Below are 114,248 nucleotides of genomic sequence, written 5' to 3' on the forward strand. Positions count from 1 at the left end.
TAAAAACTGAATGCTAAATTACTGGACCTTCTCATGCAACTAATCGACGTATTGCCATTCCGTTCTCGTCAAAAATGTAGTCATCCAAATTCTGTTGTGTTGACGGTAACTTTTTTTTTCACAAAGCTTGCTTTCTGCTAAATTCTTCATGTAAAAAAATGAATAACATAAAAGAGTGAGAGAGAGAAATGATAAGTTTGAAAACATTCATTTTCTTTCTTTCTTTCTTTCTTTCTTTCTTTCTTTCTTTTTGTTTAATTTTCTCCACTCGTTCCTTCTCCAACAATGGCTTTCTGCGTAAATCGCAATTCTATGGGTTTCCCCAGCTCCTGTATTTGCATATCAGCATGAAGTGCAAATTAGGTCAGGCATGATAATTATGAAAGGTAAAGTCATATGCAATGCTCGAGTCCTTGTACACCGGATATCGTGCAGAGTTATCGGGAATCCCTTTCTGTCGAATTACCGCTTTATCTGTGAATAGGACTCGTTGTATTTGCTTATTCACCTGGACATTATGATGTCAATAGCGTATACGGATATTTTGTGGAATATAATAAACATAACTTTTAACAACGTATATAATTCATGATGATATGTATTGATGTTACTGTTTTATTAGTAAAGAGACTTGTATTAGTAAAAAGTTTTGCCCTCCTCCTTGTCTCCTTACATTTTCCAATTTGCCTTGTTTCTGTATTTCAGTCGTACACTCATGCTTTTACAGTTAGGCCTATTTTGCTTATAATCTTTGTTTTTTAGTGTTTTATGGAAGTGATTTTACCCGTTCCTATACATATGCATACTTAATTCTGAAATGCCCATAGATTTCATACGCAGGCCACCAGGTTCCTGTACGGAACGGGTTGGATAAACCTCAATCAAGATGAACAATTAAGTCAAGTGATCAAATCCGCCACTTTAAGGGGAAAAAAGATACGATTTTACCTTAATTTCTTTTCGTATGGCTCTCAATCTTTTCAATAGATTACGTAATAAGATGACGTGGCAATAGGGGATGCTTCCAAAACTATCCAAGCAGCAGACCGAAAGTTAATTAACAACCTCCCATCCTGTCGGTTAGAGGTAAAAAGAAAATAAAGAAACCCCGAAACATTTACACCGATCTGTCATCTTTTTTCTTGCTGTCACTGAGTAATAGCAAGCAAATAACCGGAAACGTTGTTTGAACTCTATTCTTTTTTGGGGGGAATACTTCCTAATGAGAGCCACGCTGACTTTCAATCAATTCGAGGAAAAGGCTGAAAGAAATATAACGGAAGCAAGCATGGCAAACAACTTTAGTTCATTGTGAATTTCCCGCTTCAAGGATGATATACTGATCATACCTGTACATGATTGCCATGCACCGTACGTGCTTAGATAAATCGGAAATGGTTACACAAAAATCCCTTTCACTCTTTATATCCAATTTCTGCTATAAAAACTATTGCCAAGTATTCATTTATATATGATTGTTATCATTATTATCATTATCAATTTTTCATTGTCACCGCCGTTATCGTTATCATTGTTATGACAAGTACATGCTAGAAACTGGTAATCTGGTAATAGTGTTTGTAGCAGTGGAAATGACGTTGTCACTTCACTACACATTGTACTACTATATCACTGTTTGAATTTATATAGAGAGTTATCAAAAAGACAGACTTGACGAACAAGTGAAGAAAATCCTCGTAGAGCTTGTATTGACTCATCCCACGATATCGACTCATGTGGAACCCTGCTGTTTATGCTGACACTGAATTTTATTTGAATTTCAGGTCATCTTCTCGGGGATTTCGTTAGAGCATGAACGAACCTACAGTGTCTGATATCACACCTTGAATATTTCACAAGTATCAACTGAGATAGAACAAACAGAAGGGAAGACCAAGAAAATAATGGGGATGACAGGTTGATAATGAGGACAAAGTTGAGGGGAATTTCAAGAGCCAAAACCAAAAAATTGAGAGAAAAGACACAAGGAAGTAGTAAAGAGGGAATTAAATGGACAACGTCAAAGGTGATAATGAACGTGATATGATAATGACTAAGAATGTCACAGAAGCGAAGAAGAAGAAGGAGGAGGAGGAGGAGGAGAATAAGAAGAAGAAGAAGAAGAAGAAGAAGAAGAAGAAAAAGAAGAAGAAGAAGAAGAAGAAAGAGAAGAAGAAGAAGAAGAAGAAAAAGAAGAAGAAGAAGAAGAAGAAGAAGAAGAAAACAGAACGAAGAATAGGAAAAAGGAAGAAAAGAACAGTGAACAAGGGAGACAAACAGGAGAGGAGGAAGGGAGGAGATGGGAGAGGTGCAAAAATTAGGACCAAAATTAACAGAGAAGCAAAGATAGAAAACGAAGACAAGGATGAAAAGAAGGACGACAGGACGGTTACAGCTCGTTATTCCGAAGGTTCGTTATTTCGAAGGCTCTTTATTCCGAAGATTCGTTATTCCGAAGGTTCATTATTTCGAAGGCTCTTTATTCCGAAGATTCGTTATTCCGAAGGTTCGTTATTTCGAAGGCTTTTTATTCCGAAGATTCGTTATTCCGAAGGTTCATTATTTCGAATTTCATTTTCAGATTAAATAATCTTCGGAATAACGAACCTTCGGAATAACCCCACAAATTTTCGGATGAACGAACCTGTAGGTATAGGGAATTCGCGTGTTTCGGATTAACGACCCTTCGGAATAATGAACCTTCGGAATAGTGAACCTTCGGAATAACGAACAGCACCCGACAGGACTATGGGAGGAGAAGCAGCAAACAGGGATCGGGGAAAAGACCAAAATTAAGACAAATGTACATGCAAGAGCAAAAGAGGAACTAAAACAAGAAAAAAAAAAGAAAACACAGGCGAAGGACGATGAATTGTCAAGACAAACACTAAGAGAAAAGGAATAAAGGAGAGCAAGAAAATTAAAGAAAAGGAAGGGGAATATGGACGATTATCATAGTCGATGAAGAAATTTGATGAATAAGAAGACAAAAAATGAAGACAATGGAAATAAATATAATAGTAAAGGCGCAAGATAGAGAAAGGAATAGCATGGGGAAATTAGAAGAGGCGTCTCAGGACCAAGACCCAAATTGAGAGAGAAAACACAATTAATGAAGCTGAGGAAAAAAAAAAAATCTAGTGTAGAAACACTAAGATGGGCTGTCTAGCTACAAAAAAAGAAAAAAAAAAAGAAGAAGAAGAAATAAGAATATAAAAGCCCCACTAAATGTTGATTTTTTTTTTTCTAACTGACCTGTAGAGCGCTGCTTAATGGATAAAAACACTTATACTAGTGCAAGGAACTGTTTTAAAGCTCTTGCTGTCACAGTCAAGATATCTATTGACAAATGTCACCTAAATACTTAACTATTTCCAAATGTTTTTGTTTTTATTTTTATCAAATCATTTTCTCCCCTCCCCCCCCCCCCCCGCCCAAGGAACAGCAGATTCACTTCAGACTTGAGCAAAGAGCCTTTAATGTTTCGAAAATGACTTGTGTTGGGCGCACAGTAATGAACTAATAACTTACCCGTGTTGTCGTTTTACCTTTTGATAACATGAAGCACCAGGTTATCTTTAATTCATTTGTTCTAGGTCGATGCTAAAGGTGTATTGTGATGTTTAACACTGTATTGTTTCTTTTTATGCCTCCGCCACGAAGTGGTGCCTGAGGCATTATGTTTTCGGGTTGATCGTCCGTCCGTCCGTCCGTCCGTAATGAATTTTGTGGACAAGGTAACTATCAAAACCTTTCGAGGTATCCTAATGAAACTTGGCATGTAAGTGTATTAGGGGTTGAAGTTGTGCCTATCAACTTTTGGGTGCACATGCTCAAGGTCAAAGGTCAAAAGGTCAAGGTCAAATACATAAAATTTAACTATTTCCTTCATATCTATGCAATGCCTGAAGATATTTTCTTGAAACTTAATGTATACATGTATTACCCAATTAACATTCTCTGGTGAAAGTTTGGGTCATAAGGTCAAAGGTCAAAGGTCAAAAGGTCAAGTAAAAATATTAATACTTCACCTTTTTTCTCTGTACCTTGAAAATTGTTCAAGGTCTCTTCATGGAACATAGTATATATACATGTACTGACTGGCAGTGATCATCTAGAGAATTTAGGGTTCATGGGTTCAAAGGTCAGGGGTCAAGGGTCAAGGGCAACACTTCAAAATTTTACTAAATATGTCCCTCATGTTTATGCAATGCCAGCAGGATTATTTTTTTTTAAACACTAAATGTATGCATGTTTAACCTAATAGAGATTCTCTGGAAAGGTTTTTTTCTTTTGTTTTTGCCTCAAAGGTCAAAAGGTCAAAGATCAAGTGAAAGTGCTGAACTAAGTTTTTCCTCCATATCTCGGAAGTGGCTCAAGTTATCTTGAAACGTACTACATATTTATGCATCTTCTGCCTAACAGTGGTTATCTTATGAATTTTAGGGTCAATTTACTGTTCAATACAGAAATTGCACTTTTTCTCCATACCTTGAAAATTACTCACTGCATAAACGTATGAATGGGTCAAAGTCAAGTTAAAGTCCGTAAATCCCAAATACATGCTCTCCTATTCATCCAATTAAACCTAGGTCAAGGAAAGTGAGCATTCAACACATTTGTGACAAACTTGTCATTTTAACATTTTGCCAATTTTGTGACAATGTAATCACACATTGTCCACATGTGCTATTTAGACCTATTAGGAGAATCATGCATTATGACGGAGGCATGCCAGTCGCCATAGCGACATTTCTAGTTCTGATTTTATTTGTTGTTGTTGTTTTTGTTAATCTAAAGGTATGGTGTTGAGAAAACGAGTGATTTTCCCCGACTTAATTACAATGATTATTCCTTCTACTCTTGATCAAGCCTGTAAGAATGCTATTTGTATCATTGTGGAGGGCGTTAACGGGATGGGACCCCCCCCCCCCTCCCCACCTCCGTGGCGAATCCAGGCGGGGGCTCACAGGGCGCCCGCGCCCCCCCCCTTTATTCCTGCTAAAACAAAAGAAATAAAAATAATAAATGGAAAGGGGCCGCGTGCGCCATCCTTTGATATTGTAAAGAAGCCCCTCCCCCTTTACGGAATTCCTGGATCCGCCCCTGCTCTCTTACAACAACAACTAAACAAATAAAAATGGGCGAATGACGTGAGATAAACATTGGGGACAATCATGGAGCTACAAACGTTTGTAGCTCCATGGGACAATCAAGCCTGTATGGGGAAAACCACGGCTTTGTTTTCTTTATAGAATCGCGACCATTATTTATAGCTTTTGTGAAAAGTTTGAAGCACATGCTTAAAAACCTTTGTACTCTATATACCGAATCTATAGACTGATAAGATTTCTCTTTTTTTTTTTTTTTGGTGTGTGAGTGTGTGTATGTGTGTGTGTATGTGTGTGTATGTTTGCATTATTTTGTGAAATAATCAACCACTCAGTCGTGTATAAAACAATGACTTTTTTTCATCTTCTTCCGCTCCGTTATACTTTGCTTGCTTCTATTCTTCTTTTTCCTTGGTCTTCTTTTCTTCATCGTCACTCTATCTGATCCCCAGGGAATAGATACACACTATAAAATTCTTTGTGGGTCCTTTTACATAAAATTTTGATTTACGGGAGGCTTTTTTTTTTCCTGCGATGATACTTGGATTAGGGGAGCTCACATTGTGGGCGAAACGACACAAACACCAGACGCAACATAAAAAAAAAAACCTTTGGAAATAAGTAGTGTACAAAGTTAGGTCCGTAAGAAATGCGCTGAAGACTCGAAAGCTCCAGTTAAAGCTCCTATCTGATGTACGCCCTAATTTCTGTTGATTTTCCCCAACGCACATTGAAGAAAAATAATGTGATAAATATTACACAAACTTTAATACATAAAAACTCTCTCTCACACTCACACACACACACACACACACACACACACACACACATACAACCATGCCCAATTTATATGAACATTATATAACTGTATATGCAACCCTCTCACCCACACAAATATGGAGACATGTAAGTAGCCCTATCTGATTGCCCTGGTGGGCCTTTTTAGTTGGTCTGTCACAAAAATCTTTATTGGAGTGTCAGAAATAATGCTTGGTCATTATGTAATTTCCCGACATACAGTAGGCCACAAATCCGTACATCAACAGACCCGCTGAGTACCAAACTAATTGTATGTCACCCACACAGCACATGCTGCACAGGGGTTGCACGGGACTCAGAACATCCAGATTATTTAAAACTTTTAATCTTATTGATTTGACTCCATGTCAGTCACATGTGATTGTTGATAAAAATTGGTTCAATCTCTGTTGGAATGTGGTTAAAGTAAGAATAAAATCTAATGGGGTAGATATTTTGCTTTTTTTTTCATTCTGAGAAAAAGATAAGAGATAAATTAATGAAGTACCTTATTTGCACATATGAAACATGTCTTGAGCCCCGTGATAAGAGAAGGAGCCTAACTGCGTGCACCCAGTCACCCTTTTTAATTTGCTACTTAAAGCACTTTTTGTTTCGTGGCAAGGTTTGGCAATTTTTTACCAAATATTTTCCAGACCAGCAGCCACCAAGATTAAGAAACAAATAATTTCAAAATTTACGGGTGTCCATTGTGACGATATCTGTAACGTTGTTGGGTCATTGTCCCGAACGGTACGATTTGGGGTAATTTTGTATTCAACACCAACATTTGTCTGTGACTAGATTGAAACACACACACACACACACACATACACATGAAATGACTCATCAAGGCTTTTGTTAATGGCTTTTGTTAATGGCCTGTTCGAGCCACAAACAGGCCACCCAAATGGTCAAATTTCAGCTGTTGGTGTTCCGAAATGATTAAGGAAAACATCACAAATGAAATGAACAAAACATTAAAACTATAATAGATTATAATAATGTAAAAATGGACATGCATAAAAAAGCGCTTCAAGTTCAAGCACTCGGATCAGAAATTATGAAGAAAAATGATTTGATAAGACGTCAAAACAGTTACAAAACATGAGAATTGTTTTGAGACTAGCTGCTCTAAAAAAGGACTTCAATATCACACATGACAACGTTCACTTAGTCTAACATAATAATTATTGATATATCTAATTATAACATGAATAAGATTTTTCCATGATACAGCACATTATTAATATTTGCCGCACACGTACTTTTATTTCTAGAAAGATAACATTTTGATGATTTTATCTAGCAACCCGTGTGATGGGAGTAGAAGATAATACATGCTGAAGAAGATAGTGAAGAGGATTGGTGGAACACGCAACCTTGCTTTACGCCGTGGTAAATTGGGAAGGAGTCTGAAAGATCATTGCTATATCCATGGACCTACAACGTATGTCCGATCATGCTATATCTGATCCGGCCTTGTTGGTTTTCATGCAGTATACTGGGAAACTTCGGGGGACAATGACGCTCCAGAATTTGCCAAAGCCCTTTCCTGCTCTTGATGTCGAAGGCTTTGGTGAGGTTAGCAAAGGTGATTTAGAATCCTTTGTTTTGTTCTTTGCATTTTTCTGGAGCTTTCTGAGAGCAAAAGTATGTTAGTAATTCCTCCGTTTGCTAGAAAGCCACAATGTGATTCTGTAATGGGAGGATAATTCTGCGACACTAAGTCTTGGCATCAGTCTATATTGAGGAGAATATTCGACCAAGGTTTTTGCCTGCGAGGGAGAGCAGAGTGATCCAATATAGTTGATGCACTCTGCTTTCTCTCCTCTGTGTGATGATGGCGTCGTGAAGATCCTAAGGTAACTTGCCTTGGTTCCAGAAAAGCGTGAAAAACATTTGTAGCTTGGTATGTATTATTTTTCCACCAGCCTTCCAGACCTCGGGGAAGATTCCACCCACACATGTTGCTTTGCCGATTTCATCCGTATCTTTAAATGTATCTTCAAAGGTCTAGTCTAAAGGGTTGGGGGAACTGGAACCTAGCGGATTCTTGGACTGATCAGCGGATATGACGCTGAAGAGAGACTGAAAATGCTCTGACCATCGGATGCTGAAATGAAGGTCTTGGCGCTAAGGAGGGCTTCACTGTCCGAACTACGAAGATGACTTTGGACTTGACGTGAGGGATCGTACACACAGCTGTTGGTGCCTCGGCGCAAGGCTGAGTTTGTTTGGGAAGGTTCGTCCACTACTCGTTCTTGATCTCTCGAAGTTTCCTTTGAAGATGGCTGCATGCGAGACGGAACGCACTGTGGCACAGTGGGGGCGCTGTGGCATAGTGGATAAGACTCCCGACTCCCGACCGGAAGACCCGAGTTCGAATCCCGCCCAGTGCTTACATCCATGGTCAAGATGTTTTTACCCACTATATATGTCCCTCTCGACCCAGGTGTATAAATGGGTACCTGGCAATGCTAGGGTAATGATAACAGCAGGGCCCTCTGGTAGAGCAGTGGCAACACTGAAGAGGCTACCCTGGGTAAATAAGACCTGATCATCATCACTCTTTTTCTCTGTGCAGGAAGGACTCATGAGATGAACCTGGTGAGCAGATCGCTTCTTTGCCAGCAAATTTTGGACTTCTTGATTGCCTTCGTACGACCAGTCATTGTTCTTCTTGGAGGAGAGAATCCCAGTATCTCTAAAGAGAGCAGTGACGGATCCAGGAAGGACCGCACCGGGCGCACGCCCCCCTCCCCCTTTATTTTTTTTTTTTTGTGAAACCAAAGAAATAAAAAGAAAAAAGGGGGAGGGGTGCGCGCCTCCCCGCTTTAATATGTAAACGCGCCCCCTCTTTACGGAATTCCTGGATCCGCCCCTGGAGAGGATTGCAGTATGTCTATAGGTTGTTTTCAGCTGATCCCAGGGGACTTTAGGAGAAGTGTCTTTGAGGCAGTTTGCATTTCCGAGCCTTGTTTGAAGATTTGTCTGGAAATTACCTCGAGTAACTTTAGCTAACTGCAGGTAACCAATGTTGAATTTCTTTCTGTTGGCTCCTCTGTTCTTCAGCGTGGGCTTGACGTTACGAACACAGGCCGATGGCCGGCATGGCATTCAACACATGACATTGTGTAGTGTGAAGCACATCACATTGGTCTCTTCTATAGGTCCTACTACCAGAATGTAGTCCAGGAAGTGTCAGTGTTTATACCAAATCTTTAGACTGTCCCTCTGTTTGAAAAGGGGGTTTATGACTTGCTGTTGTTTTGTGCAGAATTCCAGAGTAGGAGGCGTCCGTTGTCATTCCACTAATCTACACCACGTTTGCCAAACATTCCTGAAAAGGTCTCTGATTCTTGGCTGACGCGAGCGTTGAAGTCGCCTAGGATGGTGACCTTGTCGTCTAAGCTGCGCAGGTCAGTGTAGATCTTAATTGTCCTTTTCTGCTGCTTCTGCTGAAGGGTTGGGGCATATCATTAGACACCGAAAGTAGTGATGTGTTGCCTGTTGTGAAAGGAGAACCGAGAATGGACATAGTCCAGTCAGAGTGGCCTGTTGGAAGGTTCTCGAGCTTGGGTGGGATGGAATTCTTACTATGAAACCAACGGCTGATAGGCGTCGTTTACACTGAGCTTTGCCAGACCAGTAGAGTGTGTAGCCCGCGCCCGAGGTTACCTTCATCTGCAAGGTGGATTTCGCTGAGAGCGGCTATACGTCAATGTCGAGTCTAGAGGTTCCAGGAGCCTTGAGATGCCCGTTTGCCGCGGCAAGCCAACTAATAAGTAAGTCAGAGGAGGCGAGTTTGTTTGGCCATCTTTTCTAGGCCCCTCTCAGTGCGGAGCAAGTAGTACTCTCCCTACAAAGGGCTGCTTGTACGTTCGTCCACGGTGCTGCCGAGTGAGGACGTCGTCTCCAGCTATAGGAGTGGAACTTTAAATACGGCCGCTTGTATCGACGTCTTTCACTGCCGTTTTTCGTCCATTTCCCATCGCTGCAGGACTTGGAGGGGAATTAAGGAGAAGGCGGACATTAGGCCTGGGCAAAGGGGAGCTTTCAGGATTGGTGTACTAGCCTCACCCTAATATCCAAGGTTCGTGGGCTGTGGCCAAGTGAGCTGGGACGCGGCCTTGAAGTCCCCGAATCGGACGTTTTGGATGGAGTGTCCTCGCTGAGGATGAGGAGACCTGCCTCCCTTACGAGTTCGAACCAGCTGACCTTCCTGGTATCCACATGAGTATATACCATGTATGCGTATATGTGGTTGATACATACATACGTATATGCTCACTATTATCATATTACTTATATTTTGTGCAAACATGTACATGCACATGCTTACATAAACATTGTTCTTTAGATAGGAGAGAGATCGAGATCGAGGGAGAGAAACTGGGTGATTAATGTAGGCTTACATGAATTTATTCGTTCATTAAATAAATCGTAGTTACTTGAATTCAAGCGTACCAGCTATTAGTTCATGTACTTCAAATCGCATCCGAGGTTTTTGTATCATGATGAATTTAGAAGCGAATCCCTGCATAATGTAAGAAACATTGCAGCTCTGGTTTCTATAGCTGTGGCAGATTGGGTAGTCTTTATAATAGAGTAATGCAGACGCCATTTTGTTTGGGTTTTTTACACAAGGACGCGTAGATTAACTGCACAGCTTTCGTTGTAAACCCTCCAAAACCTATGCTATCTATACATCAGTTTTCAAAGACTGGGAATTCCCATTCTTTTGTTACAACACTCACCACACAAACAGGCACACACGCATTCAAGAACATGCACACAGTACACCTAACCGTTTACGCCTGAGCAGACGTTTGATTTTCTATTGTGTATTATTCTTGTGCGTGCTTCCTTAAAGGGGGGGGGGGGTACTCAAATGGTATTAGTCTAAATCAAGACTGCTATCTTTTTTTCCGTTCCAATAGAGTGATATAGGCCTAGGCCTAGGATCGCGCCGTCCAGCCATTCTGACGACAAGGTTGTGCTTGTCATTTGACCGCGACAAATATACTAAATAGATGAATATGTTTCATTTGGCATAGAAACAGTTGGCATAGAAATAGTTCACAATCCAGACTTGTTCCATAAAGCTGCCGTATTGATCTACTGCAAACACTCTTCCACTTCATTTGATATCACATTGTATGATTTCAAGGTTTATTGCCACTTGGTCTTAAATATCAGATGGTGTACTTCCCAGTTCCTCTAACATCACTACGGCTATTTCTCATTTAGTCTACTATCACTTTCGTCTAATCAAATGTACGTTTGGTCTAATCCTCACTTGGTCTAATGACCAGTTTAGCTAATTATAGTTTCGTCTAATGACCAGAGGATCTAATTTCAATTCATCTCCTTGGATTTTTCCTCATTTTATCTGACAGACTGTGGATATTGGACGAAAAATGCTAAGCTAATCTTGAAGTAGACCAACTGGTAATGGGGCTAAGTGGTAATTGGACTAAATGGTCATAATACGGATTGGGTTGTAGACAAAATGGGAATAGACTATGTGGATTGAGACCAAATAAATGGCTATTATGATGAACTGGGAGTATATAACCGATTTCAATGATCGGTCGAAACAGGGAGGTACTCCCGGGCTAAACCCCCCAAAAACCCGAAGTTACGCTTAACAAACATGACCATTTATCTCCCTGTAAGAATAAGACTTTACATTTGTATGATTATGCCTGGTTTGAGGATAAATTTGCATACTATAGAAAGCTACTGAGCATAAAAGATTTCGACGAACGCTGGGAATCCCTGGAAGCCCGGGGACGACGCGATGCGATGATTGGCCTCAGTCTGTTAGCCAACAACCCGCGCTTCACTAATTGACCCTTGTCATTGGCTGAGGCTCTGTGAGGGGAGGTGCTCCACTAAGTGAAAAGGCTCAGATCTAGGTTCGGGGCTACCTTCTTTTTCTGCCCCCCCCCCCCCGTCTCGTCAATAACAAAGAAACAGTTTAATGTGCGACATTCAAATCGTTTGCTCGCTGAATCTGTATGATATTCACATTCGCATTGATGTGGACTGAATGTCCACATCAAATCTGATAATTGGACAATTAAATTACTTCCATGAATGTTGAATACTAGTAGTCAATTTCTAGAGCTACTAAAAGCACAAAGCTCAATGAAAGTATAGGACTCTTCAAGCAAATATAATCATATAACATATGTATGTGTGCGTTGGTGAGTAACAGTGTCTGTGTGTTGATCACTGCTAAACTTCCTAGCAGTCGCAGCTAGCTGAACACCTAACGGACTATATTGACACTCGGTATACATAAAAAACATAATGTTTTCGCGTAGATTTGATTCAAATATCCTTAACAGAAGTCGTATACAGTCAAAATGTTAAATCTCTGGCGCCAACCTTAGAGCCAAAACACATCTCCATCATAATTATGCGCCAACACAGCTTTTGACGAGAAGTTTCGAAATTAAAGTGGTGGGTTAAAAACAGGATGATTGAGTCAACAGATCGGCGAATATTTTTAAATGACCCTGACAATCAAACAAGTCAAAGTTGTGATTATCTAGCTGACCTTATGTTTAAATCAAGTGACACGTTTTAGGTAACGGTTAAATCACATAAGATTCAAGGGTGTACCTGGCCTATACAGAGCTTTCATGTAGGCCTATATCGTGAATTATGTTGTGATCGTGGGCCTTATTGCCTAGTGTAATAGGCTGTATGACTCGTGGGCTGTACGACTCATGTGCCTTTTTCCAATGTCGAATTTGTGGGAGGTCGTGGGCCGTATGACTCGTGGGTGTGGGGCTAGTGGAATGACCCTATATTTTCACTGTTATCAGTTTTAATCATTGTTAATGTTATTTTCATTGTAGGTTTCAATGCCGTTTCATCATCGAACGTCATGTGATATCAAGATCCTGGTGATTTTGTGATTACGATTACCTTATCATTTTACTTACAGGTTCAAATCTGTGACAGTACAATACTCAAAATCTCCTTTTCGTAACTGAATTTCCTTTATATTTTTAACTTTATCTGTGACCACTACTATCATTATCGTTATCTGTGTTTTAAGAGTGCTTGGGATATTACAGGCCTTGTTGTTGTTGTTGTTGTTGTTCTTGCTTTGATAAACTAAAATGAAATGGGTCTTTTTAGCTTCTGCAAAGGAGGCTTTAGAGGAGCTGCCGTCAAACCCACCTCGCTTTGATATGGGTTGTTTACCAGCAAGGCATTACAGAACTGTGAGTGTAGTTAGTCAGAGAGAGAGAGAGAGAGAGAGAGAGAGATGGCGAGAAAGAAAATAACAAAAGGCTCATCGATTTGCTTCCGTGACCCGAAGGTCACCCGTAGCTCCATAGAGTATACCCTAACCGCTCCAGAGTTTACCAAGCCCATTCTGTCACCACCACTGCTGGTAGGTAGTAACTCGGTGTGTTACGTTTCCAGGGTTAGGGGCTCCATAGTCATACCCGAGCAAGGCAGCATCCCCGGCCGAGGGATTGAGAAGCCCGAATGAATCATCACATCGATCAGGAGAGGAGTCATCACAAAGTATCCAAAAGCATCGCCTCAGCAACCGGAACTTTATCCGAGGTGACTCACTACCTTCACTGCAATTCTCTATTCCTTATAGTCCAGTCATGCCTGCTCTACTTCTCAGTATTCATTATTTTAATATTGTTTGTCATTTGTATGTTCTGTTTTAGTATAGTTTTATTCAACAACTCAACTAAGCAGCTTCCCGTGGTACCATTTTCACGCGTTTTTAGGTCTTATGAAGTACATGATCTTCGACTGAGTTCTGTGCCTCTTGAAGTACTGCAGGTGTTTGTCTTCTACCATAGGCTGGTCGTGCTACATTATTCATATTCATCAAACAATCAATATAGATATGAAACCAATTAAGAACTGAATTCTAGAATTGTCAGGGTTGATATTTCTGTCATTTTCCTTTCTTCGGTCCAGATTGTATAACACGTTACCTAGTTTGTTTGTTTTTTTTTTTCCAATAATTACACACACTTGTCTTCAAAAGCTGCCGTCTTGCTATCATGTGCCTCTCTTGAAGTCCAGTGGTATATAAATGTATCATGTAAACAGTGACGTTGACCATCTCTCTCACCTGCCCCCCCCCCCCCCCCCCCATCTGCCTGTCTCTCCGAATTTCTTTTGTGTCTGCCCATTTCCTTTGTCCTTTGCATGACGACACATTCGTGGTTCGCGCTTCTGGATTCTGTCTTCGAGTTGCATTATACTTATAACTCTATTTACAGGCTGATGCATTACTACTTCTTGTCTTGGCCAATAGAAGTATTGCACAGTATTTTCACTTGTATCGTAACGTTTATGGTCCCGTATGTAGTATATTGAGAGTATTGTTTATGTACATTTCACGAATGCATGACATTCCGTGTGCGCATGTGCATTCGCGTTATTGTATGTTCATTTGAGTGTGTATGAGCTGACAGGGAAAAATATATTTTTACACTGACTAATTTTCACACCTGTCGGAACAGCAAAATAGCAAAACAACACTTGTGATTCGCTTTGCACTTGTTTTTTGCTACTTAATTGTTCTTTATGTGCTATGAAGTGACTCAATGATATTGTCTTATTTGAGTTGGAGATCAGGAAAGAGAAAGTAGTATTATCGGCTTTGTCGGAATGAGAACAGCAGAGTTAATCTCACAATGTAAATTCAATTCAAGAGACATAATTCGTTGACGCCTGCCTAAATTTAATTTTTGCTGATATTTCATCCATTGCAACCGTCAAACTTATGACACGATTGAGAAGTATCAACTCTGTAAGTTCTTGACATCAGTGAAGCCAAGTATAAAAATTGGTTGTTCCATTGCTTTGAAAAAAAAAAGAACCCCACATAAACTTTGTCAATAATAATACCAAATTCCAGGACAGAAACAAGAGAGAGCTAGAGACAGAGAGTGAGAAATAATCGTTATTAACTTGTTACAATTTAACAATGATTTAATGCAAGGATCTTCATCTTGATTCATGTCAATTCTATAAAAGGAACGAGTTTGTAAAAAAGTGAAAGTTGTTTTTGTTTTAAATAGCCAAGGCATCATCATCTCTTATGCACGTGTGACTACGATTGATATCAATGTATAGTTACAAAATAATATGTACATCCCTTTAATCAGGATTTCACACATGTTGTAATTAATTAGTCTGTGTTGACACTTACAGTGGTTTGAGTACCTGTGTCATATTTACCCAAGTCAACTTGAATATAGTGGGCTTTCTCTTTCGAAACAGCGTATAAGATTATTTGCTCCGGAGAGATTGTTTCTCTGTAATGAATAATGAAGAGCTCTTAATGGATTATAAATTTAACTTTAACACACCGTCCCTTCTTTGAAACTTTTTCTGTCAGGAGTATAGATATATAGATGACACTACTGGAAATTCTCTGAACAAAAAATTGAAAGTCATCACTTAAATGCATTAAAGAGTTGGTATATAGTTTTGGTTGAAATGAGGCTTCTAACTTTTTCCAACTTTTTTTCTGAGATAATGAGAAACATCTTATAAAATATGAAAGAGCATAAAATTCTAAGAGGAATTAAGTTTTTTAATGAAAATCGTTGTTGAAATGGCTAAGATGTTAAAAGAAACAAAGAGTTTATAATAATGAGGTTGGACCCACTTTTCATTAGGACTACTTTGTTTTCTGATATATCATCTATATCAGAACCGATCTTTACCAAATAAACTTCGAATTCATTTTAGAAGTTATTGAATGCTTTTTTCATATTTCATATAAGAAGTTTCTCATTATCTTTCAAAAAAAGTCAAAATCTGAGTACCCCACTTCAACCAAAACTATACCATCCCTTTTTAAGCTATGTATTTTCTCACCCATCACTTTCAGCTCCATAAAATTACGTCATTCTAAACTAATCAATGTTCAGTCAAAACCAAAAAGAGAAATTAAACCAAACAACGCAGGAAGGAAGGAAAGCAACTCGGAAGCTCTGCTAGTCATGAGGTTGCTCAAATCGGAAAGTGCATGGTTTCGAAAGGACAACTCGCGGGGAAAGTTTTTGTGCATGACGTAAAGGCAGTTCATACGCTTTACTCCTGCTAACACAACATAATACCCCTCTGGTCTGGTCTGGTATAATATGGTATGGAATGGTATCGTGTGGTATTGTATGGTACGGTATGGTATGGTATGGTATGGTATGATATGGTATGTTATGGTATAGTATGGTATGAAACACCTGTCGATAACGATCACAGTCAAACCTGTCTCTAGCGGCCACCCAAGAGAGACGATAAGAGTAGCCGTTACAGACAGGTAGCCGCTATAAAAGGCAGGTTTGACTGTAGGATATGGCGATTACCTTGTGTCTAGTCAGTCACTGCGCACCGTCAAGACTATAAACGTATAATGTTACGTCGGATTTATACACGAGCAATAACGAGAGGGGGATATATAACGAAGTAATCAGCCACCTTTCGTTATTGATTAAATGGTTTGATGATTTAGATATAAATAGATAGATAGATAGATAGATATAAACTTTGAAGATGGTATACTAGTATATTTCAAATAGATTTTTCACAAAACCGGACAAAAACGAGAAAGCTTTGAATTTTGCTTGTTTGTTTTTTTAATTTTTCCATATTCCACATTTCAACAAATAAACCATAAACATAACAATACAGATGCATGGATGCATTGTCAAATACAGCATTTAAGAAAATCAAACATGTGAAATATGAAGAATCTACGAGGAAGTAGATTCTACAGTAATGTGAGGAAGTTGATATGCTCACATGCATTTTTTGAATATTATCGTTTGTTTTATTTCCATTGTAGAAAACAAACATGTCTCACACAGTAAGATTATGTTTTAGACATAAGCTCAAGAAGGAAAAAATTAGTCGTGACAATGATTGTCATGTATGACGTCCTATGAGATCCTGGGGACCGTTTCATTAAACTTTTTGTCAGTGATTTACACTGACAACTTATAAAAGCTGCTAAAATCCTTGGGTCTGATTGGCTGATAGCAAATTTGTCGGTGAAAACCTCCGACGAACTCGTTGATGAAACGCCCCCCTGTTCTTTTTTTTTTTTTTCAAAAGAGTGGTAATTGAATCTCAACTGTTTTGTGATGATTATTTTCAATGTCTGAATTCACTGAACATAATACATGCCTATTCTTCCGTTTGAGTTGTTCCATTTAGTTGTTCCATTGAGTGCCATAGTGATTGACAAAATGTTTTGTTCATCTGTATATTGCGCAAGCATTTCACAATACATACTTAGTGCAATATCCTTCTCGGGATCTCCCTCAAATATAATGTTTCATATTCCATAAATTAATTCATATGTTACATTTTGTTTTATCATGAATGTATTCATTTCAATAATTGGGAGCTGTTTGGATCAATTTTATGTTTCATTCATGTGATGTAAAACTGTAGTGAAATAATTCGACCTTTGGTCGGGACCATGTTGTCATCAATAGACCATTTCAATAAATCAATCAAGCAAGCAATCAATCAATCAATGATACGACACGACTGATTTCGACATGCTGAGCCCATCGAGGCAGTGTTTTGAATGCCTGGTAACGAGTCACTGGGCGCTTTTTGTTGTTGTTACTGTTGGTCTCATGATGGGTAGGCTCAGCCTAATCTAGCCCAAGCCTGATCACGTCTAGCCCAAACCTGACCCAGTCTAGCCAAAGCCTGACCCAGTTTAGCCCAATCCTGACCCAGTCTAGCCTAAACCTGACCCAGTTTAGCCCAATCCTGACCCAGTCCAGCCCAATCCTGACCCAGTCTAGCCCATGCAAGCTGGACCCAAGTTGAGCTGGGAGGCGCGCATGATATAGGCCTATGTAATTCATCGCTAAAACCTAACTCGAGCCTAGACTGATTCCAGACCCCTAAGTATAACCCGAACCCAGGCCAGACCCAGACCCCAAAGTCCAAGCCTGTATAGGCCTTGGTCAAAACCAGATCGAGCCTTGATTTCGAGAATGCAAGCAGTGTCTGTAGAAAATTATGCGACAGACCTGTGTGGGACCTGGAACAAAAGAAAGGGCATTGTGAAAAAAGGTTCAGTTAAACAAACAAACAGACAGACAAAATCAGGCTAATAAATCTCTAAATTTTCAGCAGTGATTCTTATTGGTCAGGGACCGTCGGACCGGTGCGAGTGTGCAGCGTTGGTTAAGCCTAGAGGAACCTTCACAGTATGATTGAGGGCGTTATTTTGCCAAGGTATAAAATTGTTAACTTGTGTGAGGTGTGACGTCATAAATAATCACCAAGCGAGGAAGATGCATGAAAAATTGATCTAATATTGCTTATTCTGTTTCCCCCTTTTTTCAGTGAACTTAATGTTCCAAGCCCTATTCAAACTATAAAGGTCAAGAATCGTGTGTGTATTCTCACACAAACTTTATGCACATAGGGAAAACACTTAATTGGTGGCATCGATTTCAGTTGAAGACGAAACGCATTACATTTCATTTTATACACTTCTTAAGGAAGAGAGTTAACTGACAAGATAGAGTGAGAGTCAAACGAAGAGCACCGTGTAGGTCATCACGTAATGAGTTAGAGGTTTCATAGTCTCATTCATCTAGGGATCATTACTCTTGTATGTATGCATATGTTTTTATATATGTATGTTTGAATATAAATATAAATATAGATATGAATATAGGTGTAAACACAAATCATATAAGTCTTTAAATGGACATAAACATAAATGTAAATATTGTAATATATAAATTATATATATACATAATATATGATTATATATATATATATATATATATATATATATATATATATATACATATTGTGTGTGTGTGTGTGTGTGTGTCTATGACTAATAATAGTTGGGTTTTTTAATGTATGTACTAAGCTCACGATCAATCTTTTTGATTAATGTTACGATTCCTAGCTTTGCTTTGATGAATATTGAACCAAAGCCCTGCATAAGAACGAAGTTTAACTACTAGTATGCTACAACTTGCGATACGTCTTGAGTTGGTAGTAGTTCGGTGATAGTACCATGGAACCACAATGTAGTACAATGCATATGTCATGCACGGAATTAAGCAAACACACTTTCCCTCCGATTTTCCGTGACTATTGTTGTGTGTGTTTGTCCAGTGGCGTTTTCTAGGGGCGCCTCAGTGAACTCGCTTCAAAACAAAGCGTTGAAGTCTCACCTCCCTGGTCGAATTCACGTGTCCGTACATGAGGTGTGCTCCACACCTAAGTGATTCGCCCTTTCTTACACTTTGCTCGATCTATTGTATACTACCAGTATTATTTGCTTGATCAATATTTGTTGTTCAATATTTGTAGGTTTGGTCTCTCTCTCTCCCTTTCTACCTCCCTTCATATGATTTTATATATATATAGATATATATATATATTATATATATACAATATTGTATTTATATCACATGTCATATCACGCGCTATCTTTACTTCTGTTTAACATTTTGAAGGTTATAAGTGTAGGCTGAAAATGATGTCTCGATGGCAAAGCTGTGTTTTTGTTCAAAATAGCCAGCCATGCTATTTGAACAAAGCTTAGGCGACTGCTCTTCAGGTTTATTGTCATGTTGACCGATAAAGTTGTATTCCTCCCATATTCTGAGCCTGTTATTAGGTGGCTCCCATTTTATGCCCTCACTCTCAGCAGCCTCTCCAATTGTCGGACTTGACAGGGGAATCTCGGGGTATAATGATCCCCTCCCTCTTAGCTTCATCGAAAATTCGTCAATATTTGTCGCTTTCCTCAAATTTATCGTTCGTGATGTTTGTACCCGGATCTTTGTGCCAACATGCGTTTACGGGTTTACATTAAGTTAGGTTCTGTTTGTCGAAAGGTTTAGGGACATGTTCTAGGAAACCATTGTCGTTAGTTTGCCACGACAAACTACGCTCTGACTCAAGGTTGACCAGTTCTTGTTATGTGTGTGTGTGTGTGTGTGTGTGTGTGTGTGTGTGTGTGTGTGTGCGTGTGTGTGTGTGGGGGGTGTTTGTGTGGGTGTTTGTGTGTGTTCTGCCTAGTGGAATTTTATCAGAAGAAACAACTCGCGTAACCATGCTAACACTGTTCTCCCTCATAGCTATGCCAAATGGAAAAATTTTTTGGAACAAATGGATGTTTTTGTATAATTTGTGTACGAAGTATCAGTTATCAGTTGTCTCAAACATAAGGGACCGAGGGGAGTTTGAACAAGTCTCCTTTTGCTATTTGAAGAATTTTCAAGTATACAGCATCTGCATCTTTGCTTCACTTTACTATTAGAGCGCACGTCAGAGCATCATTAATTGAAAACAAACAATACTATGATGTACACAAACTCTTTAGATACTAAACATGCTAAACAATGAATAGTAATACGTAATATGAAAATGTTTTGATCTAGCTCTATGACTTGTCTTTCGCAAGATATCCTTTTTTTTTTAATTCACGACTTACCTTTAACTCCATCGCTGAATGAGGTCTGAAGTTCGCTAAATAATTATCTTTCTTCTTTTTTTTTCTGCAAATAATTCTGTTTATTACCTATACATATTTTTGTTTAATTAATACACGCCGTCATGACATCCTTTGTCTAAATATTGTACGGGTTTTTACTACATGTATGGGGATTCATTCTGACCTGTCCCGTTTGGTTTTAGCTGACGTAAACAGTGTCGTTAAAGTGTTTGATAGCTGGTATTTTGTTTACATTATCAGATGTTCTTGAGTTGTTTTTTGTCAACCCAAAGTCCATTACAGGTAGGGCCTATCTATAAGGACATGTGCAGTTGTTCATGTCGTTATCTAGGCTAATACTATATGCAATTCTAAATGCTCATTACCGAGTAGTATATCAAATATTGTTATCCATTATCAGTTTCATAAGACCTTTAAAACCATAACGTAACCGTAACAACGCTTTCCTGCTTTCGTTTTCCGAATGTATATTTACAACTATAGGACGACCGAATATAGGGACATTTATTTTTTTTCATAACATAATGTTTGTCCTTTGAAGAACAAAATAAATTCTACCCCTCTCCCCCCTCTCTCTCCGTCTCTCCCTATCTTTCAGTGTACATAATCATAATAGGCCTACCGACAGAAAGAGAAGGAGGGAGTGTGTGTGGGTGGGTGTGGGTGTTGATGTGACTGTTAAACGTTCAAGCATATTTTAGTGTTGTCATTATTGTATTAGCAGTATATTTCAATTATTATATCATTAATGTCAATAACATTGTTGTTCAGCACAGTTTTAGAGTTTTATTTATGCGTTTCACAGTGATACAAGAACATAAAAGTTTCGGCTTCAGTGTATGTGAAATTAACACATATTTTGTGTTGCATCAATAGGTATTTCATATCAATTGAGGAAGACGTACGCGTGTTGTAAGTAAAGAGAGTAAGCAATGTCATGTTGAATGTACACTAAAAAGTGAGAAAAGTTTAGAATAAAGTGGTAACAAGAATTCTACGTTATAAAATTCTATTTCCAGTTTGCATCAAGCATGCAAGCATGCATTCTTTGGCATTTGTTTGTTTGCGAAAATGCAGAAATTAATTCAAATCAATATGTGCATATTCAAAAGTAAATATTGCTGTGGAAAAGCGTAATCTACTGAGAAGCGGAGCTTGTAAAACGTGGATCATTCGAAAAACAGTATGTCAATATCATGTATATCAAGAAGTTGTCTATTTCCAGTTGGAGCATTTTATAACTAATGTTATGCCTGATACAGGTATCAGGCCCATATGATAATTGTGTTAAAGCATATTGGAGGACACGATACATGTTAGAGCACAAAAACTTTTCACTGAGGAACCTGGGCCCCGTTTCATAAAAAGTTGATATGATAGCAACTCTTGCTGGGAGGGCAATTGTCATGGTAAGTTGGCAAGTTGCCATTCCAGCAAGAGTTGCTATCCTAACATATTTTATGAAATGGGGCCCAGATGTTTTAGCAGGAAGCTGGGTGGCAGTCCTGGTAGCCTAAGGAAGAAAGTTGAGCTCACATCTCCCTAGGATTGCAAAGATTGCGAATGGGTGCATATAGAAGTCAGCTGTAGTTGGCTTTAGTTGCCACATGTTGAGAGAGGATGGCAAGACTAGTTAGCTCAAGAGCTCCGAAGTTCAAAAGCATGCAATCGTAGACCTGGGCAACCCATTGTGTGCAATATTTTTGGTTTTCCCCGGCGTACTTCCCAAATTCGTACCCCATCTGTCGCTTCGCTCTCGTCCGCGACGAAAGCTTTTCATTAATGTAAGCCCGGTTGTAATCTTATTGTTTCAATTCCGGTTCATTTTTTTTCCCAGTCGTGCTAGCACATTGCTGACCCACAGGCCCAGCTTGCTATTTTTAGCGTCATGATTAATTATTTACCTCTCGATCCCTTCCCCCCAAACATGAGATTATAATAAGATGACGTTTTAAGATGAGGATATCCGTTTATTTATAGGCCTAAAGATTTGAGTCTAGGTTTGCTATTTATAATTACTTCACGAATGTCCATCGCAACTCATGAGGTCTGTCACATTAGGAGAACATCACTAACATACCGCGGTCTGCAACATCAACCCCAAAACTTAGCGATTTTCTCGTCGAATGTTGGATTCGTAGTGGAATTAACCTGGATTACTCTTGCTGGAAAGTCCGATAATTTGATAAGTAAGATTCTCATATTTTTTATGCGTTCGATAATTATTCCATTATGATTTTGTTTTCTTTTAATCCATCAGCCTCTCCCTTCTTTTTCCTGATTCCCCCCCCCCCCCCCTGCGGTATTTCCATCCATCGTTTTTTGTTTGTATGATTTTTTGGTACTACGCAGAATCGGTTTCATGACATTTGCTTCTGCGACAATTTCTCCCATGAATTATCTGCGAGATAAGCAAAACATAAATTCTACCCACAAACATAATCGTAGACATAACCCTAATCTTAATCCTCACAGCAAACTAAATCTAAAACCTTATCACAACCCTAACCCTATTACAGTAACCCAAAATCCTTGAAAGAAGATGAGACCGGAGCATCTGTCGCAGGAGCAAATGTCGTGTCTAGCGCAGAATTTCCTTGCCATTTATAACGCGTTTATACGCGTATATGCGGATCGATGCCGAAAGGGATGGATTTTTTTTCATGAAGTCTTTCTTTATCTTTGTCAAAGTATACTGATCGCTGATTGGCAGGCAGGTCAACTCGTTTGTCTTCTTTGTTTTAATGTGTCAAACATGGGTCGACATTCTGTCTTTGTTGTATCCTTCTGTTTATGTTGTTATTTTGATCGTTGAGGTTTCTGGTAGAGGGTTCCTTGACGTACTGCGTAAGATTACTGTTTTGGGGGGTAACATTTATTCTCAATCCTCTCCTTTAACTGCTCCATGAAAACAAACAGGCGCATTTAGAGTGTGGTAGACGCAGTGTAAATATCACGTATACCATAGACAGCTTGGTTCTGGCGAAAACACTTATAAGTTATATAAGTTGAAAGGAGAGCAAATATTATGGCTTTTTAGGAGTGGCGCAGACGCGTTGGAGGGATAGAAGGACAGGCATCTCCAATCACTCACAGTGTATTGCTCAAAGAATACATGTGATCAAAACAACTATATACGGATCAGTTTTGGTTGGTTTCTTTGGTTATTTCACGCTCACGTTAGCAACACGTACAAACAAATTCCTTTCTCAATTCTGATCCTTTGTTCTTTTCAAGAAGTCAGCAGAGAGTACAACAATTCAAATCTCCAGTTATGGGATATGGAAAAAAGAACTCATCTTATCTCCCTCAGGAGGCAACAATATTAACATATGGCTTTGAAGTGAATTTGTAATAGGTCTAAAAAATGGGAGCCTCTCTTGGTAAGTGAAAATTTGATCTGTTTTGTTGTTTATTTTCTTGGTATCGTTTTATCATATATAAAAAAAGATCTCGAGAGAGGGCGGCATTTGGCATTAAACAAAACTAAAGATTCGTTCCTGTTGTTTCGATCAACATTCACCGAAAGTGTCTCTTCCTTCTTCATCTCTAAACAGAAAAATAAAAGTAACATAATTTGGGAATATGTTCATGATGTCCACTCAATTTGCTTCCTTAAGTTGTCCAGGGAGGTGACCTCCTTAGTTGTCAGAGGCGTCCAAGATATACCAGTTATTTCCTTAAGAATCATTTTTTTCTCTCACTTGGTTTCACACCAAAATCTCCATAAACCACTCCCTCTACAACCAGGGTCCCTGCTCTTACATTCTGCGCAAATACTCCCTCCGAGATAGACATTGATTTATGGGTAGCAGATCAAGGCTGACACTCCCCTTTGCCAAAAAAAAAAACCAAATAAACAAAACGCAAAATGAAAAAGGAAGAAATATTTGCATACAATCGACTTGCCTCACATGAACCTTAACTGCGAGGACAAAGTTCATGGAGATGCTATAATATAGGTTGTTAGTTTGCTGGGATGTTGCGTGACAAAATAGAGGAAAAGACATGCTCTGCTGCAGTTTATTCCGCTCGCGTTTACATTTTTAGCTTAGTTTAGCAGATCCTTTCATGTTCTGTCTATTCAATTTGTTTGTTTGGTGGGATTTCTTTCGTCTTCCTTTCTATTGAGATTTACGGTGCATGGAATCGTGAAAGACAAAACCTTGGAAATAAAATGCAATACCACTTCATGCTCTTGTTATGGGTGACAATATTAGATTAAAAGCAAATAAACAAATTGGTAGAGGATTCTCTCAAATCATACATAGGATAAGAGAACTTTGGATTTCCCCCCTCGAATTTACAGTTTAACGACGCGATAATGTAACCATAGTGTTCTTATATCCAGGGTAGCCCCATCTGTGTCAAAGCACCGCTCTTCCATCAGAAGGTTCTGCCATGATCATTTCTTGGGAATTGCCAAATACTACTCACTATTTACACCTTTGTCGAATGGGGATGGGGACATTGTGTGTTGAAAAAAAATAAACAAAACAAAATAAAACAAAACATCTCGTCTAAGGTTGCATAAAGCGCCAGGCAGGACTCGAACTGGGGAACTCCGTTTGAAAGTCACAGACCCTTACCAGAGTACCTCAGTAGCATGTCCTGACTTTTTGTTGTCTGGTCAACAGATAAGGAAGCGTCAAACCATCTCCCCCTAGTTCGTAAGTCACTGTTACTATGTTGTTAGAACACCGTAATAATTGATAAACGACCTGCCTGAAAGAAGGATGTAATACCATTCTGTGTAACTGTATGTAAATGAAAAATAGAATAACGAATATAATAGGCCTACATAAATATAATGTGAAACTTGTAATGTGATGATATCATCACCCGGTCTGTTTGACATCCTAAAATTGGAACAAATTTCGCTGCTTCCTGAAAGCACGGGAAACATTAAAATCTCACATCTTCCCGTTCCAGGGACCGTTTTAATGAACCTTCCACTTCTGTTTGCACGCAAACTTCAGCTTTGGTTCGTGCAGACATATTCTGTATATAATAGGACCGGACCTCCTGTGTCTCAGACAACGAACATTATTTCCTGATGAGAATGTGCAGCTTAAGTTGACGAGGTCTTGGGCATTTTGCTCATGAGCAGTTTTGGCAGGGAGGTGACCTCTGTGACCTCTCACCTCCTTGGTTGAGGCATGCAGGTTCTCTTTTCACCTCCAGGCATGCCAGGTGACTGATTCAAGTGTTGGGAAATGACGGTTGGGGAAAACCACGAGACGAAGAGATGGGAGGATGGGGAGGAGGAGAGGAGAGGGATTGGTGCATCTTAACCGGTTGCCACTAGCAACGAAAAGGTCGACCTCTCACCTCGCAAGGAACATGAGATGCACTGTGATATAAAACCCATTGTGAAGTTGGCCAACGTGCAGCCACGACATCCCCAAACTATGTTCAATGATAACATGGAACAACATCATAGCTATACTGGAGCAGAACGAAGGGAGTAATACGGAGTCCCGTGGGGGGGGGGGGGGGGGGGAGTGGGAGTGGATGGAGGGTGGAATAGCATAAGTGAGGGTTAAAAAAGTGAATGATTAATGCCACGGGATGTTTCTTCCTCCTCAACCAAGATGATTCCAGCATGATATTGATGCAAAACACGATTGACACACACAGATCTCCGTCGGGACGGAAACTAGGATTTTTTTTTCAATCTTTTTACTTTTTTTTCTTTTTCATGTAAACAATTAATACAATATACATGTTAATTTATTGCAAAATAATACGAGGCAATCTCCCCGTCCTCTTGATTGTTTAGTGTTTTTTTAAAGCTAAATATATGACAATGTTTTAAAGGCGATAGGCAAGATGTTCAATGTAACTCTCAGTCTTGTTATAAGGCTATTTATTGAAGGGGGTGTGTGGGGGTGGGTGGGTTCATAGCGGGTGCAATTTAGCACAGAAGTTAATGCGCTTTGTGTAAAAGTAGTGTGGAGTACAAAATCAGTAAACAACCTTTATACTGCCATTCTACCGCATTGCCCGAAGAATGGCGCCATTTATCAAACGTTGCACTCTGTGTTAGTGTTTGTGTGCTTTAAATCACAATCTCAGATTTAAGAGATATCTTGATAGATGTGATTCATTGTATTCTTACGACAGATATACAGAATGTAGGAAAGGGATGATGTCAACAATACAAGAGTGATAGCGTAATAAAATAGGGAAGTTCACTGACTGTGGGTAAAAATGTATCGCTCACCCTGCGGTATACAGAAAATTACCTCACGAGTGAATGCGACTGAGGTATCATCCCCTCCCAATTCCCCCGTGAAATAACACAATGGCGCTCATCCTTGTTGTTGTGGGCATTGAAAAGATTGCAGTGATCATCAGCATCGGTGGGGAATTCACATGAATAGCCTATTCTCGGCTGGAGGTCGCGCTGCTCTGCAATAATGAAACACATTCATGCTTGACGAGAGGGACACATTAAGAAAAAACAGCCTGTTACGGGAGATAGCAGCTTGCGACATGATGGCTATGTCTTTCACCCTGTCTAGCCAGCGTGACTTATAGCTTGGCTAGCTTTTCTTTTATTGCCAATATCAAATGATCCCAATGCCCTACAATTGCAGCTCTACCATCCGTAAAAGGAAGTATACACTGCTAGGCACGAACAAAATCACAAAAAAGAGAAAAAAAGTAAAGGAAGGAAGGAAGGAAGGAAGAAACAATCGATGAAAGGAAGAAAACTGCTGATGGGATAAACGATTTTAGGGAGGAATCGGTTCATTTCCCTTATCGTATTTCTTATTGAAACTGTCTTCTCTCATGAAGAGCTTTCTTCCAAAAGGCGCTATTTAAATCCGTCATTTTCAATGGATTTAACGCCTTTTGGAAGCAAGCTCTTCATTGTATACTCTGAATTCTCGCGGACCTTTTGATCATGCGAGCCTGGAAAGCACTCCGATTATCACTCCAAATATAGTCTTTGACAATTTTCTGACAGCGTTCTTCCTCTTTCACTCCAGCGGCACCACGGTGTAAAAATTCCATGAAGGAAATTCAAACCTCTGCTAAAATCTCGAAATATCGACTGCATGATTGCGTAAAATTGTACTCCAAGTTTTCCAGTGCCTTTTCTTTTTAATTTGCAATCTGTATTTCAAAGAGATTACTCACATATAATATATGTTTCCAGGTTAGCATGCCTGTACAGTGACGAGGCATTAAACTGCACATTACTTGAATATGAGACCGTTCTGAAGCAAATAATTTTCACACAACAATAGATAAATAATGTACTCTTAAATGAATCCCACAAGAATTGGAACAATCATCCCCCAGCATTCCCACTGATTCCAACTGATCAGTTACTAGCCAATCCCTTTAAGCTTATCGTATTTCAAATTCCTTCTCTTTATCAACGACTTCATCACAATTTCTTGTGCACCTTCTTGTCCACCCCAAAAATCCAAGTAAGATCGAACCTTATTGCCTCCCGTGCTTCTTATGAAACAACATAAAGAAGTAAATTCAAACTGACCCGAGTAATATATTCATTCATTCATTCATTCATTTATTTTTCATTTCCAACAAAAACATATAAATATATTACAAAAATTGAATACAGTGCATAAATTTCATCATACAAAGTAAAGGATAAATTTACAGAAAACTTGTAGGTATAGGAAAATGTTGGAAATGGGGAGGAATGCTAAAAAGCTGAGCTTGTAGGCTGCATTCCCCCCACACGTAATACAAGAAATTATATGATCGATAGACTGATAAGCATTGAAAATGGATGAAACAAAGAAACTAAGACAAAAAGACCTATGACCTAACTTATCCCCGTATATTGATAAACCCCGTAAGGAATATGCTGAGGACTCTCTGCAAATACTGAGTTTCTTACAGTTAGGACCTTAACTGGAAGGCCTTCCATGAAATAAACTCAAAAGGTCAGTCACATTACCCTGAGTAACAGAGATAGCTTACATTCAGAGAATACGGTAAAGGAAATGTTATAAAGAGGTAGATTCAAAATTTGAACAGAAATATCTAATTTGTTCTCTGTTTTGCTCATTTTCTTTCTCTTCTATCTGTCTTTCTTGCTGCAGCCTTAGAATCACAAACTTCTATCACCAATGGCAACGTGGCAAATTCTCATTCTGATCGTCGTGATGAACGTCATCCACGATGTCCTTGGGGTGACGACGGAGAGATGCTCCGACGTGTGTGACTACTATGACTGGGGCAAGGACGCCGATTGCCAGCATCGTCATCTGCAGAGTATCCCTCAGGAGTGTCACGAGGCCAAGACTCTTCAGATGCAGAACAACAGGTTGGATCGGCTCCCCGCCGGCGCCTTCCGGAACTACACCTGTCTCAAATACCTCTACCTGGAGCGGAACAACATGAGCATCGACGTCGGGGCGTTCCTTGGGTGCAACCACCTGCGGAAACTGATCATCAGCGAGAACTTCCTGCCGAGTCTGAGCAAGGAGCTGATGCAGGGGCTACCCATGGTGTCCTACATGTTCATCGACAGGGCCGCGGTGAGGGACATCTCGACGGGAGCCTTCCAGAATCTGACCAACCTCAATTTCCTCTCGCTCAAGGAGAATCAGCTCATCTCGCCCCCTTGCGATGCTTTCACGGAAAACAACAACCTGAAGACCCTCTTTCTCTCAAGCAACAAGATCTCGGACCTCCCCGACAGGTGTTTCGCTGATTTTTCCGGCCTCAAGCAGCTCATCTTGACGAATAACCCACTAGAAGATCCCAACCCACTCGCATTTGATGGACTGAACAACCTGGAGGTCTTGGATCTTCAATACACTAACCTGTCTGTAGTGCCAACTGGTATTTTCCCGTACGTCAGCAGCATTAAAAAGCTGTATCTGTCATTCAACAAAATCATCCACCTGGAAAATAGAGACTTCGTTAGCCTGACAAGCCTTACTCATCTTTATCTGCACAATAATCATTTGATGACAGTGCATCCCAAATCTTTCGAATTCCTCCTTTCCCTTCGCGTCCTTCATCTATCGAGCAACCAAATCCATTCTGTCGGTGAGGGTTCCATGAGCTATAGCAATGAACTTGAAAAAGTGTATCTGCAGGAGAATCGACTGACTTCCACGCGAAACGTATCGTCTGTTTCGCAGGAAGTTGAAATCCACCTGGCCGACAACCCCTTGACCTGCGATTGCGCAATCTCCCCTTTCAAGTACCGACTGCAGAGGAGTCCGGAGGACGCCGAGCAGCCGAGTTCCTCCCTGGCCACTTGTTCGACCCCGAATGAGCTTTCGGGCCGCCTCGTGAAGGACTTGTCGCACGACGATATCTGTCCGACAGGGCCGGGGATGTATCCGAATTCGGCGGAGACGTCGAAAGACGAGTCTAATAGTGGCATGTTCGTCGACAGTATGCACCCTGAGCCAACAAAGGTTCCTGAACCTGTCGACATCGTACGCATCACTGCAATCGTAACCGCCGCTATCGTCTTCGCCGTACTGGCGGTCGGCACGATTGTGCTCTATCGTATGAAGAAGAAGGCGCAGAGGAAGCATAATTTACAACAGCAACCAGGCCCATACAAAACACGTTTGCAAAGCGCCCCCAACCATCAGATCAACATCACCGAAAATCCCACGCCCCCACAACTTCCACCACGTCGACAGAGCGACTTGCAGAACCATAGCCCCCTTCCCTCTCCCTTGACCGAATCAAGTTACGTTTCTTTGGACGGAGAGGAACACAAGGGCTCCATAAGCCACCCACGCAGACCGAGCGTGCCTCTTGATGCCCCTCCAAAGCCGTCTCATCCTGCTGCAGATGAGGTAAGCTCATCGGCATAGTCAAAGCCTTATGGCTGCGTTCACATAGAAGTATACTACATGTATTCGGGTATACGGTGCGCGCTTTCGAGGGCACGCGAATAGCTTGAATCTAACAATAGGATTTCCTAATACCGGTTCACATAAGAGGGCACTATTCGAAAATGCCGAATAGCATAGAATAGTATATAGCATAGTGGGAATCGCGCTTGTTCGATTTTCGAGCAGCGTATACCATCTCTCGTTTATGAGATGATGACAATTTTGGTCTGGATTTGCCCTTTAGCAAAAATAAGCATGTAGACTGACATTCTGATGCAGTTTAGAAATTGTTAATAAGATTGCTGGGATGGTTGTGTAGGAGGAAGAAATCCGGATGGTGCGGGTGATGGTGTACTGGGTCGACTTGACGGCGCATAGCGAATAGCGAATAATGAATAGCGAATAGCGAATATTTCTATGTGAACGCAGCGGGAGTCCGTTTTGTATCAAGAAAAGTTCTGTTGTAACTAACGCATATATTGCAAAATGTATTTCCTTTCTTGTCACAATTTTTGCTTTTCTTCTTCTGTTGCTTTTCTTCTTGTCTCTTAAACTCTCTTTCTTTCCTCACACTCCCTGTATTCTTATCACTCTTTTCTTTCTGATTTTATTTGTGTGTCTTGTGGCCTTTCTTCTGGTGTTATGGAAGTTAATTAGACAGGATGTGTGATTATACTCCACACCCTCACATTCACATATCATCGATATAATGCACGATGCCCTATTCCATGGACCCAAGTATCATTAATAATGGCTTTCTTGCATACCCTTGATTTTTCCCTTTGTATATGTTAAGTCGAATTTGTCAAAACTGTGTCTTTAATCTTATTCTTTCGTTTCTAAAATCAGTCTATATACGTGTCTTTTCATCTGGTAAGTTGGTATATAAATGTACGTATAATGTTTTAGGTTGCTTTTTTTCTGAAACCTGATGACCTAATTGTGCCATTTCGCATGCTAAATTGAGATGAACTCTTTTCATTCTCTCCCTCCAAGAATGTCATCTATTCCAAAGTTCTTCCGGATGCTCCACCGTCTGACTTTCAAGACTCGCCGGCAGAGGTTAGTTAGTCTCCTCTCCAGACTGTCATCGAAAAATGACATTGACATTATCGATATGTTGTAATTATTGTTGTTGTTGAGCTAAAAAAAAAAGGAATGGGACGCTATTATTAAAATAATTTGTTCCAAACAATACTGACATGAAATTAGACCACAATAAGTCTTGAACAAATCAAACACTAAATTATTGACATCGTTATGAAATATAATATTTAGTCTCTACAAGGGAGCTCATGATACATGTCCCCACAAGGGAGCTCATAATAGATGTCCCCACAAGGGAGCTCATAATACATGTCCCCACAAGGGAGCTCATAATAGATGTCCCCACAAGGGAGCTCATAATAGATGTCTCCACAAGGGAGCTCATAATACATGTCCCCACAAGGGAGCTCATAATACATGTCCCCACAAGGGAGCTCATAATAGATGTGCCCACAAGGGAGCTCATGATGAATGTCTCCATATTGTATGCAAACTGTGTTGAGAGTATTGACAAATTCATGCTGTTCTAGTTTTAGTAACACCCAATTTTTTTTTCTCTCTCTCCAGAATGCGTGTATATAAATCTAATGCGAATATAATGTATACGTACACCAAAATGAACTACCGAAACACATCATATCAAATATGACTTTCGAAGTTGAAACATGAATAGGAGGCTACTATTGCGAAAAATGCCGTGAGACGCAGGAAGATATGTTGAGAGAGAAGAAAAAGTACGACAAGCAATTACACAAAAGTTTAGGAAATTGACATTAGACCGCAGTCTTGAATATAACTTTAAAGAACATGTCATATCAGTAGCAGGTTTCTGTGTTTGAAAGCATTGTTACAGTGATACCGATATCGTTATATTGTACTAACTAGTATACAGCAGGGAGGTGGTCAGTAATGAATTTCATACTTAACGCTGGGACTTGCTCTGATTATTTGTGATCGCCTGATATGATAATGCTGTTATGGTAATGGTGATAATGACGTTGATGAGATGTTGATTAAACATGATACAAACGTAGCGAGAGATAAAAGTTGATGCCAACCAGGAATATAGAAGTAATTGAACCCTACCCTCAGAATATTCATGGAATTTATATGCAGAACCGGCAACTTACGGTGCTCTCTAACCCCGGCCAGTGGAGTTGTTAATTTTCGATGCGATTGGAGACAATCATGCACATTGTCTTCGTGTTGTCATTTATTCCATTTTCTGTCAATTGAGGTTTTTTTTTTTTTTTCTCACACAGCCCGAACTCTCACCAGCGGATTGGGTGAAAAACATCGATTTAAGTCCCGTCACAAAATCAAGACCCCCCTACGGGCCTTCTGCAACCGTCTCTTCCGCCGACTCTCATCCCAGCGCAGGCGCCTACATACTCTGGAAATAATCGCCGCCCACGTCCACGTGAGCGGCACATCGGGAACACTCGCCCAGCTTTTGATCATATAATACTTCCAAGTGAATTCATCTTAGAAGCAATATCTTTTATTTTTTTAAATGATGACAAGAACATTACTTTGTACATGGATTACTCCATATTACTGATGCAAATACAAAAATAAAATGCATATTTCAAGGAGGTATGCAATAACGCCCATAATACTGCCCCTTGGAACTGGCCCATAGCTGTTTTAGGAAGGGCGCGGGGTGGTGGTGGTGGTGGGTTCCTGCTATCAGAAGACTTTGCTAACGCCTCCATCTGGTATGGCTGGTTATGGTGGGAGCTGTCTTCTGTCCTTATATTCAATTTGCTCTCTGTATAGTTACAACCCTGATTTAATTCACTGAGAATCGAATGCGAATCTTCCCTAACTTTCTACCAGTTTTTTGTCACACACACACACATACACCTGCCTAGTACAGAAAAATAGTGATTGTGTACGTTCGTACGAGTGTATGCGCGTGTGTGTGCATGATTCTATATGTGTGTGTGTGTGTGTGTGCGTCTATTTTTTTTCAATTTCAATTTCAATTTCAATTTATTTTCACAAACCATTCACGTGTGACACAAACCCCTTGCTGGGTTTTCCTTCGTTATAATATTGTCTCTTTCCGTTATTTTGTTTATTGGTGTACGGTATTTCTAAGTAATATTTTATGCGTCTGTTTGCCTGTGTCTTCCATGTACACTTAAGTTCTGTGGGTGGCGAAATTTGAAGTTGATCCTTTATATTTTCACTATTTTTTGTCAAAGAGTATGAGTATGAGGAGGAGGAGGAGGAGGAGGAGGAGGAGGAGGATTTGGAGGAGAAGGAGAAAAGAAAGAACAATGCTAGACAAGAGAAAAGATGCGATCCGTCCATTCTGTTTTCGAAAATATGCTTCCATTTTTGATACATGCAATGATATTGATGTAATGATAACATAATGTGATACATGCATGTACTTAGCATCTTTTAACTTCCTGATTACGATACGTATAATTATGCTTTAGTCGGAACTTAGAATAAGGTGCGTACACACAGAGGTGTCGTGTAGGTAAATCGAAGCAAAGAAAGTTCCCAGTATGTGGATGTAGGCTGACACAGTATGAGTGAAACTAGCAGGAAAGAAATATCATAATGTATCACAGCCACGTGCTTTTTGTGTTTTGGAATGGCAGAATACGATCAAGACCATAGGTCTCGTACACATACCTTTATGCGACAGATCGTGTACTTCTTCGCCTCTTATTACCTTCATGACAATAGTAAGACAAATGAATGATTACATTTGTGTATAAAAAGCGCTTTTAGACTTTGTAAGTTGTTTCTCAGCGCCTTACATTATGATTATTGTCATCTATAGCTTTGCTACGAATGGCATGACACATGACTATAGATTGTGTACTACTATACTCGATGTGTTGTAGCAGTGCAAGGACACCAAAAATTACAAAATAATAGTTATGGTAGATCAAATTAATAATCAGTCATAAAAAGTATGAAAAGGGATAATTAAAAAGGAGTTTCAAGGAAAATATTTGTTTTCATTGCGGAAGTATGTCATCTTGGTTTAAAAAATAAATAGATAAGAACAGAAACGACAATTAAAAAAACAAGAAATTAAATTTTAACAAAAAGTACTTAGGGGTGTAGGAGCCCGTAAGAGTTACTACGAAGCTAATACTCACTCCTCTGACATTGATCTAGAACACTGCCATCCGTTAAAGTTCTCGTCGCTTTTGCTGTACATAATTGCCCGTTACCAGCTGAAAATTGAATAGAACTTAAGAATCTAGTATTAGGGTTTAAAATGTATGCAGTATCTGCAATTTCATTTGTATGTGGAAAACAAAATCAAAGAAAAAAAACCAAATAAATAAACAAACAAACATATGAATGCATACCCTAAAGAGTATACTGATTCACTGCAACTGTGTTGTCATCGCCTTAAACGTGTCGCAAATAATTATGAGAGAAATAATACAGTAATGAATGGCTTACATTTTTGATAAAACAAGAAGGCCTATTGACAGTTGATTGATTCGCAACAACAAAAATAAGTGTACCTGCATAACAGTAGCCCAAGGTAATCAGGATTTAAATAATATATGATAGTAATAATAATAATAATAATAATAATAATAATGATAATAATAATAACAACAATAATAATAATTTCGTATTTAATTTTTTCTTCCTTTTTTAAGGGAAAGTTTCTCAACAAAGTTTGAGTAAAATTAAATCATACTCATGCAGAGCCATGTACATTAACTAAGCAAGTCATTGATGGTCGGCTTTCCGCAGTAATTATCATCCTATTGAAAATAGGCTCGTATATATATATATATATATATATATATATATTATGTTATGTGTGTGAGTGTGTGTTTGTGTATATATATATATATATATATATATATATATTATACATGTATATATATATGTATATATATACATAATACCATATGTGTGTGTGTGAGTGTGTGTTTGTGTGCGTGCGTGTCGCACACATGTCTCACACTGTATTATACATTGACATAATGCTTCTTCCTTTGGTCTTTAATTGGCCATCAGAGGTATTATATTGTACTTGTTAAATCGTTGCATATCAAACACTGCCTACAGATAACTATTTTTATATTCAGTATAAGACTATGTAAATGAAATTATATTGTACAGTCTATGTGTATGATACCAAAGGTTTCTTATCGGAACCATGTACAGTGTATTACGAAATGGTCTTCCATACTGCGGTTGATTTGTGTTGAACATTATATGATTCCACATAATCTTGTATGAAAATAACAAGAAAATGATTGAATCAATCGCTGTATATAGCCGAAATCTGTTTAGCGTGATACTATTGTGGAAATGAAAATGGTTTGTAATTTAGACTTGTATTTACAGTACTACAGCTGATGACACTGCAAAGTTATCGATTGAATAATATCTGTTAATTTCGAATAAAATGTATCATTGTATGTATGTATCTATCTATGTATGTGTGTATGTATGTACACGATTGTATGTATGTCTTGTCTACCAAAACAATACAATACGGTCATTGGACCTTTTTTTCGCAGAAATGTACCTACATTAAGATTTTGTGAGAGTGAAATATACGAAAAGCCGGCTTTTTATGTTTGCTTGCTTTCAAAAGAAAAATGTGTGTGTTTGTAGGCGATTCCTTCGGATGAACTGTATACAGCTGTTTGTACATTTTACTTTTGAATCCGTGAATTGCCAATTTGTATTCAGACTCGTGACGATGGAGCGAATGTCCGAGGAAAGAACTCATCGTTATATGCAATAAACAATGAAGAAAGAACGTTTTGTTCATGCCCCCGCTTTGTTGCTGGTACTGTTTACAGCTCCTCTAAGCTAGCTACTTTCTTTCTACCTGTCACTGCTCGTCGAGCCCATGACAACGTCGTGGTTATGTAAAAAAGCTTCCGCGAATAAAAGATAAAAGTTACCAAATTCCCCCCCCCCCCCCCATATCATAAACTCCTCTACGTCAGACAAGTTGTCTTTTGGCGTAATGTTTTACAATCTCTTTTTGTTCTTCTTCCAGCTTCCTTAAGCTATGTTGCGTTTTTCCCCATCTTAATTCTTCTGATCTTTTGACACGTACTCTTTTACACTTTTTGTCCTGAAAGTGCTAATCAGCACCCAAGTAAAAAAAAAAAAATCAGTTGTCACAGCCATATAGATTGATACAAGCCGGTTAGATATCGTTGATATGCGTATAAAGGTAGGACCTTCAATATTTTACACAGACACACGCACAGACACACACACACACACGCGCGCGCGCACGCACACACACACGCACACACACACACACACACACACACATATATATATATATATATATATATATATATGTATATATTATGTGTGTGTGAGTGTGTGTATATATATGTATATATATATATACATATATATAGAATTCACGTATTGGCTCCACGAAGAAATAAACTGGTAATGCGTATTTTTCCAACAAAGAATTAATTTATTCGACTCAAATTTCCAGCGGTCTTCGCCTTCTTCAGGAGTCTTGACAATGACGGTATCAAAACAAAGCAAAACAAAAATTGAACACGTAGAGCTCGCACTCATGTCAGTGCGGAGGCCGCTGAAAATTTGAGTCGATTTTTTTTTCTTCATTGGCCAAAAAAAAAAAGCACTACCAGTTTATTTCTTCATGACACGTGAGTCATATACACACATATACACTGCGCGGTTACCATGCACTGTGGCAACAACTTCCAAACTAGACGCATTCCATCACAAGCAGGTTAGTTTTGAAATCCGTCCGACCAGGAGCAGACGTATACCCTGAATTGTGTGTATGTCTGCTTCAGAAACGGATTTTAATCTAGACATCACATCGCATCCTGGTCGCTGATGAAGAATGCGATAACCTGTTTGGTGTCTTGTTTCAAAAACATGCGCTTTCCTCGCCAGAGTTAAGTGTTTTAAATGCCATTTTAGGTTTTTATCACACACACACACACACACACACACACACACACACTCACACACACACACACACATATATATATATATATATGTATATATATATATATATATTATATATATATATATATATATATATATATATATATATATAGCTGGGCACCATCAATAATGTCTGTCTCTGACAATTTTACTAAAATCCTTGGTTTTGATTGGCTGAGAAGCTCTGTGTGGTCACTGACTTTTGTAATTGTCATTACAGAGATTGGGCAACAATTGTCAAGGCTGATAACCATGAAATCTCTCCACAATAAATCTTATATTCCAGAACTCTCCAGATCTCTCCAGATCTCTCCAGATCCTCATCCATTATGTGGAATTACCTTCTAAGTGTGAATATTACAATGTAGCAGGTTTCCCAGACGAAAGTACAGCTCACCCAAAATTTAAATCGCCATATTTACCACGTTTGCAGGGGTTCGCGATGTATATCAAACTTTACGCAATCTTCAGGAACCATCCTTGAAAATAGATGGGATGCAAAACAACTTAATTTGTTACGAAGTGTTTTCCGAGGTGCAAAGACCACGACAAATTACTACCCAGAACACTGATGATAATGACTATGATGAAAATTTCGATGATAATTCAATTCAATTCAGTTCAATTCAATTCAATTCAATTCAATTCAATTCAATTCAATTCAATTCAGTTCAATTCAATTCAATTCAATTCAATTCAATGGAGATAGCTACAGCAGTGATCAATTCCTAACAATGAAAACAGTGAATTGTAATTATTGTTTTGGATCGGGAAGTAGTGCTAAACTTTTCAATTTAATATTGCGTTTACATTTTAAAAAATAGCAGAGGTATGACATAGGTATAGAATACTAACTCGTACGTATACTGAAATCAACGTTTTATCAATATTACTGCATTTTATGAGTATCATTGCCGTTATTTATTTTTTTTATCATTATCATTATAATCATCGTCGCCATCATCACCATCATCTGTATGTAAGCCTTCCATTAATATTTTGTTCATTCCCATGTGTTAGCACAACGCCCACATTGGATGCTGAAAATATACATTTTATGTTTATGTGTGTAAATGAATGTAATACCTTGTATTATGTTACATCAGATTTTTATATTATATCATGTCATGTATTATTATCTTAAGTATAAGATATACATGTATCATTCTTTAACCAATTCTTAATACATGTACCTGATAAGATATAGACGAATACAGAATATATTCAATGACATTTCCTTCATAACGTATATATGTTTGATACTAGGAGAAAAGATAAACAGATCGCTGTGTCCCAAAGAGGTTTTTTTGCATCAATAATTAAGGCTATATAAACACGTGGGGACATAAACGGAAAAAGGAGAGAGAATGGTTAAGAGATAGGTAAAGGTGAACTAAAGAGGGAGAGAGAGAGGGGGGAGAGAACATAAAAGAGAATTCTTCGACATACGCATAGCTAACAAATTTATCAGAGTCATTGATATTATGGTCAATTATCACATATTACTCAAGAGACACAAAAACCCCGGCAAATTTGAGGGAAACCGCGCTCTGTTAATTCAAATTTGATTATCTTTCTGACTTTCCAAGGTTGAACAAAGTTAAAGGGACCGTACAGTTTTGGTTGAGACCTAATTTCAGGTTTCTAACATTTTCTGGTGAGATAATGAGAAATCTCTTATGAAATATGAAAGAGCATGTAAATCTATGAGGAATTCAACATTTATTTGATAAAAATTGGTTTTGAAATGGCTGAGATATCCAAAAAAGAGCGATTCTAATAAAGTGTGGGACCCACACTTTGTAACGATCGCTTTGTTTTACTTTGTTTTTGGATGTTTCAGTTATTCCAAACCCGATTTTCATCAAATAAACTTTGAATTCCTCTTAAAATGGTATGCTCTGTACTATATTATAAGTGTCTTCTTGGTATCTCGCAAAAAGTTAAAAGCCCAATTCTCATCTCCACCAATACTGTACTATCCCTTTAAACAAACGGAGCAATCAAGGTTTGAAATACAGATCAGTGGTCATGATACAGGATGTGCTCAACAGTTGAGTCGATCAAATGAATCATGCCCATGAAATGTATACGGTCATTGATCTCATGGAATCGAAGTTTGTCGGTTTGTACCAAGGTCGCTGGAGGTCACTGGAGGTAATGGGCCCTGTCCCCTGTCTGTACGCTCTCCTTCAGGAGAAGGAAAAAAAATCCACAAATCATTCTTTTTGTCAAGAATTCAGCAACTATGACCAAAGCATAAACGTATAGAGACTATTGGTATACATGCGTATAGTGATAGCAACTATGATGTGTGTGTGTGTGTGTGTGTGTGTGTGTGTGTGTGTGTGTGTGTGTGTGTGTGTGTGTGTGTGTATGTGTGTGTGTATGTCTGCTTCATCGCTAATAAAGATGACTAACCTGTTTGGTGTTCTGTTTCCACATGCGCTTCTCCGGGAGCATGAAGGTTTTTATGCCATTTAGGTAATTATCACACAAACACACACACACACACACACACACACATACACACACACACACACACACACACACACACATATATATATATATATATATATATATATATATACATATATATATATATAACATATCTATAACTTTTGTGGTACATAATTATGCATAGATTATTCAATGTATATCTATCCAGATATAGATATAAACATAATATAGATATAGAGGCCCTAGATCTATAGATATACATGTTATAATACACATCTGATCCAGGCAAAAGGATGTAGTTTCTTCAGGATTGTGAGAACATGAGATTTATTCTTAAAAATGTATGCAAGCGGACATAATTCTTGTGAGGCCATGCGATGCCATCATCAACCTACTGGATTTTAAAATTTTTGTTACCTTAATTTAAAGGACAAGTCCACCTTCCTATACATAAGGATTGAGAAAATGCAGCAATATTAGTAGAACACATCAGTGAAAGTTTGAGGAAAATTGGACAATCCGTTCAAAAGTTATGAATGTTTTAAGTATCTGCGCAGTCACTGCTGGAAGAGAAGACTACTACAGTTTATGATGTCACATGCGTACAACTATACTATACAAAACTATACCTATACAAAACTTTACTTTTTGAATAACGTGCACAGTTCTTCGACTTGCTACTGACGTATGTTAAGGGTAATATTATTCCCCTTCAATGACATTTCCTTCATAACGTATATATGTTTGATACTAGGAGAAAAGATAAACAGATCGCTGTGTCCCAAAGAGGTTTTTTTGCATCAATAATTAAGGCTATATAAACACGTGGGGACATAAACGGAAAAAGGAGAGAAAATGGATAAGAGATAGGTAAAGGTGAACTAAAGAGGGAGAGAAAGAGGGGGAGAGAACATAAAAGAGAATTCTTCGACACACGCATAGCTAACAAATTTATCTGAGTCATTGATATGGTCAATTATCACATATTACTCAAGAGACACAAAAACCCGGCAAATTTGACTAGGGAAACCGCGCTCTGTTAATTCAAATTTGATTAACTTTCTGACTTTCCAAGGTTGAGTAAAGTTAAACAAACGGAGCAATCAAGGTTTGAAATACAATCAATGGTCATAATACAGGATGTGCTCAACAGTTGAGTCGATCAAATGAATCATGCCCATGAAATGTATACGGTGTCGGTTTGTACCAAGGTCGCTGGAGGTGCAATGGGCCCTGTCCCCTTGTCTGTATACGCTCTCCTTCAGGAGAAGAAAAAAAATCCACAAATCATTCTTTTTGTCAAGAATTCAGCAACTATATCCAAAGCATAAACGTAGAGACTATTGGTATACATGCGTATTATAGTGATAGCAACTATGATGTGTGTGTGGGTGTGTGTGTGTGTGTGTGTCTGCTTCATCGCATCCTGGTCGCTAATAAAGATGACTAACCTGTTTGGTGTTTTGTTTCACACGCGCTTCTCCGGGAGCATGAAGGTTTTTATGCCATTTAGGTAATTATCACACAAACACACACACACACACACACACATTTGATATAATATATATATATATATATATATATATATATATATATATATATATGAAGAGTTTGTTCGCAAAAACCGATAAGTCCATATTTGCCAAATGGAGATATTTGCGATTAAAGGTCAAGAAAAATAAAGAGAATAATAAGAATTGTTTTCTTCTTTTGACCATAACTTCAAAAATGTATCTTTATATGTAGTGACCAATGTATCATTTAAAAGGTATTTTTTGTACTTTATGACAGAGACCGTACTTCAAAATCTTCAAAAATGGACTTATCGGGTTTTTGCGAACAAACTTCATATATATTTATAACTTTTGTGGTACATATGCATAGATTATTCAATGTATACTCTATCCAGATATAGATATAAACATAATATAGATATAGAGGCCCTAGATCTATAGATATTATACATGTTATAATACACATCTGATCCAGGCAAATGGATGTACTTTCTTCAGGATTGTGAGAACATGAGATTTATTCTTAAAAATGTATACAAGCGGACATAATTCTTGTGAGGCCATGCCAGGATCAACCTACTGGATTTTCATTTTTTTTTTGTTACCCTTATTTAAACAGATTTGTATAATTTGGTGTACACTAAAGATTCAGTAACTTTTTTTTTATTCATGTTCCATATTCCACATTTCGTACAAGTTTTATATTCCATTTGATTTGAAGCAGAAATGTTTTTTCACACAATGGTCAGTTTCAACCAATAATGCACAAATGTATGAGGACATATAATTAACGTGTAATATGAGGAACCCACTAAAAAGCAAAGCTTGTAGGATGTGGGTTCCAAAAATATAATATAGAATTTTAGTACAGTATATATCAAAGTCTGTGCCTTCTTAAGCCTGATTTTTTATCAACAACATGCCATAAAGCAGAATTCGATGAGCAACTATAATACCATATTATAGATTTTATCATAAACCTTTAAATTTATGCCTCTTCCAACTCTAATAAATCATGTGAACAAGTCTATGGATACTCTTTTTTATAGCTCAGAGACGATTTGTCTTTCAGGATTAACAAGAAATTGTTCAAACTATGGAAACATTTAGAGTTATCATTACTTACATAATCATTATTATTATTTTATTATTTTATTTTTATCATCGTCATCATTGTTATTATTATTATTAGTAGTAGTAGTAGTGAGTAGTAGCAGTAGTAGCAATACGTCCTACTTCTAAACTGCTATACTACTGCTGTCATTTTACTCTGCTTCTACTGCTATTCTACCTTAGCTTCATTATTGTAACAGTCAGCTTCAATATACACGCACATTATACGCTCATTCATCTATGGACATAACAGAAAAGACCAGCCCTATATGGCAACAGATTTCACCTCTTAATGTTTTCTTGAAAAAAAATCAACAACAATACATTACGAATCTCAGTTTAGTTTTCGAAAGAAACACATGCCCCCATGCCATTTCCAACAAACCTTGTGGAACTCAGTGGAAATCAGCGTCAGCTCTGTGGTTGTGCAGTAAATCAGGGTTATTTTGTTTTTGTTTCGACAAGTGGACAGACATGGTGTTGACGTCATTGCCTTCATGGCGTCACATATTATGGGGCAACACTGGGGGTAGAAGAAGCAAATATTATGTTGTTGAATATTGTAAGATGATTGATGTTGTTTATAACTGATTTTTGTTATAAGAAATGAATGGAGAATTTTGAGGTATATAATAATATGATAATGTATAAGTGAAATAAGAGATTAATATAGATAATAGTTATTGATTTTGTATATTGATAGAAACAGAATTCAATGGTTGTGTACTTTTTCAGGCACGTATAATAATTATTTTGATACATATTATATTCCCATATTTATTATATATAGAAGGTTCTTTTTTTTTTTTAGAAACCCAGTCAGTATTTTTTTTTTCATCCTGGTTGCAAATTGATACATTTAGTCTCATTCCTTATTTTCTCATTTTTATGAACAGTTCTGGTCTGTATGATGTAGACCTATTGTGTTATGTTAATGTTATTTTTTGTGATTGTTATCTTGTATGTATGTGTTTACAGGGCCCTCTGGAAAACAGTACTTGATTACTGACGGGGCCACCCTGTATAAATAAAACGAAATAATAATAATAATAATAACACAATAGCTCAATCCGTTGACAAATTCACTCATACAGCTTTAACAAAGCCTTTGATACCCTTAATTATGATATTTCATTCTAATAAGTTTTCTCCATGTGTAATAAGAGGCAAATCATTACATTGCCTTAATATTTTGAAAGCAGGAGACAATTTTACTGCTGTCAATAGTCACATAATCTTGAGTCTATATTCACAATGTCATTAAATCACCTGGTCTGCACTTGTATCCGTTGTCCGTTTCTCTTACACGAACACTGATTATCCGGGGCTTACAGCCAAACAAGCTTGCTTTCATGTCGGTCCCATCATACTTCTCTTTGTACAACCTCATTTTGATTTTTGACCAGTAATCATTATAATTACTATTATTAACATGTATGTGATTTTTGTGTAATTATTGACAAGGTAAAAGAACTTGTGCTGTTATTTTTGATGTAATATATTGATATACAAGAAGTGTGAAATAAATTGAAATGAATTTAATGTACTCACAGGCGTCACTCCTTGGTCCACTGCTGCTCTTGCTCTTTCTAAACGATTATCTGTCGCTGCATTAAAAAAAAAAAAAAAGTATTCTCGAAGGTCCCTAACAACATTCTATGCAACAAAAGCTTGTTTTCAGTTTTGTATGTTCCCCTGCCGGATTTGTAGAATATTGTGACTGTGAACGTTTTTAAAATAAATTGAAATTGAAATTGTAATTGGATTGAACTGAATTGAAATCCATTTGATGAAGCTCAAAAAGTAAAACAAAAAAAAAGGAAAAAAGAAAAGAAAAGAAAATCGCATTGCCTGTGTCGCCCTCTGTTGGCAGTATTGTGCGGGTTGTGCGCAGCTTTCTGGCATGAGCTACAGTTCTTTTTATAGCTTTTTCGTCAGATCAGCCTGAGCATAGTACAGAAAAACAGAGAGATTCAACATATTTATCATCAGAAGCGTGAATAGCCTTGGTTATTACATATCAAACTGTAATCTCCTTAAGAAGAGAGCGATAAGAAAAAAAAAAATTGGGATTTTTTTTTTTTCTTCAATTCTTCTTTTCCAAAGCGCTGGCTCATTGTTTCATAGAGAATATGCCATAATCTTTAAAACGACTCGAAGTGAGTCTAAGTAGGATATGACAAAACAACATCAGCCGTCATTTGTGTTACGAAGTTGCTACAGTCACTATACTTTCATCACCTTTTGTTTGTCCATTTTATCAAGAAATAAAGACGTAAATCATTATCATCATTTTCTTGAGATATCAAAGAATCGAATAAGTGGCCTTTCAACGCAGGAGTTGAGGATTTCGCCGCGAGAAAATGTGTTGTGGACTTGGAGCGGTGAGTTGGTTAACGATAATGCATCAAGTGTATACTCAGTAACAGTACATGTATGTATTGTGTAGTATCGTACAAGTAAAGCCAGCAATTGGATTGCGCAGCACTCCCGCAGTAAACAATACTGGGTCACTGGAGTGACTAGTGTCAGACTGTCATGACTGTTGTGTGTAATACTGTCCTATTACTGGGCTGAGTTGAGAACGGACAGTACAATTTGAAGGCAGTGCAGTACAAATCAGAACTAACACTGTGTTTAAAACTGAACATACAAATTGTACAGCAACATACAAATGATGTATTAATGACAATGTATGGGTACGATGATATAAATTAGTTTGGAAGGCCCGAGAAGGGATGGTTTCTCACATTTCTACAAGGTACAAGAAAACACTCTCTAACACTAGTAACAGTTAGAATCTAACTGTTATTATGATAAGTTAGATTCTAACGTTAGTAAAGCAAGTGACCCAATGACAATGTTTGACATCCTATTCCTAAATCACGTAAATTGCGGAAGCAAAATAGCGTGCATGATCCGAACGCTTGCGCTGCAACCATCGTTCGAACACCTGTGACTATTCGTCACCGGGTGTCCGTGGTTCGACATTCGCGACGTACCGCGCCATGCGCTAGCCCTATGTGAACGTATTAGGGCGCGTGCCATGCGCGGGTGAAACTGTATACATAGCACATCGCACTACGAAAGCGCGGTACTCAATGTAATGTATGATGTACTCCATGCTGTTCGAGAGATTCAACGCATACACAACACATTGTTATCGAACCACGGTGATACCGCAAATTCTGGCACGAGTGGCATGCAAAATACAATGTATAGATATCGCACGAGTGGCATGCAAAATATAACTAGAGATTGTAATTTGTCATTACTGACAAATTAAGGTGATCCGATTTTTTTAATGAATGATTCGAGTCCTGATTGCAATAGGCATGACCATACAGGTTTCATCTGTGTTTAGAGACATTGGCCGTGTGATGTTCGGATTCTCATTTAGAAAAGGGAGTCATATCTGCCATCTGTGGTACCAAATTCTGTATACACTAGATAACAAAGATACAGCAACAAATACATATGACCTTTGACCCACTTTTACACTCCCAAGATGGCATCTGAGGAAAAAGTGTTTATTTTGTGAAATGATTTTTGCGACATCGTCTATACGTGTGCAAAATATGGGAAAGACAGTACAGGTATTCACCAAGATGCAGGATGAAACATATATGACGTTTCACCCTTATTTACATACCCAAGATGGCGTCTGATTAAGAAGTCGTTATTTTATGAAATTATGTAGGTGACATGAACTAAACATGTGCAAAATATGGTGGTGATTGAGCATGTTTTTCTTGTGGTTTTGCAAAGAAAGTTGTGCAAAGAAAGAAAAATTTCAATACATCGTTGATGAGCTTTAATTTCAACCAAGTATTTTGACGTGATACCGACATCGTGTGAAAAAACAAAGGGCACTTATATGATAGCACAAAGTCTCAGCTACAACATATTAAAATCTAGGAGAAATTCACGGAAGCATAAGTAAGATAGTGCATGATAAAGATAGTCATGTCAATTTTCACATCTAGAAAAACTCCCTCCTATAGAGATAACACGTAATAGCGAAGATTGAGAAAGAAGTACATATGACCTTTGACCCCACTTTGCACACCCAAGATGGCATCTGAGCAATTAGTAGTTATTTTGTGAAATGATTCTTGTAACATGGTCTTTGCGTGTGCAAAATATGGGAAAGATAGGACATGTATTCACCAAGATACAGGATGAAACATTTATGACCTTTGACCCTAATTTACATACCCAAGATGGTGTCCGATCAAATAGTTGTTATTTTATGAAATAATGTACGTGACATGTACTAGACATGTGCAAAATATGGGATTGATAGCCATTGTTGTTGTTCATCTATTGCACAGAAAGTAGTAGAAAGAAAGAAAAATAAAGAAAAAATTATGTTATTTTATAGAAATTTGAAGGAGAGGCATAAAAAAATCAGAAAAAGATAAAGTAAGGAAAGGGAGATTAAGATTAAGTAAAGAAAAAGAAGAAAAAAAGTGTTTAAAAAAATTTAAAAAAATATTGGCAGGAGTGAGCCTCGAACCAGGGACCTTAGGATTACGAGTCGGATGCGCTACGCAATGACCTATTTCATTCTCCATAGGCCCTGTGTATTAAGCAAAACGACGCTGCATCGAAGCCTCGTGCCATTTTCAACCAAGTTTTTTCGAATTGATGCCGACATCGTATGAAAAAATGGAGGGCACACTTACGATAGCCCAAAGTCTCAGCTACAACATACTAAAATCTGGGAGAAATTCACCGAAGCATAAGTGAGCTAGTGCTCGAAAAAGAGAGTCATGTCAATTTTCACTGCCAGAAAAACTGCTCTCCCATAGAGATAACACGTAAACTGGTCAAATTTGACAATATTACTTTCAATCCATTTTTACGAGGTGATGCCGTCCTCCAATCAAAATATTGTAAATATATTAATGAAAGATCATTTAATAAGCTACAACATACTGAAATTTAAGTGTAAATTGGCAAAGGATAAGTGAGATACGCTTGAGTGAACTTGAAATTTGATGACGTCATTTTGAAAATTTACTTTTTTTACTTTATTAAGAAATTTGATATCTTTTAATCATTTTGCCAGCATCGCCAACCCATGAAATAACATATCCAACTCATCAGCTTTCAGAATATGTAAAGAAAATGGGAGGTTACCGTCCATCCTGACGAGTAAAATCGGATTTAAAATTGGCGTTTTTCTGGCATCGTTGCACTGTATATCGCCATTGACGCGCGCGCGGAATTTCAACTTTGACGGGCCCGTATGACGTCATATTGAGTTGGATTGACTTGAAACTTGGTAGAAATATTCCTCGACATTTTAGGCATCTGATAAATGTAAAAAAACGGGAAATTTCCATTGCATATGAGCTGTGTGTGCGAATATGTGCGCGCGCGTACGCGTCCGTCCAATTTTTTCAATTTTTCAAAAAATGCTCCAAATGGTCTGAAACGTGTGCAAAAAAAAATTTGAGGTCGATTTGAGCATACAAATATTTCAACGCGCGCGTACGCGCACGTTTTAAGAGAAAATATGAATTTTGAGAATATGAGTAAAATGCGCATAACTTGAAATGTATGTGACGTAAATTCTATTGCAAAATTCCATTCCATTAATGATATATGAATGAAAATGTGTTTTCATATAATGACGTCATAGTGACGTCACGGTCAACTGATCACTATGATTTTACTTGATCTGCCGTCTTTGGGACATAATACATATAGGGTATAAGTTTGACATTGAAAGGCAATGCACTTTCTGAGCTAACCGCTGCACAAATTTTGGTTAGAAATAAAGAAGAATAAAAAGAAGAACAAAGAATCAGTACAGATACAGAAGGTGATCCGAGAGGATACTCGGATCACCTAAATATCGCGTAAACACTTATCTCAGAAACGACTGCCATCATGGCTGTAGGTGTACACGCTGCACAGATTCAATGCAGATAAACGGACTACACGTAGTAACTTCAAAACTTGGAATGAAGCGAGTCTATATGTGTTGCTACTGTATGTTACTTTACTTACCCGTTGAACTGCTAAAATGCGAGTTGACCTGGGAGGGTTGCGACAATGATTTTCGGGGTCCGGCGACGCGGCTTACTGTTGCATGTTGTGCTCTTCGGAACACGTGTAGAGGTAGTTGCATAGTTTGAATTTCACACTTGATATGCGCCATTCTTTATTCATGATTTTCAGTGAATTTTTATTTGTAAGAGTGGTCTATTCATGGAACCCTGTCGAATCAAGGGCCACTTGCTTTACATAAATTGTAACATAGACATCAATTGGTTGAAATAAGGAGTCAGCTTTGTAATCGCTAACTTTGCATGATAGAGGGTCTATACCTAATGTTAGAAACCATTTTATCAAAATCAAATGTTAGAAGGCATACGATCATGACGATACAATTTTTAAAAACTCAAGAAGAATTCAAAGTTTATTTGATGAAAATCGGTTGTGACATGGCTGAGATGGTTTACCAACAAAGTCAAGTAAAGCGATCATGATAAAAGGTGGGTTCCATCTTTTATTAACCTGTTGAGGACGGGCTGATCTTTGCTACAACATGCATTTTCCAGGGCATGGACACTTGCCCGAGTAGGCCTATACTAGGGATTCTGATTCATCCTCTGCGGGTGAAGATTGCTTTGTTTGGATATCTCGGCCATTTCAAAACCAATATTCATCAAATAAACTCAGAATTTGTCTTAGAAGTAGACCTACCGGTATCCAATATTGTATGTTCTTTCACATTTGATAAGAGGTTTCTCATTGTCTAAAAAAAAAAATCATCATCAAAAGATATAGGAAACCTGAAGGCCTTTGCTTTCTCAACCGCAACTATACCATTTATGGCAGTTTAGGAGATGGTAAAATTTTCTTTCAGAGATGATGCTGTTCTGTACTCTAATTCATTTCATTTTTTTTTTGAATATCCCTCTGTCATCCCATCGTCTTCTGCTTCTCCGATCTCTTGCCATGATGTAGTTGGCGTGCTGCGTCACGTCGGCAGCCTGTTCCTGCTGCTGCTCGGCATGCCCGTCCTGCAAGAACTCGACCTCGACCAGGATCGTGTACGGCCTCTTCCTGCTGGTCGGAGCCATAACGTCCGCTGTATTCCTCCTCCCACAGGTCGACGATGCCCTGAAAAACGTAGGTCACTGCAGCGTGGTATTTGATTTGCCATAGAGCCACTATCGCACTGCTAGCTCACCTGGTGGGCACACACCTTTGTTTGTGATGCTCATGGAGACAAACTCATCAACTGGAGAAGTTTTCCTATGAAAAGTTTTTCAGGGTGCACATCTACGTGTGGATGCTGCAAAAAATGGAAAAAAGAAAGGAAACAAAGCAAGGACAGGAAAAATAGCTGTCTGTTACTCAGAAAATTGATATGATATTATAGAATGGGTCAAGAGAATCACGCACAACTGTAAAATTTTTTAATAAATAGTAAAACTTTTGCGCCAAATTCACTCTGCGGAGTGCTCAAGATGCATACGTGCTATTGTAGTGTAGAATACAGTTCGCACTGACGAATAAATGGGGATCTAGCAATTCCTGGCGTTGACAACCCCAAGTTCACCACCTCTAGACCACATTCATGTACAAGATGCACTTATCTCTTACCCCTCATTCTTCTCCTTCCGCACGGCAGTCTCCCTTGTTGTGCAAAAGTGCGTACGGGGTCGACCAGCTCATCCCGGCTGAGGTTTGCGCAAAACTGACCGGTTACCGCTCCGTTTACCGCGTCAGCTTCGGCGTGGCGTCGTTCTTCTTCCTCATGGGGCTGATCATGATTCAAGTCAAGAATAGCAGAGATCCACGAGCGCCAATCCAGAATGGGTAAGGATTAACGAACCCAACCCCCACCCTACCCCCACCCCCACCCCACCCCCCAAAAAAGGTGGGGAGGGATTTTACAGGGCAAGGGAACTACACAATAATGTAACATTGAAGGTTTTTGCCAAATGGCTATACAGATACTAGCTTTGAATAATTTGTTTATGTTTTTATTGTTGCTGTAGTTTGTGTTCCTGCATCAAAGGGTTCGTCAGATGGAATAACCCAGCATATTTGAGAAATTCACTCTCATTTGTGTAGCATTTTGGCCTTTTACTCTCTCTACAGCATTCGATTCTATCCACTATCACTTTAACGCTCATTATCAGGGCCCCAATTTTTCTCTCTTCTTTCTTTAAAACACAACAACAGTTTTGAACTTCCCTCATATGTAGATTTTGATCCCATACCAGATTTACGTACTTGTGGGAATTACAGAATTTAAACTATCCAAACAACATGTGAACATGATTGATGTGAGTACAGTGTATGCGTTAGTGTAGAACTGCAATTTGTCAGCTCTTGCTTGCTGTTTAGTGATCTGTTTCATGTGCATCTAAAATATCAGCTTGTGTCTCAAATCGTGATTTCTACCCAGATTCTGGTTTTTCAAGTTCCTCGTGATGGTGGGTCTCTGTGTGGCCGGCTTCTTTATTCCAGGTGGAGCTTTTGAGCAAGGTAACTCAACTGTGTCTCTCTCATCATTTGATTTAATTTGATTTGGTTTGATTTGATGACCACTGATGCAGTGCATGAGTCTTGCACTCATGACTGGGTGGACTGTTCTAGCATATTTTATTTAGATGTATGGATACTTTGCGTTACTGTAAAACGCAAAATATTCGCAGCATGAAATTTTCATAAAATGGAGCTGATGGCCTTTTTCGCGGCATGAAATTTTCGCAAATTGCCAGTGACATTCAATGCATGGTGTCGGCAAGAACTTTCACCTGCAGTTTAATTTCGCAAATCTTGGCTCTGGCAAAGTCTCAAAATCAAAATACACATGAGCATTTAGTGTTTTATAGTACATTGATACATTTTGATGAACAATAAACAAAAAGCAGATGGAAGCATGGATTATAATTAGGGATACACAGATGTATCTTCCTTTCCTCAGGCTATGTTTGGATGAATCATCGCAGATAGCTTGCCCAAGTCATAGGGTGCTCGTCAATCCTGACTTTGGTGTCATTTCCTCCAAAAAACAAATTCATCTGGCCAATATTTTCCCTTGCTTTTTTGTTTTTTCAATTTTATTGGGGGTTAAAGGGGAGGTGATTACGAGTGCGAAGAAAGTTGTGACCTGTCCATCATAACTTTCTTTCTGATTCCAGTCCAAACACTTGAAGAACTAGAAAAGCACTCTGAGAGCGCAGACCTCCGCCAAGCATGAAGCTTATTTCCACCACTACACTGATCTTGTTCGAGATATCATACGTACACACAACATCGGTGCTAAAAGTCGCCAGATTTCCAAATATAGAAGCCTTTGTTACGTCATAAGCCTTCAGCTGCACAGCGCGCCTCGCCCCAGCAGAAACTAGAGCACGCACTCTTAGTGCGCGCAGGCAAACCTCAAATACGCGCAGCCTGAACTCCCAAGTTCATTGACCCTACCTGCCAAAACATCAAAAATCCTTTATAAATCCCCCCAAACTTCTCGGATCGTTACCAAAAGTTATTCGTTTGTTACTTGTGTCATTCTCAACCTTTCCTGCAAGTTTCATCCCAATCCGTTAACTACTTTTTGAGTTATTTTGCACACGGACAAACTAACTAACTAACTAATGAACGAACGAACACACAAACCAACGGTAACGAAAACATAACCTCCTCCCTTGGCGGAGGTAATTATGTTTTTGCACTGTCTTTTGTGAGAGAGTTGTCTTGAATGCTACTCTCTAGTTTATTGGCCAGAGTTGAGTAATTTTTCGTATTTCTTAGACAGTGGAATCTAGTTCTACATACACACCAGATTCTCCTTTCTTTGTAAGTTTGAAAAACTACCCATTTATACCAAGTTTTAGGATAGTGTTTTCAAAGTCTTCTCTCAAATTTTAGCAGTATCTTTATTTGCATAGCCAAGAATCTCATTATTCCTTTGTTCGTGTGAAAAACCCATGAGCATCATTTTGAATGAAACATTTCAAGAAGATTGACTTAAGGGGTTGTAATTGCGATTTTGCTGCTCTGTGCACCCGACAGTATTCATGTACTTCGGCATGGTTGGAGCCTTCGCCTTCATCATTATCCAGCTGGTGCTCCTGGTTGACTTTGCCCACTCCTGGAACGAGAACTGGGTCGGTCGCATGGAGGAAAGCGAGAACAAGGGCTGGTACTGTGGTAAGTGTCCCTCCTAGTCAAAACAAATAACCGAAAGTCACCGGTTCCAATCCCAGAAACAACTATTATATTTTTTTTATGGTTCCCTTCACCTATTATAAGGTGAGAGGTTGACAAGTTTGCTTTCTGTATTGAATTAAAATAACAGTCATTACTAATTGCTGCAATTATATTTTTATGGAAGAAAAAAGCATTCCCAATTGATTATGAAGCTTTGAAATCATATCTTCAGTATATGATTTTAGTGCAGTTTTTCCTATGTAAACATGATTTATTATCATGACACTGAATTCAAGCTGTCAAGATATTTCTCTAATTCCGATTTGTCTAGGTGCTTCAGTATACATCACTCTTTGAGATAGGTGTGTAGTACTGTCTTTTCTTGTCTGTTTAGTTGTATTGCTCACCAGTATGACATATCCTTTAGCCCACAACTGTGCCATTCCCTTTCAAATGTTTGCATTATCATAACAAATTTTACTCCATCTTTCAGTTCTGCTTTTCCTGAATCCACTTATTTGTTTGGGAAGAACTTCCCCTTTGGTCCCATCCAATCACAAATCCCACAAGTGATAAGATCTATTTTGGGGGTTTCTTTCCCTTTTTTGTCCGGGAATAAGGAACAGCTTAGTCACTTGGTAAAAGAACATTCATGAACTGAAATATTGTGCATGACTGGCCTGCTGTGCACAATGTATTCATACCCCAGATCAATGTTTGTGCTTTCTGAAAACTAATTTCTGTAAAACACAATATTTTCCGGGCATGAAATTTTCGCGAATTGGAGCCGACGGCCTTTTTTGTGGCGTGAAATTTTTGCGAGCTACCTTGCAATTCAATGCATATAGTGTAGACAAGAACTTTCGTGTACATTATAATTTCGCGAATCTTGGCTCTCGCGAAATTTGCGAAATTGAAATGCACGCGAACTTTCCTCGTTTTACAGTACTACATTTGTGAATACTGTCCTCCAATGCCTTTCAAATTGTAACATTCAAACAGGACATTTATGATAATGAGAAAGTTCTCGCTCTCTTTGTTTTCTATTGTTTTGTCTTTACCATTATAGCTCTGATGTCATCCACCGTTTTTATGTACCTGGTGGCACTCACTGGCATAATTCTCTTCTACGTCTACTACATTGGCTCAGGGGTGAGGCTTCTGACATTCACTTGAATGACCCAGAGATCAGAATGAGATAAATCTAACATCTTTAGATCTTTAACAGAAATTGAGTCGTAATTACCTTGTCCCCCAGCTGGCATGCATTTGTGTTTGTGAATGTGTGAACATTGGGGAATAACAACATGTACCATAGCAAAAGCAATTTTTGTTTTTAATTATATGTCATTGTTCTGCTGTTGTGTATGTTTAAGTGTCTGTTTGTTTTATGTGCGTGTGCGTACATGTGTATCATGTCTTGACGGGGCACATTACCATAAAAGACAAAACCTCTAATGGAATGACAATACATGTTATATGTACATGTTCTATTCTGATATGATGAAAATTTTCTGCAGGGTGTTTTGATTTTGGAATGTCTATGAGACATGTATTGTTCAAAATTGAGTCAAGTTTCCATTGAAATAGAGAAGGAGAGAAACATATATAGAAAACTGTGTAATATCCAGAAATCTTTTTAGAGAAAATTTTAAATAACCGGGAGAAAATTCAGTGATTAAACGACAACTTTGCAAAAATACATGGTAGAGAATTAAAAAACAAACAAACATAAAACAAATAATTCACCACCATCATAACACAAGAATATTTCACCAGCCAAATGACTTCTTCTTTTTTTTTCTTTTTTTTTTGAGTTATTGTTGCTTCATGCCTTCCTATGCATTAAATGAGAACAGATAAGCCACTCAGAATTATACAATCAATCTCCTCTACCCCAAACAGGGACAGTGCTCGCTCCACAAGTTCTTCATCAGCTTCGCCCTCATCCTCTGCATCGTCGTGTCCATCATTTCAGTGCTGCCCAAAGTCCAGGATGGTGAGTCTTCCATCCCTATCCCCCCCCCTTCCCCCCCCCCCATGTACCAGTAGAATATGATGCCTCCCCCTTTCTCTTCTTCAAGTTAGTCTTTCCAAAAAATACTGTTAAATCTTGTGTATAAGGTGGCTGTGCATAAAGACAACCTTCCCAACTTGGAATAAAAAAGGCAACCAAAGAATCAAGGAAAAGAAGAGAGGGAAGCAGCAAAGAAAAGGAAAGGAAAGTATCTTTCTGCCACCTGACAGGCAAAATGGAATCGAAGGTCAATTTTCACTCGGGTTTCTGAAGTTTCCCTCACTTGCTTTTTTTCAACGACATGTAGGCTGTAGGTGCAATAGATTGGTCAACTTATGTAATGTGTGTATTTTGGGGTTCATAGTTGTTATTCACCCGTTCCGTATGGGAACCTGATGGCTTGAGTATTAAGTCTATGGGCAGTTCAGAATTCAGAATGGAATGGGTTAAAAGAAAACTGTTTGCTCTGCTCTCTGAGAGCTGGATTGCTTGGTAAAGGCACTGAAAGCCACAGGACTAAAGATGATCACATTCATTTGTAACTCGGTGAAGTCTGACAAACCTGTCTTTAGTAGAAAAGATTATATCGGTATTTACTTGGTAGGCTTTAAAGCATTTATCTACCATTTACAGCTGATTTTTCTATATGAAGTGTCTGTTCTTTTGAAGGGGGGGGGATGATAGGGGTTAGGTTTTTTTTTTTTTTCTGATAAAGAGATCTGATGAAGTACACAAAATGCTTATGAATAAATGCAAGCATTTGACCTTTGACCCATCCACCAGCCATGCCACGCTCCGGCCTGCTTCAGTCCGCAGTCATCTCCCTGTACATGGTCTACCTGACCTGGTCTGCCATGAGCAACAACCCAGATAAGAGTGAGTTTCTTCTCGCTGAATGTCTGTGTCTTATATTCCTCTGTCAATTCCCTCTTGCAATCTATCCATCCTATCTATCTATCTATCTATATATCTATCTATTAATCTCTCTCTATCTCTCTATCTATCTATCTATCTATCTATCTATCTATCTATCTATCTATCTGTCTATCTATCTGTGTGTCTATCTATCTATATACTGGTATCTATCTATCTATCTATCAATATACTGGCATCTATCTTTGAATCTACCTGTCTTTCTATCTATTCATCTATCTATCTATCTATCTATCTATCTATCTATCTATCTAATCTATCTATCTTTCCATCTATCTATCTATCTATCTATCTATCTATCTGTCTATCTATCTATCCATCTATCTATCTATCTAATCTATCTATCCTTCTATCCTTCCATCCGTCCATCCATCCAACCATCTGATCTATCTATCCATCCTTCCATCCATCTATCTAATCTATTCATATATCTATCTATCTATCTATCTATCTAACTAGCTGGCTAGCGAGTTTATAGATAGATAGACAGACAAATGTTGATCATAATATAGTATGATTCTTTTTTTTTTCATTATTATAATGCAAGCAACAAGTTCTGACATTTGCAGTTGATGCATTATGACATTTGTGGTTAATGCTGGGATCCACCTACATCCACCCACCAAGTTTCATCCCATTTAACAGACAGACAGATGGACAGATGAACAAACGTTGATCAAATTATAGTGTGATTCTCTGGGTTTTTTGTTTGTTGTGTTTTTTTTTTAATATTATAATGCAATCAATGAGTTTTGACATTTGTGGTTGATGCATTATGACGTTTGTGGGTAATTCTGGGATCAACCTTTAGCCACCCACCAAGTTTCATCCCAGTTAACTGACAGACGGACAAACATTGATCAAATTGTAGTATAGTTCACTATTTTTCATTATTATAATGCAAGCAATGAGTTTTGGCATTTGTGGTAGACGCATTATGACATTTGCAGTAAAACTGGAAATTTTGAGATTTGTGGTCAACATGTTATGACATTTGTGGTTAATCAGATTTTGACATTTTTGGTTGACATGTTATGACATTTGTGGTAGTTTTGACAGTAGTGGATGATTATGACATTTCACGGGAGGTGTTGCGAAGAGTTTCGTGAGAAGTTTCTTGGGAAGTTTGCGATCACATTGACAAAACTTCGAGATCCTAAAGATAGTGACCTTTAACTTCGCAATCTTTTGCCAGTGTGACCGCAGCTTATTTGTCTGTCAGTATTTCTGTTTGTCTTTCTGTATGTCTGTCTCTTTCTGTTTGACAGTTAACAATCTATTTAGTGTGGCTAGCTGGTATGAAGTGCAGAATGTGCATGTGATGCATATAATACTGTATACACCATTTATTTAACAAGTCTAAATCTTTGTGAATCTGGACTTCTCGACGATTTCGCGAGTGCATAAATTTGCGCTCTTGGAGTACCGTACTGAAGGGAGATATGTATATGTGTACGTCACATTCATATCGGAATTGGAGTCATTATTCTCGCAGATAGCACCTGACTCGCGAAAAATAAAAACCTCACAAAATATTCGGCATATACAGTAGATTACCTGTGAATTTGGATGCGTTCGTAAAACCTGTTTTAATACCAGTTTTATCTGTCCTCGTTCTCGCCCAGCCTGCAACCCCAGCATCGCTCAGATCATCAACCAGCCAGTCAATGCTACGGCTGAGAGTTCGGGAGTAGGCACAGCGGAGAACTGGGCCAGCTTTGCCATCTGGCTAATCTGCCTCTTGTATGCCTGGTGAGTACTGTTGCCATGGTGATAGTCAAAAGGGGCGGGGGATGGGGTGAATGGGAATGAAAAGCCCCTTCCACTTATGGATGTGACATGGGTGGGTCTTCAGAAAATAAAACAGAACGATCTTTTCTCTTATCTTGTGCACAGTTTGGCACCAGCTGTAGTATGTATGAACCATTATCCATGGTGCAGTACCCCTGTCTTTCCCCTTCGGTAGGTTGTGTAATATATCAACATAGAAACACCTCTGCCACATTATTTTCGCTCAAAACTTTTCTGTTAATTATAATTATACCCCCGCCACACGTAGTGTGAAGGGGGTATATGGGAATCACCGTGATGTTGGTGGGGCGGGCGGTCGGGCGGGCGGTCGGTCGGTCGGTCTGTTGCAAAATCTTGCGTCACGAACTCCTCCTACAGTTTTGAAGCAATTTAAATGAAACTTAGGGTAAACGATGATATTGAGGTATAGATGTGCAAGACGTTTTTTGTGTTTGTCGGACAATGCGTTGCTATGGTAACCATAATTTTACCAAAACCTTGTGGATTGAACTTCCATAGTATTTAAGCAATCAATTTCAAAATTGGTATCTATAATGATTTATAGGTGTAGTTAAGCAAGACACTCGTTGTGTTTGTACTTGACAAAGCGTTGCCATGGTAACCGTATGTTTTCTTTGAAATCTTGTGGCGTGAATAACTTCCACAGTTTTGAAGCAATTGAAATCAAATTTGGTAGGCATTATGGCCTTGAGGCAGAGATGTGGAACACATAATTTTTGTGTTTGTCGGACAAAGCGTTGCCATGGTAACCATAATTTTACCAAAACCTTGTGGATTGAATAACTTCCACATCATTCAGGCAATTAAGGTCAAATTTAGTACCGGTATGTATGATGATCGGGAGGTGTAGTTATGCAAGACACCAATGTGTTACATGTATAAGAAAAATGTGTTGCCATGGTAACCACTCATTTTTGTATCAAATTGCACCATTTAATCCATGAAGGTGAAATTTGGTGTGTATGATGCTCTTTAAGTGCAGTTTTGCAAAATGTCCTTTGTATTTGTATTGGACAGTGCGTTGCCATGGTAACCGCATGTTGTTGTTTGTTTTTTTTGAAATCCTGTGGAGTGAACTTCTTCCACAGTTTTCAAGCAATTGAAACCAAATTTGGTAGGCATTATGGCCCTGAGGTATAGATGTGGAATGCATAATTTTTGTGTTTGTCACACAAACCATTGCCATGGTAATCACAATTTTACCAAAACCTTGCAGATCGAATAACTTTTCCATCATTCAAGCAGTTAAAGTCAAATTTAGTATGTATCATGATCTAGAAGTGTAGTTTTGCAAGACACTAATGTGTTAGTTTGAGGAAAATGTGTTGCCATGGTAACCACTCATTTTTGTATCAAAATAAACCATTCAAGCTATGAAGGTCAAGTTTGGTGTGTATGATGGTCTTTAAGTGTAGTTATGCAAAATATCCCTTGTGTTTGTATCAGACAATGCATTGCCATGGTAACCACACTTTTTACCCAAACCTTGTGGAACTCAGTGTCAACTCTGTAATTGTACAGTAAACTAAAATTTATTCTGTTTCCAATTCAACAGGTGCACAAACTTGGTATTAACGTCATTGCCCTCATGACATCACATACTATAAAGCGACACTAGGGGCGGGGGTATTAATCACCTTCAGTGATAATTCTAGTTTTAAGAGAAAAATGTGTCTTTTGTTCTTTTGTCAAAGAAAAGATATGCATTGTTTCAAGATAATTCAAATGTCAAATACCGGTACTGATAGAGTGTAGTTGACACATGAAAACTAGAGGAGAAATAAGTGAGTTGACAGAATCAGAACTTCATCACAATATAACGTCAAGATGGCCGAGGAGATGTGAAACTGGTATTTGCCCCCATGCTAGTAGTTTTGTTGCCTTTTACACTTTATTGCCATGACAACTGGTGATTTTTTTTTTTTTAATTCTTTCACTCCTTCCTATTTCCTCTGCAGTATCCGCACTGCCAGCACCAACAACGTTGGCAAACTCACCGGCAGTGAGGTAAGAATTCAAAATTCTCTCCTATCGTTTTTCGTCCAAGCCTCCCAACTTCTGTTCACCCCATACTAATATTCCTCCCATCATGTAACAGATGGCGCTGTTCACTCTGCAATCAGTCCCACTACTGATTTGTGTGGCACTTTACTGTGACTTGTTCTTCCACCCAACCCCCACATCTCCCCAAAAAACCTTGATTTTAGCATTTCGTTTAGTGTTACTGTGTGAAGTGAAGACATGTCTTTGCAAGAAAAGCAAACAAGTTTTAGAAGTCAGTCAGAAGACATGCATACATACATACATATACATGGGACTGAGAAGATGCAGTGACGAAGTTTGTCCGCTCATGTGCGTACCACTTTGAGTTTTGGATGTCATTAAAGAATTTGGGACAGTCTTGATTGTGGCGCAACTCAGTAATCAATACAGCTAGCTATTAGAGGCGAAGAAACTTTTGTGGTATACCACGTGGCGTACAACTTACAGAGTAGTAGCTTGTCACTTGGGTTAACACTGTCAAATGCGTAGTGTCCTTCCATTCAATTTCGCATTTTTGTTAGTATTTATAAATAGTGATTATGTGAGTGGAAAAAATAGAGGCAAAGTGACAAACAAGTTGAATAAGTACCATAAAATGTAAGTATCATACACATGTTGTATAAGTAGCAGAGTACTGGTAATATCCTTCAGTTTGCCCAGTAATACGAGTTCTAGGTTGCACGCTTATTGTGGACATGTGTAAAAAATTGAAATATTTGCATGAGTAATTTTTCGTGCTTGAATCTACTAAGGTGAATTTCACACATTGCTATTTCTGCCCAATCAAAATATAGTAGTTTTACGTGTAACAGGCACAATAGTTGTGTGCTTTTGTTTTCTTACTAGTTATGTGTCGTGGGAAATGTGCAAAAAACAGAACCTTTTTGGGGAAAGCTTTGCCAGATTATAATAAGTGAATAAGTACTTCTTTCAATGGGTGAAAGTTATTCAGACCTGTACAGTAAGAGTGGAAATTGCACAAGATTGACTTGCTACTGCATTTATTTGTCTATTCTTTTTTGTTTTTTTCTTTTTTGGTGTTTGGCCAGTGTCAGTTAATTTTGCATGTTAATGACATTGTAGATGAGTATTATTTTGCTCACATATCATTCCTTCCTTCCCGTATCCCCCTGTACTAATTTTCACTTTAGGTCAGTGGATCACAGAAATTCCACCGCACAATATAGTCCACAGTTGGGGCAGTTTTATCAGTTTTTTTTTTTAAACAAATTTGTCCCAATTCCACATTGTATTACTGCACATGTGTCTATTTGCAGGAAAGGTGAAAATACTATTTTTTTTTTCACCAAAATATGCTTTTTCAACCCCCAGAATACTGCAGTCATGGTTACATAGTTCGCATCCCTGACTCTTGGCTACCTTCAGTTACACTGTTCTGATACCCCTTGTCCTGGAATGGATACTAACAAACTTTAATACCACCATGCAATTTTAGTATTTAGGAGTAATACACATTTTGTGTAGCCCATCGTATAAGCGCGTATACGTGAGCAGTGCATATGTTTACACAGTTGACCTACCACCCTGATGAAATCTGAGATCTTAATAGTACTGGTAGCCCTGAAGACGGATGAAGATCAATAAGTGATGATCCAACTACGACAGCAAGCCTCTTTTTGTTTTATATCCTCTTAAAAACTCATTGCTTCTTCTGACATAAACTTGTGTTTTATCCCCTCCTTAATAATCTGTATTGAATTTCTGTTTAATGTGCCCCCTCTCTTCTTCTTCTCCTTCTTCTTCTTGTGCATAGTTTGGAGATGTAAGTTGATCACCCACTCTTAAGAGTGGATTCTCCTTGTTTTCCCCAAAGATGTCATTGTCGGTTTCCACGTTCCATGCGACATATGATGCATACACATTTCCACTCATCCAATGTGACAGTTTCAGAATTAATGTCAGCCAGATGGTTCAACATGCTCTCCACACATTGCAATGAATACATTGTTCACATTCCACACATACCAGTCACAAATTGAAGTACAAAGCTGGAGGCATTAATTTGTCTGTGTGTATGCTGTAGATGGTTTGGTATTTATCTCAAGTTGATACATGTGAAACTCATACTCAGTGTCGAGTAGAGGTATGGTTTATATTAGGTGAGATTCGAAGCTATTTGAACTGTCTTACAGCTAGACTCTGACAAGTAGGGAGCTTTACCACATTCATTTTTTGTTGTTGTTTTGTTATATTGTCAACTGCTAATTGTCATGCACAGATGCAAACATATGGGACTATGTGGTTGTTTTGACATTCTGTACACTTCATTTACATGCGAGTGTCCAGCGTGAAGGTTTCATGGCAAAATATCAGAGGACTTCACACATGAAAAATTCATTATCAACAGTTGTACAACACACCCTGTTTTCCATAATACCCACCCCTCCCCCTCATATGCTGACCATACGTATAGTTATATCCTTATATGTCTGTGGTTGGACATTTCACAAGAGAATGCAATGCAACAACATCAAATAAACAGAAAGCTTGTTAGACTTGACCCATGCATTTAGTATGATGAAAATTGTTCAGGCTGCATTGGCAATGTTTATACTGTAGTGAATGCCCAAGGCATACAAACACTGCACGTAATAGTAAGTACCCACTCTGACAGTACGCATGCTATATGGTTGGTTTCTGATGATTCAAATCAACTCTACTATTACTTCGTGAAATGGCATATCATTTGATTTTTCATTAGCCTTGCTGAATTGTTCCAATGATGTGAACCCCTCTGGAAATTATGTATTGAAGCAAGAGATGTTTGCATGTGTGCCTCCTAATGTATACAGTAGCTTTGATCATGAGTTACCTACTTCAGCAACCATTTCCACCTCCCCTTCCTGTACCCCCCCCCCCCCCCCACCCCCACCCCCACCCATTTCAGTATGTAGTATTGCCATTTATTGTACCCTTTGGGCTTGTATATCTCCACACATTATTTGATAGGAATACATAAAAGATGCCCAGGCAGTCCTGTTTTTTTACCGAGGGCAATGCAACAAAACATTGGGATTTAAAATACCCTTGCTTTTTTTCCCCTGTTAAATTGCTATTTTTCCTGCTTCTGGACCTGTAGTGAATATCATGAATGTTTGCCACAGTAGACATGTTTTTATGGTAGTGACTTTTCTCTCTCTCTCTCTCTCTCTGTCTTTTTTGTTATTCAAGTTTGGTTGCTGTAAGTTAGTTAGGGTGATTCTGAAAGGAAAGTAAGAGAAAGAATTTGTAGCTGAAGTTTAATCGGTTAAGATGGTACATGATGTATTATGTATGTCATGTTTTAAACCTGTGATGGAAATAGAGTGAGCTTCAGGTGTTTATTGTGTGTGTTTCTGTATAGATCTGTAGATCAATCATGATCTCATGTGTTCTGAGAAAGAAAAGTTTTTTCCTCCTTTTTTTTTTTCAAATAAAAAATTGATAGATCTTCCTTTGTTCTGTCATACAGTTCATGATAAATCTGCATTCGTTTCTTTGTCCAATCATACACAGCTGCAGGCTACAATGTGTATACAAAGGTTACTCTTTGCAAACTGAGATAGGATGATTTCAAAGTCTAAATATTGGTTGAGGAGCAGGGGAGTGAATTAGTCGGCCATGTCAATAAAAAGAAACCACACACACACACACACACACAGTTTTTTATTACATGTAGTAGGCCGTGTCAAGGTACAATTGCCCTCATGGTTTCTAATTCATGCTTTGTGTACACCCGAGTCATGGTTCTGTAGTACAGTGCTTTAACCCACTGAGGACAGACTGATTTTGCTGTAGCACACATATCCCGTCTAGACACTTGCCCAAATATTCTCGGAACTCGTCTTCAATGAGTTAATGAATCCTGAATCACTGTTGCCTGTCATTGGTGTGGCTAATTTCGTCAGTGTGGTCATGTGGTTCACCTGTGGCCATCGCTGCAGCCATGTCATGCAGAAATCCTGTCTAGTGTCAATTTAGAGATCACCACAAATCTTCTGTCCTTCTTTCCTTCTTTTTGAATGATTGGTAGGGGATTTGGGTGTCTGATGATATCATTACAAACCCAGTATTAATGCGGGGATACTTTGTGATGTGACATTGTGGTAGTCAGAAAAGGATCCTCGTTTTCTTGTTACTCCTGAACAAGCAAACAAACACTATGTTCATAGAATAAGAAGAAGTCATGAGAAGAAGAAGTCAGCATTCGATCATGGAAAGGCCATAATGTGGTGGTGCCCTGGCACAGAGTGTACATTTCATATTGACATAGTCACACATGCATGAGGTCGGAGCCAATATTGGGGGAAATCACAATCATTTTCTGTGAAACGTTGGATGTGGCGCGCATGCAAATATCGGATACTTTCTTGACTGCAGAAAACAATGCATTATTCTCTTTACAATGTCAACCTTGTTGCTCTCTAGATTTTGTATTTGCAGTGTTTGGCATGTGTACAACAAAATGTACCCCAAACATTTTTAATAGCATTTGAACCAAAAGGTGTTTACATCTTATGCATTTGTAACCACAATGACGTAGGTACTTTTTAAGTATTGTCCCTCTAGACAGCATTGTGTATCATTCTTGTCAGTCGTCCTCTAGTTGTTGTTTTTTTCTTTTCTTTTTTTTATGGGTGGCAAGAATAAAGATAGGATGGTACTTCTGTACTCTTTTGTGAATATCCTGTTTTGTGATTTGCATCTCAAGGCTCGTTACAAAAATATTCAAACTGTGGTTCAACTTTGAATCACGTAAAACTTGGTTTCGTTAGCTTAACTCATGACATTAGAATGCTTGTGCCCAACTTACGGCCAGCATGTATACATGATACTACGTGAAGGCTATAATGCACCAGACGAGAAGTTCCATGCACTCCCACTGAGGGCGCTATACTGCATACCTATCTCTGGATGCCCACTGAATGAATTGACTACAGACTACAACTGAGTGTTGTATGATCATACGATGTTTGCATCTGGATGTGGGACATATAATGCAGTAGACATTTCATGTAACAATGCAAAGGTAGGCCCTTTTCCCCCTCATAATACCCCTTTATCACTTCTTGGACCATTCATTGCCTCAATATGTAATTGCCATTGTACACAGTGATCTACCTGTGAGTGAAAAAGGGTTAACATACATGATTATCACATGCCATGCTGTTTAACCCACTGGCTACGGAAACCAGGCAAGTGGTGTAAAGTCGATTAAAATGGGGATATCAGGGTTTCGCACAAAATAGGTGAATAACTGAGCTCTTTTCAGAGCTAATGTTTGAATGGGTTAATGAGTGCCTTTGACTTCTTATGACTGGGATATCTGGTGAATAATGAAGGGTTAATATTATACAACACTTATGAGTTTATTGGCAATTTCTGCATCATTTCATGCGGGCAACTTCTCATTGGCGCTAATACTGAATGTCAGATTGACAGTGTTCATTTTCCATTCATCCAAAGGCGTAATATCATATCATATCTCTCCAATGATAATAACTGAAATTCAAACTAGTGTACCGCCAAATCCTAAGCTTCAAGTCTAATTTGAGCAATTTGTGCAAAACTGCATAAATTCAATTTTGCTTTTATGCCTCTGCCAGAAGGGTGCATGAGGCATTATGTTTTTCTTTGTAGATTGTATTGTTATAACCACTACTACAGTTCCGCTATTATCATTTCATCATCAATATCATAAAATTTATTTTGATTAATGGGTTGTAGGGCAACATGTACTTTTGGTGCAAATAAAATTTGATCACTCTTAACTCTTGATGTCTATTATACTCAGAAGTATGATTTCAGTACAGAACAGGCAAGTCACCCAGCTATCATTGCATGGCTAAGTTCCCTTTGGGGTAGTTTAGAAGGCGAGTTGTATCATCTATCCGTCTGAGGGTGTAGTATCAACATCGTGAAGCGTAGATCTGTGATCAGAGAAGGATGCGGGTTGTGATTATGCTATCTGATTATAATGTGTAGCTCTGAGTATAGGATGTATTTAGATGTGAAACTATAGATGGCAGTGAGTAGGCTCGATATACACAGCCTTGTTTAAACATGACTCAGGAATAAAGATTTGTGTCATAGCCGGGTGAGACAGATGATGATTTATCTGTAGCAAGGAAATGATGATGCAGATGTACCGAACAGGAAGCGACATTTTAGTCTTGCTCAAAGGGTGTAGTTGTATTTTTTAATTTCTTTATATTTCCCCCTCATTTCCCCCCTCATTCTATGTATACTTTGTGTACAATAGTAGTGGCAGTGAGAATGTATGGGCTATTCATATGCCCTGCAAGGAATTAGGTGCGAAAGCTTAGCCTTGTTGCCGGTAAGGCAACATTTTGAAAATCGTCAACGCACCTTCTGTAGGACGAAAATGTGCATAGGGGACTTCTCAAAAATTTCCGAGGCACTTTTGGGAGTATGAGCAAGTGAAAAGGCAACATTCTAAAACTGGCCAAGACACAAATGTGCCGGTCCCTTTTATCTCAAACAAGGTGCCCAGGTGAGTTTTGAGAAGATGGAATCTCATCTTCTTGATCTGAGCAATGCACCTGGTGAGTTGTAACAAGCTACCTTATTGTCCTGATCAAGGTGCCTCTAGTAGAGTTTTAACAAGTTCCCATCTCACATTATCATGTAGAATGGAAAGCCAAGGAGAGTATGGGGAAGTCACCTTCTTCCTTGTTATCCTGGAAGAAGGTGCCTCCACAAGTATGAACAAGGTACCTTGGCTTCTAGGTGACTTTGTAGAACTTCAGTCTTTTCGTCACAGAGGAAGGTGCCTCAATGCTTTCTCCATTCATGTTTTAGACTTCAGTAGAGAAAGGAATCAGTAGCCATGTCTTTGAGGTCAGGGTTGTCATTACATTCTTGCATTTTCTATTAAACTTAATTAACATGTAGTTAGATGACATTTAGTGTTATACACCTGTATGCATATTCATTGGGACACTGCTATACATGCTCATGATTCTTTTTTTTTTGTAATACATATTTTCTTGCTTTCTCAAGTGAGCTCATTGTTGTTTCTCGTGAACTCATTTGTGATCTAGGAAAACCTTTCCTACGGTACCACAGAGGTAAGGAATCTTGTGAAGGAGAACATCTTCTCCACATGAGCACTCTCGCTCTTTCTGTGCCTCCCTTTAACAGATAATCTGTTTCCATGGTAACGCATCATTCCCTTCCCTTTGCTGCGGCGTCATCATTGCTCATCGCCAGTTGCCAAGGCAACGACTGCAGGTGCCATGGGTTTATCCTCATTAACTTCATCGTCGATGTATGTGTCATGCTTACTTTTCAAGATTTAGATGACTTTGGATATTGTTCAGCGGTTGATATGCTCCTCGGGGGGTGGGGGTGTGGGGGGGGGGGGGGGAGGGAGATGATGATGGAAAAGTATCCGATTGAATTACTCTGCTTTGATGTCCTAGGATTTAGCCTGGTATTGATGTTTATTACATCTTCTACTAGGAAACAAAATATAAACAAAACAAAAAGGAACATGCACTTCTAAACCTCAGTAGTTACTATTATCCAATATGGGAATCTCAAGGTTTCTTATATTCTCAAATTTGAAGGCTCAGCAGACTTAGTGGGTAGCTTTCTACTCTATTTACAACCTTGTACATGATGCCCATCTTGTATAGCTGTGTATTTACCAAGAGGAATTTTACACTGAAGGGGAAAGAAAAATATTCATTTTGTTACTTTAACCAGCACTTTCATGAAAGAATGAATTTATTTACCATTATTTTTTACTTTTTTATTTATTAATTTTTATACAAAAAAAAAAAAGTCAAAACTTGTCCAGTATCATAACCACAGTTAGAAATCAGGTTGCAAAGGTGGTGTTATATGTGGGCTTACGTAGGACTAGCAAAACCGGCGGATTTAACAATGAAAAGTACCATCCAACTTGACCAGAATTGACCGGGCTGGAGATTCCAGACCATACACATCATGTCCTTGTGCCATTTCATAACCTTCTCCCTGCTTATGGAAAATAGAATGTGATTTCTGTTGAAATTTCCTATCTAATTTATCTTGTGCTTCTTCTTTTTTTTCTGATTTGGGTAGAAAATCCAAGTACATGAAATGTTTCCTATTGAAAAACTGAAAAATTGTGACAGACCTTGAACGATCACTTTCGCATCAGTATTGAGAACAAAGGATTGCTCACCAAACATTGTACACCTTATACCACCTACATTAAAAAGGCTGTTGTAGACATTTTAACACAAAGTGGTTTGAGACAGGCTATTTATAAGGATTTTATGTGGGCAGAAAAAAATTGTAAGTATGTTATTTCCTGGAATCATTACTCGGTCCTTCTCTTTCCATATTTCTCTATTGAGATCATTGATCCCTGTTGTCATCTGTAGAAGATTATGACAGATTTATTTTCATAATTTGGGTATTTTGTGCATTAAATTTATCTCTTTATTCTTCTTTTTCAGTCCTGGCCACTGTTTTACACGCAGTTCATTAATTCATCATCGTGGCATTGTACAGACCATGATAACGATAGTGCTTTCAGCTTCACAAATGATCAGTTAATGCGGTTGTTTACAACTAACCAGACACAGGAACTAACAATGCTTCATCTATTTGTCTTCTGTTACAGTTCCATTGTGTTTATCAAGCTTCATTTATCATCTATATCAATTTTTATTTGTTTTTAATGTTTTGATTTTTATTCATTTGTATTATTATTTGTTTTTTGGTGGAGGTTTTATGGTTATGTTTGAAAGACTTTATAGCAAACATGTCTCTTTCCTTGTCTGGTCAGTGGCGCAGTAAATAAGTGTATCTTATCAGGATATTTGCTCTGCATCTTAACAAAAGTGTCTTTTCCTTGAACTCAAATGTCATGGAACCCTAAAAACCTCTTTTACATAAACGGTACTTTTTATTAATACCCAGGCTTATGAAACTTTAATGAGTTCAAACTTTTTGTTTTTTCTGTCAATCAAAAAGCATATTTGCTTCAAAACTTGAAAGTGTCATGAACCCATTTCAGTTATGCAAAGTTCAAAGTTTTCATCCTGTTGAACACAAAGTGTATTTGCTCCCAAGCATATGTTATATTTCTGTTTATATTGGGTTTTTCCCCCATCAAAGCCATAGATTTTATAAGATTCATTATTCTTAAATATGATTTAGATTATTAAAAAAAAAATATTCATAAGCATATATGCATATAGATCTTGTGTTTCTGTTTTTATATTTGTTCATTTTTTTTTTTGAGCAAAGTGGTAGCTAGCATTCATTTTCTATTGCTAAGCAAGTTACAAAACAATGTGTACATAGTTACAACAACCAAGAATGCTCAATGCGTCATGTTTTGTTTTGTTTTGTTTTGTTTTGTTTTTTGGGGGGACAGGGTTCTGCTTGTTTTTGTTTGTATTTTATGCTTTTTTTCAACCTGATACAAAGAAGGTAATACAAGACAATATCAATTGATTAAAAATAAACCAACAAAAGACTGTGTGGATTTTAATTCCTACTTCTTATTTCTTGCTCAACACGGGATACTTCCCTAAATCTGCAATATACTTACTTAGTTATGAAATATACAGCTCAGTCATGCTATTAAGTGTAGTTTATTTTGTTTTGGTATCTCTTGTTTCGGTACAGTAACTGTACTCGAATGCCGCGTGGTGTGATCAAGCTCATTCTTGTTGGCATCATGATTGTACATCTAGTGGCATATTAAGTTTCTTTGATCCTCATAATGTTTTCGTTCAGAGCCGTAGCGATACAGTGGTGACTTTACTCTGCCAGAAAGAACACAGTGTCCCTCGGTGTGTTCACAGTGTGAGCACATACTTGACTGTGTGAACACACTCTGTCAAACCCTGAACCTTCTGTTTCCACAGCGTGTTCACAGTATGGACTGTGTGACCACAGTCACCACACTGTGTCAAGTTGTAGACTGTTTTTCCCTACAGTGTGCTCACAAAGTCCATTTTGTGCACACACTGGACTGCAGCTCACAGTATGGACTATGTGACCACACTGTGTTGAGTCATACAATGTAGACTTTTTTTTCCCTACAGTGTGCTCACAGAGTCCATTTTGTGCACACACTGGACCTTCTCTTTTACACAGTGTGTTCGTAGAGCCAAGTCTGAGAAAACACTTGGGGACTCTGTGTACACACTATTGACCTTTTGAAGACTAGTCCCGAGTATACTTGGGCAGGTGTGGCTATGGGAAATGCGTGCCATCGCAAAATCAGCTCGTCCTCACAATGGCTTAAAGGGATCGTATAGTTTTGGTTGAGACCTAATTTCAGGTTTCTAACATTTTTGGGTGAGATAATGAGAAACCTCTTATGAAATATGAAAGAGCAAGTAATTCTATGAGGAATTCAATGTTTATTTGATGAAAATCGGTTTTGAAATGGCCGAGATATCCAAAAAAGAGCGATTCTAATAAAGTATGGGACCCACACTTTATTATGATCGCTTTGTTTCACTTTGTTTTTGGACGTTTCAGTCATTCCAAACTCGATTTTCATCGAATAAACTTTGAATTCATCCATGTTCTGCACTATATCTTAAGTGTTTTCTTGGTATCTCACAAAAAGTTAAGCCCAATTCTCATCTCCACCAATACTGTTCCATCCCTTTAAAATGCTTAAGCTGGAATAAAAGGGCATTGTGATTAACTCCATCACTACCGTTGGCTTCCTGCACGGTTGCAACCTCTGTAGTATATTTAGGTGGAGGTATTCTGAGGGTTAATGCAGGTTGTCTCCAGCCAGTATCAAGAGCTGATGTTTGCAGTGCAGTATTAGAGGCAGTTTACTCCAAGGGAGAGTGTTGATGTCAAATCCAGGACAGGGAAAGCATCAGTTTTGGGATAAATTATGATAAATTGAAAAAAAAAAATCAGACTATTTTTATAATGTAAACATGATGAAAGTGGCAGCCAATTCTCCATATCGCATATAGCCGATATACAGCGATATCAGCTGTCGATATCAACATCCGGGTATTTTTGCTGGGAAGCTCACTTCCGGTAACAGCTTTGAAACGTTATACCCTCAATGAAAGTGCGAAGTTTCATCGTTCTTTGTCTGAACTGTTCACACATTCATCATGGATGAATTTCAGGGAATGACAGTGCCACAACTGAGAGAATTTTTGAATAGTCGCGGTGTTCCAAATGCTGTGAAACGGCGACAAGAACTCCAGACACTCGCCAGGAAAGCCAACGAAGCCGTCGTATAAAAGCAAGAAAGCATCGATCGCCAACTAGCGTGCCAGCACCGGAAGTACCCTTCCCAGCACATCCGGGTACTTTGAGGGGAATTTTTGCTATTGTTAGCTGATATCGCTGGATATCGGCTATCATATATGCGATATGGAGAATTTGAGATGTCAGTGAGTGGTCAGCTAGGGCAATGTCCACAAGTAATCATTGGAAATGACATAATGTGAAAATGAGTCGCCTGCTTGCTGTTTCTTGGTTGTTGTGGACATCACACCTTCACTGCATTTATAAGAAGGATTTGTATTTTAGAAATATACAATAGTTAGCACAGTATTCAATCTAGTGGAAGGAGTAAGATTCATTGTACATATATGTCGCACACTCATCGCTTACATCAATCAGGGAAGATACAAGCACTGAATTTGTGCTGAAATGCAATTTACAGTAGATTCTGCAAAATTCAAAGTCAGAGTCGATCTGCAGACAAACACAAAAATGAAATGAAATGAAAGAAAGAGGAGCATCACATTGGTAGAGTATTTCTAGACTAAATTGTAGGTCGAATCTTCAATTCTCCAGCCCCAAGAGATTTGACTCATTGGATAAACTGCATCATCAAAGAGTTACCAGAAATGGGGTTTCATCTTTAACTTCCACACACCTGTCGACTGTATCTGCTGATGCAGTCTTTAGGTGAATGAAAAATGGGTTGTAGCCATACACGAATCTTTCTGATAGAAAAGAAAAATTAATTGATGAATATTATCTGATGAGCTGGCAAGTAAATGGATTGACATGTTGATTTGAGATTAGCCCTTTGGTAGTACCTATGTTATTTCTGTATTTTGTCATATTCTTTTCTTTTTCTTTTCACATGTCATTGTAGAGAAAAGCACTCATTATTGATAACAAAAAGAGAGATGCAGTTATGGTGCTTAAATGTTCCTTTCTTGTTCTTCCTTTACCTTTATTTTACCCCAGCTTGAAATGACTTCCCCCCTTTACATCCTACATTTTTTTGAATTGTTTTTTCCTTTGGTTCTGTTATGCATTGATTATTTCTGGTGTGCTACAAAGTCTGACAACCATCGATTTTTTGGTTTGAAGTTTTATTGCTCTCGCTGTGTTAATGAACTTCCAAGTGTATAGGTACCCTTGTGCGTATGGACTTTCTCTGTGCACTTCCCTACCAAATGTGACCGTGCACCTCAAAACAAACAAAAAGTCGCCAGATATGAATTTTTAGTTAAGACCATATTCTGAAAGAGCAGACTTTAAGCTTTAAAATGATGTATAACTCAAATCAAATGGACTCTGCTAACCTATCTAAATATTGGAAAGAAAGCACAAACTCAGGAAAAGTGTGAACTGAGAAAAGAGGCTCTGAAGTATACAGTGTCTATTCAAGCGCTTAATCTTTACCAAACCGTGCTGGCTGTGTGATGAATGGGAGAAAAAACAGGAAGTAAACTACCAGAGTAACGACAGTGAAGGGATTATCAGATTAAACTAAAGTTAAGCACGCCTCATTAACACATTCTGTCCATAATGAATGCCAACTTTCAAAGCAGTAGCACTATCCTTTCAAAAGTTATTAGAGTTGAAAGTGAAGAGTGTGTACAAGGTTTTTAAGAAATGAAAAGGGGACTCTAAAGACACACCTACATGTAATCACACTATTCTACCAAAAATGTTCGAGATAAATTGCTAAAAAAAACCACACTTTCCTGCCCGTTTTACGATACCAAATTTTAGCATAATGTTAAAGAAGACCCGCTCTTTCAGAAAATATGAAAAAGTCAAGTTCGGCTAGGTTGACCCATTTCACTTATTTTCAGTCCTCACGCAAAATCAGTGTGTGCGACTTTATGTTCGTTTTGAGGTGCACGGTCACAAATAGTCATTATGTGCCATTACTTGAGTAAGGATTTGACATGATTTGTGGTGTCAGTAAATGCATGTACAGCATACAAATTTTGTTCAGCATACAAATTTTGTTCAGCAGTGATGTCATTTAGTTTGCAAATGAAAGTAAAATATAGCATGTGCCACACTGAATGATTTATCCATAGTGTATTCAACTCATGAAACTTTGTTGTGAATGTGCAACAAAATGAAACATATGAAGGGAGAGATAGAAATATGCAGTCTCAGCTTTGAACGTGATATTCCTTGCTGTTGTTTACAGTATTGTAATGAGTCTCATTGATTCAGCTGTCTGTATTCATCAGTTATTTGTTTCTCCTCTTCTTGTCTCTTACAGAAAGTCCTGCTTGGGTCCAATGGAGGCGACAGTAAGTTTATCCAGTACTTTCAATGTTAGATGCATGTGTCTTACCCTGATGGTTATATTTTGACAATGTAATTGCGTGTGTAATGTCCATTTCTTGCGACCCCATTCACACATGTAAAGTAAGAACAATCATCCCTAGGGCAAGTCTGTAGCATTCTGCAGAATGTTTGGTTGTCCAGTAGTGCTTGTCAGTTTTCTTCAAAAATTTCTAACTCTCTGAAAGAAGAGCTTTAATGCCTGTCTTTGTATGCTTCCACCATGAAGTGTTGCGTTTAGAAGGGATTTTTTCTTTCTTTCTTCTTTGGCGTCCTGTTTATAGCAGATTTCAGTGTTGCTGGTGACTTCTGCTCTGACTGCAGTGTTTTGTTGTTGTTGTTTTGATGGAGATAAGAATTTACTTTTTGTTTTACTAAGTTTTCTGTGAAGGGTTGATGATGTCTTTCTACTTGGTGTATTGAGATATTGTACAGTGCACTCCAATTATAATGAATGCAGTTAATGATTAAAGAGAAATTAAAACAAAATTTCGTTACAGTGAAGTAAAAATTCAAGTCCCCAAAATGTTACTGTGGGAATCTTTATATTCTTTATTTGTTTGGCTATTGTGAAATTTTGATATAAAGAAAGAAAACTGCCAGTCCTGAGGACTTTGCTATGATGGGAGTCGCCTGTACTTAAAGGGGCATAGTCCCGGTAGTGTAGAGGGCGCTGTTGATGATACTGCCGATCACCGTTAACATTGATACGAAGATTACCGAAGTTGAGCTTTCATCAAGAGTAAAGTGCGTAGGTGTTGCTAGGTAACGTTGCCTTTGTTGTCTTCTCTGCGCATCGCGCAGTCTGTAGTAATGCTAGGGTGTGTGCATATGTGCTTGTTATTATGACATCACAAAAGAAGTTTGCTAAAGCTGTCATCCCCCTCAGCCGAATCATGAGCCGAACTGTGATCGGACCACTGACTACAGTGGATTGGACTTCTTCGGACTCGGGGAAGTGGGCCAAAGCGTAAGCGCTAAAGAGGAGTCGATAGCGTATGTCTCTATGGGAAACTTGCACCGTGCGCCCGCGTACGCATTCGACTAAAACACCGGGACCATGCACCTTTAATTATCGCATATTCTACATTTAAGTATCTCCTTTCCTTCCCCCCTCCCGTCCCCCTTCTAGACAGCATCCAGGCTTCCGGCAAGGAAGATGCAGAGGCTGGGGGCCAGACAGTGTATGACAATGAGGAGGATGGGGTGGCCTACAGCTACAGCTTCTTCCACATCATGCTGATGCTGGCGGCGTTCTACATGATGATGACGCTCACCAATTGGTTCCAGTGAGTACCACCGCTTCTTTTCATCCTCTTCTTTCTCCTCCTCTTCCTCCTCCTCTTCTTCATCCTCTCCCTTCTTCTCTTCTTCCATGGTGATATTTTTGACATGTTGTATTGATCAGGGTTTAATATCATGCTAGAATTTCAACATGGATGTTTCCAAATATAACTCACTTAAGTCATATGAAATTTTATTTCCAATAACACATGTTTGTTGTTGTGCAAATTCAAGGAAAACAAAATGTACAGTGTATTGCAACAAAAATGCATATATTATGGAACTAATTGTTCAGAATAATTGTGTTAATGGAAAAGAGGGACCCGCGTAAAAGACAAGCTTGTGGGAAATAGTTTTGATTTCAATGGGACGATAATTAATGGATTTGTATAATACTTCAAATTTCATGTGGAAATCATTTGCAGTTTTGCCTGTGCCTTATTTAATCATGTCAAGTAAAATACCCACCCCCCCCCCAAAAAAAAAAAATATTTAGAGAATTGAACTGCGTGAACTGAATTAAACTGAACCAAATTGACCCAAATTGAACATAACTGAACTTCATCAAATTGAACTGCATTAAACTGAATGAAACTTCACTGCAGGCCCACTGGAGCTGACTTCAGCACACTGTCGGCCAATAACGGCGCCATGTGGGTCAAGATATCGTCCAGCTGGGTGTGCGCCATCCTCTACATCTGGACGCTCATCGCCCCGATGATCCTCACCGATCGCGACTTCAGCTAGATGCCGGGTGGCGGCTGCTCCCCGGATGCTCCCTTGGCTCGTTGGATTAACTACACTGTGGCTGGCCAGGGAGAGAGGTGGAGGGTGATGTTTCCATAGCAACAACATCATCTTCTGGGGAGAATCTTTTCATCTTTCATCGCAAAAGAAACGCAATCTTCTCTTGTGGTCATCTAGTGCATAATTTCCTTCCAAGTTTTAGATGCCCTATCTTGTATCTCCAACATATTTTCAATATAGTAACGATAAAACTGAAAAAAAAGAGAAAATGTTTACACCAGTATGACAATTATGTATGTTAATGATAAGGCAACTTAATCATAAGAAATTAAAGAAGAATAGACAACATGCTTTGCTGGGTAGTGCTTATGGCAATGGTGTTGATGTAATACTGAGATGTGAAAGGTTCATTGTACTTTTTTTGTGACAAATCTGTGGGCAGTTACTGCTGAGGACAATGAGAGGCATTCTCACCAAGAATATACATCGGCTGTCTCCGGAGCCGAGAATGACTTTCACACTGTGCATAGAATGTCACAATGCACTTGTGTAGAAATTTACTCCAGCATGCTTGATGATGCCAATATATATCACTTTGTAGTGCAGCATGGCCGATATGGTTACTCACACATTTTACTGCATGCACAGTTAGTGAAGTCAATACCAACATGTAACGATGTTGATCCATTTCTCTTAGTTTAAAAAAGCCCTTGCAAAGAGTGTTGGTGGTGATTCTGTGAGCATTATCATTATTAATTCTGATAACAATATTTTCCTGCATGAGTCTCCATACTAAGCATGAAGTATTCAGGACGATGTGACTCTTTGACAATTTTGCCCACAGAGCAGGTCTAGAGAGCACAATTTGACTTTGCTAGTTTCCCCAACTCACACAAGCTTTACCAAAGGAATGTTGACTCCTAAGAGCGTTTTAAAGGACAAGTTCACCTTCATAAACATAAGGATTGAGAGAATGTAGCAATATTAGTAGAACACATCATTGAAAGTTTGAGGAAAATCAGACAATCCGTTCAAAAGTTATGAATTTTTGAAGTTTTTGTGCAGTACCCGCTGGATGAGAAGACTACTGCAGTGTATGAATAACTTAGATGTCACATGCGTACAACAATATAAGGAAAATATAAAGAGAATTTCACAAAATTCCATCTTTTGAAAAAAGTTCACATTCCCATGACTCGTTACCGACAAATGTTATGGGTAATATCATTCCCCCTGCCTTTAGAAAGAGGCAAGTCAAGTGATCTTTTATTATGCGAAAAAAGTGAAAATATGTTGAATTTTCTTTTACATTTTCTTTATACTGTTGTACGCATATGACTCACAAGCTGTAGTAGTCTCCTCATCCAGCGGTTCCAACACAAAAATTTAAAAAATTCATAACTTTTGCATCGATTGTCCAATTTTCCTCAAACTTTCACTGATGTGTTCTACTAATATTGTTGCATTTTCTCAATCCTTATGTTTATGAAGGTGAACTTGTCCTTTAAAATCCGCATCTGTTGCATTCTCTTGTAAAGATCAAAAAGGCCCACGCCGTCTCTGTGAATATCTCGTCACATTTGCAGACGGGTGTATATGACCGGAAATTGGGAGTTCATGAGACGAGCGCATTACTTCTGTATACCCAAGATCTCCCTGTGTGTATCCAATAACTGACTAGTTTACATGCCATACATATGTTAGTCAAGAGTCATCTATTGTAGGGCCACTGTGTTGGACTTTGTTCACAGAGTATGAGTAGTACACTACAAGCACTATCACCACTGGTTCAGTAGCATTGTCTTGTCCAACATAATCACTATCAAAACATCATGATATTATTGATATTATATTTAATACATTCTACTATCGTATGACACCTAAAAAGAGTGGCGTATGTTAGGTAAAAGCATGATTTCTTTATTAACAGTCTTATTATAATGGAGTGAAGAGACAAGCATTGTAAATATTCTAATGAAAGGAGAATTGTGTAGTTTGTTATATAATTGATTTATTTCTGTTAACTGGAATTTGTATTAAACTGTGATGTGGAATTTGTGGTATTAAGTAAAAGTAGCTGTAAACTCACCCGTGAAATAATACATATCTAACCAGATGAATGTGAATGGTTATTTACCTGTAATAATGTGTTCTAGTTGTGATGATATCAGACCCCAAATCATTTTTCACTTTAAATTTCATATAACCATCTATGAATGTTGATGTAGAACACAGGATATGCAAGGATTCAAGATGAAGTAGTTGGAAGCATCCATTAAGCCAGATTTGTCCGTAACCGCGCTCAATTCATCCCAAATCTGCATTATGTAAAATGCAAACTTTAGTAGAAATCTCCAATACTCTATCTGCTTCGCACTTTAGATCTTATTAGTGAGAGAATACAAGCAAGGGGGCCCCAGACTTTGATGTACTGTAATTTCTTCTCTGTGCAAGAAATTTACTACCACTACTACTAGTATCTCCTGTGTTTGGAGACCTGAGGCTGGTTCATCTTTGCCCAGGAAGATTCTAGCGTGTGATGTCAAGTCTTTCATTACGGTGGAGAGAGAACATAGAGGGCACACTGAACAGATCAAGGCTGTTTTATGTTAACATGTACATGCAGTTCAGATCAAGGCTGTTTTATGGTACATGGACGTGCAGTTCAGACCAAGGCTGTTGTATGGTACATGGACGTGCAGTTCAGACCAAGGCTGTTTTATGGCACATGTATGTGCAGTAGGGACAGTCATTTGATACCAAGAGAGGGACTCTGATAATGATTAGAAAAAAATCTTCCAGAATTCCTGCCGCTGCTTTTTGGTCTTGTCCATGACATGCTGTATCCATAATAATATTTGACGGACTGTTTACTGTTAAACCAGGGAGGTGTTCCCACCTCCCTGGTGAAACATCAGCATTAATGGCATAAAAATTGTCTTCAACGTCTCTTGACATCATAAGCCCGCCGCACACTATGTGACTCACGACTACACGACTGACAGACGTTGGATCCGAAATAAATCCCCGTAGCCTCAGAATAAACACGGTTGTTTATTTCAGATCCAAAGTCTGTCAGTCGAATAGTGTGCGGCTGGCTTTAGATCATGTCAGAGTCTTGTCAAGTCTGATAATTTTGCGAAGTGACCCAATGTACCTACCTGGTACATATAAATGTACTTAGGTACACATGCATGCATGTACTTGGGTACATGTTAGTTCTTTGTCCCCTTCATATCTTGCTGTTATCTTCGGGAGAAATATCTATGAGATTCATCCCATTATTCCTCCTCTTTTAGAGCACCATGCCAATTAGGTTCTCATCGAATTGACTGTACCCATGTAAATACAATGCTCTTCTTATTTTTGTGATACATGAGCCAGAGAAATGAAGTAGATGTCTGTTAACCTTACTGCATGTTCATGTCTCAAACAGTGTGCTTGTTCTGTTCAGTTCAGTTGTGTAGGCCAATTTCAAACATGAAAGTGAGCTGTTTGTATAGAATATTTTACGGTGGATGTTGTAGTGAGTTGGTGTATTTATTGCGCGTGGTCTGGTCATTGCATGTGTAGTCTTGGGAGTGTACCTATAGCATTTCAGATGAAGTGGGAATATTAATTGGTGATTTGCATCTTAATCTATCATTCCATGTGACTGGTATGTGTAGCACAGTTGCACTTCACTTTTTCGTCGTCATACACTTCTTGAGGAACCTAGCTGACTTTCGAGTAGCAATTGAGGTACATGTATGCAGTAGATTTTTAAATGTATTATGTAAGATAATTTCAAAATTTGGGCATCGACTGAAATTATTGGATGTGTATGCACTTTCTTCTCAGACATGGTTAAACCTATGAGGAAATTTGATTAATCTTCAAACTATCTTCTCTGGTTTATTTTTCCATATAAATAAATAACAAGTTGGAGGGGCTATATGCATGTTAATTTTTCAGAACTAGCAGAAGACATGTTGTGGGATCTATGAATGCAGAGTGTTGGCCACATAGCTTCCCCATTCTTCTCATGTGATAAGTATGAATCAAATAACCATTCATCCTTGCGTTACGTCATCAGCGTCTCTGTGTATGGATTGCCGTTCTCCTAGATGCAATATTTACTGTACCAGTAGTCTGTGGGTCTTGAACACAATAAATCTTCACAACTACATGGCACAATTTGGCTCTTGCACTGTTTTAATCTGTATGCAGTGTCCTTTTTCCTAAAATAGGTGTGTTTTTTTTCTTAAACAGACACATGTTGTCAGAGACAAGTGTGTGACTTAAAAGTGGCAGTCAGTCACATTTGGAATTATAACTTTGTTCTATTCAAAATGGTTGATATGTCAGTAATGTCATTAATCATTTATCTAGCAGACATAAAGATTGCAGAGAAAATGTTAAAAAACCACACACTCTAGACTACTCTTTAGATACACTGTACAGTCAACATTGCCTATTAAAGTCAATCTACTTGGACTGAAGAAATAGCTTTGACTTTAAGAAGAAATTCAACTTATGAGGGATTGAAGTCAGCGTCAAGAGAAGAGGACTTGAAAAGACCTTTGACTTACACGATTGTTCGACTTATGCAAGGTCAACGTTTAAAAGCAGGTTGACTGTACATGAACACACACACAACCCACACATACACACTCGCGTATGTAACAAAATAATGATCAAGAGAAGCACAGCTGTTTTCCTTTCATTTTCATTGCTTTGATGAGGCTTTTCCTTCTTTTTTTTTATCAAAATGAAACTGGCTTATAAAAAAGATGGACACAAAAGATAAAAAACCTGTTAATCTAGCTTAAAAAGAAAAAATAGGACACAAAAGGAAGAAAAAAAAAAGTTCTGCATATAGCACAGTAACTGCTCCAGAACTCATTCACATGTCTACTCCTGTAATGACACAAACAGTACACACATTTTAAAGTCTGGAGGACACTATAATCCCATTTAATGTATTCCTCAGTAATGCCAACTGATCTACACAAAGTCTTCCTAATATCCAGTCATAGACCATTTGTATCTTTAATCAACATCTCCTGCAGCAAATCTATCATGCAGAATTGCGTTTGAAGAATATACAGTATGTATAGATAAAACACACATCGTGATGGTCTGATACAGCTGGTTCATACACATGTTCCTGAAGTGTAAGTTTCTCGTAAATTCACCATGTGACATGTTTCTGAAAACCTTTTCACGTCATATCATGCATAAAAATCCTCCAGTCAAAAGAACACATTCCGTCCGCATTTCATACTCCTATGTGGGCAAAACTCCAACCAGATCACACATCCAAGATCCACTAAGAGCAACATTACACAGTGCACTCCAGTTGTAACAAACACAGTTATAACAAAATTCTGGTTAGAACAAAGTAAATATTCAGGCCTCAATGTTATTCGCTCTATTTTTCTATTGTTTATTTGTTCGGTTACATCCATACATGTAAGTGAAATTTTGAAAGAAAACTGAGGACATTGTTTAACAGGAGTCCACTGTACAAGAATCTGTAGATATTTTTTCCCCCCTGAACATCTAGCTGATTTATTCTACCCAGAAGGGCAAGAATGCACACACATCAAGATGCCTTGGTACAATTCCTCACCTTTCACTGCAGTGTCCATGACTTTATAACTGGACATGAAACCATACAGTCTCTTAACATACCTGGTTTGTTTCTGAGGAACCCTCCCCTCTTGGCCCCTGTATCACGAATTGGGGTAAAGTTCTATCACTGCAAGTCACGGCATTCGCAGCCACCAAAGCAACAACTAATGCCCTACAGCTGATTGGTTGGTGCTTTAGCAGCTGCCATGGCAACCACATTCAGTGTGTGATACATGTACATGTATATTTCTTGTGGAGGGCTTCCAAAAACACAGGCCATGACACAAGAATTCCAAAGAATGCTGCATGCAACTGACTCAAAAGGATGGATTCTGATCATAAGTAGATATCAGTGGCTAATCAGTAAAGCTATTTTGTGAAGACTTTGGCATCTTTCTGGGAAAATGATACTGTTGAGGCAAATTAAACCACATTCAGTTCGCTGTAAAAGGTATCTCGCTCTCTCTCTCTCTAAATACTCTCTCTCTCTCTCTCGACTTGAAAAATTGATATCTGCTCAGGAAGAAATAAATAATACAATGTTTCTCTTTCTAATCCTTATACTATATTACATAATGATGCAAACAACAAAGATAGAATACTACATTTTTCCTGATACAGTCCGATCTCTCCTATCCGGACATGTCGGGGTCGGCGCTAACCCCGATAAAGGATTTGGCCGGTTATGGGAGACTCAATGTTTAATTCATGCAGCTGCTGAAGAACGATCGCCTGTATTGTGCCCTGATTTAATGAAAAGTTTTCTGTTCATGTTCTTGCGGTGATGTAAGGGGTAGTGAATGTCTGAATGCAAGTTGTTTTATGAAAATTAGATGTGAAAGTATGTTAATTATGTTGAAAATAATATGTAATTCATGTGAGTTAGTGTAGGAATTTTGTTTGAATTTGAAATCTTCCTTTTCCCTGTAATTATTACAGTGAAAAGAAAAATAACACCAAGATCGCATCTGGATAATAGAGTGATCTAGATAAAGGGAAGCCGGATAGGAGAGGTCGGACTGTATACCGACACTCGTGCAGCATACAACAATCTCTTTATGGTTGTAAAACAAAGGCAAAAGGCAAAGAGTCATATCACTCTGATAACATCTAGGTATTGAAACAGACAACATCACATAATGGCTACTTCTTTATAACTGTACTTCACATGATGAGTGATCGGGTCAAGGGCAATTACCCCCTGGGCAATTACCCTGGACCCTGGACCCTAACCCTAATCCTAACCCTAATCCTGGAACACTTGTGATTTGTTAAATACCTGAGCTTGCACGACTTCTTGAGAAGTCTACTACTTCTCATTTGCATTTCCCAAGGCAACTAAAATCCCTGATGATCTTCAGAGCGAACTCCAATGTCATGTTATTTTTGTGGAGGACCCTAAAAGATGGTACAAAGAACCTCAAAGACATCAAAATGAAGGTTGAAGAAAATCTGTTAAAACTGTTTTTCTCACAAAACTCTCAGGGATACCACAATCTTCAAAAATATGCATACACTGTATTTGCAATGTGCAAACAAAACTGTAGACTTTATTTCTGCATTTGGTGAAATATAAGTTCTAGCAGAATTGAGGCTTGGGCCAACTGGCTCCCTCAGAACTTCTTAGAAAAGAAGCATGAATGTCGTTAGAGTTCCTGGTTGAAATGATGGGGAGAGCCCCACAGACATCAGGCCAACATCAACTCTTCTCCATTCCCGGCGAGGTGCCCTTCATAAAGTCCCGTACTTTCTGCCATGAGCTTTTATTTAGCGAGTCCAGGTGGTTTATGGTGTCTGTAAGGAGAAAAAAAAGAAAGAAGGGATATCAATCGTTCTTCACATTGACAAGACGTGGCTGCATGAAATACTCCTGAAATATGAAGCAATTCATCACACTAGTACCTCTCAAGGAATTATCTACATTTCATTCCCATTATAACGAACACTTATATCGAAAGTCTTGCTACAGTGAAGTACAAATTCAGGGTCAAAATTATCATCTACAATATTCTTATGTACTAAATGGTTTGGCTACTATGGAATCTTGAAATAACAAAAACAAACTCTGGTCTCAAGGACTTTGGTATAGCAGGAGTTGCATGTAAAAAGGTTGGAAAATTGACTGGTCATTACTACAAATTGTCTCAGATTGATTATCATGGGCACGTTATTACATCGGCCAAGTTTACGGACTTCACTTTACCACTGAGTTTGATCAATATTGGTGAATTGTTTTGAGATGAAATTTACAGTTAATCTAAGTCTTTCCAACTTCTTTGCAGTGCAAGTATCAGTAGTAGGCCTACATGGTTATCATATCATTGGGCAATGTGTGGACAATGAAAAGACAACAACTACAACAAACGAGCCATCAGCGGTATTTGCTCAAGCTCAGTGGGCTAGGATTGCCCAGCATTTTTGGAGTAGTTATTTGAAACTTTTGGCTTTCAGCAAACAGCAAGCGAACAAAGGATGCACAGAGCTGCTAAATTCCCCCAGTGACATATCATGACTTTTCAGGAGTGGGGCTCACAGAAAGGGCTTAGAGAAAGTCCACACATTCTTAACAGAATCTAGCCTTAGCCTTTCTTTAATACACCTGTCAGGGAAACCATTTTGGAATGACCGATCTAAAACTGCTGCCGGTGCAGCAAACAGCCAGTTTGCCGAGAGTTGGGCAGGAATCTTGAATTTTGAAGCATTAATCCTTGATGCAGCTCATTCTAGATGTCAGACTATACAGAGTGTATAAAAGAAAAAAATTTATATTTTTGAAAAAATTGTCTAAATTACATTTCAAAATATTTGGAAGATTTTTTTCATATTCATGTATGCCAAATAGTCTCATCTATCAAAGTGCAATTAACAAAACAAATTTTTGTTCACGCTTGGCTGAACACTGACGCTCTTTGTCCAGAGTGTGAAAAATGGCTTGCGGCAAAATGAAAGAAGATGGAAAATTCAGCCAGCAGTCCAAATATGTGTTCTCATTCAAACAAATTGCTCTTTTGCTCACAGTTTTGATTATGTTATGCTAGTTTAGGAATTTTCTGGCAATTTTCTGTAATGTCTTGAATAATTCCATTGTGTTATGGAAGGTTAAATAACAACATCAATATTTGAAAAACTGAATTATATTTTAGTTTATTCATTCAATCAGCCAATTGATTATTTCAAAGACTGAAAAGTGATTGATTGATTATTGGGTTGATTCACTGATTGATTGAATGACTCAATGAAAGAAGATGGAAAATGCAGCCAGCAATCCAAATAAGTGCTCCCATTCAAACAAATTGCTCTTTTGCTTAAAGCTTTGATAATGTAATGATAGTCTGAGATTTTTTTGTCAGCTTTATCGTAATTTTAATGATTTCATTTCTAAGTCAATTGGTGAGAATTAGAGTGTGTAATTACTTCAAGATCTTTAAAGCACAGTTTTCACAATACACGGACACATCAATACCATATGCCAGTTATGCATTAATGCGGTAGTGGTACCAAATTACTAGTAATCAACATTCAAATCATTCATCCCATTACTCAATCAATTGATTGACCAATTAATCAATCAATCAATCAATCAATCAATCAATCAATCAATCAAACGATCAATACATCAACCGATATATCAGTTAGTCAGTCATTGAGTCGTTCAATCAATCAGTGAATCAACCCAATAATCAATCAATCACTTTTCAGTCTTTGAAATAATCAATTGGCTGATTGAACGAATAAACTAAAAAATAATTCAGTTTTTCAAATATTGATGTTAATTAACCTTCCATAACACAATGGAATTATTTAAGACATTACAGAAAATCGCCAGAAAATTCCTAAACTAGCATAACATAATCAAAACTGTGAGCAAAAGAGCAATTTGTTTGAATGAGAACACTTATTTGGATTGCTGGCTGAATTTTCCATCTTCTTTCATTTTGCCGCAAGCCATTTTTCACACTCTGGACAAAGAGCGTCAGTGTTCAGCCAAGCATGAACAAAAATTTGTTTGGTTGATTGCACTTGATAGATGAGACTATTGGGTATCCATAAATATGGAAAAATCTTCAAAATATTTTGAAATGTAATTTAGACAATTTCTTCAAAAGTGTAACGTTTTTTTTTTATACGCCCTGTAGGAGTCTAGATAATCATGTTAGACAACTTTCAAAATCTATTATCTACCAATCAAGAATCACAACTTGAGTTGTGAATATGAAACAGATTCATACCAACCTGTAGCCATCACCATTCTGCAAACTTCCATAGATGTTCCTGTAGCAGAAGATTCCCGTATTCTTGGGTACTGTGATGACGGAAAAGTGAAAAGAAGAGGACAAGAGACGCTTATTGATTCAGAAATTCGGTTCAGAGGAGAATAGAGAGGATGGATATTTCTTCTTCTATCTCTTCACACACGGATTCAGGGAGAAATTTTCACAAGGAATTACACAAAAATTACTTTTTCTACTAATTCCATAGAGTTCTAATCTTGACTTAGCCCCTTCAAGCAGGCATACAAAAGAGTCTTTGCCATAACATATCTCAGTAGCAGTCAAGGCAGTGTATACTTTTCATACAGAGATGAAGATATGAGATTCCATGCATATTTTGTTTATATCATTCAACTTATATGACATCATAAATTGTTTTTCATAACTTTTGAAGGCGTTGTCCAACTTTCCTTACACTTGTACTAGGTGTTCCACTAATTTGTGTTCAATTTTTAAATCCACACACTTATTGGAGAATACTATAACTACAACAGTTGTTCAATTCAACAATGAGTTCAACAAACTAAATCACTACTGGTAGTAAAGGATTCCTAAACCTTATCTCTGAAGCAATGCACTTATCTTGATGGATCATAGAAATTGTATTACTTTGTTTATTCCTCACATTCATTATTCAAATAAAATTAGGTTTCAATATGAAGACTCAGCATCTGATGAGTAAAAAAAAAAACACACAAAATCACCACCACCACAAACAGCAACTAAAACCAAATCCTGCGACAGACAGGCTTAACTTGCCCAAACTCTGTCTCAACATCCCCTAGCACCCACTTACCTTTTCCCTGTAGACATCTTTATGAATCTTATTCAGAGCCTCGTACATCCTGTCACACTCTTTTTCGTTAATCTGGAGATAAAATGGACAAAGGAAAAAAATCAATATTAATCTCTCTAATAATGTCAGTGCAGGCCAAAGAAACTCAAATTCCTACTACACTGAAGACAGGACAGTGGCAGATCTAGGGAGGACCTCACCGGGTGCATGCCCCCTTTTTTTTCTGAAACAAAAGAAATAATACAAAAAAAAAAAAATGGGGGAGGGTGCGTGCGCCTCCCCCTTTAATTTTGTAAACGTGCCCCCTCTTTATGGAATTCCTAGATCCGCCCCTGCAGAATACAACATGTATGTAAAAGAATATAATCTATCATCAGTATTCAGTACATCCCAAACTGTTTCCTTGTGCTGTACAAATAAACCATTATAAAGTACCAGTACGTAAAGGCCTAGATAAATTGGGCATTATTCACAATCCAAAGATGAGTCAAAGCATAACTAGCCATCAACTTCAAGTAATAGTTGGATTCTAGTGGGTCTTCAGTGATTTCTTTGAAATGCAGTGTCTACTGTTAATAGTACACAAATATCAAGAACAAAATTACTCCAGACCTAGGGGGGGGGGGGGGGGGGAAGGGTAATGAAAGCAGTGGCAAAGGAAACTTTATGTAGAGATTGACACTTCCAACTTTGTATTTTGAGAACTGATGTAATGTAGACACTAACTTTATCGGTCAAATTGCATTTGCCAATTTGGGTTGGCAATGAAAATAAAGACCTTTAAAGTAGTTAGCCGAGCTGATGAAATGATCGCCGCGATCGAGACGTGAAGAGCTGTGAAATAAATACATCGTACAAATACATCAAGAGAAGAAATTGTCAACATAAATAAGTCTTTGACTCTTTGCTCATTTGAGTCGCAGTTCTAGGTGCTCGACTCATGCATACGTCAGCAATGTTGACAATCTGTGGAAGGTATATAAACAACAGAAAAGTAACACTATAACATATATAAGTTCATCTACATGGTACCTCTAAGTTTAACAATTTACTTTCTAGAATTGACTCTAGCGTTTCTATCAGTGATCAGGTCCGTGTGTGTGACTGTTAGCATGGTGTTAGTTAAGTGGTGTTTAGAATCGTGCTCAAGCCAGCACAGCGCCATGCAAGCCGTCAAAACCTAGACAGAAAGATCCGTCTGTCCGAGGACTCTTTTGTATTTTGCCATTAACGCTGTCCTCCGTAGACAGACGGAAGGTTGTAGTACCCATTGCTGTGTGGATGTTCTTAACCACTGTCTCTATGGAAAATTGGGTGAGGTACCTCACCCTTCTCGATTGCGTCTAATTCACGGCCCTAGGTCGGCAAATTTAAGCTTGAATAGTTAAATCAACTATTCAAGAATAGACTACACTCACCAGATTAATGAATAATCCAATATTTCGGTAGAATTTTCAACGCAAAACACACATCAACCAGCCCGTCGCGTCGTCACGTTCAAACTGCAGAAACATACAGTATGAATCTGTTAGCCAATCACATGCGAGGTAGTTTCTACGTGTTTTTTTAACTAAATAAAGTACCTCGCATGTGATTGGTTTACAGATTCAAAATGGCGACCTACGGCTAGCGAACGGCGATGTTGCGATATGGATAAAATTTCTGCATTATAACTGCGTCACTGTATTTCGATTGCAAAATGTGAGAAATTAACCTCAAATATTACTGCATAATGTGTCATGTCATGTCAAACTTTTTTGAATGTAAAAAAGCTGTCTGAAATATTGGTTTATCGTAACGTTTGATCTGTGCGCAACTGCTCCACACAGGAGCCGCAATCATTGACTTCGGTCTGTATACGGAGGGGATCCGTGAAGCCAGACGCAGTCTCCGCGGAACATTCCCCGACGGACAGATACAGACCGATCTTTCGGTCAAGTCAAAACCAAGCAAAGGTCTAAACTTTACCCCAGGCCCCACCCATTTACTGTGGTTTTTTGAGCTCCAATGTCGTGAAATATCTGGGGAACGTACAATAAAGGCAAAACCACATGAACGTAAAACCAGATTTTCGATAGTGTCTAGACAGACAGCGAGAATCTAGATTTTAGTGTCCCACTGGTCTTCGTTTTCTCTCTTTTACAATTATGCACTGGCGTTGCAACACAGATTTCAGCGCATGGGACCAAGCAAAAGTGCTCGCCATATCTACCATTGCATTGAGCCGGGTTTCATATTCACCTCTGAATTTTCTCCTCTCCTGAAGCCATGAGCTACACGTTCTCTAATAGTTACAGCTAGGTCTCTCCCCTTCTTGGACGGATCTGTCGGCCATTCTTCCATCAAACGAAGAAATTTCCTGTAACGTGAAGCTGCCATTTTCTCGTAGATTGTAGTGAAACACTGCTCTGTCTGTAGGGTTCTACTGCGGCCGCGGCGATTGTCACGCACGAACGTTGTGTAAGGGTTGGGCAGGGGGCGCCGACTACATAAGAACGGATTACGCATTTGCGGGGGGGGGGGGGGGGGGGGGGGGGGGGGTACGTATGACGCCTTGAACGAAAAATGCTTCACTGCACGCAAGTACCTGAGTCTTTTTGCCCAAGTTTGCAGTTACTATTGTGAAAACGGATTTGATGAAACTAAATATATTGCTGCACAATAGAAATGTACAAACATATTACCAACATGAAAACAAAAATCTATGAAGAGTGTTACAACAAATTACTATAATTAAAGGGACTGTACAGTAGTGGTTGAGGTGGGGATTCATGTTTTGAACTTTCCTAAGTGAGATAATGAGAAACCTCATATGAAATATGAAAGAGCATGTGATTTTAAGAAGGATTCAACGTTTATTTGATGAAAATTGGTTTTCAAATGGCTGAGATATCCCCAAATTTGATAATAATAAAAGGCGACATGCCCCAAATTTATTAGGGTCTCTTTGTTTCACATTGTTTTTGGATATCTCAGACATTTAAAAACTGATTTTCATCAAATAAACTTTTGATACCCCTAAGAATTGCATGCTCTTCGACATCTCATAGAGTGGTTTCTGAATATCTCTCAAAACGTTAAAAGCTCAATCCTCACCCCGACCAGAACTGTACACACCCTTTAAGGTGAAGTTAAAGGACAAGTCCACCTTCATATACATAAGGATTGATGTGCAGCAATATTAGTAGAACACATCAGTGAAAGTTTGAGGAAAATTGGACAATCCGATCAAAAGTTACGATTATTTTAAGTATCTGCGCAGTCACTGCTGGAAGAGAAGACTACTACAGTGTATGATGTCACATGCGTACAACTACATAAGGAAAATAAAAAGAGAATTTTCACAAAACTTTACTTTTTGAATAAAGTGCACATTTCTTCGACTTGCTACTGACGTATGTTAAGGGTAATATTATTCTTCCTGCCTTCTGAAAGAGAGAAGTCGATTGTTCTTTTGTTATGCGAGAAAAATGGAAATATGTTGAATTTTCTTTATTCTTTCTTTATATCGTTGTACTCATGTGACATCACAAGCTATAGTAGTCTTTTCATCCAGCCGTGACTGAGCAGAAACTTCAAAAATTCATAACTTTTGAACGGATTGTCCGATTTTGCTCAAACTCTCACTGATGTGTTCTACTAATATTGCTGCATTCACTCAACCCACATGTCTATGAAGGTGAACTTGTCCTTTAACTAAATCAATGCTTCATTCATGAAATGTCAAAACTTTTGATAAAAATATGTGTAAGCTGTATTCAATTATAGAATGGACTGACCAAAAAAGGAAAAGAAAAAATATCTGGTCATAAAGAAGTGAAAGAAAAATCTGTATGGATGCATACGGGTATATCCAAATTTTACTTAGCATAGCATAGCTAGGGAAATGGATATTGACTTTCTCATATCTTTTAGGCCTACTTTCGGCACTGACAAATCAAACAAGGCCACACGCTCTTCCAGCAGTGAACTGCAATTCAGTAGTCTAGAACACAGCTATTTTTGAATGTTGAAGGCAAGATTATTTTTCAAATACCAGTGAAAATATGATGATAATAATAATAGTGGCTATTTGTATTATAGCGCACAGGTCCACCTTTCAGTGTTCATGGTGCTTCAAAAAAGAAAAGAAAAGAAATATATATATATGAAGAGTTTGTTCGCAAAAACCGATAAGTCGATATTTACCAAATGGAGATATTTGCGATTAAAGGTCAAGAAAAATAAAGAGAATAGTAAGAAAATTTTTGCTTCTTTGACCATTAACTTCAAAAATGTACCTTTACATGGAGTGACCAATATATCATTTAAAAGGTATTTTGTACTTTATGACAGAGATCGTACTTCAAAATCTTCAAAAATGGACTTATCTGTTTTTGCAAAGAAACTTTTCATATATATATGTAACGACAACAAATGGAGCCGGGACTCGCTATGTTGGTTACTGGTGTTCTTTATTAATCGCAGGTTCTGCTCATAACAAGCCCTGAAATGTATAAACATTATGTACAAGGGATAATGAGTACAGTACATTGTATCATCATTGAATACATTTGCATTTGACATTATTTGTCAATGAGGTTCATCAATATAGCATACACAGTCTTAATTCGTTTGTGTTCGCTCTTAATCCTTATACTTCTCCAAATGGTGCATTTACATGTAGATCGACATTTATTAATATAATTTCTGCAACTTGTAATTGGCACATAATCGTTGATTATATTGACATTTCAACAGTGAATAGTTACTTCTGATACTTCATGCTATGCTCATTGAGTCTCGTTTCAATTGCATGATTATAGCTATTCCTTTACAGTTACATATTTACAATAGCAAATATCTAATTCGCATTAGGTTTCTTTCTAAAGAGTTAAGTTTATGTCAGAAGTACTGGCACAGACTCCAATGTGAAAGCGTTTGTATTGGCTTAACTGTAGCTCTAGTATTCTACAACAGGTGTTCCTATGTGAAAGCTCCTAGGTCGTAAACGTGTCAAGAATGCTCTCTCACTGGACCAGAGAGGATTGAATGACCTTAGGTCCAAAGTCCGCTCACTAGGTTAAAGTGAATTTGCTCTGTTTTCTAGAATCTTGACGTCACATTGTTTCTTGCTACAATGAATCGTTCTACAATGCTCTTGAAGTTCATAAATGTCTTACTAACTAACTTGAGCAAGTAATCATATCACAATAATGCATCTAAAGCAGACTAATTAGCACGTGTAATTAGCAGATACCACATATTAAAGGAGTTAGCATGATTGCAACTCAATCCAGCAATAAGCGATATTGATATCCAATATACTCTTATACTACTTAACATAATAAAGCAAGATTCTGTTCTCTCAAAGAACCAACAGTATACATTCAATACTGGACATAAGTTCCCTATAGACTTATACTGCCAAACTCTCATAAAACAATCATCTTCAGTAGGCAAGATATGGAAATAAAAGTGAAGAAGAGTGAAGGAAGAATGAAGAAGAAGAAGAAGAAGAAGAAGAAGAAGAAGAAGAAGAAGAAGAGAGAGAGGGGGGGGGGGGTTCTAGTGCATACACCATTATGACTAGAATAGTACATTCACGAGTGTTTACTCCACAATATAATCACGCACATACACAATGGCATCGATCGAGATGTTGTGAAAGCAGCAATGAACATACATCTTCAGATTGTCAAGTCTATACCTTTTAACCAGCTTTCCAACAAGTTCTTCCTATTTGTCAACTCAACTCAACTTAACGTCCACTCACATAATGTAGGAGCTCGATAACCGATAAACAATGTCATATCAACCAATCTGAGTCTGAGGCAGGTTTGAGCCATACATTTCAGAAGTCAGATATATATGAACGACAATGAAATCTCATGATGTGCCCATGCACATTCGCATCACTCTGTCCAACATAACAGAGGATCCCTATTTCAACTCAATTTGAAATAGCAACAATGTTATCACTGATCTACAGCGCAAGTAGCAGCTCATAGATAATCCTAACACTATCTGGACAACATACTAGACTCGAACTAGACTTTACCCCTGCCGGAGACGAAGATAGCTGACTCTCACGAATTCTGCTCACAATATGTCTCGATGCTTTCCCGTTGTCAAAGATTCCAATATGAAGTGAGGAGAGGAAAACTTTCTCTATTTATTGGGTTTAGGACCCTTCCCAAAGATATATTTTAACTTTAAATTCCAATCCACCGACGCACAGTTCTACGTCACTTTTACTGCCACTTTGTTTGGGTGGAGGGGCTATAACTGGCTACGAGGTCATAGCTTGACCCAAGGAGGGCAGAGAGTGGACATTATGCCCAAATTTGGCAAGTAAAAGTGGAGAATGTGACCGGAAGGATTGGACTTCCTGAATGACGCAGGGTGACTCATTTTCCAGAAAATGTATTTCTATGTTACTTTTTGTTTTAATTTTTTGATTCTTAGAAATCTTTCTTTCTCTTTGTTTTAGCAAAAACCACAATGTTACATATATATATATATATGTATATATGTATATATATATATATATATATATATATATATATATATATATATATATATATATATATATATATATAATCATAAATAACACGTTGGCAGGTGTAATCAAACCAAGACAATATATTACCCTAAAAGACATTCGTTTTTAGGCTAATTGTTTGATTGACTTTTCTTCTGTTTCTGATGCATATTTTGCTGTATTGTCCCATTGTGTGTGTGTATATTTGTATGTATATCCTTCACACTCAACTCATGTTTTTTTATCATTCTTATGAACATTCAAAAGTTGTAAAACGTTCATATGTCCCTCCATTCTTTTTTTTTTTTTTTTTGCATCTCCATCAATTTTAAAAGTTAGTACAATAATATATTTAGATACAGACAAAACACACACAAATAACACATATATGCAAAAACACAAGCACACACATATACACTACTTATAAAAAGTCAGACACAACTACAAAGGAAACTTAAGTTATTTAATTTCAACTGTATATTTCCCAATATCACTCGTTGTCTTGGTCATACCTAAAATGCAAAGAAAATGCTTATATTTTTTCTTTCTTTCGAGGGCGTGTATACACATTAAACGGGATATCATGAAGAGCTAATTACACATGAAATACAATGCCTCGCAAAATAACATAAGACTCTCTCTTTCTTGCCAATGTATGAAACGCTCCACTACTGGACACTGAATTACCCATCAAACACTGGCAAATAAGCAATCATAACAACTATTTGAAATAAACCATTCATACTTGATATCACTTGATAAATATTGATAAGATATGTTACACTTAAGACAATCTCCTTTGCTGCAGTGGACTGAAAAGTCTTCTTGGTACTCCAAAGAATGAATTGATTAGTTCTGAGAAAATTGCAAAAGTCAGTAAAGGGCTCTTTCCAAAAGAAGAATCTTCTGGAGAGCTAATCATCTCAGTACCTTCTTTGCCAGTATCAACTTTTTACAATATTATTCCACAAAATATCTCTTTTTTTTTGTCCTTGCTATTATCAACTTCATTGAGTAATATTTGTCTCAATCTGAAAGTGAATGCACACTGAACCCAAGATTCTGTGGTATAATGTCTTTTATCACCTGGCTCACTTCTTATAAGGGTGATAATATTCACATTACTATTTATTCACAAAGCATGATTAATACATACTTTTTTTTTGTACTTTTTTTTTTGTTTATGGACGAATCATCCCACTGCCAAAAGAAATCGCGCCTCAGGCAAAAACTCCATGATGTCAGTTCGATGTTGATTACTGGTATGACACTGGTATGAACAATGAAAACAACAACAACAAAAATCACCTAGTCACATACTAGATAATGCATAGGATATTTACATATATATGTACATATATTTTACACAAACTTTGGTGAGAGGTGAATGAGACTTTGTGCCTGTGTCAACTAGCTAGTAGTTCACTTATTGATTTAGAACTTTATAACTGTCACATGCAATGATGTAGGTACACAAATCTGAGAAGAAAGAGTAGTGCAGAACTCTCTAAAGGTAAGAAATACCTGGTAGTTCTCATAGGCCTGCAGAACTGTCAATTTTTGCCCTAAATTGTGCAAATATGCACAAGAAATGTCTTAAATAACACTGTGATAACACAATTTCATATGAGTAGCAACAAAACTGTGAAATGTTAGTCAAAAGGCTTGCTGGAAGTACTACACAGTCTAAGAACACACCCGAAATGATCACTAAAATTCATGTTTTTCTATTTTTTTGAATAATAGATTATCAATACTTTACAAATCAGGCCACAACAGTACCCACCAATCTTTTGCACCCGAGTGAATCGCTTGTTGGAAATAGGATTGCTTGCCAAACTCCTTCATTCCTCTGAGAATGTGATGTACCATCACTACCACAGAACTTTGTAAAGAGAAACCCAGCATAGAACACTGATTATTATCAGTTTCACAGAATGTGACAAGGGGCAACTTGTCTTTGAAGTGTTGTGCTGTGTGTCATTATGTAATACGCCTTGGTGTTCTCTCAAGACTTAAGAGCTTGGACTCTAACACTTGAAAGCCAGGAGAAAAGGTGAAGGATTCCTTGTGACAAAAATGAAAAAAAAAACTACTTGAGAGAGATAGCTTAGATGAGGAAAGCGATGCCCTCGGACACCATGATCTGATTGGCGTCCTGCATTTTGGCGAGGGCGCTGTCTATTTCCGCCTTGCTGAAGGGTGCATCCTTGTGCTCTTTGACCAGGGCATTGGTGATCTGCGACCACGGCACAGACTGGGCGTGTTTTTCTTCGAACGTCTTGTGAACGGTGGCCTTGAATGCTTTCAATCTGTCAGACAGGAAAATTGGCAAGACTTAGTATGAGACTCTACATATGACTATAGATTACCTAACATCGAATAAACAAATGAAATAAACGACCAATCATTGAAACTTAGTACCACACCATAATTTACACTGCATATGCGCACATGACTTATGAAAGGAAGAAAATGAATGATTAAACAGAATGAGCTTCACTCTTATAATCAAATGATAAAAGCGAGTGGATTAAAAAGATAATAAAGATGGAAACAAATAATCAAACATCTGATATCATTTGTGATATTTGTCATGTTCAGCATCTTGGCTGCTAGCAAAAAAAAATTATTCTGGTACATTGTCCAATACTGGTGAACTGACATATCAAAATAAACTCAAAATCTCTTGTGGCTTTTATTTCTATCATGATGCTGCACTGTAAAGCTGGGATGACTTCCTCACCTCTCTGCACTGATGTCGACCTGAGATTCCTGAGATTCGGTGGTGTCCATCGACTGAGGTTGGGACGAGGCGTCGCTAGGCGTGGCAGGAGCACTGGTCCGTTTGAGAGGCGTGGGTCCAACTACAGAAAAGGAAGGAAAGAAAAAGAAAGAAAGAAAGAAAGAAAGAAAGAAAGAAAGAAAGAAAGAAAGAAAGAAAGAAAGAAAGAAAGAAAGAAAGAAAGAAAGAAAGAAAGAAAGAAAGAAAGAAAGAAAGAAAGAAAGAAAGAAAGAAAGAAAGAAAGAAAGAAAGAAAGAAAGAAAGAAAGAAAGAAAGAAAGAAAGAAAGAAAGAAAGAAAGAAAGAAAGAAAGAAACAAGAAAGAAAGAAAGAAAGAAAGAAAGAAAGAAAAAAGAAAGAAAGAAAGAAAGAAGGATGGCAGGAAAGAGGGCAGGCAGAATTAGATAGGAAAGAGAAAGAGAAAAAAATAGGTATAATTATTCACCAATGAAGTCATTGATGATTAATGCTCTCCATATCATCAGCAAATAAGTTCTGAAATTCATTGGGATATTCAGTTACTTTACATGGATGGAATCTCAAGATTTTGAAATATTGGATGCTAAGACCTCATCTTATCTATAGCCTGTACCAAGCTTAATTGACAGGAATGTTTTTTGGGTTTTTTTTTTTTTGGAAATATTTTACAACTACACGAGTGAGCTGCCAACTCTACATTAAAGGTTTGGCTTACTGCATTACACAAACAATTCAATGCTGTCAGTTTTTCATTATCATTTGATTGACACATCACTGCCTATTTTCAGTGAAGGAACTAGGGACTTTTGGATTTTACGTCCTGGATGTGGACAGCAAGAATATGACGTCAATTAAAGGAATTGCGCATGCTCCAGGCTCTCCAGCACGTCCGAAACCAGAATTAAGACTGTGTCTTTCAAGGATTTCACGTTTTCCTAGATTCAGGACGGGAATGATGTCATCGCTTGGCACGCCAACTGCCAGCCCGCAGGAGGGGATGGAGCCATGACTTTATAACAGAACGGCGTGCACAGAAAATCAACACGTGTGATAACACCGCCGACACAACAAGTGGACTGCAGCCATATGGAACCGCTCTAATATGAGAACGGCATCCTTGTCCACACAATCAAAAAGTTTCTACTGATGAGGGTTCAACAAGACTCACCATCTTCCTCTCCGGACTCTTCGTAGCTGTCAAAGTCGTACGGGTCTTCCTCTCCCTCAGCTCCCTCTCGCCGTTCTTTCCTCGGCGACCCTCGCTTCTTGCGACTGCAAAATGGAAATGAAACACAACAGATGTGAATATCTGCTGTATGCAATCTGAGTGGTACAAAAGCAATACATTGGCCATTCACTGGGGTATATGAAAGCTGATAACTGCTTAAATACTTATTACAATGAAGTTTGAAGCTGGTAATTTCTGTAATTGGTATATCATGTATATATATATATATATATATATATATATATATATATATATATATATATATATATATATATATTTTTTTTTTTTTTTTTTTTTTTTTTTTTAATTTATACTCCTACATACCCACTCCAATAACTCTTTAAAAAGTTACCACAATATTTGTGATCAATCTCTGTATATTTTTGAGTTCTGAAATTTGCAGATTATGTGTGTTTCCAATGAAATGTGCTTTTACATCCAGTTTGCAAGGTGATATTAATAACACTTATCAATATTGAACAATGTTATATGTGTTGTCAAAAAATTCATGTAAATCATCCTTTGAATTGCTTGTAGAAATTCAAACATCCCACTGCTAAAAAATGGTCCACTTTTCCTCCTCGTAGAGGGATGCCACTTACCGTTGTTTCTTCTGCTTCTCCACTCTGGCACCCTCATCCTCCTCATCAGAGTCACTCTCATCGTCACGGCGACGCTTCTTCTTCTTTTCCAGAACCTACAAAAGGAGACATGTATCATGTAAACACTGTAAGTGATGCTTGGAAATGAGCCAAATTTTAATATAGTCGGAAATCACGTTGATATGAAACAGCACATGGCTTTATGTGAAGCATGATGTATACTGCACAGCACAGACGTGACATCGCAGTTTCAAATAATCGGGTAAATTTGATTAAAAACTCTTTAAGTACAACAAATTGTGAACTCTTTCTACATTTTTAAGCCAACAATACTGTGTTACACATTTCTAATGGTTTACAGATTTTATTTCTGTGGTTAAAACAGCCTCCAAGAAACAACAAATGTGCAAAATCACACCAAAGACAATGTTAGCGTGTCAGTGTGAGTGTTAAGGAAGGTCACCGACCTTCTTAAAGATGGCAAACTGGACAAGCTCGATGGCAGCCTCAGCGTCCTGCAGGTCAACAGTCTTGCTCATGCGGGCCTTTGCATGGGCAGTGGATAGACGGATCATGGTCTCCAGGGATCGGGCTGTTACCGGAGCGGTCTGGAAGAGAAGGACATGGGGCAAAGATGTATGCTCAATTCTGTTTTCGAACTCTACTATGATTCTCAAAAACATATTACTGGAAAAGTTGAAATTTTCACGGTGTTGAAATTTTTGCCCATTTCACGCAACCAGAAGCTAGCGCAGAAATAAAAGTACATGAATATTTTTGCTTGCCATATGTTCCAGTAGTTGATGTCTTGATTCCGCAGAATTAAAAACATGCAAAACTTTTCTTATGCCGCCGAGAGCAGAAAATTAGTTGGCCGAAAATATCCACTTTTACAGTACTGGTATCTTATGTCACAAAAGTAGCTGCAACTAAAAAGTTCTATAAATAATTGAATGTCTTGTTATATCTGTAAAAAGAGAAATAAAACAATGCAATCAAATGTGGTACGTTATTGAAGAATTTAAAGTGGGCTTGGTATGCCACTGTGCAATTTCTGTTGACAATCACAGTATATAGTTTGTGAGGTGATGATAGTGGATAAAAAGAAAAAGCGAGATTCAAATGGAACAAAATCAGAATGCCATTCCATAATCTAAACTTTTCCCCCCTCCCCACTTCACAAAGGCGACCCAATTGAAGAGGGGTGCAATCTTGCAGGAGGTGCCCCTCCCCTCACCTTTGCGATGTTGTTTGCTGTGGCGTCCTGGCTGCGCAGCTTGGAGTACTCGTCGGCGATGCATTCAGCCGCCTCTCGGGTCAGCTGGGGTGTGATGCCCTTGGCGATGTGGATATATTTCCTCATAAAGTCCATGCTAACGTACTTTTGCCTGGAGGTGGGGAAACGGTAAAGAAACTAAAATTTCAGCATCTTTACATATGTCAGCTGATTCTACAGTGCAACCATTTTAATTCAAGATGACTACTCAGTGATGTATAGCACACAACGTTACGGAACGCAGAACACCAACAAACTTTTATCCAGAGGGAACCTACTAGGTTGAAAAAGATCTCAAGTCCTACATTTCTGATGATTTCGAAATGAAAGGACTTCACACGGGGTTGATTGCTTGGCAGTTAGATGTCACTTTAAGATCCCAATTAATAACATCTTAACACAAGTTACAAATGCTGAAATATATTTCAAGTACTCTAACAATCCATTCTTGTGAGTGGAAGAATGGATTCCCCACATAAAACATGTTTTATCTAATTGACTACTAGTGGAAATGACATTGAACACTTAGAAACTACTCAATATTACTAGTATACCCCCCAAACAAAAAAACAAACAAATTAACTCTTGAAGTTAATTCACGCACAGGCACGGCAAACGTTCAAATCTATTCTGATTATTTCAATCATGATGCAGAGATTTGCCACAGTAATATGTGAAAGACTGACACATTTGAGTCGTTCTACTGGCTTCGATACTTGAGGAAGTAGGAACATGTAAAGATGAGACGGAGGAATTTCAGTGGCAAAGCAATCAGAAAACAGAATAAAGACCGAGTGGGAAGACTGGAGGGTGAAAGGAGCACAAATAGAGGGCAGAAATGTTAAAGGGGCATTCCAGACGATTTTCATAATTTCACATCATGTAGTACATAAATCAACAACTCCATGTACAAATTTGTAGAATTTATTGTGGTCTTAAACAAATACACTGAACAGTGTTGATGACATAGAGCCTCACATATTTCAGAAATGTAGCAGTGTAATTCCATCATATTAACGCTTGCTTAACAATTTCACCTGTGTAGAATCTATGCATGCCTCCTTTTTTGTTTCCTTGAGCCCTAACTTATGCATTCTTATGGTGAGGCTGCTGTGTCATCATCCTTGTTCATTGTAATTTGTTATAAATTTTGAAAACATTCTTATTCCTCATCCCAAGCACTATAAATTCTGAAACTCTGTACACAGTATAACTAATTTATGATTGTTCAAATGTAAACGTCTGAAAATCATCCGGAGGTCTCCTATAAAAGGTAACATGGCAGAAGACAACACCCAGTGACAGGAGAATCAAGCATCATTGCTCGTCTGTCAATTTTGACACCAGAAGAGCCAGAGATAACTGGCTGCTAAACACTCACTTCTTCCGGGAGCCGTGGAGAAGCTTGTCATGCTTGTCATACACCTTGGTCTCCTGTCTCTCCTCTTCCTCTTCATCGGGGTCGTTGGTGGCCAGGAACTCCACGGAGCTACCCAATGGCATGGCTGAGCAGTGGGAATGAAATAAGAATGTTAGAATTACCAGCATCCGTCAGGGGAGTTCCTGTCATGCAAGTATGCTGGGTGAGTTACAGAATAAAATGACGGAATAAATGACGGAATACAATCTTTGCACCCACAGCAGTTTGCATGTATATGAAAGTGGCTGCGTTCTCTCAAAACAACTCTTGTTATTGATAATGATGCACTACCTTTTACCATTGTACTAAATAATCAGAATTAGACATATTCACATTCAATTAGCACCAATGCAACAAATGCACTCAAATACAGAACTCTCAATCTGCAAACATATTGTTTACTGTTTCTAAATCATGTTTCATAGCCCCCTATAAAGCAATAAAATTGTGAATAACCAAATGCAATTGTAAGGTGACATAAATGTTATTACAATCAAACTGATGACAATAAATTTATTTCATTTGTATGTGTGGATTTTTTTTTCTATCATACATCATCATCTCTTCTCAAACCAATAATGACAATAAATTATGATTTCATAAGTATTTCTTCCTTCATACATTATCATCATCTCTTCTCAAAACAATGACGGTAAACTATCTTGTTTATATATTTTTCTTGGCTATCAGAAATCATCATCTCTTCTCAAACCAATGATGACTGTAAATCATGATTTTTATCTGTATCTTTGTTTTCTATGATACACCATCTCTTCTCACCATCTCCATCCTGTTCTCCGGCAGCCCGGTAACGATGCATCCTGAGAACATGATCAGAAATCTTCCTGTCGTGCTCTGGATCCATCTGAAGAGAATTAGTAAGAAGAAGATGTAGTAAACACTGTGCACGTTTAAACTCAAGAAGTTATGACTTGCTAAATGAGAGGAAGTTATGTTGAGAGCTTGAAAATAGCAAGAGACTTTACTCTTTTTGAACTTCTGGCCCTGGATTAAATTCAAGAGGACACGCTCTGAAGTTGGTTGTAATGTAATAAGATTTGGGGAAAAATTGGTGGATGCACTATCGGAATCTAAATGTTTTGCTGAGCCTGAAACTTGATCCTCGAAATGAAAATGGTACTTGTGAACACACAGTGATTTCATTTGATGATAACAGATGCTTGTCATATGATCAGCATTATGAGTTTAAATGAAATGTAATCCTACCTCACAATTCTCTCTACTTCAGAATTTATCACTACAAATTAACTCTGGCAGATTTTCTCATTAAGCCAAGAGGTCAGGCAAGCAATGTATTTCTGTTTGGTATCTTCTGTCAGCTCTCCATATACAGCACTCGTTTTCAAACATTTGTGATATTGACTGGCCATTACAAACCTGGTCGAGAACAATGAAGATGACGTCAAAACGAGAAAGAAGGGAATCCTGGAGACCGATGTTTTCCATGGGTGTCTTGTATTGGTCATACTGTGGAATCACACATAAGAAGGTGGATTGAGTTGTAAAGAGTAATAAAAAACATGCTATATCATCTTACCCTCACACCTTACACACCAATAATACAGCATTGCATAAAACTGAGTTCAAGAAGTAAGTCAGCTCGAGTTTTAATCCCCCTTGTATTTTTCCATGGGAGCATTTCCTGAAAGCAGATCTTTCTGTAAGCACAAAAGGAAGATATGTACTTATTTTATTTATTTATTTATTTATTTATTTATTATTATTATTATTATTATTTTTTTTTTTGGGGGGGGGGGGGAGGTGCAGGTGCTAATTTGATCTTACTGCAATCTGTGCAAGAATACCAGAAAAAAATGACTGAAATCATTCAAGCATGATGCTATGAACACCCTACTCATTGTAGTACTCAATTTTACGCCATAGTAATTTGGTCATTTCGACAAATGATCACAGTAACATCAAATATCTCATTCAGAACTACACGGAGCAGTGAGTTGTGCATAACATTGCATAAGAAATTTGTAATAAAGAACAGATAAAAATAGAGTTGTTCTTTATTCTTTGGCTGGATGTTCTCAGGAAGATGAACAAAAAGATAATAATCTCCTTACCCTTCCGTACACGGGGTTAGCAGCTGCCAGTACGCTGCATCTGGCATTCAGTTTGGCGTGGATTCCAGCCTTGGCGATCGTCACACGACCCTGCTCCATCACCTCGTGGATGGCCGTCCGATCCTGGTCGCTCATCTGCAATGACGACGTGGAAGAGGAAGGGACATGGAGATATTTCAGTCAAGGACTTTAATCTCACACATCAAGAAATGAAACGATGATATCTCTTAATCTGAAGTGACAACCCGCACATGACACAGAGAAAAGACATTTCTTGAAGGGTTGTCATCCCATCAGCAACAATATCTCACATTTTAAACGGTCACTTTGTTTACACCTTCAATGACAACTACACTACAACATTTTGTGGCAGTAGCTCTCTTGCGAAACTTTTCCTGAATAAAAAAAATGCAAGTATACACAGCATCAAGGTTTGGGGGTAAAATTTACTGCAACATTTTTTGCTCCTGTTTGACTAAACAAAAAAAGTATAAACTTTTGTTCCTATTTATTTCAAGAGCTGCCTATTTTTTGGGTTTTTTTTCTTTGTTTTTGTTTTGTTTTGTTTTTTGTTTTTTTTGCAAGCTATCAACATACTCAACTTTAAAAAAAAAAGAAGAATGAGAACATGTTCGGGTTATGCTGCAAAATAACAAGTAGTGGATATTCTTCCATGCAAAGAAGATGCGTTATCATTAGGCATCAAACGATATCTATTTTACATTGATTTCACTCATTTTGCTCTAGACACTGTTTCCAACACTTTTGTAATCTCCCATTCCACTGGAGAAATGTGGGGAAGGGGGAAATGGCTTTAGAAGCACGCAGACTCTTTCATGCAGCTGACCTTGTCAAACTCGTCGATGCAGACGACGCCTCGGTCAGCCAGCACCATGGCGCCCGCCTCCAGGCGGCGCTCTCCGGTTTCCTGGTCCATGGTGACGGCCGCCGTCAGACCGACGCCCGACGACCCGCGCCCCGTGGTTGGAATGGCTCTGGGAGCTGTGTGGAGGACGTACCTGGATACAAAGTGTTCATTGCAGGGGACTTTAAGATCAACTTTTACTTACATGAGATGACCAACAATCATGCAAATATAAAAGCTTGAAAGGACGATGTGGAGTCTGACAGTACCAAATTTAGAACTGTTTATTCTAAAATTGAAGAGGTGGGAATCAGTTTACATGGGCAAAATCACAGGTCTTCTTCTCTAAAGACAACAGCAATATCAAGGCAACTGACAGTATGAAAGGTGAATCATCTCTTTGAACAACAAAATGATTGGCTAATACAACCATTTAATTTTGCAAACCAAGACCTTTCTACAGAAATTAATTGCTGATCATAGAATGTCTTGATATGGATATAAATGGCTTTATAATAACCAATTTGCTATATTACATTTTGCATTTTCTGTTGCTTCTTTGGACATTTTTTTTTTCTTTATGTGAATGGTCATGTGTATTACATCTACCTGTAGATTCTATCAAAACCAGCCTTACTTACCTTAGCATCTGTGACTTGGCCGTGGAGGGATCTCCAATCAGAAGAACGTTGATGTCACTGTAAGAGACGAGTCACGGAAATAAATGTCAATAAAATACCAATCTTCCTGGAGTCAATGGCCACATTAATCAATTTTGTCACAAGCTACACCATGAACTTTGAATGATACTACTAGGGATTCACACTCTGCCAAACATTTACTGTATACCATTTCATCTTCTCTCACTTTATTTCCAATATTACAATTTAAACATACATTTTAGCTGTACATGTCATGTCAATGTCGGGTTAGAATCACAACTGTGACACAAGGATAATTGGCCAAAATGTTTTAATCTTTGGTACTGATAATGCGGACTAATTCTGTGGTGTGGAAATTTCTCCAGATAATCAAGAAGTTATCAAATATTTCATGGAAATACTGAGATAAGAAGATGAAGACTCTCATACATGATATCACAAATAAGTGATATTTACTGAAATTTGCCAAGCATGAAAATCTTGGTGGGTGATCATAAGCAACGCCGTTAAAAATGAATTGTCTGAAATCTACCACTAACGATGCTGCAAGACAGAGTACAATTCAGAATGTAGCAATAACATCCCCACCCAAATAAAACAAAACAAAACAAATACAGTTGTATACACATAAGTTATCCCACTTATATGTTCAGCATGGTATAAAACGTATCCAATATTCTCATTCTACTATGAAATAAACTCGATGCACAAGGTATTCATAACAAGGACAGTGGATTCAGCACACACACACACAGCTCACTGACAGCATATTCAACATTTCCAACAGTTCTAGTGACATCTTCCAAACAGCTTTGCATCACTCACCCTCTGAGTCTGGTTCCATTCTCCAGCACTTTCTCCACCCCTCCGAGGAGCATGCACAGGACCGCCTTCTTGATGTACTCGTGCCCGTGGATAGAGGGCGCCAGACTCTTGGCCAGCAGCTCGAAGACGTCCTCGCGCTTGTTCTGCGAGAAGGTGCGGATCTTGGCGATGTCCTCGGCGGTGAAGTTTGGCACGGTCTCCTTGCTGAGGAGCCTGATGTTGTTTGCGATTATGATGGTCCTGTTTGGGTTACAGAAATTACGACTCATATTTTGTTATGCCTGGCTAATACGACGCTTGCTTGACACATAAAGATTTTTGCTCTAACTGAATTGAATATAAGTCATTAGAGATTTATGAAAAGAATTTGTTCAAGATATTATAACAACATGTACTTGAATCAGGGATAATTTCAGCAACTGAACACACTTTGAATACTACAGTCAACATTCCTACAGAAGAGGTCTCAGCATAAAGTGTCAACATATCACATTCTCTCCCCTCGGTAATATGCTACTATATACACTGTCATCAAACTCACCTCACTCTTAACCATTTTCCCCTCCATCCCCTTAAAAAAAAGAAAAAAAAATCCCTTTCTATGTGTGACAGAACGATTTGTGCTTATTCAACTCATACTTCCAGATACAGGTAGTGCCATATGTTTGCAGTAAACACAAACACACAACACTTTTTTGAGAGAGAGTATAGTCTCACCTAAATGTTCCATTGGTGAAACCGCCTTGCTTGTTTGGGAGACATCTGAATGTCCCAATGATCTGAACTCTGTCTCCAGGCTACAAAACAAACAAGAAACATAAACATCAGTCAAATTAGGATTAACATATACACAAATAAACACAAGGAAGATAGAGAGCTGTGAATAATACAGTGACATTGCCAAAATAAGTCTGTACGAAGTGAAATTAGTTCTGCAGTCCATGATTATACTTCCTCCAGTCACTTTAAAGGCCCGCTGGAATTTAAGCAATTTTGAAAGTGTCTTTACTCAATGTCATCTACCAGAAATACTTTTGGAAAGAGCTTTTCTTCAAAGACTTGCTGTCAATTTGAATATCAAAATTTGTACATACAATCATGAGTACGTAGCAGTACATCATGGGCAAAAAAGGGGCAACTGTCCTCTTCATCTATGATATGCCACCCATGTATTGTCAGGCACAAAATAATGGCTTTTACAGCTTACTGGAAATGTATCACCATGATTTTCAAAATGATGACATACATTATCAAATCTTGACTTGGGGTTTTAGCAGTGATCAATGTTTTCCTAAAATGCTGAAATTTCACAAGGGGTAGAGTATGGGAGGCACAACATTGTGTTTTATGGTATTTCTCTGCATCCTAATATTGGAGAAAAACATATCATCATATGAAATCTGCATCACATTAAATTAAACTGCTCATCGTGACATGCACACATAATCACTGGCAAACACGGCCGGGTTCTGAAAATATGAAATAGGCTGATATGACATGTGCATGATAAAAAGATCAGACACAGAATTACTGATTAATGATTCTAAGTTCTACACACTCACTTTCTTTCTGCATATAAAGACTTGACACACGCTGAAACACCAACCAAGAGCTCTCTACTGAAGCAGGAGCCCATCCTTACCTTGCAAACGTCGACGAGGTCATTGTCCACGATGATGTCGACTGACCGCGGCAGCTGACCGGCTGGAGCCTTCTCTGGCATCTCCTGGATAGTGATGGTCTGGTGGTCCTTGTAGAGGGACAGTCCAAACTCTGTCTCAAGGGGATTGCCCACATCATCCTGGAGAAGAGCAATTTTTCCCAAAAATGCAGGAGTAAATTAATCAAATCTCATGTCCTCATTAATATGCGGATGAAAAGGGATTTTTTTTTCCAAGCATGAATGTGGATTAACTGCATGCAGAAGGCTGAGAGAAATAAGACAATCAGTTCTGAGGTAATAAGTTTTCATCAAATAATTTATGTTTGGGTATCTTTAAGTGCATAAATACGTATTGAACATACAATTCCTGCTATTCATTACTGCCTGATTTTCAGTATCAAATCCCTCCACCTTAGTTGCATTAACTCCCAGAGTCTCAGAATCCTGATTTATGTGATTTGATGTTGTGTGCTTCCACTATACTGTATACACCATATAACATTTTGCGAGTTTTTTATTTTCGTGTAATTTCGCAAATCCGGTGCTATTCACAAACTTAGCAATGTGCAAAAATAAATATTCTGATCTCGACATGAATGTGACATGCACGCATACATTTCTTTGTTCATCACTGCATTCCACGATTGTGAATTCAATTACTCGCAAAATCATTGGGAAGTCGTGATTTGTGAAAAATTCAGACCCGCTAAATATATGGCACTTACAGTAATTATCCAGCCCACCATTTACCTATTCATTGCTGGTGTTTCAATAGGTAGAGTTAAAAATTCTCTTACTTGTGAGCCCTCTAATGTTCCCATATGTTTTATTTCAGTGGTAGAATTATCAAAAGCCTTTTAATTGCTTACTTTATGACTAACCCTTATATTGACAGCACATATCAGAGAATTAAATCAACTATTTATCTCTGTCTCCAAGTAGTGAAAAGTAGCAAATTTCCTCTTTGGGGTTGAGGTATATGGCAAAACAAAGTAAATCTTGGACTATAATATGGTCTGTTTAATTTGATTTTGATGTAGCATCTTTGTGCAAACTAGTCAAAGTTGGGACTCACTTTTTCAGAAATTCTGACTACAATTTAGGCATCAATAAAAATGCTGATATGCCAACTGTCCTTTGGGACAGTGGCATCCTCACATTTAGCTAGAAAAATAGTATGAATATTTGGTTTCTCTGTAAGTTATGGCTTATGGGCTATATGCACACACCCAGCTGATGCTGGCTCTGTAAAGTCTGCACATTTATACAGCACTCTATAGTCCTTACTTTAGTAGGATAGACGGAGCTTGTGGGGAAGGCCTCAAGAGAAGTGAGATCCGTGTACTTCCTTTCCATCGTCTTGCGTGTCGCAGGACAATAGTGGACGCTCCGGACAACCTTTGGCCTCACCAGGGAACCTGCAAAGCAATGCGCATGAGGGGAATAGCATGTGATTACCACATAAGACTTGGTAAACCAAATCAATTCAGTAGAGTACAACAGAAACTGTGCAGGTCCTTGCATTGTTAGACCGTGCACGATTGCAATAAATTGATCTAGCCCTTCTACTTTTGACTCATACTGTAAGATTTGGGACTCCTCCTGACGAAATTCTAAGCAAGATTCTACTCACATTTTGTCACGATTCCTTCCACGCACACCAGGTTGCCAAGGTAACCAGCAGAGAGCGTGCGTGGGGTGGCGTGCTTCGATCCAAAGCTCCCCTCAAAGCCGACAAAGAAGTCGTCATGTTGCTTGCCGTAGGCCGTGTCTGCCGAGGTCACGAACTCCTTCAGGGCTCGCTGGAATGATGCCACCTCCTCGTGAGCTTCATTAAGCAACCTAACAGAAGAGCAGCATTAAAGAGATTGTCAACCTAGCTGGCATTAAGTCATATCTTTAAGTGGCAGGGCAGCAGCAAAATAGAGCACATCTTTTTTTTTTTCTTCTTCTTCTTTTTTGACTGTGTTGTTTCCCATATTAGAGTTTGTATATTGAGTCTCTATCTAATCTATACAGAACAGAAAAATGTGCTTGATCTCAAATTTTAGACACAATAATGGCAGACCTACTCAAGGCAAACAAGGATATAATGATACTTTATGGAATAGAGTGAGGGCTTTTGCAAAACAACAAAATTCAATTGCATGTGAATGTAAACTGTAAATTTCACTTTGATAGTTGCCGATTAAATACAGAGCTGCGGGTTTCAGTTTTGGACATCCATAGGTCCTACTTACTATACGTCGAGACAAACATACAGATAGATCGAGCTACAGGACCCTCAATCCTAGCTACACTGCAAGTGGTTTGGATCATTAACTAACCTTTCCTGAGATACAAAGGGGGAAACATGCTGACCACTGGTAATAATAAATCATGCATTTCTGAGGCACCAACCTGGCTGCTCTTTTGGGGGCCTTGCGTCTCAGGTCGTTGATGTTGACGATGAGTCGACAGGAATTCTTGGAGATCATGCTCTGGACTTTCTCATGGTAAATGCCCTGGTCAGCCTGGTCAAAACACAAAGGACCATATACATTATCAGCTCTGCAAACATTTTTCAGACACTGCCTGCATGCTGCATGCACATGTAGAGTTCTATACACATCCAAGTGAGATGAAAGACTCTAGCTTTATTGCCCAAGGCTTATGCATATATGAAAGGCACACAAGTTTACTATTTAACGTTACAATCGTACATGCACACATGCTAATGTGGTTAGATCTTTACCTTGGATTCCTCCATCACCAGTGTCAGTGACAAATTTCAAGAATCAAACATTAACAAAAACAAAACAAAACCATCCAAACAGCATACATGTAGTTCTACCTACAATATACGATGCATGCATGTAACAGTTTAATAATAATATATTATAGAGGTTTCTACTGATAGGAAGAGATAGAGATAGATCTGAATAAGTCTGACATTGTAATGTTGGAGACAATATTTGATTATTTTGAGATCACATCCAACAGGTGTTAGACTTCAGACCAGTTAGTTTATACTACTGTACTAGACAGACCCGTCTACTACTAGCTACTGAGTAGGCCTATTACTAACTGCGACCAGCCCCAACACGCAGTGTTGGGGCTGCGCATTGTAGCAGACATGATCATGACAGGCGAAGTATAGCGCCTAAAAATCAATATGAAATCGCAAAAATTCTGCAATATGAAGACTTACAGGTGAAGATGTAATGTTGAAGACTGACTGCGTTCAACTTTTGGTTCTGGCAATAGTCCCTTTCTGCTCGGTTTGATGAGTTAAATGCGACTCGGTCGAGAGGAACTCGGGAGAACTACATCTTATACAGTCAATGGATTTGAGATTTGTGCGCATGCGCTGGCCGTCAAGTCGTGTAGCTTTGTGGCAAGGCCTTATCATACTGTTGGCAAACCCTCTCGCTGTATATTGCGTTGCTTTCTGGGTGGGTGCGCGCGCGCAGGCCTTGTCAGAAGGCTAAACGCATTGCGACTCCGCCAGCACATGAATATTTACGTGCGCAGTGTACTGCATACTGATTTCGAAAATGGTGAATAAGATGGGGAGCTAGGACTACGGACCCGTATATGGCCGTGAAAAAAACGTTTTTTCAAGATCATTGGACCAGTGTGAACAAGAACAAGGTGAACGAAGGGTATTAATTAGATAAGAATCTTATGTATACTATAAAAGTACGTTTTTTCCTCGTGATATTCGAAACTTACGGAGGTGCGAAAATCTGTGACAGACTGTGTATGTTTTTCAAGCTTACCGATATAGCACTCTATTGACTCAGGACGCTCCCACAGTGTGTAACTGTATACGGAGCGTCCCGGGGTTAGCGTCCCGGGGTTAGCCTATTACAATAAAATACGAATGCCCATTCATTCTCACATCATCCTGACTATATTGGGAACATTCATACATTTTATCGTTGGCAATGAATACCATGACTGATCATTTACTGCGGTGTGCTTTTGCGCTCCTGTCGAGTGCGAGTGGAACGTAATATAGGGCCTAACACACTGACTGTTAAAACTAATCTTCTGTTCTGTGAGACATGATCTTTTCTGCCTAAGTTTAGATCTATTTCACAACACAAAATACTCACATCATCGTCTAGAAAGTCTAGGTACTCTCTCTGATAATCTCGCAGCTGCTGATCGATGTCTGTGTCCATTTTGCCGGTCCAATTCCTCACAATTTACAGTCTCGATTTGACTACCTTCTTTCCCTAGCCGGGTGTAAACAATGGATTGTCAGAGATCGAAGTACCGGACCGGAGCCTTACACAGCATGGGAGCACAGTACGGCGCGGTTTAAATGTCCACCACGTAAACCATCGATATACCACGGCCGCAGCCGAGACCCGCGAAACGTACGGAATGCATGCGAATGAATGGGACACAAGTTTCGCGCCACGACCACCATGTGATGGCGAAACCCGGGACCTTTAACTCAATCCGTACACTCTGATTGGTCAATTTACCACAATGACGTCAGAGTCAACTACGTTCCTCGAATTGTAATCGATACTACTCCAATGTGTATTATCGATAGTAGGCAGTGATATTCTCCGCTCGTTCAGCCGAGTTTGAAACAACGGTGTGATTTACAGAACAACCAAACAGATAGGCAAAAAGAAAACAAAAGAAAACAATGAAAGAAACAAAAGAATCGGGTGTCAGTAGGACAAAGACATTTTATCAGATGTTAAACAATGACGAAGATAATCTAAAAGACAGAAAAAACCCTCTAGAATTTATAAAGGATCTAATATGGCAACTGTCTTCATATTCTGTTGTCTGTAATCTACTGCGTGTGACACATTACACATACATGTACTTTTTTGTTTTTCGATATTTTTTATTTGAGTTTCATTCAATATCAGGTCTATATTAACGATGGAAATAATATGAACAATTAGTGAAATTATTTTGAACAATGAAATTAATATGAACAATGAGTGTGAACACACATACACAAAACCACAAAAATGTATCTAACTCCAATCATACAAAGCATTCTCTCACAATTACAAACACAAAATCCATCCTTTACACCCTGTATAAGTTGCAGTAGCCATTAAAAAAAGAAAGAAAAAAAAAAAACAGGCCTGAAGAGCAAATATGAAAGCAATAATCAGGGTTTTGCCACTGAAGATAGTGCTTTCTAAAACAATGAATGGAATAATTACAAAAGTTTGTTCGTTTACCTAATATTGTTTTTAGGAATGAATGCCAGTCACTTTTGTCTAAACTTCACATTTCATTTTCATTCATCATCAGATTCATCACAATATCATCCCACTAAATTTGAATGAAAGCACCCCATTCCCTTTTACAAGTTTCAACAAACATGTACATAAACAAAAGCCCTTAACACACACTTATACTGTACAAGCACATACACACACAAACACACACACACATGCAAACATACATACAAAACACAAGATAATGAGCAGAGTTCAGTCACCTTCAAAATGTGCACCCAATTTTCTGCATTCTCTTTAACACTTTCATTCACACTAGACAGAATGGAACGGATAAAAAAAAATAAAATAAATAATGCAAACATGCTAATACAACGTAATTATAACACAGAACAATTAAATTATGATCTTAACACACTCTTTTTTTTTTGTTTATTAGACTTTTCTTACATGTTGTACAAAGAGAAAGAAAAAAAAAAACCAAATGAGTATGTTCCTTGATTTACACTGTGTACACATGTACAATATAAGCTAAAACTAAGCCAGCAAAGTTCATAAGCATGGCTTTGTTAATACTGCTATTTAGTCTCTAACCATTTACCACTTATTTAAAAAAAAAAAATGAATAGTCATTACGCACATTCTATTTTTTTTTTCACATTCATAATGCCAATGACTTATGCACCAAGATAGAAAAAAAGAGAACATAATCCAAGCCTTTTTACTATGGTTAAAATTGCAGAAAAATGTTGTATATAAAAGATGTAAAAGGAAAAAATCAACCATCTCAAGTCAAGCCATGCAAAGTGTTTGTACACAAGAAACATGCAAATCGAAATACACACACAAAAAAAGGAAAATGCTTACACGGTTAAAGACTAAAACCCCTACACCCACTTGAAATTTGTTTAAAAATACCACCAAAAAAAAAAAAAATGAGAAGAAACTCCTGTTTCTGTTTTTAGACTGCAACATTGCCAGGAACAAGTTAATGCCTTAAACACGATTTGTGGCAGGGGTGTACAAAATGACAATTAAAAAAAAATAAACTAAATAAAAAATTTAACAAAAACAAAAGAGCTGCTTCTTTTCCTTTATATATGTTTAAAAAAAAACCACATACACAGTGCTGTGACAAGATCAGCTGTGGAATTCAAATCCTATTGTCTTGTTCATATCTTCATAATGTACAGTGAGGTACGCACATTTGACCAATACCCAATCCTAACGGAATTGGTCAAAGAAAAAAAAAGACACTACGTTGTCCTGTCAAATTACTGAAGAAACTATCCATACGTTCATTTCATTGCCAACTGCATATAAAACCACAGGCCTGTATCTAAAAATGAATATCTTGAGTCTCTGCGCTTAAAAATGTCATGCCACTTGCACACTTTACATTTTTGTTTGTTTGTTTATTTGTTTGTTTGAAATATGACTCCCGCTCTTGTTACATGTAGGCTGACTGACGTACAAATGAGAATGGTTATGCACAAAGATTGCTTCGGCTTTGCTATTTTACAAATAGTTGAATACACTAGACCTTGGACCGATACACAAATATCATTCAGAAAAGTACAACATATATATAGGGCCAATTTCTATTTAACAATTTGTGTACAATACAGGGTGGAACATAAACATTTGTACAGAAATAAAATAACAAATTAGTGTTCTCTGAAATTTACACTTGCTACTGTACAAATGTACACTTATTTCTTTATAATAGGGAGAAAAAAATGCTAGGCTCTTTCTTTTGGACAAAATCTACATCAAATTACAAATCCATTCAGGATAAATACACAATACATGATCACACCGAAATACTATTTATACTAATAGTTACCACAAAAGTAAAGTGAAATGAAATTTCATTTTCTCTCGACATAAATACAGAGAAGCAATTTTTGATGAATTCACAAAATAATTGGACAATTCCTATCTATACACATCCATGAGGCACAAATCCCACTGCTAACTTGACAAATCATTCAATAGAAAATTGCTTGCAGTATAAAAAATGTTTATCAGGAAATATGTCATTCAATTTACAAGTCATCACTTTACAAAACCTAGATCGGCTGTACTTCTTTCTCTTGTGTGTAATGTTGAGGAGGCGGTTACAGAAGCATCTACACAGTCCTGTTTGGACACTCCTATCTTTGGAGCAAAGAATGGATATTTTGTGATTGTGTTTTTGTTAATCTTTCTTTACATATTTTACAAGTTTCCAGAGCATTTCCAGCCAGAGAGTCAGTGTATTGGCAAAATAAAGGATTACTTTACATTATACACAAGATACACATTTTCTTTCATGTTTTTTTTTTTCATCAGCACTGTCATGGACTGAAGACTGGAAAATACTTCACTTTGCTGTTTTAAGGAAGAAATTAATTACAATACTAAGCTGCTTGTTTTCTCTGAACACACAGAGTGATAAGAATCCAATCTTTGTCCACTCTTTCCTTGAAATAACAAAATAATATGCACACTCTTTAGTTTTCCTTCACATTTGGTTGTTCATGTTATTCCCATCTTTTTGACACTCCTTAATCAGTTGCGAAATAATCTATGTACAATTCGGTCAGCCGTAAGTTTGCTTACAATTTTTGCATTTTCTGTTGACTGTACACTGCATGAAGTGTTGAATGAGTTTCATTTTCTGCATTTGTACAATATCACTTTTTTAATATTTCAGGGAACTATCCACAGAAGAAAATAAAAATGTATTTGTCATTTAATTACAAAGAAAAAAAAGGTGATCCATACAAATGAGATATTACACTGCTTGCCTGTCATGTCTTATATATACACACACAAAATGTATGGTTGATCGAACAAAGCAAGATTTTATCCTACAAGAATTTTGTCCTAATCATTTTGGTCTCTTGTACATCACAAAAAACAAACCCTTCAAAAGTGGGCAAAAATAGTATTTCCGTATCATTTCTATGCACATAGCAGTTATTGGTTCCGCACGGCTACTTATTTTTACATACACTAAATCAGAATAAGAAAAGCTTTAAACATGATTTCCTAGATCTTCTTTTTTTTTTGTACATATGTCACAAAGAGTCCATGTTGGAGTGTAATTATTTGCAAGTTTCTCCGTTTCTTGTCAGTATGTTACAAAAGGTTATAAACTATTTACCATTTTTACACAGTTGCGTTCTAATCCTGCACGCTTGGACCAATATATTTGCCAGTGTCTTTTCGGGGGGTGGAAAAAAAAAAATTGGCAGATGTCATTAAAAGCACCATAAAATTATTAAAAAGTCTACAAGTCAGCACAGTCAAAAACAAATACAAAAGAAAAAAAAAGGAAAAGAATGTAATGGCTGAACGCTTATCCTAGAAGAGAAAACACAACACAGTACATGATCTTTAAAAAGAAATACATCAATGTACACATCCATAAAAATGCAAGTGCTACATCAGTGTCCTATGTAGATTTTCTGACACCCTGAGCGAGTTCACC

The 114,248-nt window shown here is 38.1% G+C and overlaps 4 protein-coding genes across 4 annotated transcripts; 2 read left to right on the top strand and 2 right to left on the bottom strand.

The window, feature by feature from the left end:
- Positions 1-13,286: 13,286 nt before the first annotated feature.
- Positions 13,287-32,731, top strand: LOC139736437 (uncharacterized). Its single transcript, XM_071647186.1, has 4 exons — positions 13,287-13,508; positions 28,518-30,242; positions 31,278-31,343; positions 32,591-32,731. Exons 2-4 carry the CDS (start codon positions 28,545-28,547, stop codon positions 32,729-32,731), a joined length of 1,905 nt encoding a protein of 634 aa, XP_071503287.1. The 5' UTR covers positions 13,287-13,508; positions 28,518-28,544.
- An 11,829-nt stretch (positions 32,732-44,560) lies between these two features.
- LOC139736428 (serine incorporator 3-like) lies at positions 44,561-75,625 on the top strand. Its single transcript, XM_071647180.1, has 13 exons — positions 44,561-44,763; positions 49,364-49,528; positions 50,034-50,221; positions 50,817-50,896; positions 52,427-52,564; positions 53,634-53,716; positions 54,470-54,563; positions 55,365-55,457; positions 57,140-57,266; positions 59,285-59,333; positions 72,868-72,898; positions 74,065-74,221; positions 74,822-75,625. Exons 1-13 carry the CDS (start codon positions 44,743-44,745, stop codon positions 74,961-74,963), a joined length of 1,368 nt encoding a protein of 455 aa, XP_071503281.1. The 5' UTR covers positions 44,561-44,742; the 3' UTR covers positions 74,964-75,625.
- A 6,653-nt stretch (positions 75,626-82,278) lies between these two features.
- Positions 82,279-88,025, bottom strand: LOC139736443 (ubiquinol-cytochrome c reductase complex assembly factor 2-like). Its single transcript, XM_071647193.1, has 4 exons — positions 87,888-88,025; positions 85,647-85,718; positions 84,813-84,882; positions 82,279-82,373 (listed from the first exon to the last, which is right to left on the bottom strand). The coding sequence occupies exons 1-4, from the start codon at positions 88,023-88,025 to the stop codon at positions 82,279-82,281; spliced, it is 375 nt and encodes a 124-aa protein (XP_071503294.1).
- Positions 88,026-94,279: 6,254 nt separating this feature from the next.
- On the bottom strand, positions 94,280-109,802 carry LOC139736444 (DNA replication licensing factor MCM3-like). Its single transcript, XM_071647194.1, has 19 exons — positions 109,667-109,802; positions 107,967-108,079; positions 107,200-107,408; positions 106,854-106,984; positions 105,546-105,704; positions 104,621-104,700; positions 103,904-104,143; positions 103,058-103,114; positions 102,399-102,570; positions 101,552-101,686; positions 100,857-100,946; positions 100,239-100,323; positions 99,420-99,543; positions 98,000-98,150; positions 97,230-97,370; positions 96,763-96,857; positions 96,101-96,204; positions 94,916-95,036; positions 94,280-94,481 (listed from the first exon to the last, which is right to left on the bottom strand). The coding sequence occupies exons 1-19, from the start codon at positions 109,733-109,735 to the stop codon at positions 94,280-94,282; spliced, it is 2,478 nt and encodes an 825-aa protein (XP_071503295.1). The 5' UTR covers positions 109,736-109,802.
- Between the last annotated feature and the right edge of the window lie 4,446 nt (positions 109,803-114,248).

The sequence above is a fragment of the Diadema antillarum genome, unplaced genomic scaffold (genome assembly GCF_040938485.1).
Source record: "Diadema antillarum isolate AM-2024a unplaced genomic scaffold, OU_Dant_1.0 seq00000647_RagTag, whole genome shotgun sequence".
In the NCBI taxonomy this organism is placed as follows: domain Eukaryota; kingdom Metazoa; phylum Echinodermata; class Echinoidea; order Diadematoida; family Diadematidae; genus Diadema; species Diadema antillarum.

Bases quoted from the DNA above. Each gene is read 5' to 3' on its own strand.
- LOC139736444 (XM_071647194.1), bottom strand. From the start codon at position 109,735: ATGGACACAGACATCGATCAGCAGCTGCGAGATTATCAGAGAGAGTAC. The intron at 107,409-107,966 runs GTTGGTGCCTCA...CTCTTCTGTTAG, and splicing joins GCCCCCAAAAGAGCAGCCAG to GTTGCTTAATGAAGCTCACG. The intron at 96,858-97,229 runs GTCGGTGACCTT...CTCCTTTTGTAG, and splicing joins AGTTTGCCATCTTTAAGAAG to GTTCTGGAAAAGAAGAAGAA.
- LOC139736443 (XM_071647193.1), bottom strand. From the start codon at position 88,025: ATGGCAGCTTCACGTTACAGGAAATTTCTTCGTTTGATGGAAGAATGG. The intron at 84,883-85,646 runs GTAAGTGGGTGC...CCGTCATCACAG, and splicing joins AAGATGTCTACAGGGAAAAG to TACCCAAGAATACGGGAATC. The intron at 82,374-84,812 runs GTTGGTATGAAT...TTCTCCTTACAG, and splicing joins CAGAATGGTGATGGCTACAG to ACACCATAAACCACCTGGAC.
- LOC139736428 (XM_071647180.1), top strand. From the start codon at position 44,743: ATGTGTTGTGGACTTGGAGCG. The intron at 53,717-54,469 runs GTGAGGCTTCTG...TACCCCAAACAG, and splicing joins TCTACTACATTGGCTCAGGG to GGACAGTGCTCGCTCCACAA. The intron at 55,458-57,139 runs GTGAGTTTCTTC...GTTCTCGCCCAG, and splicing joins GAGCAACAACCCAGATAAGA to CCTGCAACCCCAGCATCGCT.
- LOC139736437 (XM_071647186.1), top strand. From the start codon at position 28,545: ATGGCAACGTGGCAAATTCTCATTCTGATCGTCGTGATGAACGTCATC. The intron at 30,243-31,277 runs GTAAGCTCATCG...TCTCCCTCCAAG, and splicing joins CTCATCCTGCTGCAGATGAG to AATGTCATCTATTCCAAAGT. The intron at 31,344-32,590 runs GTTAGTTAGTCT...TTTCTCACACAG, and splicing joins TTCAAGACTCGCCGGCAGAG to CCCGAACTCTCACCAGCGGA.